The following is a 144179-nucleotide window of genomic DNA, read 5'->3' on the forward strand; positions in this document are numbered from 1 at the left end:
TGCAGAATTCATTTTTGTGCACTACTATTAGTGGAAGCTATTGTGGAAAAAAAGGCAAAATTGGGCTTAATTTTTTAATTAATTTAAATTTAAAAAATCTAACATCGCGAAGAAAGGTACACATTCCTACTCTTTAAGATACATATGTTTCATACTTGGTAGCTGTAGGTCAAACGGTCTTGGCTGAAGAGAGCGAACACACACACATACACGCACGCGCACACTCATACGTACACATTCATCTTTATTATTAGTATAAATATAGTGCAGAATAGCTTATGCCCAGCCGCTGTGAACTTTGAGTAGCTATTGGTGCTAATAATTTCAAGCAACAGTTGTAACAACCGAAACACTTCTTTACTTGATTTTTCTGTTTATTTATTCTCCCTCATATTTACCCCATTACTTATTTGATGATCCCTTTCCCTGTATTTAGGTATCCCTCTCTGAGAGGTAGCTCGTAATAGAGATGAATAGAGAGGTGGGGGAAGCGCCCCCCCCCCGTCGGCAAGAGTAATCGAAGTATCCGAGGAATGATTTAAGTTGGCAGAATGACAATGTTCGGCAAATAGCCGACAAGGCTACTGGTGAATACATTTTCCAACAATTCTCCTTAAGTCGATTAAGAAATCAATGCCAAGTAGGTGGACTGACTGTCGAACATAAGATGGGACTGTCACATATTCAACCCATAGTTTGCTCAACATTTCGTATAATAACCAACGAGGTGAAAAGCGTAGCATTTTGCCGACTATTTTTTGTCGATCGACAAAGAAATCGAAGCGGCAAATGTTAAAATGAGAGATAATCTGACATCTAATTTAATTGTCCGATATTCAGCCTATAATTGTATCACATTTGGCAGAAAAGCCGACGAAACGAAAAAGATAATAAGATATCGCATTTGCAAACGGCTTTTTTCTTTCTTTTTTCCTTTTCGGCGTTTTTGACCTAAGATGACGGCTAATGCGACGGCCTCCAGCGGCGTTTGCGCTACATTTGGCAATATAAGCGATAAGATGACAGGTGAATTAGATGTTATATTTTGCCGACCCGTTTTGATTGGCCAAGTAAGATATATATGCGATAGATGTCGATGGAGTTCTGTCGATAGAAAATGAAACTATCATATATTCAACTCATAGTTTGCTCAACATTTGACATAAAAGACGAGGTGAAAAGGTCCCATTTTTCCGAATATTTTTTGTCGGTCAACTAAGAAATCGAAGCGGCGGATGTTAAAATGAGATCTAATCAGACATCTAATTTAATTGTCGGATATGGAGCCTATAATTTGCATCATATTTGGCAGAAAAGCCAAATAGTGAATAAAAGAAAATAGCAGAAAAGGCAGTGAATAAAATATCGTTTTGCGGTTTTCTGGGGTGCTTTGATGTTTGTCTAGTTTACCGACAAAACGTTGCTTTACCAAGGGTTCAAGATAATGTTCTTCAAAACAGTTACTTTCAATCGAAGCAGTTACAAGACTGAGCTAAAAATACTATAACTTGTATAAAAGAACTAAACCTGCTTTGTATGAGGTGAGAAATACAATACTTATTATTTTACTTTAATCTTGCATTAATTATTAATTTATAGAAACATTATATCTTTTAAATATATCTGTTACGACCAAAGCCCGAAGTACGGCCAGTTCTCGAACTGGCCAAGAGGTTTGGCCAAAGTCCGAAATACTTGCAATTAATATTGTTTTTTCTACTTTGGCTGGCCATTTCGTGAAGTGGCCGGGAATCCTTGGCCAAAGCCCGATGTGATAATCTATACTTATAAATAAAGTTCAATGTGTGTTTGTGTGTGTTGGCGCTCTACAGTCCAAACCGTTTGACATACAGTTATCAAATTTGGCACCTTGGAGGTTGAAAATGTGCACCGTGGAGCGATTTTTTAAATTTTTTAATTAGAATTTTAATTAAAAACTAAGCGTAATTTCGGCGTTTTGTCGCTGTAACCAGAAAATAATACAGCACAAAATCGATTTTTGCATCAAATTAAAGCTCAAAAAATTATCTTTTTAATGATACCAATGTTTTAATTTATAAATTATGCTTAGATTTTTAACGAATTTTTAAAGAAATATTTTAACTATATTTTTCAATAATCTATTTCGCTTAAAATAAAAATAAAATTTAATCTGCACGAGCACGTCAAGTTAAAAAAAAAATCTTTTATCAACGTGTTGCCACACATTGATAGTAGTTCAAATTAAAAAAATAAATCAACTATTATTGCAAATTTAATAAATAAAATTGTAATTTTCGGCAGGTGTCTGTATAAAATGAAAAAAAAAATGAAATAAGATATTTTCTGAAAAGTAAAAGGAGGAAAAGTTTTCTATGAGCTTTGACAATACCTATATTATTAATTCAATAAAACAATTTAATTTAAATCAAACATAGCTTAATATACTTATAATCATTCTAATCAGCGACCATCAAATTTCTAACAAAATGTTCTAAAGGAACTAAATAATTATATTTAATAAAACTTTAGTCAGTAAATGCTCCGATGAATCAAGAATTTTAAATTTTTACATAGGTTCTCTGCCCTTTGAATCATATTTAACAAAATATTCTTGAGACACCAATATTTTAAATAAAAATTGTTGAACTCCAACCAATTAAATCAATCACTAAAACTGACTGATTTATGAAATTTCAATATCACTCTTCTATAAAAACTGACGATTTTAGACTACTTCACCGACTGTCTCAATGAAGGTACACCAACGATGTGCTTCGCGCACGGTGTTGGGGTGGTAACTCCGTACCTCAATGTCTCAATGAAGATGCGCTTATCTTCTGCCAGGATTTCTCGACAGTGATTGGCCTGTGATTATGAAAATGTTGATTGTTCTAAAATTGATACATAAAAACTTCATAAATCGGTCAGATTCATAGCAGAAGATAGGGATGTTTATTTATTTATTTAAAAGTTGAAGTGTCAAGAGTATTTCGCAGAATATTGATTTCTTGGGACCAAAGGACTGTGTAAAATTTAAAATTCGTAATTTTTTCATAAGTTCATTTATTGACAGAAATAAAATAAAATATTTTTATTTGCATCATTTAAATCTTTTGAAAGTAAAAAATTAATTTTACGATAAATCAGAGAAATTTTTGTTGAATAATTCTTTAAGATATTATATAAATTATTCTGCAGTGCTCATATAATTTCACTGCCAAACGACTCTGATTTCAATTTTCATATTTAAAAAAAGACATGGTTAGATTCAATATAAAGAGCTTTTATATTGGTTGCAGTTTAACATTTCCACTTTAATTTAAAGTAGAAATTTTATGGATACTGACAGAACATTAGAGAAAGTAGTACAATGAACAGAACTGTTTAAGGCCTACATAAAAGTATGACTGAATCATTTAACTACCAAAATATGAAGCTCAAAAATATTTTGCAGAAAACGCTACTAAGTGAACAAGTTACATTAATTGAAAATTTTAGCGATCATTAATTCTGGCGAACCGGCTGGTCGCCAAAGGCGGCTCGTGGTAAATAAATATAATGACATTTATGTATAAAATATAAATAAGGTCATGTTATAGGCGAAATTCGACAGATGGCGCCAACAAAGAAATGTCTTTAAATGATATTAATAACAAAACTATATTTCCTTCATATTTGTTTTAATTAGCCCTTATATTTGCTATTTGTCTTTGCAAAAAATTTCATATTTTTGAAGCGATATTTCGGAAGACAATGTGATCTGGGATCTTTAACATTAGGTCCATGGAGCAGAAAAAGGCTAAGGATCACCCTTCAAGGTAATTGAAAACTGAGTACTCAATTTGCCTTTGTAATTCATACACGATACGCAACGCCTTTGCTCAAGATATAATTCGTTCATTTTGACTGGCGCAAGTCTAATCTTCACGCTATCACGTTGTTACAGCATAATAAGTTCACTGAATAATTTCTATTATGGCTTTAATATGAGAACAGAATAACACGGGATCATATTTTTATGTATTACAAGCTTATTTTTAACTCACAGGTGTCACTTATATTTGAACTCGTTTCTGAAACAATGGTACTTAAAAAAAAAAAAACAATACACAGAAGTACTCATTTTTAAATACTTTATTTTTAACAGTGTGTAAAACAATTTGCTCTTGATTCCTTTCTTCCTACTTTGGCCGATCGTCCCAAGCCATTTAGCGAATTGACCGGTCAAAGCCCGAAATCAAGAAAAGATCGGACATTGGCCGGTAAGTTTACAGCAACGTTGGCCAGTTCGCGAACTGGCCGATTTCGGACTTTGGCCGTAACATATCTAAAAGTGTTCTGCAAATATAAATCCTACTAAAATAGAAAAGAACATTTGTTGTGTTTGAAAGCCTTAAAAATAATTGGGTTGAATATATATATATATATATATGTAATGATATTTTAAATTTTAATTTCAACCTTATTAATTTCCAAGATTTTATCTTAATTTAGCCCATAGTAACTTCATTCTAAAATATTCTCTTATTTCGTGATCCAATTCCACTTTCTATACTTAATTAATTCAAGAGAAGCTTTATAAAATTGCTGAATCGGCTAAAAGCTGACACTTTCGTACGCTCGGCGTGAATAGATAAAAAATATCCAGTAAGCACACTCTTTTTTAAAAGATCCCTGTGTTTCCCTTACATGTGATTGACATGCGTCAGAAATCCCTATCAGAATCTTAATAATATATTAGCACTGTAAAGAAATATTTTCCCTATCAATTTCGCAGGTTATATAAGATCAGGGATAAAATGTCCAAGAGCTTTTTCCTCATTCTTTTTCTGTGTCGTTCTGTGTGCTCATCGCTCGTAGATATGCCTGCTTCTTCAAAAATGAAATAAAACGACGTCACGAAATTAAAAGTCTCTTCACTGTCTTCAAACTGCATCCTGCTTCACATAAAATGACTGTTACATATTAAAGAGCCGACAGGATTCGATATCTGTTAGATTTTAAACAGTCGACAAGGATAGTTTCCTGTGAAAAATTATGAAATGAACTGAAAGAATTAAAATTAAATCCGCGGAAAAGGAAAATGAATCGTGCAATAACTCTTCGCCGACGCTCTTGGTTGCATTGCGGTCGCCGTGCACCAAAGATGACTGCTTCGGTCCAGGTTCGCCCAGCTGCTATGTTTCCGTGGCGAAGCTCTTTCATCGCCGTCTCCTTCGGCTGCCTCCGGCCACATCGTTTCACGCAAACCGTAGTCCGGGATCCGGTCCAGTTCCCGTAGAATTCTATGCCTTCCATAACCTGTGACTTCATCCGACAGTGCTTGTGTTTGTGCTCCCTATAGTCATGTGCATGCTCCTTATATCCTCAAGGAGTTGGGGCACCTTGTCATCATAAAAATTTTCTGGCTCCTTACCTGTGCTGAATAATCCCGATCTCGACGTCATTTCCTTATTATATCAGCACCACAATAATAATCGCCTGCTTTACTCGCCAGTGGTCTCAAGTGCTAAATTGAATCAACCAGATTTTCAAAATATCACTTGTGTTTTACGTCATCACCAAAATAATAGTCACCCGCCGTTGTCTTACGTCTCCAGTTCCAGTGCTCAAAATTGCATTTTGTGATTAATTAAAAAAGTCATTATTCTTCAAAAAGTGATTAGTATTTTAAAAAAAAATCATCCATCAGCTGACTCAACGAGTGAAATTCAAAATTTATTTTCTGTACTTTTGATTTGATTTTAAATTGCATTTTTCTATTATAATATAATTGCAAATAATCTTTTTATATTATTATTCAAAATATCATGAGTTTTAGTTTAAAAGATTGAGTTTTTAAATTTTTCCTAACCTATTATTTAAAAATTATGCATGCAGACCCTGTGAACGAAAAAAGTAACATACCAAGATTCTTATATACTTAATAATTAATGGCACATGATAATTAGACTAAGGTAGTGAATACCTCAGGGGAAATTTTTACACCCCTGACAGTTATTGAGCTGCCCTCTATTATCACTGTGTTCAAATACTTGTTTTTTACAAAATACAAATAATTTTTATATTACATTTTTTTTTCAAATATTATAAGGGTATTTTGAGTCTTGTGTTTGTTACATTCATTCACAAATATTTTGTTTGAACTCTTTGAATTTTGCATTTATTATTTTTAGTTCCAAGTTTTACATTTTATATTTTTGAATTTTGCAATTATTATTATCATTTCCAAATGGTTTATTTGAAATACATGAATCTTACATTTATTTACATTTCCAAAAGTTTTATATGAAACCATTCAATTTTACAAGCATTATTTTCATATCAAAGTTTTTTTACCTGAAGTTTTGAATCTTATGTTTTATTTACAGCTAAATTACTTTACTTAAAATCATAACATTACTGATATTTCATTTGGATGAAATCCTAATATTGATATCATATTTAATAATACTTTATTTCTAATTTAATAATTTTGTTGAGTCAGATTTCCTAACATTTAAGAATAATATATGATTGACAATCCTCTCCAAATTAAATTCAACAGCTGAGTTCCTGCAGAAAAATAGAATACATGTGTGTACCATATCATTTAATTTTTAATATTTTTTATTACTGTTGATTATTAAGGTTTTTATATAATATTTTTCATAAATATAATTCTTTTTATATTTCTAATGTAAAATGATGAATGGGATTTCTGTATTAATGTTTACATAATGTGAAGGTAAGGGAAACTTTGGTATCACTTTTAATATGCTTTTAAATTTTAATTTTTCTTACTTGACCACCACTGTAAGGTAAGGCTGTGTGTCGGGGGCCCCGACATACTTTCACGTCTTGCAGGGGGGGGGGGAATGTAATGATATTTTAAACTTTAATTTCGACTTAATTAATTTCCAAGATTTTATCTTAATGTAGCCCATAGTAACTTTTTGCAGATGAGAGCCTTATTATCTTACTCTAAATTCCTTGTCTTGAGATATCTGACTTTTGCTTTATTTATAAATATATCTTATAAATTTTTCAGTATTAAACTTATAATCAAAAATATATCGACGCTTTTTATTAGTTTTTGTTTGGTAATTTGGGTATTTCATTTTAATTATTCTACTTTATTTTTAATCTTTTCAGAATTAATTACTGTAGAGCTTTGCATCAAGAAATCAAGATCGTCTGAACTGTCAGGCTATTATGGCCAGTAAACATCAAATATTTAAAAAAAATATATACAAAAATTTTTTATAGAATATGCACCAAAGAATTAAAGAAAGTTAGATAAGGAAATCGCATGTAATAATTCACTAGTTATTATAATTATTACTTATTATAATTAGTTTTTTTATTAATTATACAAGCTAATTACTTTGAAATGTACGCGTCTGGTTCGAGAGCATTATACAACTGAAGTTCAGATGAAAATTTTCTCTCAGTCTGCATTTTTTCATTGCTACTAACATAAATCTATACTTATAATAAAGCTCAGTGTGTGTGTTGGCGCTCTACAGGCCAGACCGTTCAACCTACAGCTGCCAAATTTGGCAGATGTATAACTTTGAGGTCGGAAATGTGCACCTCTGAGCGATTTTTTCAAATTTTTAATTAGAATTTTAATTAATTAAAAATTAAGCGAAATTTTGACGTTATGTAACTTCCGAAAATATTACAGCACAAAATTTATTTTTACATCATATTGAAGATAAAAGAAATTATCTTTTTAATGATACTGTGGTGGTAACATCATAAGGCAGATAACAACTTCCGGAGAAGAGTGTACACTTTTGTCTAGTGGCTTTGTTACTCGGCTATGAACCCTAACGTTGCAAAGTTCGAACCTCAACTTGCACAATACCAATGTTTTTAATTACGAATTAAATTTCTATTTTTAATGAATTTTTTAAAAAATATTTTAACCATGTTTTTTAACAATTTTTTTCCCCATAAAATAAAAATAAAATTTAATCTGCAGGAGCACGTTTCGCGTACATGGAAAAAAAATTAGCTTTTGGAAATGTGTTGCCATCACATTGATAAAAGCTCAAATTTAAATATAAGGTAACTGTTACTGTGAATTATATCGTGGAAAAGTGTAATTTTTAGCACGTATGTGTATGAAATGAAATAAATATGAATTTTCATGTTTTTTGAAAAGTCAATAAAAGGAAACGTTTTCTATGATCTTTTCCAATACCAATATTACTGATTCAATGAAAAAATTTTATTTAAGGCAAATATGGTTCAATATCTACAAGATATCTACTCCAGTTGGAGCACAACAGGTAATTTGTAAACCTTTAGTAATAGACATACATCTGCTAAAAATAGTCTAAATGAAATAAATAATGATATTTTACGTAAAGTGAGTCAATTAACGTAGAGTTTTAATTAGTGGTCATTACCATTCCACTGTTATACTGAACGCATCCAGTTTAATTTAGTTTTATTGTATTGTAATAGATGGCACCATGGGTTCTACTAATCCACAGTGCTAAGTCACATGACCATGAATTTTAATAAAAAAGCGAGCTGTTGGCATTCGCTCGAGAGAAGATTCTTCGTGTCCGATATCGATGTGTGGTTAATAATCTTGCGCTACGGCGGCACATAGTTTTGCTATGGGCAGACATCGTATTAGGCTTCGCCCTTGGAGCCATCTAAATATTTTACTTCTAACTTTAATGTAAATAATATTTCCCGTCCTAATTGTTAATGTCCTTTTAATTTTGTTCACTGTAAATAAATTATTCGTTTTTCTTTAAAAGTTTTCTTAATCAGTACCCTAGACACTGATCCAAATGGGAGTGAATGGGCATTTTGTCCCACCCAGTCCTATAATAATGCTGATGAATTTTAAATTTTTACATATATCATCTGACAAACATATATTTAACAAAATATTCTTAAGACACTAATATCTTAAATAAAAAAAAAAAAAAAAAGTTGCAATCCAATCAACTAAATCAATCATTCAAGCCAACCGATTTATGAAAATTTCAATATTATTATTCTATAAAAACGGGCGGTTTTAGATCACCTTATCTCAAAGAAGACCAAAATCTCCCAGGGTTTTTCCAAGAGTGATTGGCCAAGATTATGAAAATGTTGGTTTTTATAATATTGCAATATTCAAAACTTAATAAATCGATCAGATTTGACCGCAGAAGACAGAAATGTTTACTTATTTATTTAGAAATTGGAGTGTCAAGAATATTTTGCAGAATATGAATCTATAAGACCAAAGGGCTGTTTGAAATTTAAACTTCATAAGCTTTTGAAGTATATTTATAAACCGAAAAAAAATATTATTGTTGACATCATTTATATACTTTTAAAAATGGAGCTAAAAACTGAATTTTACGAAGTATCCATGAAAATTTTGTTGAATAATTCTTTGAGATATTAAAAATTTTGAAAATTATTCTATAATGCACGTAAGACTTCAATGTCGGACGACTCTGCTTTCAGTTCTCATATTATTTTTTTTAAGACATGCTTGGATTTACTGAAATACGTCCTTATAATAATTGCAGTTACCACTCTAATTTAAAATTGAATTTTACGGGCGCTGATAGAAAATTAGAGATGCGTTGTATAATGATCAGAACGGCTTTAGGCCGACATAATAGTATAAGTAAATTATATGACTATCAAAATTTAAAGCTTAAAAATATTTTTCTGAAAAACCTATTATAAGACCAAGTTATATGAAATATTAATAGAATCTTTTAGCCGGCTCTAATAAGCAAAAACTCTTCTCTGTCATTGCCGCCATTTTTGGATTTCAATCCCAGAGATCGATGAATGTGCTGCCATCTTTTGATCAATGGCGGAAAAAAACTTGGTATATTTCTCTTTAAACTCGTGTAATTGTTATATGTGTAGTAGTTTCGATAATATGATTTTTTTTTTTTTTAAATCGAGTCCATCATTTCTACTTATCTTGTATATTTATAAATTTTTTACTATATACAAATTCTTTTCTAATAAAAGAGAAGCATAAATATACTTTGGAGGGCGAGAACTGTACAATTTGGTAGTGCAATTTTTTAACTTTTATTATTTAAAAATAAAAAATAAAAAAAACCATTTTTCTGCAATAACTTTCGAAAATGTTTGCCCACTAAAATAGATTTTACTTCATCCTTAAAATAAAAATATATTTATATATACATCTTTTTAATGATAAAATCTTATAAAATTCAACAAATTTTTAAATATTGCTTTTCAACAATATCTCTATCGTTGTAATGAAAGACAAACCATTTTCATGGTTCAATCAAAGTCGAACGATTTTCCTTTGTTAGAAAATATGACATAAAATTATTTATAATTCTAGTATACTAATTTTTATAGGCTGATATACTATCAGTAAATTGTGTCCTTCGAGACAGACTGTTGGATTGTTTACAAATTTGGGTGGCAGTTAGTTACTTCTTGGATAGGAGATATTAAAAAATGGTGCTTCAAACTTGAAATTACAGTTTTAATAAAAAAAATAACCAAAATTTAAAAATATTATTTAATAATTTCGAAATATTTTTAAGCGCCTATTTCAAAAATATTTTTAATTGGTTTTCTAAACTATACTCCCATGTACGCGTGTCGCAGTTATATTACATACATTTTTATGTGCGTATTTTTGTTATTTTAATTGAATGTAAAGATAATATAAAATTAAACAATCGAATCTAAAACCTTGGTTTCCTATGATGTTGTCGATGGAGCTCAAATCTACTTTATTATTTTCATTTCCCTTATTTATTTATTTCTTTTTGTTTATTTTCATTACTTTTTTACTATCCATTTTTTTTTTTTTGTATATTTGTTTTTGAAGTTTTGAATAGCGATTTGTATGCAGATTATTATCTTTTTAGTAATGCTAATTTTATTCCTTGTCTCCAATATTGTCTCCAATTTTCTAAGAATTAGTTATTAGATATAACTGGAACAATGTCTTTTTTTTTTCCTTATAAAATACAGTTAATTTTTCATTATTTTACCACTTTCTTAGGGGTTTTTCTTCAGCATTGAATGAAAAGCTATTTTAAAAATTTGCTCTTCTGTTAGTTCTAATATATTCACTTCTTAGCTTAATCTTTAAATCATTTTTTCATAAACTGCAAGATCATTCTTTTCGGAGGTTATGTAAATTATTTGTATAATTATGGTTCGCTTAAATATATACTTTATAGGAAGCTGAAAATAAGCAATCCTCTTTATAATTTACAATTATATAGGACCAAAATGAAAAAGAATAACCACCATTGAATCTTACATATTTTAGAAAATCAATCTAAATAATTGGACGAAAGATTTGACTTGTTAACTCTGTTAGATGTACAACATTCATATAAATGCGTAAAAATTTAGTACTGTGTTCATGTATTTTCTGTGCAATATTTTCTTTTGCGTTTCCTCATATAATTCTTGTTCTTTTATTGCAATTCATGTATTAATTTAACAAAAATTGAATTTATTGCAAATAATTTATGATTAATTGATGTAATTAAAATAATATTAAATGTATGATGGACAAATCGGCTGGTCGCTGAAGTCGTCTAGTTTATCCCTAATTATTTCGATTTTGTTTTCATCACATACGTCTAACGATAATCATCCTTGTAATATAAGTGTGTTTTCAATGTGAAATAAAACAGTGCATATCAATGGGGAACGCAATATTAATATATATAATAGTTTCAATTCACAATAGGCCTCATGTTCCTTCTCGGGCCCTAGTCATGACATACATGGAGTACCTGCTTAGTTACACTTCGACACTACTTACAATCCAACATTAATATTTATTGATTGCTCTTCTATTTAGAATTTATGTTCAGCTGCCGGTTATGGACCTGTATTATTACTGATTAGTGTGGAATGTGTAGCATGGATCTTAAATGTTCCATGAATTTCTATATAGTTTTTCTATTCAACTAATGTTTTTTAAATAATCTACATTTGTTCTCTGAAAATGTAATGAACTTGCTTTTAGACATTTGATGAAAATAAAATGGAATGTATATTGTTAGAGTTTTGACTCCCTCCGGTGGAGAAAAGGGGAAATTCTGTTCCCCTAACCAGATGTATTCGAGACGCCGACGCGGCGACATGTACATACTCTCTCTCCCGTCTTTTGTGTTGTGATGTGTTTGTGTGGTAGCTTAGAAATGTCCGTGTCCATATATGTGTGAAAATAAACCTATGAAAGTTCAACTCCTGCTTCGTCATTTATGGAATTGCCATGCACTGACTGAACATCGTGTTGTACCCTGGACGTGATACGTTGAAATTTGGAAATTGAAATTTTTTTGGAAAGCGTGACAATTTGGAGGAAGCACAGTGAGGAGCTGAAACCAGAGGTGGGCACATTTATTATTTGTTCTAAGCTTTTTTGAATTATTTAGTTTAAAATGGATATTAATAGATTAAAGGAAAAAAGGAAAGGATTACGTAATATTTTCACGAAACATTTAACTAAAATAAAAAATTCCTTAAGCAAAGAAATTTGTAATGAATATACGAAAGAAGCAAAAATTAATGAGCTTATGAGTTTAAAAGCTCAGCTCACGGAAAAATTGAAGGATTTAATTAGCTTGGATGAGAGTATTCAATTAATTATAGATTTAAGCGAAATGGAAGGAGAAATTGAGTTATGCGAAGATTACAAAGACAAAGCAATCGAACTAACATCTAAACTAGAAAGACAAATTGAAAATTTGAGGGATATTCCACAAGTAAGGACAAACAGTCCAGTTACAAATAATGCGGAAAATGTTATCCCCTTAAGAAATCAAAGCGTTAATTTACCGAAATTAAATATACAAACTTTTGAGGGCGATTGCAGTCAATTTATAGATTTTTGGAATTCCTTTGAAGTCGCAATTCATAAAAATGATTCATTAACAAAAATTGAGAAATTTACTTATCTAAAAACGTATCTTCGTGGAATTGCCTTAAATGCTGTATCGGGATTTTCATTAACTGAGCAAAATTATGATGCGTCGATACAGTTATTAAAAGAAAGATTTGGCCGAACAGATATAATCATATCTTCTCACATGCATAAACTTTTATTGATTGATCCAGTAAAAACTTGCTCAAATGTAACAGGCTTAAGAAAAATGTATGATGCAACAGAAACCCAAATTAGATCGTTGCAATCATTAAATGTAGCTACAGGTACCTATAGTAACCTATTGTGCCCTGTAATATTACAAAAGCTACCCGAAGAATTAAATTTAAACTATAATCGTCACCGTAGGGCAGGTGAATTATTTGATATCACTAATTTAGTAGAATTCTTAAGAATAGAAGTAGAGTGCAGGGAAGCTTCTTTATTATTAGCAAACCCTAAAATTTCTAATGTAAAGGAGTATTCATTTAGAAGCAAACCTGATCAAGGTTACAAAAATAGATATTCTTCGCATACGAATGCCTTAACGACACACGCTAATTCATTTCACCATAAATCTGAATCGAATCGTAAATTTAATCCAAAAAGAAACTATTATCCTTCTTCCGATGACAGAATGAGTAATCAAAAATGTATCTTTTGCACTGAAAAACACATGAGCCATGATTGCTCAGTAAATATTAATGAAAAGAAAAAATCGTTAATGGCTAAGGGAAAATGCTTTGTATGCTTTCAGAATCACATAAGAAAATACTGCAATAGTAACTATCAATGTAAGCTCTGTGGTTCTTTTTCACATAATTCCTTAATTTGCGAAGGACAGCAACCCGATACCGTAACTAAGAATATTTCCCCTCCAGTCGAAGAAGGGACTTCTATCCCCAAAGAAAATAATACCGCTTCTAAGATGGTATCTTTCAGCACCGAACAAAATAAAAGAAAAAATAGGGTCCCTGGATCGGTTTTATTACAAACATTTTCAGCTGTGGTGACCGGACGAAGGGGGAGTAGGACGCACCTGCGTTGCATGTTGGATTGCGGGGCCAATAAATCCTTCATCTTGAGAGGGGTGGTAGAGGAATTGGGATTGAAAACAGTGGGCAGGGAAGTTCTAGCTATTCACACTTTCGGAAGTAAAACCGCTGAGCGTCGTGCTTACGATATAGTGGAGATTACGTTAAGGAATGTACAACACCCGACTCGGTGTGTTAAAATACAAGCGGTTGTTAATGACTCGATTACGTCGGCGAAAATTCATACTCCATCGCAGTGTGTTAGAAACATAGCGTTAGAAAAGGGAATTGAGTTAGCAGATGTTAGTACTTCTGAGAGGATTGATGTTTTGATTGGTTCGGATTATATTTCAGAGATTTTAGGCGAAAGGAATATAAGGATTAGTAAAAGATTGATTGCATCTGATAGTATTTTCGGATATTTGCTACTGGGAAAGGAGATGGGAATTGATTGTAAGGAGATATCTGCTAACCATTTGATCGTCGAGGGTGAGGAATCGAGCTTTGATAGGGTAAAAGATTTGTGGTTATTAGAAACGATTGGGATAAATGCGGATAATGAAGTGTCTCTTTCAGATAAAGAAACTTTAAAATCGTTTCAACAAAATACGACGTATAAAGACAAAATATACGAAACTCGTTTGTTATGGAAGGAGAATAATAAGGCATTACGCAGTAATTATGAAATTGCGAAACGTCGTTTATTCGGTTTAAGCAAAACATTAAATAAAAACAAAGAATTATTTGTTAAATACTATGGCATTATTAAAGAACACTTAAGAGAAGATATTATAGAACGAGTAGATTTGAATTTAGACCAAAATATAAACACAGGTTATTTTCTTCCACATCATGCTGTAGTGCGAGAACGGAAGGATAGTACAAAGGTTAGGATTGTCTTTGACGCATCATCAAAGGGAAAAGGCGCGTTATCATTAAACGATTGTTTAGAGAGCGGACCGAACTTAAATCCTGATTTACTTGAAATCTTGTTACGGTTTAGGTTAAACAAAACTGCATTTAGTGCAGATATTCAGCGCGCTTTTTTAGAAGTAGGGATAGCCGAGGAAGATAGGCAGTTTTTAAAATTCTTATGGATAAAAGAGGATTGTCCTAATCCCGGTTTCAGCCCTCACAATATTGAAACATTCCAATATAAAAGAGTCCTCTTTGGAGTGAAATGCAGCCCATTCTTACTTGCCGCAGTTATTAAACTACATTTAGAAAAATTCGAAAGTGAATATGAAGAAGCATGTAAAATGTTGAGCTATTTGTACGTGGATGACCTAGCAGCTGGCACGTCAAGCGTTTCCGAAGCTATAAAATTGAGCAAAGAAATGATTTACATTCTAAGTCAGGCCAACATGAATCTTCGAAGATGGGCTACGAACTCCTCAATTCTAAATGAAGCTTGGAAACAAGCTAATGTTGACCGTCGTGAAACATCCGAAGAAATAGGTGTGCCATTAAAAATTCTTGGACTCATTTGGGACAATATCAACGATAAATTTACCATAGACATTCAACAAATATCTAAGATGAAGGACAGTAATCTTTCGAAGCGTTTGATCCTGAGCATCTGTGGGATGCTGTTTGATCCATTGGGGATGATAACCCCTTTTACTGTCAGAATGAAATTTTTACTGCAGAACACCTGGGAACGGGAGCTGAAATGGGATGAACCACTACCGCCGGACATTCAAGAGACATTTCTGTCATGGCTGGATGAGGTAAAAACTATCCCTCAGATTTCTTTGCCTCGTCCTCACTTCCTTGATGCAGAGACTCCAATGGCTGAAATTCACATTTTCTCAGATGCAAGCCCAAAGGCTTATGGTTGTGTGGCCTACTTCAGGAAAGTGATCAACGGGAAGGTGAACTCCAGTTTCATAGTGGCGAAATGCCACCTAGCTCCACTGAAAAAATTGAGTCTGCCCAGACTCGAACTCATGGGAGCCCTTGTTTCTGCCAGATTAGCAGAATACTTAAAACGAGCATTTACCTGGATTACATCTGACCACATCTTCTTCTGGTCGGATTCGCAAATCAGCCTTCATTGGATAAAAGGAGACCCTTTACGATGGAAGGAGTTTGTGAGAAATCGCGTACGGGAGATCCAGGAGAAAACCAATCGAGACCAGTGGAATTACTGCAGAGGAAAGATGACCGCCGCAGACAAGTTAACCCGAGGACTGTCTATCCGAGTGTTAGCGCAAGATGATGTTTGGTGGCATGGTTCAGACTGGTTGTTTAACCCAGATCTATGCCTTGACAACACAGTGAACAGCGAATTCAATGAAGTTGAAGTAGCAAACGAACTAAAGAAAGACTATGTTTCAGCGAGCAACCTAGTAATGACTGTAACTGGAACAAATTGTGATGATTTTCTCGACAAACTTCTCAAAATCACAAATGACTATGTAAAACTTATTTGTATTATTTCATATATTTTTAGATTTTCAGCTAATTGCAGGTACCCTCAGTCAAGGACTGCAGAGCCCATTACGGCTGGTGAAAGGATTCAGGCAGAAAACCAATTAATCCGAACGGTTCAACGTGGTAAGTTTAAGGAAGAAATTGAGGATTTGAAAAGAGGTAAGAATGTTTCAAAGAAAAGTAAACTGTCAACCTTAAATGCATTTTTGGACGAAAATGATATTCTAAGAGTGGGAGGCAGGTTAAAAAATTCCAAATTAAATGTTTATTCAAAATATCCTATTGTGTTACCATCGAATCATATTTTAACTTACAATATTTTAGTGCATTATCATAAGAAATATTTACATTTGGGAGCACAGGCTTTGTTGTATCAAGTACGTCAGAAATTTTGGGCAATCAATGGTAAACATAATTGTAAAAGGGTGATATTTAATTGCATTACTTGTGTGAAAAACAAACCTGTTTTAACATCCCAATTAATGGGTGATTTACCAGCTGATCGCGTAACTCCTAATCATGTATTCAACATTACTGGTATTGACTTTGCTGGCCCATTCTTCTTAAAATTCAGAAATCAGAAAAAAGGTATATTGAACAAAGTTTATGTTGTAATTTATGTGTGCTTATGTACTAAAGCTTTGCATCTTGATTTCGTTACTGATCAAACATCTGACTGTTTTATTGCAAGTTTAAAGCGTTTCTTTGGAAGGAAAGGTAAATGTGCAAAAATTCTTACAGACAATTCCAAAACATTTGTCGGTGCAAACAAAGAACTTAAAAAGCTGTATAATCTTGTCAACTCTCCTGATCAATGTTTAGGTGAATTTTTAATTTCAGAATCTATTGAATGGAAGTTCATTCCACCTAAATCACCGAATTTTGGTGGTATTTGGGAAGCCGGAGTAAAATCCTTTAAATTCCATTTAAAACGCGTACTAGGAAATCAGAAACTAACTCTGGAAGAATTTCTAACAATTTTGGCTGAAATTGAAGGCGTCCTAAATTCTAGACCCCTTACTCCGCTATCTCCAGAATTCGACGATTTTGAAACTTTGTCACCTGGTCATTTTTTGATCGGCAGACCAATTAATGGAATTGCCGAACTATTGTTAATTAACTCAAATGAAAATCGATTATCAAAATGGCAAAAAATTACAAAATTTTCTCAAAGTATATGGAAAATATGGAAACGTGATTATCTTTGCAGTTTACAACAACGTTACAAATGGAAATTCAATAAAAATGATGTAAAACTCGGAACCCTTGTTCTGATAAAAAATGAAAATTTACCTAGAACAAAGTGGTTGTTAGGAAGAATTACTGAAGTTTTCCCAGGTAATGACAACCAAATTAGAGTAGTCAATATTAAATTACCAAATGGCAATATAATAAAACGAAATGTTCGTGATGTAGCTATTTTATCCTCTGGAAATGAAGTGTATTAATGTTATTGTTATTTGTTTTAGTTTATAATGTATATATAATGGAATTTAATTATCAGAATTGTATTTGTATTTATACTGATTGTATAATTTGTATTTTTGTGAATTTATTGTTTTATTGTAACTATTGTATGCAGTTTTATGAAGGTCTTCATCCGGGGGGTGGATGTTAGAGTTTTGACTCCCTCCGGTGGAGAAAAGGGGAAATTCTGTTCCCCTAACCAGATGTATTCGAGACGCCGACGCGGCGACATGTACATACTCTCTCTCCCGTCTTTTGTGTTGTGATGTGTTTGTGTGGTAGCTTAGAAATGTCCGTGTCCATATATGTGTGAAAATAAACCTATGAAAGTTCAACTCCTGCTTCGTCATTTATGGAATTGTCATGCACTGACTGAACATATATCCTTTCAAACCCATAAGGAGATTAATGACACATAATTTTATCAAAACTTGGTAAATTCTTGAAATTCAATTCTTAAAAAATAAATTTAAAAAAAAAAAAACTATTGAAGAACCGTAAGAGTAGTAGCTTTTTTGTGTTTGGAAAGAAGACACCCTACAACGTGAATTTTCAAGTATTATGGTTTAGTTTTGTTTAATCAAATCCTATTACTCCTTTCAATGTTTAATCCGTTAATCTTTTCTGTGACACCATATGATTGATATTGACCATTTGTTATCTACTTGGAGAAAACACATGAAGGAAGAAATGTCTTAGATGGTAGATTAAAGAGATCCTTATATCTTCTATAGACTACTTATGTTCTCTTGTCGAATTTTCCAAAGAAAGTATACAAAAAATAAACACTTAGGTGATTCAAACCTTTAATCCAAAACATTGTAGCATAATAATATTTCAGGCTTTATTTTCATCTGTTTTTATATAATTCTTTTCTCTTAATTATAAAAACAATAAATAAACAAAAAAGACAGTATCAAATACATTTTTAAGTATAAGCACAATAATCAAGCAGGGTCGGTCTTTAGTCGATTACTTCCAATAGGGACCACTCGTGAGATTTTTTTTCATAGGGAACGTCGTTTCCTGCATACTGGGTATTCCGAATTTTCGCCGCTAGAGGGCACATCTATAATATGTTTATAAGGAGAGCGATGTAGTTGGTGTTCTGTGGATTTTGATTCGATTACATTATTAAGTCGAGTCTCCAGCCATGGAAGGAGACGGACGCTCCGATGACTCTAGCTGCTGCAAGAATATTTTTAGTGATAGTATTATGGCACAGGTAAAACATGCTTCTGTGGAACAGATTATTGCACTTAGATCACAGACGCTCAAGGCATTAAATCATACCATAATGGACGATGATGATATCGAGCGTTTTAGACGCAAATTCTCACCTCCTGAAATCTACATGGACACCCAAGACAGCAATAAAAACTGGGCAGACAGATCCACCACCTCCAATATCCAAATCCTCTACACCTACCTCAACTCGCCATATCCCGACTGAAAATCCCATTTCTCCGCAAACACCAAATTCAGATGTCGCAATGGTTTCTCCATCATCACAGAAACAAAAAATCCCCCAAGACGACTTCCAAACTGTTCCGACCAAAAAAGCTGCTAAAAAGCCCCGTACCGAGGAAAATTTCAAAATCAGTACGGAAAACTCCTATTCCCACTTACAAGAAGAAAGTGATAAGACACCAAAAACAATAGCACCGATCAGTTTAGTTATCCAAGAAAACTTCAACCTAATCCTACAAGAAATAATGAGAAAACATCCTGAAATGGAAAACCATTTTCAAAGAGGTTATATGCAAATAAAACCAAAAACAGAAGAAACTAGACGAGAAATAATTAGCCTAATCCAAAGCAAAAAACAAGATTTTATTATTAATGAAGCTCCTGAAGAAAGACCGATCAAAATAGTTATTAGAGGACTCCCGAACTACACTACAATAGAAGACATCAAAAACGAACTTGAAGCTAATAATTATCAAATTCAAAGAATCAACCAAATGAAGAACTTCAGATCTAAAACCCTCCTCCCATTATTTCTCGTAGAAGTCAGAAAAACCGGTAACTACAAGAATATCTACAAACTAAAACACCTTTGTTTCCTGTCCGTGAAAATAGAGCCATACAGGACAAAAAATACTGCTACAACTGCTCCGGATTCCACCACTCTGCCAGAAACTGCCGCATCAAACCCAGATGTATCAAATGTAATGGAAACCATCCCACCCGAGACTGCCATATAAAAGAAAAAATAGAGAACCCTGTTTGCATTAACTGCAATATGATGACCGGCCACCTCGCAGCCTGGAAAGGATGTCCTGCAATACCTAGAGCCCAATCCCAAACTACCCCAGAAGATCATATGCTGAAGTTATCAATAAAAGTAATCACCAGAACATTAATCCTACCCTCCCAAAAAGCCAAGAAGTCACCTCCCAAAGTTCAAATCCCAGAAGACCACAGCCTCCCCAAGCTACTTTAACAGGCGAAATAGACGACTTAAAAGATCTGAAAAACCACCTCAACGACCTAAAAGAGATTAGAGAACTCCTGATTGAATTCCCCAACATCCTAAAGGCCATCAGACTTAGCAAAAAAGCTAAAAACAAGCAAGAAAAACTTCTAATATTCATAGACGCTCTCATCGCCGAAGATTAAACTCCTAGCAGACTACGCCCACCGCCGAGATCAAGACCCCCGATTCGCCCGCCCCTACATCTCATCAATAGTACTTAAGCCGATGTTCCTTGCCACCAGCCTCATTTTCCTCTCAAGCCTCCGTAACATTGTTGCCTTGTCCAATTCTCCCCCTGCTTTTTTTACACCAAATCACTTTATTTTATTTTTTTCTTCACTATTCACCTTTTTTGCACCCCATCATCGCTCTCATCTCACCTGGTCTCATGACCGCACTTAAAATGCTGTTTTAGCCAAAACTTCTCAGGGTTTCAAATTCAGGTACCACAGTCATATTCATACTGAGTAGAAGTGTTTTTCACTAGCACTCAATGAAGAATCCAAAGTCAGTCAGTCAGACCAGCCTCATTCAAGACCTTTCCCCACTCCTGTGCAAACCATCTTTCGTCCTGCTGAAAGTATTAGTCGATCGGAGATGGCGCCCTAATATTTTCCTTGTGTGGTGTTCTGTGATGTGTGTGAAAAATAAATGTATGTGAATGTGTAAAATTCGTATCGTCTTTTATTCGAATCTCTCGTATTCGAAACATGAACATTCGTAGGAACATAATGGTGCATCGGCCGGGAATGTGGATTCATTTGGTTAAGTAAAATACGTCTGTACTGACTCGAAACGAAAGTACATTCGTTTTGCCACTTCACGGTAAATTGTGTTTTGATGCTCCAAAATATAATTGAAATGGTTTATCCGAACATTTCATTTGGAATATGAGTCAAGAAATTTATTGGATATCCTGATTATTTTGAAGCAACTTCGTTTGCGAAGCAACAGATGTCAGCTGGTGGGGTATATAGTTGAAATGTTGCTATTTCTTTTCTGCTGAAAGTTATTGAAGTAAATTTAGTTCTGCTTTAGAAATTAGTTGTTTCAGGATAATATTGATGTTTAGAATTAGGGTTTATTCGGAGGAAATAGTTGAAATGGTAAAGTTGTATATGCTTTCGTTTTGAGAGTGTTGAGTTTCGTTTTCGTTGTTTGTTACTAGTTGTGTTGTGTTAGCATTTCTGAACCACCTATGTTTTAAAATTGTTTGATTTGTAAAGGGAGTCAATTTGAGTGTGTTTGAATTAAGTTTCATTTTCAGTTGTTTGTCAGTAGTTGTCTTGTATTGCATTTCTGAACCACATATGTTTTAAAATTATTTGAGTTTGGAAAGGAAGTCATCTGATTGTGTTAGTTAATGTCTGTAAAAGAAAAAGAATTAGTTATGGCTGAAAAGAGCGAAAAAGATATGTTAGATAAGTTGAAAAAACAACGTTCCTCACACAGAGGTCAAGTTACAAAATTAATTTGAAAAATAAAAACTCGTTTAGACGAACCGGGAGTTGAAATGGATGAGCTCGAAGGTCTTTTGGCGCAACTACAAATCAAAGACGAACAAATGAAATCTATCGATAGTAAAATCGAAAATCTTTTAGATATTAATGATATTGAGTCGGAAATTCAGAAAATTGATGAATATAATGAAGAAATAGTTTTTACTTCTGTAAAATTAAAGAATAAAATAAAATCGTTGCATTCGCATTGTGTAAATGAATATGAAACTAGTAATTTGCGTGTGACCCCAGTAAATCGATGCGGATCAAATATAAATGCAAAATTACCTAAATTGAAAATTCAAACCTATTATGGCGATCCATCAGAGTATTTAAATTTTTGGAACCAATTCGAAAATTCAATTGAAAAAAAATTCCTCTCTCTCTCAGATGTTGAAAAACTTTCTTATTTATTTAGTTGTCTTCGTGGTGATGCACTTGCTAGCATTAAATGTTTTGCGATAACGGGAAATAACTATAAATCAGCACTTAAGTTAATTCAAGATACATTTGGTCAGCGAGATGTGTTAATTAATGCCCATATGTCTAAACTGTTAAATATGACACCTTTAAAAATTTCTTCTAATTTACAGGAATTAAGGAATCTTTATTTTAAATGTCAAACTCAAATTCGTTCTCTTGAAAGCTTAGGTGTGAAATCGGAAACATATAGCATAATGCTTTGCGCAATTATTTTGAAACTCTTTCCCAGTGATCTTATTTTAGAATTTAGTAAATAGCACATTTCTACTGCTAATCATGACCTAGATGAATTAATGAGTTTTTTGCATAAAGCTATCATCGTTAGAGAGAGAGCCATTCATATGCAACAATCCACTGTTTCCCTCACATCGCATCGTCAGACGTCTGATTCCCAGCACAGACAATTTTCTTGTAAACATTACGGAGGCACTTCGAATCGGAATAAATTTATATCCTCCGGGAATGAATTGATGACTAATGCTGCTTCAAGCAGCTGTATATTTTGCCATCAAAATCATTTGAGTCATTTATGTGAGAACTTGAAAGCTCAAAATAAGAGAGAAAAATTGCTACGCGAAAAAAGATGCCTGTTATGTTGGAATGAAAATTGTTTTGTTAAAACCTGCAATGGCGCCGTCTGTTCTTTTTGTAATGGTAGACATGCCCGCGCAATATGTTATAAATTAGAAAACTCTAAGAGGCAAAAGAGTGTGGGCGAATCACTGGGAAACCACGATCTTCACAGCCATAAAAGAATCTTAGTAGTCTATTTTGCAGAAGAGGTTGCATGTTTGTAGCATAAAATTTATAGTTGCTTTGTCTATTTAATGAGGGTGGGAAAAAGGCAAGGAAGTATTAACAATTCTACACTGAAGTAAGTTCTTCCTTTTCTTTCTCTCACATACTCATCCTGGGAGGCCCGTACTATCTTAAAGTGTAACCGGCCCCCACTTGCTGTGGGGTGAAAAAAGGTGTCGAAGTATGCACACATAAATATATATTTATGGTCGGGGATTGGATTCAGAAATCCTTACCATAAATTCTTATTGAAATTGAAATGATATTTCGAAATGTTGCCATTGTTCATCAGACTGGAAAAAAAGCATTCCTGCTTCTATACCGAAAAAGAGGCTGAAAAAGACTTTTTGCAACATATATAAAAATGAAAAATAATAAACTTCTAAATAAACCTTACTTTGAAAAAATGCTTTAAATCATTATCATTACAGTGTACCTTGGCTAATTCAAACATTTTTAATTTTAATTCATCAGCATTTCACATTTTTTTTTCTCTGGGCCGTTGAATTTCTCGTCAATATAATGTTGAAATGTCGGAGGAATCGACCTCTGCATGTCAATCTTTTTTGAGTTCAATCATAGGCTTTCTTTCTCCCATTCCGGAGTTTGTTGCTTACTGGATTGTGATTGGTTACAGGATTACATGTCTATTTACATTATGGATAGAAAACACAGAGGGGAATTTGTAGTTATTAAATTCTAGATAAGTTTAAGATGAGATATGAAAATATTTTCCCCTTCATATTTTCAAACTTTTAATGCCACAACAGGCATTTTTTAAAATTATTTTCATATTGTCTATAACATTTTTAGAAATCTTTTAGTGAATGTAAACAACAGTAAGTTCAAAATAAATTATGAATGCTACTGTATTCCTAGCTTTCAAAAAGGTTTTAAGAAAAGAATTACAATTATTTATTAAATAATAATTAATACTGTGTAGTAATTAAAAAAATTTCAATTAAATTTGTGACTGTTTTAAAGAGTTATTTAATTTATGGATTTTTTTTTATTACAAATAGTTTACTCTGATTAATTCTCTTACCTTCCTTTTGACCAACACTCATAGTTTTATGTGTTTTTTATTTTATCTCAATTAATGTTCATATAATTTTAGTGTTGAATTTAGATATTTATTAATAATTTTTTAACTTACAATAGATAATAATTTAAATTAATGCCAACAAAAAGAAATACTGAATTTTTGTTTTTAATAATTTTAAAATTACTTAAACAGAAAAAGAAATTCAATGAACAAAAAGAGAAAATAATTGTTGTAACTTCTAAAAATTCAGAATTTTCATGAAATATATTAGTCAGTAGAATATAGAAACAGTAATTCCTGTTTCATACCTATCATTAAAAGAATTTACTAAAATTTATATAAACATCCTTTGCTGTTTAACGGATTTATTACTTTTGAATTTTGCTTCATAATGAAATTAAGCTATGCAGTATAGGACAAAATTATTAAAATAAATTTTAAAAAAGGGATCTTTTTTCATGAAATTCAGTTGACAATGCATTATTTTTTGTCTTTAGTTTTTTTTCTCGGTATTTTGAAAATTTTCTTAATAATGATTTTCTGATAGAAGGAATTATTTCTGAATATTATATTTCTTTTTAGTATTTTTATATAATAATATTTTATTATTATGAAAGTTACTGAAATATGCCAGTTGTATTAAAAATAATGCTTTTATAAATTATTTTGCTAAATAATCATTTGAACAATTATTAAAAAAAGAAATTACATACTATCCATAACAGAAAATTGCTGCATGTATATATATTTGAAAATAACATCACAATAATTATGATTTGTGTAGAATTCTACCTGTAGTATTAAATCAGAATAGAAATAAACTTTCTTTTTGTTTCTTTTATTATTTCCTATATGTGTATTAATAAAATTAATGCCTAAAATTTATTTTTTATCAGCTCAAATGAAGGGTTTGTACTATAATAATTCATAGTATTCTAGATAGATATCCTGTTGTTTCTTCTAGGGACTAATTTTCTGTTTAATTTTAAAATCTATAGAATTCATTTCAAGTCATTTCTTGTCTGTGGTTAAATTGGCCAATGATCTATGTTGCCTTGAAACAAACATTCTATATTGATATAAACTGTCTATACTTATGTTCATTTTATAAATAATCAGTATGTGTATGTGCAAAAAGATTTGTATTATAAATTACACTAATGAACTAACATGGCCCTTTCAAATATCTAGATAAAGTTCTGGGCAAATCTTAGAAAAATAATATTTTCAAGTGAATTTCTTGTAGAAATTCTTAACCATTCTATATTGGCATAGTTTTAAACAGAATCACTGGTCCTTTTAATTAAAATGAAGCTCTTCCTTAAGTTTACAACTTATGTATTAAAATCATTTTTAATAAAAATATAAGTATATAATAACTTTTTCTTATATAAAAGATGTCATTATAATTTCAATAAACCACATCAGCCATTTCTCAAAAGAAGCAGTGGTATTCCTAAAATCGAATATTATACTATTTTTAAACTGGTATTAAGAAATAATCATAATATGACAAAGAAATAAAGATCTTCTTTCATAATATAACATTTGGAATTCAAAAAATTTTGTAGCTTTTGTTAAAATGATGATTGTCAATACTTTTTAAAAATTGTTGATACAAAAATATTTTATACAAATGGGATTTTTTCAATACTTTTTTTTCTCAGGGAGTATATAAGAAGTTATATATGAGTCTATACTAAATTTAAACTTATCTATATTATTGTCATTCAAAAAGATGAGAAATTACATAGCTAGGAAACACATAACCGAAGGAAAACCTCTTACTGATATTTCCAGCTTTCTAACTTTAAAAAGCTGTTGATATTTCAGTTTATCATTTGCATTATTCTTTTAAAGAGAATTGTAAAGAGCAAAACTGTATATAAATGTAATTGTATGAGCAAAACTGTATAAAGATGTATAATTGTTTTATAACTTCTATTATTTATTAATAATATAGATTTATAAATTAAATTAAAAGTTGCTAAGTGTTTTTTTTAGGTGTTTCAATAAACTAACAGAAATGAATAAAAATCGTTACATTACAAAAGAATTTAAATAACTTTCATTCCACAGTTATTTTCAAACATGACACAGTTGCGAGCAGTTTGATAAAAAGAAATGATCGCACATCTTAAACTACAGAGCACCTATAAAAATAGTTTATTTTGAAGTAGATTCAAGATTTCATTTTACAAGAAATTTCCCACACTTATAAGATGTAAATATGTGCTGTTTTTATTATTGCACAATTGCAATGTAATCATCTTTTCTTTTAATTCTTTAATATATGTTTATTTTTCCATTAACAGAATTTTGTATTTAATATGCAAAGTTAAATATCGAGATCATCTAAACAACACATATGCTAAAATAATTTTTTTTCATCATATATTCTAATAATAATTAAAGAAGAATTCTTGTCCTGTTTATTGAATAACAACATTTGCAGACTGTCGAAAATGAAGATGAGAAAGGAATGGCATTTGAAACCATGGAATCAACCTAATTAACATTAATTTGATTTTATATATTATTTTATTTGATTTAATTCAAACTGATGAATTTTAAAATGCATAAAGCATTGTCTTATGATGAATTTTGAAATATAAAGGAATTTTATGTAGACATTTATTGGGAAAAATACAGAAATTAGCGTAAACTTGTTATTCCAAGAAGAATACGAAGAATGAAAAAAGTATAACTTAATAATTTAGAGAATTAACACACTTTTACTTTCTTCAGAAATACATCCATACAATTGAATATAGAAAAACAAAAATAGCTAAATAAAAAACAAGTTTCAATGAAATACTAAGACTAAATAAATTTTATTTCCAGAAGTTCTCTTAATGAATGAGTTATTTCTTACTAGCCGCATTTGGTGACCAGCTGGAAGTATCCTGCGATAATATGGTTGCTAAAAATTAAATATTTTGTGAAACTATACCTTAATGATTTCCTCAACAAAATATTTTTAAATTACTAAGCATTTATGACATGAAATTTGCATGTGCTGTTCTAGCGTCCATGTCTAGGGAATTGTGTATTTCTGCTACTTATTATTCTTAATTATTTTTAAAATATTTAATTAAATAATCAAAATATAAGTAACCTTCAGTATTTTGCTCGACTTTAAGTTTATTTCATCTTGTAATTTCAGAAATAATTTTTGGGAAAAAAGTATCTTATATGTCAGTTTAAAGTGTAAATATTTATCTTGTCAGACTCTGGTTTAAATATTATAAGGTGCACAGTTGATTTTTAAATCGTCCTAGTTAGTTTAAGATCATCTAATAATACTAAATCCTTCTCAGAGACCTTCTTTTACAAGAAATATTAATACCATTCCCTGCACCTACAAAAGGGTGCGACATTGACCTCGCCCTTGACCCTAGCAGAGGGGATGACATTGTTTTATAGAAATTTTTGTTTCTTTTCTGTCGTCTATATTTCCATTAAAGCATTTTATTCCCCTGAGATTTCCTTTTCGCTGGATTTTTGAAGATGCCAGCTTCTGTACACATTTTTAAAGTGTAGAGACAAATGCAATTTTTAAAAATTAAAAATACAATTTTTCTCAGCTGTCATAAATATTTATTCACTGTCATTTTTGAACGATTCAAAGGGATTTCTTTCTATAGTTTTCGGTATGTGTTACTTAAAAAAAATAAATGTAATCTATAATAAAAAATAAAATTATAATTTTAATTTTGTGGCTTGCCAATTTTTTTATTAATTTAATATTTTCAAATAAAAGAAAACATTTATGAATTCTCATTAAAAAATTTCCATAGTAAATAAGGGATATAAAACTATTTGAACTCTCCAAGTGAAAATCGTCAAAAATCACACTTAAAAAAATATTGAGACATTAATCTTAGGATTTATTTCCAACACAGGAAAAAAAAGAAAAGAAATTAAAATATACACTTTGTGCAACAGTTTTCATCAAAAAATATATTATGAAAAAGGTTGCGAAAATTTTATTATTTTGCAACAAAAATTAAGTGAATGGTATTTATTATTCAATAAAGGAAGAATTACTGTCAGTAAAATGGTAAAGTGAATTTAGTTATGGGAATATTAACATTTATTAAAACCAAAAAGTTGGCAATTAAAGCCACCGATTTAACCTTTTCTCTGCTGCATTATTTTTTTAAATTTGTTTTTTCCCCCTCATACTAGAATATGAATTTTTACTTCCTCCTTCTTTTTCAGCCAATAGTATTTAGATTCAGGATGGAAATAAAAAAAACTAAGTGTTTAAATTCTAGCGAATTACATATAAACGATGACACATTTTAATTCTAGAAATTTTAAAGTAGTATTCTCTTTAAATGTAGATGTGCATTATAATCAATGCATGTCATGCGTAACAAGTTTGTGTTATGTATGACAAATCGGATATTTTTTGGGAAATTTCAGAACTATCAGTCTTATGATTTAAAGCTAACAATTCATTCCTCGAGGGAAAAAAAAAAAAAAAATAGCTTGGGAATTTATGTTTTTTTGCCATTGAAAATATGTTTTTTATTTTTGTTAGCATCAAATATTTCTGAAGCTTACTGAATGTTTCAGGAAAATTGCATCTTTAAAAATGGACACTAAGTATTTTTAAGGGGACACAATGTCTTTACACTTTTTAAAATTTTAAAAATTATACAAAAAATTTTAATAGTAGTACATGCAAACATTGAAATAAAAACACCCTGAAAATAAAAATGTAAATCTGCCTACTTACATAACATTTCAATTTTTTAAAATTTGCAACTACTATTTCAAATATGAGTATTTTTACTTTAACCTTTTTTTTTATATAGATTCTCTGAAATATATTACACAAAATTGTGCATGGCTTACAAGATATATTTAGTACTTATTTTAATATAAAATTTTTACTATTATATGTGGTGAAAAATAGGGAAATTTAGCAGCATTCATTTTAACTCTAGCATATATATATATAAAACTAAAGAAGTGAATGCTTATTGCATGCACAGTTCTATCATATACATAATGAAGAACTCATACACAAAATGTGAAAGCTCTATCTTATTTAGGAAAAAAACCTTAGCATTTAAAAAACATGAAGATGAAGAAAAACAGAACATGCAGAAAAATGTATTTAAAGCTTTGATTTGTGAATAAAATATTTACTCTTTTTCCAGCAAATATTTTGCATAGTCATAAAAACTATATAATTTAAAATATATATACAAAACTTTAAACACTTATCTTCAATACAAAATATTTTATAAAGATTTATATATTCAATACTGGAATGAAAAGAAACTTGATCAAGAAAAACAGCTGTATGAAATCAACAGAAAATCTAGATTTTTAAAATAAATTGCCATATGTGATAATTAAAATTTATTGAACACATGATTTAAAAGCACCCAGGTTTTTGTATATTAGTCCTTTCTTTAAATTATAACACTCTTCATTTATAAGCAAGTTTAATTTTTTTCTGAACTCATACACAGCAGATTTCTAGTGTCTTCTCTGATGTACATGCCTGAAATCTCTCCACATGGCTAAATGTTTAGATTGTTTATTCGAAAGAACATTATTTTCAGCTTGTACACTTTCTAATGATTTATAATTTCCCTACATTGAATTCAGAAACTGCATCTGCAATCTGGACTTGACACAGTGAAGCAGAAGTTTCTTTAGAGCACTTACTCCATATTACACTATGAAGACTTTCATTTGAATTTTGTGTTAAACAGCTTGTGCAATTTGAAGAAGCTCATCCGATGTCAGTCGTTGATAAATTAGGGACAAATTTTTCATTTACTGATGTTTTTATTTTATGTTTAATGTCTACTTGATAAAAGGACCAGGAATCTTTTCCAGAAGGACATTTATCATGTTGTAGTATTTTGTCCGGAAAAATATTATGCAATAATGTGGCATATATGGTTGTTTTCATAGACTTGACATTTTTATTATTAAATTTGGAAAACTTGAATTTTTCTTATATATAAGTCAAAAATCTCTTCACAAACTGAAATTGCATAATAAAAATATATAATTTATTTTCTGCTCCTAATTAAGGAATTTATATAGTTTATTTAAGAAGTTTTTTTACATAATGCCAGAATTGGATGAATGTCAAATTTTAATCCGAAATATTAACCCTATGATATATTAATTTATTTAGCTTACTAATAAAATTGCACATTGATGATATATATGTATTTTGCAGGAAAAATATTTACATATAAAATGACGAATCAGTTCAGAAACAAGCTATCTGTAAAAAAGTTTAAAAAGAGGGAGAGACTTTCACCAAAAAAAAAATAATAAATAAATAACTGTGTGTCAAATGTTAAATTTCCTGAATTTCAGCTTTATTGAAAGCTGCACTTTTGGTGTCATATCAAAAATAATGCAATTTATTATATTAGGTAAATTAAACATTAATAATAATACAATAACATAATTTAAGATTTTAAAATTAATTGAACAGGAGGAAAAAAATTCCTCACAAACAAAATGTAACTATCATACATTATACAAAAATTGAACTCAATAAGAATTTTACGATGTTGCTGCTTAAGCTGTATCATAATTTTTTTTTTTTTTTTAAAACTAGAAATCACCATGTGTAATAATTTTAATCTTAAACATTGATTGTTATTTCTAGATCAGTACATATGATAAAAAATTTCTATTTATGCATCTAGCAAAATTGCATTATTTCTCAGAATTTATAATTATATTAAAAAGATCAACAAACAGATCATGCATTATTCTTGGAATTAAGACTTAATCTAAGTTAAAAGAGGCACTTGTGCATTAACCGCATGCCATTGGTAAATATAACGAATTATAGTTGTGGACTAACCTAATACCCTGCAATTTTTTCTAATTAATCACTGTTATATAGTTAATACACAAACACCATAAAAGAACATTTCAAAAAACATACCGAATGTTGTCCTAAATTTATAAAGAATATTTTTTTTTTTAATGATCTAGAATACTATTAAATACTAACTGCCATCATTTTAAAAATCTATATCCAATATTCGGTAAAGAAGAATTTATTTAAATATTAAAAAAGAAAGGTGTCAAATATCAAGGCCTTATTGTTGAAGATAAGGTTAGTATAATTCTATTGAAATTAAAGATCTGAAATATCAAACACAATTCAGATTTTATTAAAAAATTAGTTACAAAGTTTTTTGAAAATAGTCTCGCAGACTAACACAAGAACTTTTAATCACTCAACAAACATTTCTTTCATGTTCAAAAGAAAACATTTCTGTTATTATAGAATATATATTAATTATATTAATCTTGATTAACAAAAGAAAAATATCACAATAAATGAAACATTATCAAATGGATAATTCATATGAAAGCAAAATTAATAATACAATAGGTATTTGTGGATGATTACTGTCTCCACTTAGAGATTTTCAGATAATATACATAATAAAGCATCTTGACAAGCACTGTAAATACCAAGTGCTAGAAGTTATTACTATGAAAATGTCATCATTGAAAAGGAATGAAAACAAATATGGAATTGAATTTTATCTAAAATAATAAATAGATGATAATTTCAAAATTATTGACAATCTTTCCTATTATATAATTAATATAATAAAAACACACAAAGAATTCCTTTGATGAAAAATCAAAAATAAGAAAAAGGATACATGAAAGTTCTGAAAAGTATCTTTACACTTTTAAGAAATCATTAAAAATAAACAAATATTTTCTTCCAGGTTTTAAATTCAATAAACAAAACAGAGCTTTTTTAGAAATGAAATTAATATTAAATGATATCAAGTCATTGATGTTGTCACTAAGGATACTTGTAATATAACATTGAAGAAATAATGCAATCAGTAAAAACTTTTATTATGCTTTAAAACTTGCCCAATTATCTATGAAAATTTTTATAACATTTTATTTTCTGCTTATACTTATATAAATTATGAATCAGAAAATCTTACAAACACATATTTTATAAAATGAATATTAAAATTTAAAGACTAAGTTACAAAGTTTAAAATAATCTGCAATATATGTAATAAAATTTCTGAGCAGAATGAGTTTATAGAAAATAAGAAGGTCAATTAAGATTCAGGAATTCTCCTGGATCAAAATCCAATCCAAAATCATATACAAAATTAAAATCATCATTAATTTGATCCATATTAAATAATGTACACTCAAATGAATCTCTAAAGTGCTCATACGGATCAGAAGGTTTTAGCTTTGCTTCGCATTGATAACAAAAATAGGTTCCACATTTAAAGCATGTCATTTTATTACAACCATCAATTTTTTCTATAGATGCCTTACAATGAGGACAAGTTTTACTATTAGAACTCTTCCAATTCTCACTTAAAGTATCTTCAACCATTGCCTTTATAAAACGTTTTCCATAACGTCTTTCTATCTCTTCCTTGACAGCAGAATTGCCACTTGTGTATTCTTTATAAACAGACAGCTTTTCTTTTTCTTTAAACACGCATGGAGCAACACCATGGTATGCCATATTGCAGAGGGAGCAGAAAACAAAATTGCAAGAAGGGCAAGTTCCCATTCGACCACAACTGTCAAGAAGCACAGGACACTGACAAGTTTGACGAGGACAAAATGTAATATCAGACATATCCTCCAGTGTGCGAGAAAGTAAAAGTCTATCATATCTTTCATAGAGTTCTTTACTCACAACCTGTTGGACTACTGTCCCATCTGCTTGATAATCACATTCGCCATCAGGGCAATGTAAAGAGTTAACATTTCCTTCAGTGATTTGTCCTTCAAAATATTGTTTTATACATTCTATACAAAATGAATGCTTACAAGGTTTAAATATTATGAACTCGTATCCTTCTTTCGTAACGAAACAAATATTACAAATATGTGTAGAATTTTTAAAAATTTCCTCTTTTTTATTCTCATCATGATCTTTTAATAACTCTATTAAATGTTTCCCATTTAACATATCATTAAATGCACGCGCATCTGTAGTATTAGAACCACCTGATACAGAAGGTTTAATACTCACCAATTCAGATATAGCTTTCATAAAATGGAAAGCGTAACCCTTATTGGCAGCAGCACCAGAAACATCAAAGTTTTCATCATTTGATGGTAATTTAGTCCGAAAATTATCCTGTATTTTGAATTTCAACAGTTCAGTAATATCAAGGCTGTCATTTATATTTAAAAAATCTAATGCCTCATCTTGAAGGAACTGAAACCAGGTAAACAAAATTGCATCTCGGTTCAACTCCCAAACAGATTCTAGATGTCGACACAAATCTGACAGCTGATTAAGAGTTAACCAACTGCATGACAAGAGAAAAGCTGGACATGTTTCTAGTGGGTAAGTTTTTGGGAAATAGAAACTGAAATTAATGGGAGGTAAATGTTCGATAAGAAAACTTTCTTCAACAAGCACTTCACTATCTTGGGACTCCAAATTGTCTTGAGGAGACATATAACGTATAAAAAAAGGCTGAGGGAGTCGAACTTGAGCCGCAAATTTACCACTGGGAGGATTCATTTCATCTATTTTAAAATCCTTTTCTTCGTAAATGTTTTTTAAGGCTAATAATTCCATTTCTTGTGACTCCAGGTTATCCATTTTTTTATATAAAATTAACTTCAGTGAAATTTAAAGAAATTTTTTTAAAAAAAGTCGGCCTTGTTTATATTTTAAAACGATTTGTCAGAAAATGGGAAAGGAAAACTAACCTGCTTTAATACTGCAGTCTCTAAAAAAACTACATGTTTTTTTCTTTAAAAATCAAACATTTATTTTCACCCAAAAAATGTTGAAAAGTATCTCACGGGCATTCTTCGCTCGATTCCTTTCCACTAATTCCAATTCCGATATGGCCGCTTTGGTTTCTGGTACAGACGCTTGTTCTAGAACATTTTGCTGCTTTCAAAAGGAGTTACAGTTAAGGAAAAAAAAATTCATTTTATAATCTGAACTTTCTTCGGAGATGCTCCAGGAAATATGTTTTTTACATTCCATAGCAAACAGTCAAAATTTAGTTTCAATAAAAAATAATTTTAATGAATTAAGTGGGGAATATTTTCTATGAAATTCATATTCAGAGGGAAGAAAAAACAACTCTCATTTGGGTTTATTTGAATTGATCCATATATCTGTAAGCTAATTCAAATCATAGTTGGTGAAAATTAATTTTAAATATTTAAACATATTTTCAGGCACTAAAATTTGACTTATTTCCATATTTGAATAATTAAAAGGGCAATATAATTGTCTTGTTGACAATACAAAGGAAAGTTCTAGCTGTGCCGCATGCGTATTTGGTCCTGCACATACTGTTTCTATACTCTGCTCTGCTAAAAGTCTACTAAACAAAAGCACATGGGTTTGCGAATGTTGGTTTAATTTTACATTTCTCTGTAGCAGAGCAATTTGGATATGTATTTATTTTTGATGGTAGATAATTTAAATTTTCTAAAGCGGTTATAGTGTATAGGGCAGTTAATGCCCATTTCAGATTGCTCAAAAATATTTTTCCAATAAATATTTATTTGTTTAATTTGATGAACACGGTAATTTTTTAAGTCACCATGGACGATTTTGGTGCACAAAATGCTGTTACGACGAATGATTTTCAATCGAATCATTTAAAAAATTCTAGTAGTCGGCGATTTTATTGTTTTCCAGACGATTATAATCATGTAGAAAATTTCAGCGACGTGTCTACTGTAGAAACTGCTATTCTCTTCAATGAAATTTATTCGAATATTTCAAGTCAAAAAGCTATCTTCGATGGACCGTATGGTTGGAGATCTGGTATGAATTTCCTTTGATATTACAAAACCTTAGACTTTTAAAATCCACACTGTATTGATAAGTGAAATATCAAGATAACGTTTCAAAAATGTAAAATTATGGTTATGTGACTTTTTTTTTTTGAATTATTGTATTATTATCGAGATCGAAGTTATTTTACCAGCTTTAATAAAAATTAATGTTTTTTTTAATTTTTATTTTAGGTTAAAACTTGAGGAAAAGTTTAGTATTCAAAATTTTTATTTTTTGATAAGCTTTTTTTATTTTGTGTATTTCAAATAAAGTAAATGGATTTTAAGCAACTATTTCATCCTTAAAAGAAACTATTTTATTCATATTTCAGAGAAGCATAATTTATTTTAAATGCACTTCATTCTTGGTTGAGCAAGCTAGGTTATATGCAATTTCATGCACAGAAGGGCTTTAGAAAAAATTTGCTTTGATCTGATTGATAAAATACTCTAATCTAGTCAGATTTGTTATGACTGGCATCTGATTACTTAATTTAAAGTTAATAGAAAAAATTAGATTGAATCTGTTTACTAGACAATTTTTACTATAAAAATTATTCAAAAATGAATTTAATCTCCTTATATATTTTCCCCCCTTTAAGCTCATGTAATTAATGAAGAATATTTTATTTAATCATTGCAAGTGTTGTAACCTATCATAGTTAATGCTATGTTTCATATATTATTTTTTAGAATTTTATTGAAAGTCAGTTCTAAGTTTCTAATGTAGTTGTAAGAGTTGACTAAATGCAAACAGTGTTTTTTAAAAATTGAATTGCAGCTATCTCTAGTTATGATGCAGTATTAAATATGAATAATGTTATCAATACTTTGTAGGAAGTTCTGTACCATCACATTTCTGATGATTTATTTTAAATTGGAGCATCTTAAACCACAACTACAATCCTAACTAATTTTGCTCAGAAAATTTTGAGGGGATTGGAAGTTCTTTCAAGACTTTTTTCTGTTTCATTGACATTTGTATGTGAAATTTATAGAAAAAAAATCATTTAGATTTAAAGTGTATATATGTAATAAATTCAAATTAGTTGCATTCTAAAATTAGTATTCAAATTGCTTGAATTCTGCCTGCACTATTACTTTAACTTTGAAGTTGCAAAAACTATTCTTTTTTTTCACAGAATCAAAATACTGAGTCAACTAATTCCTTTCTAAAACTGAATAAGCTCAGAATATTTTTTCAGTCTTTTGCCACTTTCTGCCTTTTGTTCTGTGCTTGCTACTGCTTGGACAAAGAAATCCTGATAAAAGATCAAAATTGGGCTATATTTTTAAAATTGCATTCATTAAAAAACTTCAACATAGGTTCCTTCAAAGCGTGTTCTACATATATAAGGCGAGTTTGATTTAATTTGCCTAATGAAAGAGATTGATGGAAGAGTGTGTGGATCATTAAACTTTATGCCAACCCTGTTCTTTTACCATCTGCAAGTTATGATGGATAAAGTGGTTACATTATCCATTAGGAAAAACTATGAATTTATAAAGTTCCCAACAGACCTATATGTAAAATAAGCTGGAAAAACTATAAGATGACAGCAGTTTCATCAACATACCTGCATTTAAAGCAAGTTACAAGCACTGGAACCTTGGTAAAATACAAAATAAAATTATCACCAAAATCTTTAATGTTGAAGGTTGCAAATACCGTTTCAGCTGCAATATATCATATTTAACAAAATCTTGAACATTTTGTCAGATTTCAGATGAAAACTGGAATGAGGTATATCAGTATCAGAAGAAATTTAGTTTTTCATTTGCAATACATCACTGAAATCAGCATTTATCAAAACGAAAACTTACAAGCAGCCATTGTTGCCCCTAATTTTAATTGCCTATCCACCTTAAGGCTGGTTTAAGAAGTCAAATTTTAAAGCTAAATAAGAAAAAGAGTTTTTTTTTTTTTTTTTTTTTTTAATTAAATTATGAACACACGCACAAATCCTGTGTACATTTTCATATCCGAAAGAATTCATGTTACCATATTTGCATTAATTCCATTTATCCACTGTCCTTTCATTTATGGATTTTCTGACAAGTATCTGCTATGAAAATAACCAATTTCAGTTATGTATTGCAAACAATAAATTTTTTCTGAACTAGGACACTGACCTGGATCTTGTAGGCTCCTTTAAAAGCTGATAAAATGGAAAGTTTCTGGTAATTTTCATGTATTACAGCTGGAATGGTATTTGCAGTATTCAATATTAGAGATTTTGGCAATAATTTGATTTTGTATTTCACTAAGGTTCCGGTGTTTGTAGCGTGGCTATAAGTCCAGGTATCATGATGAAACTGGTGTCATCTTATAGATTTGTCCCGCTCTTTCAAAATATGTGCTTATTTTGCATGCAATTATGCCAGACACTTTTTAACTTAAGAATATTTTCACCTGATTAATAGTAATAAAAATAATTAATATTTTTTCCCTGATTAGCATAATCACTTTAATCTGCGATAATTTACAAACAGTAGGACAGGGTTGTCACAGTATTTTATGATCCACATGGTTTTTTTTTATCACCTTGTTTTGTTTGGCAGGTTAGATTAAACTTACCCTTTATATATATATATATATATATATATATAATATTACTTTAACAAATGGAATTAGAATTTTTCATGATTCCACAATAAACACTTTATTTTCTTATTTGAAAATTTTATGCTCATGTAAAAGTTTTCTGGCTGAAAAGTATCACAAGTGTCAAAAATTTCAAAACCTTGTTCTAACAAAACTGGAACTGTTCAGAAGGATGTGGAATTTTTTCTCCATCATTATATTGAAGAAAAGTTGAGAGTTGATGAGAAATAAAATGAGGAAAAAGGTTATAAAATTGATTGATACCTTCCAGTCCTGCAAGGTAAAATAATAAGTAATGGAGTTTCAATTTTAAATTATTTTAATAATTTACACATTATTATCCCAAATATATATTTTTACCTGGTGATTTACAACAATTTTAACTATTTATGGAATTAATTTGAAAATTTTTAAAAAATGTACTCTTTGAAAAAAATGTTAATTAAATTTCTCTCTTAGATTTTTACATTTTTTTACATATAAAATAATGTATTGCATATCACAACATGGAACATAAAAACTACTGTAAAATAACACCCCTCTCAGTTCTCCAGCCTTATAAGAAGAATTCTAAGAGTAATTAAAAAAAAAATTGTTTACAGCTTTTGGACATACTTTTGAAAACTTTATATTATTGTAATTCAAAGCTTAGTTGACATATCTCAATAGAATTCAGTATTTTTCTAAGCCTATATGAATAACACACTTATGTTAAATTTCATGAAAATCTGAGATGATGAAATTATTGAGTGTGTTGATTTGACTTGCAGTGACCTTCTATATTATAAAATCTGACGATAGTAGTCATATGTAATGCATTTTCAAATAAATTCTCTTACCATTTTTTATTACAAACCTGCGATGGTAGTTTTTCAACATTTTATCCAACTGATTAATACTGATTAAGTTGAAGTTTCAAACTCGCAATGTTGGGGTTTGTAGCCAAGTAACAAGACCACCAGACAAAAGTGATCACTTGAGTTCCAAGGTTGTTATCTGACTTATAAGCTTAACCACAATACTACCTGTTCTAGAATTATATTTATAAATAAAGATTGGTTGTTCTATTTACACTTTTTTTTCTTCTTTTGAGCATTATAATATGTTTTAATCAACTGTATTGAAAGAAATAAAAGTAATTGAAAAAAAGAAGCAAATACTATAAAATTACCATTCTTAATGGTACCAAGAGCATATAAATGCTCATTTGTAACATTTGAATAAAAAATTTCAGATCAGATAAAAATTAAATTTGTTTCCAACCAAATATTTAAAAGATTTCTCTATCTACAAAAAAAAAAAAAAGTTTTCCTTTTATTTTCCGTAGGAATTAACTACAAGAGAATTTTCTTCTGTCACGGAATAGTGAAAATTGGCTAATGTTCTCATTTCAGAACATGGAAATTTAATGAATTGCAGCAAATGCACTTTTTTATTTATATTAATATATGTTCTGTATTATTAGCAATGAAAATCTTTTTAATTATGTTTATTAATTTTTAGAAATTTTGTATTGTTTTTCTATTTTATATGAATTTTTATGTTGCAGACACATTTTATCCAAGGAAAGGATGCTTATATGAGTGGCTGTATATTACCTATTTTTGACTAAAACATGGTTTCCATATTTCAAAAAGCTATTTTCCAATTACAATTTACCATTTTTTTTCTATTCAATATACCCAATTATCAATGTTTTTTAATGAACAGTTATGGTGTAAAAGATATCTTTTTATTGCCCTTTCATATTCACACATTCTTTGAGCTAATAATGGCAAAAAATCATCTTTGAATTTTACTCTTCACCATTGTTGCTTAAAGAGTGATTCCATGTTCTTGGTATTTCATTTTAACAATGCTAAGGTACTGAGAAACCTATACTTGTTTTTGTCCTTTTCTTGAATTTACCAATAAACTATCATTGTTGTTTTTCATTCAACTGTCATAACTAATGTATAAAGATCACTTTCAGAAATAACATTGAAAACATTATACATCTAAATGTCAACTGGTATCTATTGTAAATATATTTTCAATCAACTAATGCTCATATTTCGTGCATTTACCTATGCACAGACGTTCATTTTGATATTTCATTTGGTACTAATCTAATAATTTCATCTCTAGACTATAATAAAGGAACATATTTTAAAAAATATTCACTAGTTATAATAAGTTAGGTATTAATTACTTTATAAAAGCTGTGACATTTCTAATTGAATTAGTACTTTTTAAAAGAGGACTAGCACAAAAAATTAAACACATGTATCAGCAAATAGACCAACAGTTTCCAATCTTATTTCCTTCTGTATCACTTGATGAAGCCTTTATTTTTGAGTACACTCTTTTGCCATATTCTCTTTTTCAAACTGTCTCTCACAAAAATATTTCTATTGTTAATATTAGGGTTTAGGAAACTTAAGATTTACTTGAATGAACTTTATATTTGAATAATTTATTTTGATTTTATTCTTTTTCTATAACAGCATTAATTCCACATCTTAATAAATGAAAATAGCATTGAAATAAGTTTACATTGACTGATAATGAAAGTTAATAATTACCTGTTGCGATAATCAAGTATCACAAGATTGTTAAATATTCTAATAGAAGACAATTTTAATGCATTCTTTGAATTTGTTTCATGGAGTTGATTTTTGTAAAATGAGATTAAACTGAAGACATATAATCTCATGTTTGGAGCTATACGAAATTTATAGAATTAATAATATTTGTTATAATGTATAAATAAAATGATTATGATCTTTCTACAGTTTTTGTGTTTGAGGAAAAAGAATTGCATGTTCAATTGCTTTATTGCTGAGTTTTTTTCCTGATTTTAATCCCTCATTTACATTTTAAAATCCTCAAATGTATTCATTTATCCTGGCTCACTATAAAATTAATTTCATTCTGAATCCAGTTTTTAATTTAAATTTGAAAATGAATGAAATTATTATTTTAAATAGAACAGAAAATGTTGATAATTGCATATGTTATAAATATGTGTTTTTTTAAAAAATTTAACCTTAATTTTCCTGTTATTTATGTATTTGATATTTTTATATATGTGATAAAATAGCATTTTTTTTATATATATCTGGTTCTTAAAATAAATCACATCATAGTAAATTTAAATCTTCCTTTCAGTGGGATAATTTCTATAAGGAATACATCATATCTTATGGCTTATTACAGTCAGTCATGAATGTATTCTTGATCAATATATATATATAATATAATATAATATAATCAATAAATCCAGAATGATTTCACATTTAAGTTTTTAAATATATAATAATTTTTATGGTTGTCACATTATTTTGAATTATTTTCCCTTTTTTATTTCTTAGTACCTTCTAATCAGTTCGTTTCAAATAAAGAACTTTGAAATCTTTTTTATGTTTCAAAAAGAAAATTATGTCTTGTAAATAAATAGAAAAGTAATTAAATTGGCTGTTTGTGATGTCCTCTTTTAATTTTCATATTTGAGGTAAATTATATTTAGAAAGCGTATATAGTAAGTTATTGAACATATATTTATTATTTTAAAGAAAATTGAAAAGTATAATCAGAGTAAAAAGATTCACCTATAATATAAGATTTTGAATGTCTATGAATTAAAAGTTTAATTTTTTGAAAAATGTTTTTTAAAGTTACCTTAAATACTCATCTGTTTGACCAGTTTGTTTTCTGTTTCCTCATGTGCAAAATTCTTATATAATAGTAAAAGAGCAAGATAAAATGAATAGAAATATGGAGCTCACATAAATCTAATCAATTCTTTTTATTAACTGATTTTCCTTACTTTAGAAAATTGCTTTGGAAGTTGCTTTTTGATATGTTACAAAAACATGAAAATATGCTATCTTTTTTCCAGTTATTTACTGTGATTATGCTGCATCAGGACAACCCTTGAATTTTATCGAGGATTATATCAGAGAACAAGTGCTTCCTTTTTATGGTAATACTCACACTACTATTACAGCCACATCTCTTCAAAGTACTTATTTCCGGCATGAAGCAAAGTTAGTATGCTTATAAAATAATGAATAATTTTTTGAAATTTTTGTTTATTTGTTATTACACTCTTGCTTAAAAAACAAGCAACAATGGCAGAACTTCGGAATAAAACAAAAACTGTTTAATGGATATGCGTGAAAGTTGTACCCGAGGTAGGTGTGGCATTACTAGACCACATATCAAACAATAAAGCAAAGTAAAACCAGAGGTGGCGGTAGAGATTTGCCGACGGGGGGGGCAAGACAAATCCGACAGGAGGGCAAGCCCAATATCTTTAATTTGACTTCAAAATAACTCATAATAATTAAGTTTACATTTAATTAAAGAAAATCAAGTATTATTTAATTCTTTTTTATTCAAATGCTGATCCTTTTTTTTCGTTGTTAAAACTTTATAAAAGTATTTGTAAAAAAACAGGTTCTCAGTTTCTTCTCAAACTCTTGAGATTTAATTTCTCTGCCATCTAATTTTAGAAAAAATATAGTCATATTCCATTCTAGATTGTAGTATATATATAGAAACACGGATTGTACTAGAATGACGTGTCATGCTAAATGGACAAATGCATACTCTTACTATTTTATATCAGAAGCTATATAAAATGAATGTTGAAACAAAAAGTTTTATAAAAGTAACTGTTTTAGAAATACAGAATAATAAATAAAAAATATTCGATGTTTTCTTCAAAAACCGATTTTTCTGCTTAGTCCCCTACCAAAAATATTTGTTAAGTGAGGATTGCAACAACCAGCAAGAATTAAGATGTGTTTCGAATCCGAGGAAAATAAGTGCACGTATTCAACAAAAATTTACTATAGTTCGGACACGAACAATATAGAATGCAGAAAAGATACAATATGTTGATTTTTAAGAAGGCAGGAGAAAATATTTTGTAAATATATGTACAAAATTACTATTTTATGTAAGATATGAAAAATATTCTTATGAATAATGGACTGCTTAAACACTAGATCCCCCTTGTATTTATTTTTCTATATACATTTAAGCTTAAAAAAACCAATACATTTTATTTGAAAAAAAAAAAAAGATATTGAACATGAATTCACCTATCTGCATTTTTATTTATGCACTTTCTGACTATTCTATGTACTATTAAGTACTTTCTTAATTTGAAGTTATTACAAGCTAATATTCCTACCAAAACGTAAGTTTTATCCCCTCAGTTGCATGCATGGGCTTTTTTTAAACCCTTCATATACAATGGCGAGTCTAACGCGCGTATGGAATTATTTAATTTTAAATCTGCAATTAAGTGAAAGTATTAAGAAATTTAAAACGCTAAAATCACTTGAAAACGCATCATTACCACAAATGCCCTTATATTTTTCTGGGCATTAATATAACGATAATTGTCCCAAATAAGATCTGTCATCTAATTAGGAAATTAAGTAAATTCGTATATCAAGAGGTTAATGTGTTATTTATGAATATTCTAAGAATAACTATTTTAATCCTCTCTTTATCAAGACATCTTTATTCAAAGTCTATTAAAAATTTAGAAGCATCTGAAATTATATACTTTTTGCCGATAATAGTAATTGAAAGAAAAGTATATATAAATGATACATTCTCCGATTACATAGTCATAATATTGAATGCAGAGTCTTAAGCATTTAGGTAGTAATTTATTTAAAAAAAATTAGTACATACTTGGATACCTTTTTTAGTGTAGCTAAAAAGCTACCATACCAAAAATATTTTTTTTTGTCGTCAACTGCAGTCGGTAATATTTCTTTAGTGTAATAATTGTAGCATGATAAATTAGATTGCAAAAGAAAACAGATATTTTATTGTTAAATGGATTTAATTTACAATTATACAATTTACTTACTCCAGTGATTTATAATGAATTCACATAATTGGGTTACAGCAAAATAACTCTTCTTAGCATGCATACTCACAAAAGTGTCAAAAGAAAACAGTGTGTGTGTGTTTTTTTTTTTAAATTTAGTTTAATTATTAACTAGATTTTAGTCAGGCAATTCTCATAGTGAAATAAATAAAATAAATATATGAATTCGTTACCGAGGAAGTAACAATTATATGAATAAGATGATGATTAATTTTAGAACTTGGATTTGAATTATGAATTATGGAAAACAACTTTATCGTCCTATTCATGAATAATATAAAAGCTTCAATTTCTCTAATAATTCCACTGAAGGTAATCGAAGTGCCCGATAAAAACAATTTTTTTTTTTTCATAATCTATGATAAAATCTTAGCCGAAGGATAATGATAAGTCGGAAAAAATGTGACGTCGTATTCATTTGCCAGATTATTGACTATTCAGCTAAACATAGTAAAAATTATATGCTGAATGAAACTTTATGACATTTAAATAAAATGACTGAGAATTTGAACTCGTCGACATCCCTTCGTATTGAATTCTTAGTCAACCTATCAATTTTTTTGACAAAATGCGACATGTCTTTGTTTTATACACCTGTCATCTTGTCGGTTATATTGCCAAAAATAGTGCAAATTAAAATCTGAAAATCTGTGGATATATTCTTCGACATTCATCATATTTAGTTCATAGTGGGCCGCCCAAAAGTTATCGGCAGAATGCGGTATCTTATTCGCTTGTCGGATATATTGCCAAATCTAATGCAAATTATAAGCTAAATGAAAGATATTTCAATCAAATGTCTGAAAATCTGTGGATTTAACATCTTCGGCATTCACAGCATTGAATTTAATCGACCGATCAAAAATTGCTAGCAAAATGAGAATATCATCTTGCCAATATCTTATTCAGTTGTTACCTTGTCGGTTATATTGCCAAAAGTAGTACAAATTATAAGCTTAATGAAAGACATTTGAATCAGATGTCTGAAAATCTGCGAACTTAATGTTTTCGACATCCATTGCATTCAGTTCTTAGTTTGGTCTATCAAAAATTGTCCGCAAAATACGGCATATTATTGACCTACCGCCCTATCGATTATTGACCTCCCCCTCCCCCCTTGATTTTGCCGAATATAGCCGAAACACTTTAACCATTACTTGGATATTTCGATCGTTAACTTTAAGGTGGGTTTTAAATAATCATTCGATAATGCTCAACTCTCTACAACCATTATGAAATGGTGAACACTTTTGCCGACGAAACTCTGAATTTCTCGCCGACGGGCGGGCAAGAGGCTGCCGACAGGGGGCAATTGCCCCCCTGCTACCGCCGCCTCTGAGTAAAACAAAAATACATTTATTAAGATCATTGTGGCGTGACAGCCCAAATTGGTAGACAGAATGTGCAAGAGGAACCCTTCATTAATAACGGTATGATTCCCCTCTAGCTGAAATACATGCTTGACAACGGCGAGACGTTCTGGCAATAATGCCGTTTATCGCTTGTTGTGGCAGTAATACCCATTCCTGTAATAAGGCTTATTGAAGCTAGTGGAGGGTGCCTGGCAGCATACTGAGACCTGCAGTCGGGCTTCCCAATATGTCCCACACATGCTCTGTGGAATTCAGGTCCGGTGAGCCTACAAGCCCCGCCATATGTCGACTGGTTTCACTCTTCACATAACTCCGCACCAATCTTGCTCTATGTGGCGGGCGTTATCGTCCATAAATATCGCGTCAATAGTCATTGAAACGATAAAACAGCGCACAAAAGGATGTAGGATTTCGTAGCTATATCGGACAACTGTGACGGAACTCCAAAGCGAACACTTGGCGTTCGGTTCGGGCATTCATTGTATGCCTGCTCAGACAAGTAAATCGTCACTTCTGTAATGGTCCCTTTCGATAGTATTTGTAGAACGATAGCGTGCTCCTGGCTCTCACCATATCCTTGCCCTTCGGAAATCGTTGTGGATGTGAAATGGAAAATCATCCGTAGAATATGTGATCCCACTGCTCTAGTGTCCAACTACGGTGTTCACGGGCCCAATGGAACCGCGCTCTGACTTGCGCTGAGGCCAAGGGCACACAAACGACAGGTCATCGTGCGAATAGTCCTCCTTCATGCAGTCTACACCACTCAGTTTGCCGGGATATGAGCCTTTCCGCAACAGCTGAGAGCTGCGAGGCCAGCTGTCGCTCTGTTAGTGTTATCAGGCGTCTGGCATACTGTAGCAGGTAGCGATCGTCTGACAATGTGGTGACCCATGTCTTCAACTAGCGTTTTGATCCATATGAGTTTAATAATGGTTACACAGTCTATGGATGGCACTACGAGGCACATTCAGTTCTCTGGCAACCAATAGCCCTCCAAAGCATCTCATTGTGCAAATGGTGTTTTCTGTTCATGCTTTTCGCTCTGGCTATGTCGGATTTCGTGGAATTATCGCTGCTTGCGAACCGAAGCATACGTCCTGTAAGCCCCTTTCTAAGCTGTTACTGTGTGACTGCTGGATAGCATTTTATGCTAATTTTATTTACCCATTTGGGTTAGGCGATGCCACCTGTGTCTTGTATGTAAATTGTGTGTTTTAATTCACCATTTTGCTTGTGTACCTCATTTTTCCTGTTTGCTGCTTATTTTTTTAGAAGGAGTGTATTATAAGAATAAAAACATTAAAACAGATAATAATGTATTCTTAAAGTACTGATAATTTAAATAGATGCGCATGCGTTATTTGATATCTTATGGAATTTTTCTGAATTTTCCATGGTTTTATAAATTGTAAATTTTGTTGAATATTTCTTTTAAAGCATTTCATTACTCGATTCATAAATTGACAATCAATCATATCCACGAAAAGCCCTTTTGTAAAGATGTATGTCCTGTGTAAACAGTTGCCTATGGTCGTTAGCTGAGAGGAGGAGAGAAGTGTACGAACAGGTCGTAATACTTTTAAATGTTGGGATCTATCCCAGGTTTGTGTGCAGATAGTCGTTTCTACATTACATTATTTATACCAAAGTTTATATTTGGTTATATATTTTTAAAATGTCGTTCGGGATCCAAGCATTTCAAACTCTCGATTTCCTTCTTTAATTTTCTTAAGATCATTTAGCCTTACATTAAAAGTGCCTACACACTTACGAGCTGAGCGATTCGAAAACCATTTGTTGGTTTGCAGATGTGAATGGAGGGTTTTTGGTTTGCAACAAACCAAGTTTTGTCGGTTTTCCTTTACACACAAAGGAATTTCCGGTTCAAATTTCGATATGTCCCTATGCAGTTCTTGTTAGCCTGACCTACGAAACAAAGCGTATTTTGTTTTGTATCCATTGCTTGTACCCCCTTTTTTTAAAATTTATATTATTATATAAATACTATTTTATTAATGCATAATTTTTGTACGTTTTATTGTTATTATTGTTATTACCTCACAACCATCCTGACGAAAATTTCGTTTTTTTTTTTTTTTCCCACTAAATATTATCTAAAAAGGAGATAGATTATAATTTACACTATCGGTCTATAGTCAACCACCGTTTCCTTTCAAGGAGAAATCCAATAAGCTTTAAACAGTTTCCACGCTTTTGTACACGAGCTCTGATATCCATATAAGGGAGAGTGTTTGAAAATGATGTTACGAAAACACTGCTTCGCGTCGGTGACAACCGCATTAGTAAAAAGCTTTGTAAAATTGCTAAAATCTAAAAAAACGACTCAATTGGATCATATTACAAATCCCATATGAAAATCTCCACCTAGAAGAATAATTTTAGATTTAAATTATTTGATGAATACCAAACAAATGTTATTTTCTCTATATTTGAAAAGCGGCCATGGTTATTCCAATTGTGAAACCAAACTCGTATTTGAATTTATAGTAAATTTATCACTTATTTTCAGCAATTTGTGGATACTATATGAATCTTTTTGTTCAATCGTATGCTTTTATAAATACAACATATTAATACCTGGTAATCTGATTTCGTTCAGAAAAAAATTTAACAATGAATTGGCTGCTGAATATTTTGAAATTAATTCATCAAAGTAGAGGCTGATATTCAAATAGGAAAATACCTCGATATGTGTTTGGGATATTGTCAGGGTAATATAATTTTTGTGTTTTTGATCTACGAGGTTGTATGTATTCAAGTTTATTCAAATTAAAATCTAGTGTCACTTAAATTTAAAAAAATTATTACGTTTTTTAAAAAAATGTTTTCAAATTCGCTTGCAGTTCTTTTTGATCCATTTTTCTAAAAAAATTATTATAAATTATATTTTTAAAAAAAATTATATTTCCCATTATTGACTGATTAAATCGCAAGTCAGCAGCTCTGAAAATAGTATTTAAATTGCGTTGGAAAATTTTTTGTAATTTTTTTTATTATTTTGTTTTCAATTACTTTACACGTTTTTTTTAATCGCGTGATATTGAAATTAAATCTCTTCACGGTTAGCTGTAATAAAATGTTTTGTTATTTTAATTTAACAAAACTTTTGTAAACTAAAAGCTATTTATACTCAGTGGCACGACAGGCCATGTGGGCCAAGGCCTACAGTGCCCGTATCTGCTTTCTTGACCGAGGGCTCTGGGATGCAAGGCAAAAGCTGCTATATAGAACCTAAATTAAAATTAATTTAAAAAAAATATGTGGCTTGGGAAGTTAAAAAGTGGAAAGGGGATTTCCGAAACTTGTATGCGTAGGATTTAATCCGGCTCTCTATGAAACTTTATGGTGGGGCATTCAATGAAACTTTAAAAATCTGCATTGATAAATCACTGCAAGGCAATCTGATAATATCCTACTAAGATTAAGATTATTTAATAATCAATTTAATTTGCTCAAAAAGTATCCGACTATAAAGTTCTGGGCGTAAATAAATGAAGCCTGGAAGGCCTGGCCTGGCGCAGGTATAAAGGTGACCCTGGTGGGCATGTTTGAATTTTTTTCATGTCTGCAGCAGCTGTCAGTCGTTGGCAAACAACTGACAATTTAGGGAATATAACAGAGCGCCATTGGATTTTCCTGTCAGAAAAATGACTGGAAAATCTGAACGATACTATTGCATTAAATTTGGTAAATCTTGGCGATTCCCAATATGAAATCATCGATTTGAAGTTAATACGAGAAAGTATTTCTCTGAACGAAACTTATCAAGTGAATTAAAAATCACTTCATTCATTAGGTGTTAGTTGAGAAACGTATATTTAAAAATGTATTATAACAAATTACGTTGAGTGAAAATCTAATTTGCAATGAACCGGTGTATATGTGGCATAATCGTAACTTTAGCAATGCAGGAACGCTAATTTGATGGTTTTATTGGGTTTTGAATGAAGGATGAAATGGAGCAGGTGACGGAGAAAATAATCAGGAATAATTTCACAGTAAGGTATTTTTATATTTAAAATATATATGTATTTTATTTGGTATTGAGATTTTCAAGTAATAAAATGCCCACAATGAAGCAATGCATATTTTGCGTAATATTTTTAATGTAATGTATAGTGCATTTATGCATATAAGGAACAAAGTGCATAATGGCATTAAAAGTTTTTAAAAAGTGCTTTTTTTTTTTTTTTTGTCCAAGGGTTTATTTTTCTTTCTGAAAGGGGGGGGGAGGCTTAACCCCATTATAGAACCCTGCTAGATATGCCTGAATATATGACTGCATTTTCTTTGCAGTGTCTGATCTTTCACCTCGCAATGGGTTTGGATTTATCGGGAAAATTTTTGGAAATGGTTTTTATCTCAGTTTAAGGAACTGCTGATAATATAGGGAAAAATTCATTTATTTACTTCACTCTTCTTTCATTTTTTTTTTACTTGTTTAAATTGTGGGAAAGTTGTCTCTTTTTTGGGATAATTTTAATTATTCTTATAAAACCACGTGCGTTAATTTTTATAAGTGACTTTAGCTCATCATTGTGTGTGTTTCTACACTTGTTATTATTATTATCTTTCGTAAAGCGTTAAAGCGTTTGTTAGTTGTATGGAACATTTCATCATCATTTAGTAAATCACTAATAGTAATTTATATAAAGAATTTTCCTTGCAAGAAATTTTTGTATCAAAAAAGTTTTTAGAATTAAAAAAAAATATGCATGGAAAATGTATATTTAATTTACTGTGGATTTTCAAAAATGTATGCACTGAATGGTTCAAGGTTTTTAAAAATGGAAAGTAAAGTAAAGTGTTCATGTTGTTTCAGATTTACTTGTAGGTCATGTGTTATTCTTGCCTAAGATATCAAAAATAAATTAATGCCATTTTTAAAAATCTCTTGTATACGAAATAATCAAAGAGAAATAATTGTACTCATATAAAAAGTTGAGCCCGAAATTTCCCTATTTCCTCTTTGGAAAAGAATGTTTCAGACTTCGGGTAAAGAAAGTTTTTGAATTATGTGTAATTGTCTAGGAAGACGGTTACTCAAAAATTCTGCTGCGAATTTGGAATGGTTTCTTAATATCAAATTAGCAATTTCTTAATAAAATTCATTTACAGATTTTTTTTTGTCTGTCTGCCCGATTGCAAATGGAAACGAGCTGTATCGGTAAAATTTAGTGCGCAGTTTTAACATCTAAAGTAGTCAGTATAAACTTTTGAAGTCAATCCTTTATATCTGTAAATGCTTATGCATGTAAACGTGCAACTTAATAAAAATTCAACAACGTAGAAAGATGGCATTTGATAAGTAATTTTTTACTAAAATTGTAGGTATGTGTCAACTTTTGGTTCCAACTGCTCAACCCAAAAGTTTCAAATTACAAACTTGGTTTTCTTTATTTTACTGCAAAACACAAAACAATCATGTGCGGGACTCTGAAAACAAAATTCTGAATGCTTGTGGTTTTCACGACCTTGTCTAAGGTTCCTAATTTTTGTGTTGGTGGAAAAGGGTGATAATACTTATTTTGGGAAGTATGCAAAAAATCTTGGGGGAGACATTTGCCGCAGGTTTCATATGTATTACAAAGCATATTAATCCATTTCTTACAGTGTATCAGATTCATGACTCCTTTTTTTTCCTTTTATGCATCGGTTCTGTTTAAGCTAGTAAAATAATGATTCAATTTTTAAAAAGTTTTGTAAGAAAATTTCTCAGGTGAAATTATTTCTTTTCTAAATAGCTAATGTCAGTTTAATTTGTCTGATAATGCATTATGTTCTGCAATTGATAAAGTGAGTGCAGGTATAAGAAAGGACAGATTATTGAAATCTTTATATTCCACTAAAGAAATTTCCAATAAACTGTGCACCAGTAAAAAATATTGTTTTGGTAGAAAAAACTAATAAACATGAAAAAAAAAAAAAAAAAAAGAGAGCTTCATTTGTGTGGTTTTCTTGCATTAGAAAGATAAAATGATAAAGATCAGTATGATGCTGTTAGCATGGAGTACATAGATTTATTTCATGGAGCATATAAATGACAGTCAAATCATCTTTACTCAGTGTCAAGAATTTTAAATCATTTATTTGAAAACAAATTTTCAAAATTACAGAAATTTTTGAGAAAATTTTTCATTATTTTTCATGCATTTGTTGAAAAAGGATTCAACAATGATAAAATATTGGAAGTATGAAATTTGAATGAAATATCAGATTTCACCACAAGTAATTTATAACCATGTAAAGTAATCTGGCGGAATCCATTCAATAAACATTATCTAAGAATTGAGAATATCATCAGCACCAGCCTATTCAAAATATCGCATGTTTCTGGAGCAAAAACAAAGGGCTAAAGAAATACTTGCAGTGACATAAAAGAAAGTTAGAATCCGATTTCTTGGATGTCTTTAAGGAAAATGAAATTCCTTTATAAAAGAAAATTTCTAAAATTAAATATAAGGCTAATATATTTTTCAATACGACAGAGACTTTTCATTTCTAACACAATCTAATGAATTGAGACAAGCTTTTAACAATAAAATTGAAAGATTTTGGAAAAAATTTCTGAGAAAAGAATTTTAAAAATATATATATTTAATAAAATTAGCATGGTTTTTATTCTCAGACTTTGTTTACTTATGTTCATGCCCTTTTCTTTCAAGGAATTGGAATTGATGAAAAAGTGGTATAATGTTTGTTCTTAATATTATCAAATGTAGTGCCATAAAAGAATTTTAGATATGTGCAATAAAAATGCTTCAATAAGATTTTTTTTTCAAAAAAAAAAAAAAAAATCACGCAAAAAAAACCCATTTTAAATCATTTACTTTCCAGCTTATTGAAAAATATTTAGTAAGTATCGGTGATATTTTGTGTTTATATTTTATAAAATTGATTATTTATTCGTTACTGCCCAACTTAGTACATTTCATCGTAACGTGTAATTCTATAATCAAGAAATGCTAAGTTACTGTTGATTCTTATTTTCTCTAAAGGGGCTAATAAAGTGTACACTTTAAAATTAAAATTTGACTACGCAACCTGAGGAAAATATTAAAGAATAATTTTTAAAATTTATGTTGATTTTAAATTACATTAAAATCATATAATTTCAACATAAAATTGCGACTAGATAAATATAGCGTCGCTCTGATGAGTTGGCGGTTGACATAATACAACAGACAAGCCAGTGCATTTGTTGAGAGGAATATAAGTATGAAATGGAGAACGGACTTCATAAAAATACTTAGATTGTACTAAATACGTTTGTATTGAATTTGGTGCATTTGATTTGTACTTGTCTACAAAGTTACAAATCTTGTGTTATGGAAGAGCGAAACGCAGCCACATCCGGTGAACTTTGATGAATTTTTGTCTGCTAACTTATCAAAATAGACTCGTTAATATCACGCAGTTTTTACGTCACGTTTGCCAACTTGCTGGACCTGACTATGATAAAGAAAATATCATGAGATTTCAAAATCAAAAGATAAAATACATTTATATGTTTGTGATTTAAAAACTTTTAATCCCTTTCCGACATCAGCTTTCTGTGGTTTATTACTTGTCTTGATTAGAAGTACCAGCCATGTTTCCGAAGGTTAAGATAAGGCAAATTTCACACTGTTTTAAGAAGTAATATATAGGGTGTTCATTAATTATTGTCGGGGTTTCCGTACCTCATAACTTTCAAATAAAAAATATTACACAAAAACCGATTACGTATTCGTAAATTACAACTCAAAGAATTTTACGTGGCAACAATGCGATCTTAGCGCATTTGCAGTCTGGGTAATTATGACGTCATAAATAAAAATGGTGACCGTGCAAGAAAAAGCAATGTGTGTATTGTGGTTTTTCGAAACTAAATCAGTCATAACTACTCAACGTCGCTTCTTTACCACGTACAAGAAAGATCCTCCTTCGGATAATTCTATCAGACGCTGGTTAACACAATTTCAGGAAACTGGTAGCGTTCTACACCGAAAGGGAGCGGGAAGACCGAGCACATTCGACGATATGGAACGTTCTCCATAACCGCCTTCAACTGAATGCCTACAAAGTGCAAATTGTGCAAGCTTTACATTTTAATATCATTAATAAAATTCTTTGAGTTGTAATTTACGAATATGTAATCGGTTTTTGCGTAATATTTTTTATTCGAAAGTTATGAGGTACGGAAACCCCGACAATAATTAATGAACACCCTATATATATAAGAAGGAAAAGAGAAGCAGTGACGAAGCGGCATTCTGGCTCCAATACACTCTTGTAATTAATATAGTTAAAATATCAAAGAAAGCAGTAGTTGTTAACTATAATTTTAGCCCTGGGGAAAAATAATGGTATTAAATTATTAGATGAAACAATGAAATTAATTTGATTTTCATTGCAAGGATAAAAAATTCCGTTACAAATCTTTACATTTTTTAAAATTTGTTAAAACTAGGGGAAAATTGTACGGCAATTAAATCGATATTATTTTAAAAAAAATCAAACTTTTGTTTTAAAATTGTGTAAAAATTAGAGTGTCAAATATATTTTTGGAAGATATCACGGAGCAGAAAACATTTTTCTCGCCGAAGACATAATTGCAAGTACTTGCACCTCGATTGATGATTCGAAATGGGATCGCCCTTTTGCAATAGTTCATGGTTGTTTCACTGTGAAATTAATTTCAACCAGCGGCTCGCAAGTGTGTACTTGCATTAATGTACCTGACTATTTATGTAATATATTAATGAAAACAAATCAAATGTAATTAGAATTGTTTTGTGTTTATTATTGTTAACGTATGTCAAGTAAGTTCCATTTTACTATCATATCTGTTTTTTCAATTTCTTCCTACATTTAAAAAATTATTTGTTCTAAGGCAGTATTTATTTATTTACTAATTATTTAAAGAAAAGCATCCTAGAGAAATAAATTATAGTTTCCCTGTTACGGACAATGATGTGAAATTAGAGTCTCGGCTTCAATGAGTGTATGTTGGAGCTAGTGTATGTAGAATCATTCACTTATGCAGGTTCGGTTTATAAAATAAGGATCCCAGAATTTTTGAGGATCCCAAGGCCTATGATTATTTTTGCGATTTTTACAGAATAATCTGATTTAATGCTTTTATATGATTTGCAAGGTCAACGTACTCGCATACATTCACATTAAAATCAAATGTCTTATTGATTTCATTACATTATTTTTCCATGTTTTCAAATTCACATAGAGATCAGTATGGCTGTTTTTCAACTGACTGATTGACTCCCAAATCAAAGCACTGGCAAGCTTTTTATTTGTGTATTTACAATGTGTTAAAGTGTTTTGTAAATTTTGTTTAAGATTGTTTTTATATTTAAATTTCTAGTTTTTTAAAAATATTTTTTATACTCGAAGCATATTGTATTGCATGTGATCCTCAATTAGATGTTTTGCTATATCATTTTATCATTATATTTATTCATTCAAAACTGTATATATATACAGTTTCAATAATTTTATATCATATATAATATAATATAAAATAAAATTATTGAAAGGGGCCCCCACACTTACGTTCCCTAAAGTCCTTCAGAAAACTTGATCCGTTCTCGCAGTTGTGGGTTAAAATTTTTCATTTTGGTGCGTAATGAAAGTTTGTAGAGTGGAGTTGCTACCTTGAGTATTGTCTTTATTATCTAACTGTAGTTTGCATTGACATGTTCAATATAGCCCATAAGTAGCTTCAAAATGTGGCACTAATCATTGCACTGGCTTATGTGAAATTTATATCGCATTTTTTTAGCATTTTTTTTCTCATTTGTTTTAATTCAAATATTTTGTTTCGAAAAGTTGTCTTAAAAAAAATCAAATTTCAATAGTTGATGCATCTCAATAGACACAAAATTAGAATTTTAGAACAGTTCGCAAAATGCGTTTTGAAAAAAGAAAAATCAGTTTTCATCTGAAGTAAGTTGTAAGTGAAATACGATAAGATCTGAAGTCAGTGTAAAAAAATTTGCAACATAAATCTTTTAACTTTGTTCATTTACTTTCATGTCTTGCTCTTTTTCACTAAGAGGATTAAATATTAATTTTAGAGACATAATTCGGAAAGCTGTAAATGCCAGTGAACATGATGCAGTTATTTTTACTGGAAATGGATGTACTAGTGCTGTTAGTAAATTGATTCATGCCATGAATATAAAACAACCTGTTGTAAGTATTGAGAATTTATATTATATTAAGATTTGTTTCTAAAGTCGCATGCCATTCATTGGTGGACATATGTTATGCTTTGCATAGTGAATATAAGTATGTTTGTGTGAGATTTTCATCTGATTACTATTTATAAAAATTGAAATATATATCTAGCTATGTTTTTCGTTTAATAGTATGCTAACAAGATTTCACTTGATTATTCCCTTTGGATAGTTATGAGGCATGCATGTATAGCATTGTAAGATTTTTTTTCATGTTACCAGTTTTTCATTTACTCATTATTTTTTGTATTATAATTTATTTATTATTAAGTTTGCAATCTTTTATTATATTTGTTACATTACATTTCATTGTCCTTTAATATTCTTGGCCATTTTTTTGTTAAAAAATTGTCCATTTTAATATTTTTGTAATTTTTTTGCATTAAAATTTTTTTTCTCTTGAATATGAATTCTAATACCTTTTATGCGAGTTTAAAATATATTGAATACCAAAGTTTCTAGAATTCTTTGGCGTTTTAATATTAGAAATTTACTGTTTATGTATCAAGAATTATATAAGTATATAGTAGTTGTTTGTCAGACTGTGATTAAAATGTAAAAATTTAAGCAATTTGATTAATTATGAAAATTATAATGAATCAATATGTACTAATACAATTTTGTACTTTGAGTTTTGGTTCATTTCATATTTAGTAAAAATAATTAAAACCCATATAGGAATGAAAGTCAGGTTAGGTTACCTAATAATGTTAATTCCCCCTTCCAGTTATTTATGTATGTCTTAAAACATCTGCAATATTTGATTTTTCTTAACTTATTATCTTCATAATTTTATCTCTTTCAGTTGAAAGACATATCATTTAAAAAAATTATTTTTGTTATCATTAGCGTATCTTTTCAGATTGTTTTTATTGGTCCTTTTGAACACCATTCTAATTTGTTGCCATGGCGAGAAATAAATTCCAAGGTATTGATGTTTCATTTCTATTTTATTTTAATAAATATAATTTTACATTTTGATGTAACAAAAAATATATGTTGATATAGTTTATGTAAAAAATGAAGATTTTATTAAATTGTAATAATTAAATGTGTCATGTTTGTAATAATTATACATTTTAATTTTTAAATCTAAGTTTTGTTATTAAATTTTAAATGTTGTCTGAAGCTCACATTTTTTGTAAGTTGTATGTATTTTAATACCAGTGTTGTATTAAGAAAGTATGCTAGTTAGCTTTTGCAAAAGTCAAGCCGTATATTCAGTCTCTGAATTTCATTTTGTGTTAGTCTGTGTATTATGTGCATAACTTTTTTTAATTTACAATAGTCTACATTTTTTCACTGTATCTCCATAAGATATAGCATGAAAAGTTTAAGAATTAGAATACAGATACTGTATATTCTTCTAATAAAGATGAATGTAAAAATACAAAACTGAATAGGTAATGTGAGATTATCTGAATTTTATTTCCTTCAATCGTTAATTGTTCTACGTCATAAAATGCTTTTATGACATAGTGTCATAAAGTTAAAATAGCGAACAGATTAATCTGATTCCATTCATTTTCATTCTTAATATCTACAATTCTATTTACAAAGCTGTTGCTATTCTGAAGAAAATTAATTTCGTTTCTCACGAACCAGAGAGATTAATTTTGGCTCAGTGCTGGAGGTGCTCATGACATCCTGCCCACCTTTTGATTTTTAAACCAAGAGAGTACAAAATCAAAACTCAAGTTAAAAAAAAATACTATTATACTTGAAATATGAGGATAATAAAGCATAAAAAGGCACACACATACACAAAAGGAAGAAGAATGAAGCTCGGAAGTCGATTATAACGTGAACTTTTATTATATCTTCTACCACTTCTAGTTTTCTTTTTACAGTCATTATTTTCAAAATCCTGACTTTTAATATGTTTGTCAGAAAAAAACCTAACTGATATTTTTGACAATAATGGATTATCGTTGTCTAATTCCAAGAAATATAAACACTGCATGTTTCAATCATCTTTCTGAGGGAACATGTTGATACTCTTTCCAAAGGTCAATAAAATTTTTTTTAATTGTCACTTCCAATTATAGCAATATCTCTCAATTTTAATTATTTGGGTTCACATCTCTTTGGTCACTGGATCAACATGTTTAGAGGATATTTACTTTGTTCCAATGAATCTAAGTTAGAGACTGCCACCGTATGCATCTCTTGGATAAACGTTGAAGGTATCAGAGGACCTAAATCATTCGAATCTTCTGACAAATACTGTAGAGGTCGGGAATTGATGATGACTTCATTGTCAAAAAATATGCTAAACATCTCATCATAAAAAAATTAGACCTCTTAAAATTCTCTTTAAATGCTTTTTCATTCTCTGAATTAAGCTTTCTCTAAAACTGTCCCACCAAGTAGCAGTTTGGTTGTTAAAATTTGTAAGACAGAAATTCCATTTACAATCTTATCATAGTCAAGGGTGTTAGTTATTATTGGAGAAACATTATGTTTTGAATCAGTTGATAAGAAACATTGCAGGTTATTAGTTAGTTGACACAGACATGTAAAAAACACAATCATAAGAGCTTAAAAATACTAGTTCTTACTCGGACACATTCAGAGAACGTCTGCGTTATGAGGTGAGCTCTGCCATGAAAGTTAGCGCCACTCATAAGAATATTCCACTGCAAGTACGAAGAGTAAATGAGATGATAGGGAAATTATCCCCGCAGACACTGTATCAATCCATGTACCGAAATGTTCATTTATATTGCTACCAAGCATTTATAATACTTTGGGGAAGGTAATGCTTTCGTCAAGACTTCTACTGCCATATCTTCTGTTAGAATAAAATTCATTTAATTTCATTTGTTACTCAAAGCTTTGCGAACAAAGTAATGTCTCATATTTATATGCTTGGTTCGCCTTGGTTCTCTGTTAATTTGATTGCTCCTTTGTTGTCAGAGAGCAAACCTACACATTTTAAATGAGAATAGCACAATTCATTAATCAATTTACTTAAATAAATAGCTTCTTTTTTAGTACTGCCGAAATGTGCCATGTATTCTCTTTCCATAGAAGACAGAGCAACAGTACTTTGTTTACGACTTTCCCAACTAACAGAACTGCCAATTAGAATATAGCAAAAACAAGTATATGATTTTCGATCGTCAAGAGAATTAGCCCAATCCGAATCAGGGTATCCATATAAGGAATCATTAGTACGTTTAAAAATTTATCCGAAATCAGTCGTTTCTTTAAATTCCATAATACGCTCTTAGCTGCTTTCCAATGTGTGTCATTAAAACAGATTAGATATTGACTCAATTCACTGATTGTATTCGCGATATCGGGTCTTGTGGAAATTGCGAGATTTATTAACCCACCAACTAAATCAAGATAATGTAAACTAATAGTATTGCTTTTATCAAATTTTGTCCATCGAATACTTAAATCCTTCGAACAAGATACAGTTTTAGCTTCAGTAATGTTAAAAAGTTTCAAAAGTTCTCTAATATAATTGGATTTTGAATTTTTCTAACATGTTAGGATCCTGAGAAATAAACAATATATTATCAACATAAATCGCAATCACAGTTAATCCTTTTACATTTTTAATATAATAAACTCATGAATAATCTGCAGCAGCTTGTTTCGCTCCAAAGTTATTCAGAATTTGGTATTCCAATATCTGCGGTATTCCAGTATAATTCCAGTATCTGCCAGCCTAATTTAAACAATAAAGGGATTTCTTTAAAAGAATTACGTTATCACCGTCATTTAAAGATTTTAACATTTTTGAAGTTTTTAAGAAAACATTTTTATTAATTTTCTCGTTTTTTAGTATTTGTTCTAATATTTCCTTGAAATTAGCTGGAAAAAAAATTCACCATTTAATGCTCCAATTAAATGAGCTATTGTTACATCGAATTCAGTACCTAATTGCTCTGAAAGAGCTGCCATAATTCTTGTTGATCCTTGGCGTGCAATTGATGCAAATGTTTTTTAACTAAATCCTATAACCACAAATCGAACTTTCTTCTTTAGAAGCCTATTTGTTATAAGGCTAAAAGCATATTCGTTAAAACAAATCTACTTCTAATGAAAATTTTCGGAACTGGTTTTTCCGCGATTTCAAAAGCCTCATTTTTAAAAATATTTTTTCATTTCGCCAAATAAAGTTTTATACTGTTGCTGAAATTTTGCACTATAAAGTGCTACCTTAATTTTCATTTCGGCATTGCAGCCATAAACAAAATCAACTGACTCAGAATATTTCAGTTCTGATAATTATAATTCACTTGGCACTTCGCGATTATGTAACGAGAATGTATTTTTCTGTAATATTGGGAGAGATGAAATACTGCCCTCTTTCGTTTCAACTGAAAGTTTGTTATCCTTCTCAATCATATCATTTTCAGTTTCGGTTCTTAGCTATTTCCCATTCTATAGGATTTGGCTCATTCAGATTGTTCGGAATTAAGAATTTGCCTATATAACTACATGATATATTATCAATTTCTTCGAAGAATTTAACGCTTCTCGAAATAACAAATTGCTTTTCAACTGGAATATAAATGCGGAAAGCTTTCGAGTCATTTGAATAACTTACTCATATGCTTTCTTTTTCTTTTTTGATCTAGCAGAAAAATTATGACAAAGCTTGTTATCTAAATAATACCATACAACCAAAAGTCTTAAAATAACTATTTGGAACAATGTTATTAAATAACTCATATGGGGATTTTCCAAAATGAGGCATCTATTGTGTATGTAATTAGCATTATTTACAATCTCTGCCTCATATTTAAGAGTAAATTTGCTTTCGATAAGAGGCATCGGGCTATTAAAACCAGAGATCTGTTTTTACGCTCATCTGTTCCAAGATTCTGGATAATATGGAACTGTTAATCTACGTTCCATATCATTTATTTAAAAAAAAAAGATATCGAATTCACTGTAAATAAATTCTTTTGCATTGTTACTCTTAAAGATTTTAATTTTAAGAGATTTTTGATTTTCCCAGAGAAATTTTATTTCTTTAAATGCAGATAACGCTTCACTTTTAGATTTCAAAAGCTTAACTGCACGATATCTCCAGTATTCATCTATGAAAGTTATGAAATAAAGAAACTTTACTTTTGAGAGTATTTTTATTGGGCCTCATAGATGAGAGTGGACTACTTCCAGTAAATTAATAAAGCAATTAGATCTTTTAGATAAAGGTACTCCTGTTAATTTATTAAGGGCTCTTATTTCATAATCAAATTTAGTGGGGGATTTTTATATTTTTGAACCTCTAATTTTACACCTTTTAATAGATTCCATTAAATCTTTTATATTTAGATGACCCACTCTACAATGCCATTTTTCAAGATCGTCACATTTATTCTTCGAAGTATTCAGTGATTCACTTGCACTTCTAGGACCTTGATTTAAATCGCTACTATTAGCACAAAAATGGTAAAGATTATATATTCTTTGTACTATTAATTGCAATTAATTTTTTTCATTAATTAGCAAATCACCTTTAAACAACCGATAGCAACTTCGTTCTCACTTCGGGCATGTATAAAGTATTATTCACTATAACATTCTATATTTTGTTCACTCCGCTTTGATGACCACTTTACTACAGTCTTTCTTATCTGTTGTCCTACTGTTGGCAAATTCACTTCGGTAATGTCTGTGCCATCAAAGGTGACGAATATAGATTCACTACTGCTGAGATATTGAGTACATTCGCTATCGAGACATCATTGCTTCTAATTATCAAACTCAAGGAGTGCATCGGCTGAATTGTTATTCCATTTAGCGCTTGTCAGTAGACCAACGTTTTCTTGCTTACGATAATGAGTAGAATACTTTTGACTGTTGCACTGTACTGCTTAGTAATTGCCCCTCTTCTTACATATGAAGTATTCAATTTTGAAGGTATTTTTTTCCTGAGGTTTTGTTTTGCTAATACCTCTTAAGAAATATTCCTTTTTTCTGTTTCACACCTTGTTCCTGCGTTTATGATGACTCGTTGTAAAAGTGCGAGGCATCACAAACAATGTCGCAGTGTCAGCAGACGAACCGGCGTCATGTCGGCTCTCTTCTCTTATTTTTATTTGGAGAACATCTGCCGCTGGAAGCTCAACAATTGATCAATTACTCATTGGAAATTTTCGAAATTCATTGGCAAATTGTACTGCAATATTATTGACAGTAAATCTTCTTCGATTTTGATTCCCATTTCAGACAGTTTATCCACTGTAACAAAGAATTTCTTTAAATGTTCTCGAACATCTCCAACAGCTTCATTGTCCGGCATTTTGTGCTGGATAAGTGTTGCTTTCCTGGCAAGGCTTTTAGATTAAGAAATGTCTTCTAATTTAATCCATACTTCCTTAGATATTGCACCATTTTTAATTTGTTTTAGTTCCGTTGGCGATATGTACAATATAATTTTTGCCCATTTCTAGCCACTTATTGCATGCTTCTAATGACTCTGCATCTACATCGGGCTCCGGTTTTATTTTAATCCCTCCCATATAAGTCCACAAATCACTTTAATTAGTAGAGCTTTCATTTAAAATTTTCATATTTCGTAATTGTCTCTACTTAGCATTTCCATTATCATGGTCCCAAACGACGCCATCTTTAATACTGTTACAAACCTGTAATTTTGCATCCCAGTGCGAATAGGACCATCATAAGAAAGACCGTTTTACAGTCATCCGTATTGCATGCTGCCAGATGTGATCCCAGAGCTTGGAGACAAATTTGGCGACCGTTTGGCGACAAAATGGATAATGCTGGAAAGTTCGAGAATTTTCAAGATCCATCCACTAGGAACCGATATACATCCAGATACGCCCTGATTGGTCTAGAAGCTTCTAGCTCCGCCTCCAGAGAACTATAGAAGACCAGCACTCTCAAGCTGTGTCGTGTGTTGTGAGTAGTCGGAATCGCCGACAAGTAACGAGTCTTCGAGAGGATAGCGAAGCAACGGTGAATTACCAGCGTCGTGTGGAGCGAGTACTGAACTGCTGTGTGCCGAATCCTGTTGTTTACTGTGGAGGCGGCATTAAGTTCTGTGTGTAGAGTAGCCAGATATGAAAAGTAGTGAGTCGGCAGCTAAAGCGAGAAGTTCAGCCGTTGGATAGACGGTAGAGCGAAGCTCCCAGGATCACCTCTCTTGCTGGTTTCTGTCTAGCCGCTTCGTGTGCTGTGGACGATAACTACTTGTGTGCTGTCCTGTGTTCATCTCTGCTGTAAATATTTCTCGTCTGTGTATTCTTTTTCTTTTAGTTCGTTTCTTCGTGTAAATAAACGTCTTTGTTTTTCTACTATCGCCTGCTGATTGTGTTCTCCACACCATATCACTACCACTATCAAAAAGAACTGCAGGTGAGGAGAAATCCGTAACAATTTCGACTCCGACTTCTCGACACACACTACACAGCTTGAGAGTGCCGGTCTTTTATAGTTCTCGGGAGGCGGAGCTAGAAGCTTCTAGACCAATCGGGACGTATCTGGGTGTATCTCGGTTCCTAGTGCATGGATCTTGAAATTTCTCGAACTTTCCAGCATTAACCATTTTGTCGCTAAGCTCTGGGATCACCGGCTCGACATCCGGCAGCATCCAATACGGATGACTCTAAAACGATCTTTCTTATGATGACACTATTCGCGCTGGGAAGCAAAATTACAGGTTTGTAACAATACTTTTACACTTAACAACACAGTTAAAATTTTTAGGCCCATAACTTGCTAATTATTATTGGAGAAAATTATGTGCAGAGTCAGTTGATAAGAAACACTGCAAGTAAGTTTAAGACTTTTTTTTATTAGTGGGCATGGATATAGAGGAAACACAATCGCAAGAACATAAAAATACAAGCCCTTCTTTGGACACATTCAAAGAGCGTCTGCATTATGAGGTGTATATTGCTATGCAAAGTGTCACCACTCATAAGAATAGTCCACAGCAGATACGAAGGATTAATGAAATGATAGTGAAATTATTTCAACAATGGGAACCCATTAAATTATATCAATCAATAACATTGGTTCCACTGTCAGTGTATATGGTCTTAGGGCATTCTCTTCTCATGATGAATCTTCTAAATCCAGGGCATTCTCTTCTCATGATGAATCTTCTAAATCCTATCAGAAATCTATTAGTGGAAATACTTTGTGTCAATTCTATATGGAATTGCCTTGTACACTGATGTAAATAGTAGAATACAGTGTTTTTTTTACTTCTTATCACAAGTGAAGTGGACTAGTCAAATCCATGACCATAATTTTAAATACTAATGCTTTTCGAACAAGGTAGTCTGGCAGATGAGCAGAAATCGTTTCGATTTTCTTTCGGTGAACAGTCTTTCTCCCCCGTAAGGACCAAAAATTTTTCCTGAATATCTGCTATTGATATCTACTACATCCAAATGGTAAGAACTTAAATTATGTTCGAAATCTAATTAACAAAATTAATATTTCATCTAATGGTCTACGATAACGAATTATCTCAAATTTTCTCGGTTCGTCGTCTTCCCACCATTCACTGTTTTAATAGGATAAAACAGCTTAGTCGCCCTTTGCGTTAGAAATTTGGAGAAATGCCTTTTTAATATCGGAAACTCCTCTAATAGCATTCTGTTAAAACCCTATTAAAATAGGTGGAATATGCTTATTTAAATTTGGTCTCTTTTGTTGACAGCCATTTAAGGCTGGGATTTTCTTTACACGACAAGAAACGTCAAACACCGAACGTACTTTGGCTGTAGAGTTTTTCTTAAAATCATCTCTATGGTAATAGCTTGAATTTGTTATCTTACATTCGGAAATCTTTTTAATTATATCTTCATCAAATTACTATTCGAAAACGTCCTATAATCTGTAAATACCCCTTTATCCTTAAGCTGCTGGGAAGTTCGGATACACTCAGGTATGTATCTATTGTCTATATAGATTGTACAGCTGTATTGTACAGCTATACAGCTATACACAGCTATTGTACAGCTATAAGATTTTTTCTTGCTTTTGTCTAAGATAACTTGACTGCACATCTCCCATTATCTTCACTTTCCATTTCAATACTGTCTACATAAAGTGATCCATCGCTTTTTGTTCCAGTTTTTCTCTGGATTAGGCCCAAATTGAACTCGAATGCTTTAAGTTTGTATTTTCCAAAGATCAACAAGAGAGCTATTTTTATTAACATTAATGTCACTAGAAGAATAAAATTCTCGTTTTTCCTCATGATTAGCCTACCTAATTTTGTTTCGTATGTGACTAATCAGTGTATATATGTTTCCTGAGAACAACTGTCCACAAAAATTCACTTCAATCAATAATTCAATGTTTGGGCAACCTTTACTACATTCATTAAGGAGTATGCTCTGTATTTTAACTCTGATTCCCAAATTCCTGTCTTAATCCGTAGTATTTTTCCTCATAAAACTTATCTATTAAGGATTTGGATGTCACAGAAGAATTTAGTATTCGAATTTTTAAAAATTATTTTGTGTAATCGGTGATCTTGTTTTTATAATGTTGATCTACCAAATATAAAGTGCATAACGCTTTTAATTTCGGCGAGTTTCAAGTTCAATTACTTAACTGTCTTCTTCAACAAATAAGACTGCTGTGAAATTCTGTAAATATGAGCAATGATTCTATATGTTTTGCCTCGATATTAACTTGTTATATTTAAAAGAGAAAATTCTTTGAAGAACAATGGTGAGATAAACTGACATTCTTATTCTCTTCTAAATCAGGCTTCTTAACTTCTGTTTTATTTGTGGACAAGTCCGGACATATAAAAGTCTCTTATTACAAAGAAGCACTGCACATTTCATTTACAAATTCTAGATTGAGGGCCGTACTTTAAGCAGGTGAAATAACACTTCTATATAATAAACAAAGCCAAGTTTCTTTTATATTAATAGCATTTATTGCTTTTATAAAGTTTCCCACCAAAAAATGCAATTAATAACATTCTTTTCTCTACTCCTCTGGAGAACGTATCTCTATCTGAGGGCAAAGGACCAAGTTGAAATATTTTTTTCTTTCTTTCATTGTATCCTTGGGTGCAAAACTTGTTTTTGCTTTCTATTTCCGTTTCCGAAAAGAGTAAAAAAAATTTCAGTTTTTCAGCATAAACATTTTTTGAGTCACCATTTGAAATTACAATACGAATACACAACCATATTCTGAAAATATCTGTTGGTATGCAGGATTCAATAAGAAGGAAATGCATTGTGAATATTTATCAGTTGGTAGACCAATTGATTCTAAAGCTGTTAAATATGTTTCTAACTTATCATACATTTTAGAGGTATTTAATTTTCTTTTAGCTTCAGTAGCTTTGATTATAACTAAATTTATATCTTAGAAGTCAATAAGCAACTCATCTTTATGAAAATGCAATTTTAAATTTTCTATTGCGTTTGAATAATTCTCATTTGTCGGTGGATAATTTTATTATTTCACGTGCTCTTGTCCTTTCACTTACCACCTGGATCAAATACAGAAACTTATCTTCTTTGTCTAAATTTATTATAAATATGAATATGTTTAAATTGGCTCCAGAAAGCCAGCCAATTCTTAATTTCACCTCTTAAATTTTACGGCATTTTTGGTAATTTCAGTTTTTGTTGAATTTGCGGAAAACCAATACTTCCTCTTTTTGAATGAGAAAATTAATACAAATATTATCAGCATCAGTCATTTTTGTGCCGTACTCCAAGATTGCAACTGCATGATGATTCTGTTTCATATTTTCCGATATCCGAATTTTCTAGTAGAATACTACAAATTTCATTATGTAATTTGCCAAATTGGAATAAATTCTTTCTAAATTGGTGAAATGTGATTTATTACTTTCTTCGGAGGCTCATTAGCATTTAATTTTTCAATTCCCCATTATATTATTTTGTGAAATTAGCTTTAACCGGGTCTCGATGTCTTAACGGAAACATCACATCACAGAAACGGAACATAAAAATATATGTTCCGTTTCTGAAAGAATCCAATAAAAAAGGCACGTACCTAATATTTAATGATCAAAAATCATGTCCAGCATCATAAGGTGAAAGATTCTATGTGAATTTCTTTTCATTCACTCATTTTTCCACTTAAAATTTTTTTTATGATATAGTTACATAAGATAAAAATAGCAAGCAAGTTTTGTCTGAATCATTTTTCCTTCCTGAAATTTATTTACCTTTCTATTTGGAAAGATATTGCAATTCTTATTAAAAGTAATTTCATTTCATGCGCAACAGAGAAATTAATTTTGGCTTGGCGACAGCGGCGCAGGTGCCAAATTGCTTAGGGCATGGAATCAAATAGAGGTTAAAAATCTTTACTGAAAGAATAACAAAGGTATAAATAACTGCCTAAAAAGGCGAACAACAAATAGATACCTTGTAATAAGAGATATAACTTCCCGTAATTGCTATGATTGTTTGGTACAGTGTTTCCATAATCAACCCTAGTTGATAAAGCAGTATTGAAACAAGCATTCCTTACTAAGCATCTGTTCTCTAATAAATATGACCATGTAGGAAAGTGCCTGCCTGAAGCATCTTATGCACATTCTCTGAGATTTAATTTCTGGAGCGTACTAACAAAATCATTTGAGTAGTAGCCACCCTGTTCAGTAGTTCTTCTGCTGCATAAGTCCAATGTGATATGTCTTTATTATTAGTAGCCTGTAAAACACACATGCATGTAGAAAAATGACTAATTAGTAGAGAAAAACAATTTCTGTTAAGGCCTATTAAAAATGTGAAGCTCATAATAATATTTTTTCCTGAAGCCCTTCTGGTTCTAAAATGATTTACGTGGAGTGCATAGATTAAAGAAGACACGGCCTCATACATGTGACATCCAAGGTTTATGTTCTTTACATATTTCTGTTGAAAAGTGCCTGATCCGAATTACAAGACAAGGCATGTTGGCGACTTTAATGTAGGTATCTGACTACAGTAAAGTGTAAAACTTGACATCATGCTGTTTTAATATAGTGTTGCTTGCTGACACTTATTGGTCTTTCTTTTGCATGTTGAATATCATATCTATGATTAATTGGCCTTTTTTGTCTTGTCGAATCACAGTTAAACTTTGTTAAATTATATTTTGAAATTCTTCCCATGTGTATGTAGCAACATGGTTATATCTTATTCTTGGGTTCATCACATTTTATGCTTTTCTTGAAATTTATCCTTCATTATCCTCATGTGTAATATATCCTATTTATTTTTGTGCTAGCATGTGTTTCTTGATCCATTTAAATATAAAATACTATTTTGGTAATTTTTGTATCTCTCATGTAATATCCTCCCACCAAAAAATGATTTGTGCTTAATGTTTTCTTTTAATTTTTTTTTTTTAAATTAAAGAACGCTATGATGAACTATCTTTCCTTTAATTGATGTTTCAATGTTATTTTTCTCATTTAAATAGCTTCTTTTTAAATTGTCATCCAAATGCATTGTTTCTGTTGTGCAATACTTAATAGTTGCTTTTTAGTTGTATAATGTGCACAGATATTTCACAAAAATTCCTCTACCATTATGTACAGTCTGCTTTTTCTGCTATTGTAGAGTGTTGAAAGTTAAATGGAGAATGAACCTGAAGTTAAAATTTTTAAGATTCTAAGTTATTATAATTGGAGAAGAAATCTCTCCATGTATTTCTAACCTACCAAACCCAAATCAACAATGAGTTACTTACGAGTGTATATTAGGAATTCAAAGTTGTTGGATGTAGTAATTAAGCTCTAACTGCAATAATCTTTTTATCTGGTAATAAAAATAATTTGATCTGTTTCTAACTGCGATTCTGCTACAATAAGATGCTGAATTCAATAAAAATGTCAGTGTTATTGAAGCCATCATCCATTTTTAGATAGTAGTAGCTTTCATTACAACAATGTCAAAATTGAATTACAAAAATCCTTCCAACTCATTAATGGTTATGTGAATTGAATGAATATTGCATTGAAATTTTTTGTATTTATAAAACAATTTGAATTCTAAAAACCGCCTTATTTGCCTCTTGCTTACTTATTGATATACATATTCTTTTAAAATATATAGATTCTAATAAGCTGTCTGTTAATGATTTAAATTCACTCCCAAATTCAAAACATTTCCTTTTGTGAAGACATTCCTTTTTAATAATAATCAAATGAGGTTAGCAAATATCACATTTCTGATTTTGTTAGAAGGTTTTTCATTGAAAGAACTTGGGGGGGGGGGGAATTAGAATTATCCTTGTGTGAAGTTATAGCAAAATTGAAAGCTAATTTTATGAAATCTCTGTTAATCCTTTTAAATTTTTCTAATTTAATAATGGATTTGTAAAAACATATGTATATATTTTTCCTCCTGTTGATGTAAATAATTTTCATTGATCCTTCAGAAAAAATCTGTCAACTTCTCCAATTAATATTAAACTAATGTGTATGTTCCCCATACTTTATTTAATAAATTATCTCTTATACAATAATTTGTTTTCATCCATTATTCCATCTAATACGTATGAAGTAAATTTATATCTTTCATTGAACCCTTCAATGCATCGTGTAGCCATTTTGTTACATGTTTTTGTTTCCATTTATAAATTTCACACGACTGTTCCAAAGGGCAACAATGAGTGTTAGGAAATCCTTTTTTAAATTCTGTTTGATAAACATTTGTAGAAAAGACTACATATGGCAATAGCGGTACTAGATTTAGATTTAATCTGAAAATTTGGAAAAATACCAAGATTGCTCAAATACTATCAGAATCATTTTATTTTGTGTTGTAAAAAAATATATTGGGTATAAAGGTATTTTCATTTTTATTGAGAATTGTCATATTGTGATTTGTGTCATTGGGATATTGTTGATTTCATAATATAGCTATTTGGTGTATTAATTTTTTTTTTAATTTCATGAAAACAAATCATTTAAAAATTCTTTTAATAATTTTCCTAAATTATATGCACCTATATTTCAAAGCACATATATTTCTTTTGTAACAATATAAAAGTCATGCATTCTAGAGTTAAATACTATGAAAATAAAATTTAGAGTTGTGATTCCTTTGCTTTGGAGTTGGGAGTTTTAATTTTCATTTTTAAAGATCTTTATTTAAATATATAGTTTTTATATAAAGAAATTTTCTTCAGAAGTGTAGTTATTAAATTGCATTTTGCTCTCATGTGAAATTGCTTATATATTCGTTTCTTTATTAACTGTATTTTACTCTTCTTTGTTCCTTTCAAATTATTTAAAATCTGAAAGATATTCAAAAATATATTATGTTTCAGAGTTTTCTATATATTATAAAATGCATGTTTTTTTAGAGCATACTAATTTAACTGTAATTGAAATTCCCAAATACTTTTAAATAAATTGAAATTTAGTTTCTTCTACATATAACACAGATTTGTATGTATTTTCTTGTAACAGTGGAAAAAAAAAGTTTTTTCTAATGATCTATCTATGTATTTTATTTATTTATTTCTTAGATTGTGAGGATCAGAGAGACCTTTGATGGTATTGTAGACATAAATCACCTTGAAAGTGAATTGAAGGTTTGTTTTACTTATTAATCTTTGTGATTAATGCTTGTTGTTAGAAATATAGTTTAGATATTCTTCTTGTTTCATTTATTTATTCAGGTTTATAGCATAAAAAAAAATTACTATAAGTCGAAAATTTTTGAATGAGTTCTGAATTAGTTTGAAGTTGTATAAAATTGATTTATTTTTATTTTAAAGACAAATAGAATTTTCATTTTGTCATACTATTTTAATATTTATAAAATGAAACTCTTAAAAAGCAGTTGTAAAAAAAAAAAAAAAATGTGCTGTGATTCATTAGTTTATGAAAATAAAATGTATTGTGATAGAAATTGAAATTCTTTTGTTTTGTTTTCAGAAATATTGTGATAAAAACTATCAGCTCATTGGCAGTTTCAGTGCAGCATCTAATATAACTGGAATACTCATTGATGATATATCTATATCCATTTTACTTCATAAATATGGAGCTTTGTCTATTTGGGATTACGCTGCTGCAGCACCTTATGTTCGCATTGATATGAATCCAATTGTGATGGGGTAAGTTTATTTGATGAATCTATTTAAAAATTATTTGCTGTTATCATATTTTCACATATCAATTTAATAAAATCTAAAAAGATTTCTGATTTCATTTTTGACATATAATCTTTACTATGCATGTTGCTTGTCTACACAATAAGGGCAGAAATTTTGGAAAATGTTTATTCATTTTTAAATAATTGAAGTAAATAAAATTAACAACATTAATTTGCAGAAATTTGTATTGTTAATTTTAATATTATTTAAAAAACAGCATCTTGTCTTATAAATGTGATAGTGTTTTTCTTGTGAGCAGATTCATATCATTTTTATGTATATTACCTCATTTTGTTTAGTTTAAAAGTAAATGGTGTGATACCTTATGGTGTGTTGACAGTGTTAGATAGTTTTGCTCTGATATTCGGTTTTACTCTATCAGATTCAAGTTGACCCTGTTACTGTATTCTACTGATTATTTTTACCTTATTAAACATTATTTGTTAATAGATCTTAGCCTTAAAGAATGTTTTTTTTATACAAAATTGTTTCTTGAGTGTAGATTTGAATTTAAAGTTTAAAAAGTAAATTTTATAAGGGAACTTTTATAAAATTTACAAGAGTGGTTATTTTATTTTTAAGTATTTCATCATATGTTAATATTGAAAATGTAAATATAGTCTTTTCAGTAATTTTTTAAAGTGCTATATTCTGAAAATTCTATTCATTATCAGCATTTAATTTTTAATCATTATCATTAATAATTCTGTTACTTGAGTTATCTATTAAATTACTGCCTAAAAAATTGTTTAAAGCAAAATGTATTTATTTATGCACTGGGAATCCCACCAATCTTTTAAACTTAATAAACACTACAAAGAAAAGTGTAAAAAAATGCGTTTAAAATACTTTTTCGAAATAATAAAAAATAATTTTTGCAGATAGTTCAAAAACCTAACATTGCTAATACAATCGCCGAAGTACGACGACGTTGTAGGGTTGAATAATACTGTATTGATCTGATAGGCACCTGTCAGTTTCACCCTACCGAAAACGAGTGAAGTCGAAGAGATTGTCTATCAATATCAGTTGAATCCGAGAATTGTTACCTACTGTTGTTACTTTTAGTTTGTATCAGTTTTGTGGACCCGATACAAAGAATGATGTGATACATTATCCAATCCTACATCTCGAGAAATCCCATTAACATAGCATTAAATCAACAGATAAATTCTGTCCATCATTGGTTAAACTTCTTTCTAAAAGAAAATCCCACTTACTCTTTCAATATATTGTAAATGATGCTAGATCTGAAATGAATTATTTGTTTATATTGGGATTGATCTTTCTGTTTGGGCTCTGGAAATTTGTATCTTAAAACCTTGAAACACATTTATTACTTTGAATGAAATTGGCTCTTCATTATATTGTTATCATGCTTTGAATATATTAAATATATCATTAGATTTATCATTATAATTCCCTTAAAGTTCATGTTAAATAATAAACAGCGTTGAAAAGGAAATATTAATTCAAAGTTTGTGTCAAATATTATTGAATTAAGAAATCAATTAGAAAATATTTGGAGAAAGGAATGTACCTGAAGTTTTTTGGTCTGATAAATGTTTGAGAGAATGAATGTGTAGACCCTGATTTTATATAAATTAACTCTAATTTGATTTTAAAGAACAAAATAAGGTTTATTGAATGTTGTCTTGATGTTCTCTTGTGATACTTCATCTCATTTTAAAAATATTCTATTTTGGTTTAAGAAGCATTTGTAACGACTGCTAAAATGAAAAAATAATTAAGATTATGAAGCATTACAGTGGTCTCTATATTCTACCAAACCGGTACCCCTCAGGAATTCACCTTCTTTAGGTAAGTACGGGCTTCCCAACCCCGATATACCCAGTGATCTCTACTCCCTTTATGTTTATTCTCATCTACGCCTCCTGCTGTCTGCTTATTTCTGCCATCCCTCAACGACAAGCGAGGGAGCTCTCCATGAGAAGTTGTCTCCGCTCTGTTTGCTTCCTGCTTCTCACGGACAGCCCCAAACCCCACGTGTTGGCCGTGTGTGGCGACCCATTAGGCGGGTGGTGCACTGTGGTATCAATCGGTCGGTAGCTAGTAGCCACCTGAGTGGTTAGTCTGCTTGGGATCAAGCGAAAGTGTCACCTTCTAGGGCTCTGCGTTAAGGGTGGTAGACGTTCCTGGAAGTGACTCTTAGCGTATAGATTTCGATTAGCATCAAGGTAAACGCCGAGGCTGGGGATGCCTAGAGCCGGTGGCTGCCTTCCCTTGTTGGGCTTCGTGGTGGGCGGTGCCGTCGAAACCCGACTTTGTACCCGAAACTGTACTTTTCATGGGTCTTTTCGAAACGTCTTTGTCCGGATATTCGATTACTGAAAATACACCTTTTATCATCTTACACACTGACAAAACCTTCCATAAAGTCTTGCCCTTTCTGATTCAGAAACTTATTGTCTCAACCATTGGAGAAGTCAAAGATACTAAGAAACTTAAATCTGGAGATTTATTGATTGAAGTTGTCACAAAATCACAAATATCTGTACTTAAAAATTTGAAGCATTTAGAAGAATTTCCTGTGGAAACATATGCTCATAAATCATTAAACTATTACCGTAGTGTTATTTCCGAACTTGACCTCGAATCTGTTTCAGAGTCTGAACTTGTAAGTGAGCTAAAAAGCCAAAAAGTTTGTGAAGCCCGCCGAATAAAAATAAAACGTAACAGTCAATTAATTCCAATGAAGAACATAATCTTAACTTTTTGTACTCCTCAGCTTCCGAAAACTATTCTTGCTAGTTATGCACGGTATAAGGTTCGCCCTTATATTCCTACTCATTTACGATGTTTTAATTGTCAAAGCTTTATCCATTCGAAAAACGCTTGTCGTGGTAAACAGACTTGTTCCCGCTGTGCATCAATCGGACATTCGAGTACGGAATGCAATGCAGATTCCAAATGTGTTAATTGTGATAAACCACACACCTCAGATTCCAAGGAGTGCAATAAGTGGAAAATGGAAGAGTTCAAAGTAACAAAAAATTTATCATATTCTGAGGCAAGGAAACTTGTGTATCCCCAACCTTCTAATACATCAACTTCACAAGTAGTCAAAAATACTATATCTGGTTGTACCCAGACAGATGAAAAATTAACTCGAGTTGTTTGTCCTTCACTACAAAGTTACAACCTTTAACAACTAATAAATTACATCCAGATACTAATCCCTGTACTCCCGTTATTACTCAAAACCTTCCTTCACGAACTACAAAGGATCTTAAGAAAAAAGGAAAATCAAAATATAAAGAGAGAACTGAAAAAACGGAAAGTAAAATGTCTCCAGTTTGTAAAGAAACGAACCTTTTGAAACTTACATTTGATCCAGCATTTGGTGGAACTGATGTTTCTCAGCTAACTGGTCATGAACGTGAAATTACTAATGTCCCATCCAGTGAAATACCACAGGACATGCATAAATTTAAAACTGTTACATATCAGAAAATATATAAAAAATATCAAAATTCTTAAAATATATCGAATTCTAAATTCTGGAATACTTTACCTCGACAAGTCTCCCAATCTATGACAGTCTCTAATTTTAACTCTTCGAAGACCATTAATTCCAAATCAGCTGAAAAAATGGATGAAACCAACTCTGAGCTTGAAACCATGTCCACAGATAAGCCCAACTAAAACACTGACACCGAAATAGAATCGGATAATGCTATAGAATACAACCTTCACGAAACAATTGATGAAACCCCACCTGCTCCGGAACCTTCTACCGATTTCACCGCAGTTGATAAAACTGTTTTTAGACGAAGTCCCCAAAAATGTACGGTTCAATGGGTTGATCTTAAAAAGTTTTACAGTGAATCTTTAAGTGCCCCTATTCATAACAAATACATGAAAAAACATCGAATAAAAAGATTACAATGAATTTTTTTCAATTGATTTTGTAATATATTGTATCTGTTTTAATGTTATGGGAGTTGCATTTTCACGTTTTAAATTTCATTAATATTTTAATCTTTTAACATTTTTTGAAAAATTTTCCTTTCTGGGATATAATTCCCTTTTTTAAGAATACCGATACTATTCATTATTTGTCTTTCATTTCATCACGAGAATTTGTAATTTTAAATTGAAGACTGAATTGTACTTGACATATTTTTTAATACCTGGCGCAGTGTAGCCATATTTGGCTCTTGCGCCATTAAATCTCAAAATGCCTACCTACCTACCTACCTATCAAACCGGTACTAGCATTTTCAGGATGAGTAGGAGCATCTGAGTTTAATCAGTTTTTCTGCATGTTGATATCAGTATTTTGGGACGATGTAAATAATGTTCTATTTGTTGCCCATATCATGAAATATGTTTTGAAATTTTAATAATATATAATGGAATTTTTGAATAATTTTGTAATATTTTATGCAATGAACATACGTTTTGTTGTTAAAATTACATTTTTGTAAATAATCGTCTCTTAATACTGCAATTTCATTCATCTGAGAATTCTTTGGTCTGATTACTGAGAGACTGCAATATTTGGCTATTACTATAGCGAAATTGAAGTCAAAGTAATTCCACCGCAAATATTTTTATGAAAAGTTTTCAGTCGATATTTTAGTCGATCAGTCTTAGCGTTTTTGTTTTTTCGCTTTCGATTTCTAAGCAATTTAAAGGAAGAAAGTGCAGTGAAAATTTTCATTATGCTAAGATTTTTCAAAATGATTCTGTCCGAGGCTGCTACCCATAATTTAAAAAGCATTATGATAAAAAACAATCTCACTTTTCATCTCATATTTTAAATTGTCACTTGTTTCACTACATAGATAATTTATTATTACTGAATTATTTTATATATATTGTCGGAAACTTGCATATTGTTTTTCTTTATAATACCTTTTAAAATTTCAAAACTGTTTATTTTGTTTTTTAAAAGTCACGAATGACATTAATTTTTATTTCATTTGTTAAATTTTAGACAGAATGAAGGATTGGCTTACAAGGATGCTATTTTCATCTCCCCTCATAAATTTGTTGGTGGACCTGATACTCCAGGTTGCTAATTTTTTTAAAAAACTTTCTAAGATGTGAATGATTTTTAAAATTTTTTTAGAATTATTTTTTATTTATATATTATTTTTTTATGAAGAATTTTTAAAAGCAAATTTTTCCCTTCTGTTTGGATGAGCATCTTTTGTTACGAATACCAAATTTTTTATCTTTATTGTAGCTTTGTTTAATTTAACAGAAGGAAAAAAAAAAGTGATAGATCAAATTTAAATATTTCATCTTTAACTTATTTTCTATTCTTCTTATAATAGCATGATTAGTAAATAATGCTAATGACTTTTTTGAATTAAATTATATAGAATTTGAAATATCTATCCAGAAAACAATCTCTACATTTAAAGTCATTTTGTATAAAGTGAATTAAAGCATAACTCTCTTTGTGTAGGTATTTTAGTTGCAAAAAAAGCTCGGCTACAAAATCCTATCCCAAGTGAACCAGGTGGTGGGACAATATTTTTTGTAAGTATATTTTTTGATATATTTACTTTCCTTTACTGACTTTTTTACTTTCTCGTATACAAAATTTAGAGTAAGTTTTGCAGTCATCAAAAAATTCGAACTCGAGATTTTGACGAATCTCCACTTTTCAAACCTCCTTGAATTCGAAAATCACATTTTCGGTAAACGCCTGTCTGTGACAAAGATAACACTTAAACATTTTGAGTCAGACAGATGAAATTTAGTATACAGTCTTCACACCAAATTTGTAAATTTCTGTCAAATTTTGAGCAACATCCATTTAGAGGAAGTCTGTCTCTCCGGCTGTTCGAATATAAAGTAGCATGATAAATACAAAACGAAGACAGCTAGAAAGATAAATTTCCGATCGCAGAATTAACATCTATAGGATAGACACAAAATTTTTAGTGAAATCCAACAAGAGGTTCACTGTATGTCGGTCTGTACTTTTAGAAGCATGTAAAGGCGATAACTGAAAAAATGCAATGCCTTAAATATTTCAAATTTGGTATGTAATTTTGTGACTACAATTGTAATTATCAGTCAAATTTTTGTTGTAATCAATTAGGAAGAATATGTCTAAAACGCAAATTTGCTTTTCGGATACTTTCAGTTTCATGCCAGGTATTAATCGCCAAAATACTTGCTAAGAATCTCGCGATAGAATCAGTAAAAATGTTTAATTCACGTTTAAGGTTAATATTTCGTAACTATAGTACGCCAATGCAACGCAAAGCATTTTCTGGAAGCATGCGAGAAATTTTTGGAAAGGCCCTTCTGCTGATTTATTTTTATTTTGCTTCTATATACAGATCTGATTTTTTTTTTGACTACATGAATTTTTTTCCGTTGTTTTTGCTAAAGCATTTTCATTTCTTCGTAAAATATATATAACATTTCTTCTGTAATTTTTTTAAGTAAGAATTTTTGCCTATAGGTTATAAAGCAGTTTTTCATTAAATTTCAGGAACGTTAAATGTTCAAAAATGACCTTTACTAAACTTTAGAAGTAAGAAGCGATAAGACAATTTTTTTTTAGTCTGATCATTTGTGAACACTGCTTTTATTTTCAATTAAAAATTATCTAAAAAACTAATTTAAAACATGGGATTATTCTATCATCAATTTCATGGTAGTTTTGCCAGTTGTATGATAATAGCTTATGAATGCTTTAGTTCTTAACTTTATAAGATTGCAAATAAAATTACTTAATAGAATGAATTAGTGCAAGAAGAAATTTACTCTTTCCATCCAATCATGTTGAGTCTTATTTGCTGTTGCTTATATAAAAATCAAATCTAAAAGTTTTGGTTATTCTGTGCTTTTACATCACTATTGACAATTTCAAAAATGTTGTATTTAAATGAATTGGTAACTTAATTTCAACAAATGTTGAAAAAGATCACAGATCTTCATTGTTAGTTTTATAGAAGTTGACCTAATTTTTGGCGTTGAAAGGGCCCCCCCCATTCTTATGATTATTTCTATATTTTTTGCCAAATCCAAAAAAAGTATAATTTTATAATAGAAGACGTGCAAATACAAAAATATATTTAAATTTAAAGAATTAGCATTTAAAATTAATTTTTTTCAATAAAAACTTTTCATTACTATAAAACAGAAAATAAAAAAAAAAATCCTATGCTTTGAAAATACACAATTTATGTATGCATATTTATAGAAAGGTACCACTCTATATAGAATTCAGTATTTTATGAAAGTTTGCTGAAAGATTCGAAACTTAATCAACATTTTATAGAGTGCTCTTTTTAATGATGTCTACTCCAAATGCAGAATTTGTATATTTTCTTTTCTTGAAGCTTATATATATTATTATATATATTATATGAAGCTTATTATAATATTTGAAATGTATTCCATTTGGAGAAATAGAAAAGAATTATCTGTGGGTACATTTTATACCAAAATCGTTTAGTAATAGAAAAAGTTAAAAATTATATCAATTGTTTCCTTCTTTTACTTCTGGCAGACATGCAAATGTATTATTTTCTAGTAATTGTTAGTTTTGTGAAAATAATTTCTTCTTTTATGTTGTATCATGGGTTTTAGCATATATTATATATACCCTTTTCCGGTTTTCCTTTTAAATGTTGAACCTCTTATATAGAGATAAACCGTAATTGATAAATTAAGGAATTGAGTTCTGAATCTCTTTGTTAAGTTTTTAGTTTTTACAATATTATTGAAGAAAAAATTGTCTTTCCCAGATTTGATTATTTTTATATTTTTCAGCGAATAAAAAAGTTTTAATTTATTATTCAGAATTTAGAATTTTTAAATTTATTTATCCTTTTAAGATATTGAAGCTCTTTTCTAAATTTTGTGTACTTTGTTTGCTTCATTTAATATAAAGGTAAGTCGTGGCACTCATCGTTACCTTAAGGATGTAGAAATGCGTGAAGAAGGAGGTACTCCATCCATTGTTGGAGCTATTAGAGCTGGTATGGTATTTCAATTGAAGGAAGCTGTTGGCCATACCATTATCGCAGAAAGAGAACAACAAATTTGTCGGTATGAAAAAAGATTCCTGTTTTTATTCTTGCTGGGCTTTCTTATATTTTATTCTTATGTACAGCTGATAATCTAATATAAATGTTTTCTTTTCAAAGCCAAAGAAAAATAATATAAATTTTATGATAAATATATACATTATTTCTGGAATGCAATGATATTATTAATATAAAATTATTAAAATATATCTTGGTATGCTAATTTAATTGCCGAGGGCATCACTAGTATATTGTTCGTGTACAGGGAAAAAGTACAGCTTTGTTGGATACATGGATAGCATAAGTTTTGAACTGGTTCCTACTGAAAATTTTTATTTCTTCATGAGTTAATAGCAAAGCTATTAGATTGTCATACTGTAGATAATGAAGTCATTGATTTACTTTATTAAATTGAAAAGAACGACACAGTGATATTAAAATATTAAGAGCAATATATCAATTGAATTACATGAAGGGTGGAGTGTAATGATCCCTCATTATCACTTATGACATGTGTAAAAAGAAGTGAGAGGTGAAGTAAAACGTGTTTCCTACAGTGTTTAATTTCGGTATATGGGTATAAAGTTGAATATGATCCCATCATCATGAGTTTAAGATGTAAGTTCTTTGCACCTTTGTAGGGTTGAGTTACGAAATAGGTTGCAAATGAAGAATTAGACTACTCTAAATTGAGGAAAAAGACATGCAATAAGAGTACTCCCAAAAATGGGAATAAAAATTTACCCGTATACGTGATCACGCGATTCTCCCTTTACGGTCCACGGTATCGTATACGAGACGAGCCTTTCCGTCACTATGGGCATACGATAACGCCTGTGTAATTTCTATTTAGAACGTTTTATTTAAATTTCTAAACAACACTAAATGGCCATTGAAGTCCGTTATAACTTGGAAGCGTATTTCACTGTGTGTTGACCTAAAGTGTGATTATTTATTTTACTCTGAGTTTTTGTTTATATTTTGATTGAGTGGAGAAAGGATGGAATGCTTATTAGTTTATGTAGCAGGAATAGATTTGTCTTTTGCAGTTTCGGGATTGCTACATAGTATTTTGTATGTTTTTGATCAGTTCTTTTTTGCTTTCCCATTACGAAAAGAGTGAAATATTTAACAGTCTAATTGTATGTTATTTGACCTTCATAGGCGAGTAGGCATTGTTTTCCGTTCTGCGTTTCTAGATTTGATAGATTTATTGGTGCTAAAAATGGCTCTCTAAAAGTACATGCGTGATTTAAATGGAAGCTGGTGTTCTTGTTGATTGATTTGATTTTTTTCGTTTGGAGAATATGGGAAAATGATTGATGGGAAATGATCAGATAATTGCTGCGGGAGAGTGAAATAGACTGTGAGCGTGAAATATTATACAATTTTTATATTTGTAACTTTGTTTTCATATGTGTAATATTTGTTTTCGTGGGTATAGTTAAAAGTTGAGTGTTTTGCTTATTTCATTCATTTCTATAAATGCTATAATCTTTATATTGATACATATTAAATATTAGTATATTATGTTACTTGTAAAATTGAAGTTATTGCATTAAAATGATGATTTTATATGAATTTTTTTTATAAAATTAGGCTTGGCTGTGAAAATTGCATGGTGACGCTCCACTTCGGAGCGTTCGGTCTTGTAAGAGCGTTTCGTTCTCCACTCGCTGGTTCTAAAGGGGTTAAGAACATCTTATTAATTAAATAACACGACTTCAATATTCATAACTAGAAGTTTCCGATTACGTATTTTATAATAAAAGTAAAAAATTACTTATATTCGTTATGACATTACTCCTTGTAATGCTTGTAGCCCCATCTATTGGTATTTTGTAGCTGTCATGCTTCAATATTACTGTGAAGGTGAATCTTAGTGATCAATGTACGTTTTTTGAGGCTCCTTCGAGCCGCAAATGTATGCAGGTTACAAAGTATTTTGTTAAGTAGTAATATTTTAAATGTCCAGTTCACGTTTTTGAATTTTAATCATATCACCTTTAACAATCCCAATTAATAATAAAATTTTTCACATAAGAGTTATCACTTATGAATAAAAATGCAAGTATTGAAACGGCCTTTCTTTATAAATAATATTTAATCCTTTCTTTATAAATAATATTTAATCCTTTCTTTATAAATAATATTTAATCCTTTCTTTATAAATAATATTTAATTCTGATATGGTAAATTTTGCATTCTTCTTGAAAGTTTAAATGATTTCCCCTCTTTCTCCGTTTAATTGTGAGCTATCTAATTTCCCAGTTCAAATTTTTACTTGAGATCTAAGACCGATCATCATACATTCTGAAATAATTTGTATGATTTTTGATATAACAACTGCCGTATTTTTATTTTGAATCATTTTAAGAAATTCTTCAAATGCAGCAATTAATGCTGATATTAAGGCCACTATTTCTTTACTGTAATGATTAAAGATTTCTTGTTTGTATGAAAGTTATATATATGAATTGCAAATTTAAAAAATCTTTTAAATCAAATGTAATAATTCTTGAATACAACTTGAAGTTATCAAATAATTGAAAACTGTCATAAAAGCAATTTTTTTTTTCCAAACCTTAGATCAATCTTCAGTATGTGGAAGAATATTCCAGGATTACATTTGCTTGGAAGCCAATCAGTGCCTCGTCTTCCTATATTTTCTTTTGTTATACAACATCCTGAGTCTGGATTATATTTGCATCACAATTTTGTCTGCGCATTGCTTAATGATTTATTTGGAATTCAAACTCGAAGTGGATGTGCATGTGCTGGACCATATGCATTAGATCTACTAGGAATTAATGAATCATTAGCTCTTAGGTTTGATGAGCTTCTTGCTGAAAACACGTAAGTATGCTGTGTGGTGACGGTTTGAAAGTAAAATTATAATTTGTATATAGAAATTTATAGGAAATATTTCTGTGAGCATTTGTTTCCATTATGCTTTGTTGTAAAAAAAAAAAAATTACATTTATTTCAAAAATAGATATAGTGAAGACATTTCTGGAATATTTGTGATCGGTATATAATTTTAACTGGATAGGATTTGATAAAAATATATGATTTTGCGTTTTTATGTGTGAGAAGGGAACACTTAGTGTGTTATAATAGTTTTTAATATCTGCTTTGATTGAACTGCAAAAAGTATTAGAGAATCATTTATCCTAATATCTGTTAAATATGTTATTTGTTCGCTTATTAAAATTTGAATAATATAATATATGAGAATTATATACAAAATTTGAAAAGAATTCCGTATTTGTTGTCTATACACTTTATAATATATGATATGGAGGAAAAAAGTAATTTGAAATTCATGCTGAATTTATATCGTGTAATTTGCTGGTGTGTAAAAAACTTATCAGGTCAAATGTATGACTTCTAAGAAGCAGTTGGAATTGATTTAAAAAACGAAGATATGTGCTTGAGTGATATGTAATTTTTTCCAAGATGGGGAAAAAAAAAAAAAAGTAAAGCATACATACTTTTAATAATTTTTCTTAAGAGACTTATGTTAGACACAAACATTGAGAATCCTGAGAAAGTTTTATTTTACAACTTTTACATTTACACCTTTACATGGCAGCTATGTTGGTATTAGAGTATAAATGATATTTTTCATTGTTCTTTATGTGTTGAATTTGTCATGTGAGTAGGTTATTACAGTTTATGAAAACATTTGTAAAATTCTGTTCTATGGAATGGGAACTTTTATTAGATGATTATTATTTTTAGAATATATTTTTATTCTCATTTTATAAATAATATAGACTTAAAGACGATCGCCAAATAACTTTGCTTTGTCTTGGCAGGTGACAACGAATGGATGAATAAAAGTGAAAGTCGAGATATTTGTTTTTCAAATTATGAGCTAAAGAGAGAAAAACAAAAACCTTTATTTTCCGATTACGAATACAACAACGACAAAAAAAAAAAAAAAAAAAAAAAAAAAAAAGAGAAATTTAAATATTAGCTCCCAGTTTTTTGCATTTTAATTAGTCGATACAATGAAAAACCGTGAAAGGTACTGGAATATTATTTGAACAGGAAGTTCATGAACTTAAAACTATGGGAAAAAATCGGAAACAATGAATCATGACAGAAAATTGCAAAAGAAAGACATTTTAAATAGTATCAAAGATGCTCTTTATGCCTACCTTCAAACAGGATAATGTATTTCATGTAAAAAATCGTGCGTAATAAGGAACCATGTATTGGTGATGGATATTAATCAACAAACTGTACCTGAAAATAAGAAACTTCATCATAAACAAGGTGCAACAGATTTCTCTTAATTTGATTTATGATTCATTACTATCTGTCATTTCTTTCATCCAGTATGTTGTAAAATTAAAATGGCTATCATTTCTGTGTTTTCCTTGTTTCTGTCAGCTGTGTTTCTATATCCTTTGTGACTGTTTTTTTTACACCAGAATTTTTGATGCTACAGATACATTTCCAATTTCATGTTTTTACTTAGCTGAGTAATTGATGAAAAAGTAGATTTTGCCATTTCAGCTGTAACCATGAGGGCTCAAATTCTTTTTTTCTTTCTATTGTGCTAATTTCTATATAAATGAAACGCGTATATTTTCATTGATTATTCCAATTTCTGAGAATCTGTTTATCAATAAGGTTATTTTATAACTACCCTGTTATGTTTTACTGCTCAAAATGTTCTATGATTAATGCTTGTCATACTGTAGCATTTGATATATGATCATATTGTATTTGTTATTTAAATTATTCTTAGCATAAACAGTGACAGCACACTGTTTTAAGATGGGGAAACGCTCATTTGGCTGTTATAGGATGTGAAACTGTTAGAAATCGATATTGATTTTTGTACTGACAAGTATAATTTTATTTTTAATTATTTAAGGGGAAAATAGGAAAGTCCCAATGGTAAAATATTCATCTTTATTTCATATTATCGATTTTTATTTTGTTTTGTATAAGCTCATATAAATCATTCGAAATCTTTAATTTGTCAATACTCTCTTTAACTGATTACTTTAAAAATCTTTTATAGACCTAAAGAAATTGCATTTTTTTCTCCTACACATCTGATCACGTGCTTATTCATGCAGGGTGCTTTTTCTTAAGAATAATACGAATTTATACATTATTTCAGAAGGCACTGAAAATGGATGAACTAGTTGCATTATTTATTTTATATGTGATAACAATCGGTATCATTAATGTGGTTTGTTATTAATTTTTTTTCTTTTTAAATTGTCCTGTAGAAAATTTACTGAGGCTTAGAGGGCAACAACGTATCTTTTTTTTAAAACAAATAATTTGAATTTTAAAGGGTCGAAGAAATCAGTAATTTTGACATATTTCTCAAAAAGAAGGATAAAATATTATGCTTGAATATAATTATACTTGGATAGAAGATAACATTCTATTTAAACAAATATTTCAACTTACTGGATATTTCAAGCTGTAAAATATGAAGTAAATACATGTATTGAGAAGTTGAATGAAACTGGGAATTTTGAACTTTAGATTTGACTCGTTAAAAAATTTGGTTAGATGGTATTCCTTTTTTAATGTCATCGATATAAAGCTACTGGATTTATTTTACTTTATGAAAATACCTAAGCTTTTCTGAAATTAAAGCGTGATAATTAATAAAATATTTATCTTCATAGATCATTAGATAGGACTCACCTACGTCGTAAGGGTGAATATTCGGAAAGAGAAGTATTACGGCCTGGATTTATACGCCTTACCTTCCCATTTTTTATGCCTGATAATGATATAAATTTTGTCTCAGAAGCAGTGGCCCTTGTTGCTAAACATGGATGGAAACTCTTGCCTCAGTACATTTTTAATCCTGAAACTGGCGAATGGAAGCATAGAAAACGTCAAGTATGTATTCTGTTTGACTGGAATTTGTGAAGTTGAGTTTTTGTTTCATGATTTAAATGTAAAAAGTTATAATAATTTCTTAATGCATATGACATAGTTTATTTTTGAAATAATAAAAAAGCATATATATGTAACATATTTTGATTGAAGTAGAATGCAGGTTCGAAACAGTGAAGATACTTGGTATTTTTATTCTATTCCGAGTGGCAGGCATGATTATATACAAGAAAACGCAGCGCCGCACACACAGAAGTAAGAAAAGGGGAAAAAAAAGGGCCAAACAGATGATCACTAGCCTTATATAACTTTGGATTTCTGGCCAGGCGCCAATTCAATACACGTGTGACCTTTGACATCTTTTGAAGGGTAAAAGTATCACTTTCATTTAATACGTAGTACTGATGGCGCATTATTTTTACAAAGGGATTAATTAAACCGAAAGTGGAATTGGATCACGAAATAAGAGAATATTTTAGAATGAAGTTAGGAAGGGCTAAATTAAGGTAAAGTTTTGGAAATTAATTTGGATTAATTTAAGAGTTTAAAATATCATTTCATTCCCCCCTCCCACTACAAGCCATGTAAGTGCATCGGGGCCCTCGACACACCGCCATACCTTACAGTGGCTTTCAAGTAAGAAAAATTAAAAGTATATTGCTGAGTAAGTTTAATTTTAAAGGTATACTGAAAGTGACACCTCAGTTTCCCTTACCTTTACATTATACACATATTAATACAGACATCAAAATTATCATTTTATATTAGAAACATGAATAGAATAATTTTTGTGGAAATAGTATATAAAAACCTTACTAATCAACTGTAATAACAAAATATTAAAATTAAACAGTATTTTGCACAAAGTTATTTTGACCATTTTTCTGTAGAAACTCAGCTATTGAATTTAATTTAATGAAAACAGTCTATGGTATATTTGTCTATATTATTCTTAAATGTTAGGAAATCTGACTCAACAAGATTATTAAATTAGAAATAAAGTATTAAATTATTATAATCAGTATAGTTAAATATTAGTATAGTTATGATTTTAAATAAAGTATTTTAGCTATAAATAAAACAAGATTTAAAACTTCAGGTTAAAAACTTAGATATGAAAATAATACTTGCAGAATTGAAATATTTCATATTAAACACTTGGAACTGAAACTATAACATTCAAAAATATCTAATGAAAATCTTAGAAATGAAAATAATACTTGTAAAATTGAATGGTTTCATATAATGTAAGATTCATATATTTCAAATAAATCTTTTGGGAATGATAATAATAATTACAAAATTCAAAAATATCGAATGAAAAATTTGGAACCAAAAGTAATAAATGCAAAATTCAAAGATTTCAAACAAAACACTTGTAAATGAATGCAACAAACTCGGGGACTTAAAATACTCTTATAGTATTTGGAAAAAAAAAAAAAAAAAATGTAATATAATAAATATTTGGTAATTGAAGGGAAAAAAAGACATTTGTATTTTGTAAAAACAAGTATTTGGACACAGTGATAATAGAGGGTAGCTGAATAACTGTCGGGGGTGTAACAATTTCTCCTGAAGTATTCACTACCCTAGTCTAATTATCATGTGCCATTAATTATTAAGTATATAAGAATCTTGGTATGTTACTTTTTCCGTTCACAAGGTTTGTATGCATAATTTTTAAATAATAAATTTGAAAAAAAATTTAAAAACTCAATATTTTAAAATTAAAATCATGATATAAAATAATAATATAAAAAGATTATTTCCAATTATATTGTAATAGAAAAATGCAATTCAAAATAAAATCAAAAGTACAGAATCTTGAATTTAATCCATTGAGTCAGTTGATGGAGGCTTTTTTTTTTTAACACTAATGATGATGAATCATGGCACAGGTTGGAACTTCTTGAAAATAAGTAGCACAAAAACAAGAGGAAATTTTGAGCACTGATTAACTGGAACTTCTCTATGATGACAAGGAGCACAAAAACACAAGAGGAAATGGAGCGTAAACACGTCGGACGGCAAGAGTAGCGATGAGCAGCCGGGTAATTCAGGACTTCGGACGGTAGAAAATATTGCATCGGTAGGGTGGAACGACGTGGCCGTAGAAAACCATCGCTGTCGAAGAATTTCAGTGTAGCGAGAGACAGCACGGAATCATCTTCAGAGCACGGCAACTTGCGGAGGCATCACAGGAAACTATCCTTGTCAACTAAATAATATATAGTAGATTTTTAATCCTGTCGACTAAATAATATGTAACATATTTTGATTGAAGTAGAATGCAGGTTCGAAACATTTCTATTCAGAGTGGCAGGCATGATTATATACAAGAAAACGCAGCGCGGCACACACAGAAGTAAGAAAAGGGAAAAAAGGGCCAAACAGATGATCACTAGTCTTATATAACTTTGGATTTCTAGCCAGGCGCCAATTCAATACACATGTGACCTTTGACACCTTTTGAAGGGTAAAAGTATCACTTTCATTTAATACGTAGTACTGATGGTGCATTATTTTTACAAAGGGATTAATTAAACCGAAAGTGGAATTGGATCACGAAATAAGAGAATATTTTAGAATGAAGTTAGGAAGGGCTAAATTAAGGTAAAGTTTTGGAAATTAATTTGGATTAAATTAAGAGTTTAAAATATCATTACACACACACACACACACACACACACACACACACACACACACACACACACACACATGTAATGATATTTTAAGACTATAATTTCAATTTAATTAATTTCCAAGATTTTATCTTAAGTTAGCCCATAGTAACTTCATTCTAAAATATTCTCTTATTTCGTGATACAATTCCACTTTCTCTACTTAATTCATTCAAGAGAAGCTTTATAAAATTGCTTAGTCAGCTAAACGCGGATACTTTCACACGCTCGCCGTGAAGGGGTAAAAATATCCAGTAAGCACATTCTTTCTTAAAAGATCCCTGTGTTTCCCTTACACGTGATTGACATGCGTCAGAAATCCCTATCAGAATCTTATTAATATATTAGCACTGTGGAGAAATATTTTCCCTATCAAAATCTAAGGTTATATAAGGCGAGGGATAATTCATTTCGCCCTTTTCCCCCACTTCTGCTTTTGCAACGCGCTGTGGGAGACGCGCAATGTCCGCGTCTTTGCTTGTAAATAATTATGCTTTCCCAATGGATTAAAAAGAATTTTAAAATGATAAAAAGTCTCTTCACTGCTGGTCACAACTACATCATGTTTCACAAACAAAATAATATTACACACACACACACACACACACACACACACACACACACACACACACACACACACACACACACACACACACACACACACACACACACACACACACACACATAATTCTTGGAAAAGTAATTAAAGTTTTAGATTAATACTTTCAGTATCAATTATTTCTATATTATTATTTGCGTCTTTATGTAATATTATATTCATTTTTTCAGTGTCATTCTGTCAATGATATTTATTCTCGTCTGTATGTGAAGTTTGCTAAGTTTTGAAAAGTCCGCTTTTTTTCATATTTAGGTATTTTTAAGCAGAAAATGGCTTGGTTCAATATCTTACAAAACAGGGCGTTTTGTTGCCAAAGAAAATGATGTGCAAAATGGAATACTAAAAAATCCAAAGGTAATATGGCGGTTATTGTTTCATAAAATTTATTTTTAATGCATTCCATATGAGAAAGAAGATGCTTGGAATTGATAATCTAATGCACTGTTCAGGCTAGTTTTTTAGAATTTATATATATATTATCTATATAAGGATATATTAAAAATTAAGCAATAAAAGTATTTAAATCTGCATTATTTTTGCAAGTCTTTTGTTTATAATAAAAAACAAAACAAAACAGTTTTTGTAGTGCCATGTTCACATAAATTAACCCTTTAAAGGGCCATTTTTTTTTTTACTCATGGTATATTAAAGTATTTTTAGGACTGAAATTAACTTGAGAAAAGTGATTCATTTAGATTATAAGAAAAATTTAATTTGATTAATTAATTAATTCGGTTAATTAATGATTAAGTAACAAATTAAGAGCCATTATTTTGTGTGAGATAAGGAACTGAAGTCTTATTGAAAAATTTGTCAGAACTTATGCTAACCTACATAACTTCATACAAAGACTGATGAATTTTGTGGGAAACATACTTTTCGTGGCCCTTGAAAGGGTTAATAAGCATTTTAATCAAAAAAGCTCCTCTCTTCTGCAATTAAAATGGACCAATTTATGAAGCTTTTATTTTCATTATTTTAGATCAAGACTTCGTCGGGAAAACAGAACCTCTTAGTTGAATGACTTTTCTTGAAGCAACTGTTAAAATGTTAGAAAACTATCTAAAGCAGACATTTTCGAAGCTTTATTACTCGGTCATTTTCGGTCTGAGAAATATAGAACAATTTAGACCCTGTTAGTACATAAAGAATATTTTACAAAATACGACAAAAATTTAAATTTCGTAATTTTTCAGCTATGCATTTCACTGAAACAACACAAAATATCTTTCTTTCTTTCATGTGGAGCATTTTTCCAATTTTAATTGGATTTAATTTTCCAATTTTAATTGTATTTAATTTTCCAATTTTAATTGTTTATCTATCTCTAACAATTTGCGAATTAGTTATTAGATCTTGATTAGAATAGATATCTTGAATAATTCATGTTCATCAAAATTCAGTTAACCATGCTTTACCTTTTTTATAATATGACCTTTAATTCTTTTCTTATATTTTGACCTATTTATAATATGAACATCAGTAATCCTACGGATGATTTTTCCGGGAGAAATACTGATACACTACTATTCAATGTATTTGTACGGTTTAAGCTTTTTCTTTTGATAGAGTGAATTTTGTTTTTATAGAAAAATTAAAATTTGAAAGCTTTCAAAATAATGAATTAAATTATCTACTTTTGCATCTTTCAGAGATAACATTTATTAGGTAGATTGATGAAATGTGTTTCAAGTTTGAAGATCCGTCTATGTTAATTCACAGTTCAAGCTTATACTAGTGAAAGTTAATTTTTTCTTGTAATGCTGTAATTTTTTACGTTTTCATTTAATTCATTATTCTTCCTCCTTCCTGGTAAAATATATGCTTTTTCATTGAATTTACTGAATTTTCAGTCTACAAAGGTATGAATTGAACTTGTTGAACAATATGAATTGAACTGAATGAACAATGTTTCAATTTAAATTATAAATTTTGTTTTATTTCTCTTTTTCTTCATTTATAATTTGTAACACTTGCATATTTTCAAGTCTGTATATTTAAAAGTAAAATTTGGAAAAATTGTTTTCAGGATTTGTTAGATGAAGCTATGGAGATATTCCAGAATTCTATTTCGGTATGGTTTTTTATTTTTATTTATACTTTGTAAGAATAGTTGAAGGGCATTAGACTTTTATTTGAAAAAAAAATCACTGTTTTATTTTTATTCAAATTCTTTTTATGATGAGCATTAAACAATTTATTTAAAAAAAAGTAATGAAATTGAGAATTTAAAATTAAAAAAAAATATCACAGAATTAGTTTCCATTGTTTTAAACTTTGGAGAAACTGTAGGACAGTGACAGCAAATAAAATAAATATCTGGATGGAATTTTCTTCTTATTATCATTATCATTTCAAAAACCTTATATGATGATGAACCATCCAGAGATTGTATTTAATTTAAGATGATATTGTCTTATATACTATTCAGTAATTCCAGAAGTTTAGCAATGTATTAAATTATTTCCCTTCATATTTAATTGATGAACCATCATTGCCAAAGTTTTCTTGGTTACCTATTATTAGCTGGCCTCATTAACCAAATACTATTATTTGCAAATAACAAATTTTGAACTTCTTTTGCTGTGTGAATAGGTACTCCCTTCTGTTGGAACATTAGTTTTTCTTTACTTAATTATGAGAAATAAGGAAAAAGTACAAATTCCAACATTTTGATGTATTTTGCCTATTTCTCTAAATTCACCTGCTAATTAGAACAAAAAACTTTATCCCACATTTTTTTGAATTAAAATTCTTCTGTAGTCAGTGCTAATAGTATTGGTAACCATGTAGACCATTTAATTTCCCCCATCTATAAAGATATAACAGAAGTCCGTTTAATAACTCGCATGTGTTTTTTCACTCAAGACAAATGATATTTACCATTTTGAGAACTGTTTCTTAATTAGAAAATGAATGAGCTTGTTTTTTCTATGTAGTTATAAACTCTTTGCTTCTTGAATAAATAATTTTTGGATTCAAATCTTTGAACTTATTGTTTAGACACAAAGAACAATTTTTTTTTCTCAATAAGATTAAAAAAAAAAATTATTATCTTTTCGTCCTTTTTTTTCCCCCCCTTCTTTCGGTGACTTTCTGGGTTTTGAGAAAATTAAGAAATTGCCTTTGGGACATGAGAAATTTCTTTATCATTATTTTTATATGCGAAAGTTAAGTCTTTGAAAATAACTAAAAGGCATTCCGAATAGAAAAAGCAATTGAATTCCATATAAAATGAATTTATTAGACAAAAGTATCTAAAAGCATTGTGCATATACCCTTTGCCTTTAGCATAATTCAGAACTTCAAAATTTTTAGCAAGTGCATTTTTTACTCTGATAATCGCCAATATTCGTTTTCTAAATAATATTAGTGGTATATATTTAATTTTTATTTCAAATAAAGAAAATACTTAACAAAATATAACATGAGAATCCAGTGCCTAGAAGATAAAAATCATTGCACAATTAAAAAAAAAAATCCTGCTTTTTTTAGAGTCTCCGGGGATACTCCGGGGAGTTATTTTTAAAAAAAGTTTTTTCTACTGCATTTTTTTCTTTTAATTAAACTAGTGTAATCGAAAATGAAATTAGTTGAATTTGATTAATTTAGTATAAAATTTTTAGTAGTAATTAGTTCAGAACTTATTTATGATAAGCTATATGAAACCGCGAAAGTTTTGCTTAATTTTGAATTAATTAGAAGCGTAAAATTCTCGGACTGCAGTATACTTATTGAGCATTCAAAATACTTCTAAGAAAAATTATTATAATTTTTTCTGTTAGGATCCTCGAATGTTTATTATTTTTCAGATTGTTCAATCTTTCATTATCTTTATAATGATCTTAATTTGACTATCACTTAAATACATTTCCTATTAATAAAAATAAGGTATCTGAAGGTAATGTGGTCGCATTTACTTCAAACAATAATTGTGATGATTGTGTTTATGTTGAAAATATGACACTCTGAATTGGAGCTCTCTGCTCTCTTTCAATTTTTCAAATTTTTACTTTTGATTTTTTTTTTTTTCAAATTTAAAATTTGACAGAACATCTATTTTTAAGAAAATAGGGTCAGTGGTAGCAACTTTCTTATTATTTGAAAATAAATCCATTTTTTCTTTAATTTTAACTTGATTAAAGAGTTGCAATAAAAAGACACATATTTTTTTTTTGAAAAGAATTTATTAGTTGCTATTTGATATGATTTGAATGTTAATGAAAATTTTTTTTTAAGAAACGTTTAAAACTTTCGTAACTGCTGTAAAAATTAAGAATCTTCAGCAAAGCATATTCAGGTACAGCAAAATAAGGATTAAAACAAAATGGTTTTTGAATTTTGAAGAAATTACAGCATGCATGTATTACAACTGCTATTGGTCTTATATTCTTACAGCTAAGTTTAAGAAGCTTCTTGTGTTTCATGAAAGAAGCCTAAAAGTTTTGAGAAAATTCATCTCATATTATTGAAGAAAATAAAAAATCCTGTCAGATTCTATAATACATTGTATTTCTAAAATTCAATAACTTCATAAAAAATGGGTAAATATCTAAGGATAGATCAAAATAATAACTGACTTGAAAGGAAGCAAACACATATATCGAACGAAGGATTTTTGAACCATTGCACATTAGTGTAGAATATTAGTTTTCTTTTCAAATTAGTAGAACCGTGTTTTCTTTTGTAAAATTTTTAACTAACGCTGGAACCGCCTAATGGCCATATTAGCAGCACATGCTCAGATACCTGTTTGGTATATTGTAGGGAATCTTTTTCATTTATCTATTCACTACATTATGTTAATTCTAATTTTAACGCATTTCATTATTTTTCATTCTGTTCTAATTGCATGGAATAATGTGTTTCAATTTTAATTTTTAGGAAGCAACGAAAAAATTTACGCCAGATCAGGAGCTAATTTTCGATGATGAATCATCAGAACTTAGGTGGTTTCTTTTACCAAGTGAAGCAAAACGCTACATTCTTGGAGAGAGCGTTAAAATAAAAAAGACTGTTTTCACTGTGAGAAATTCACCAAGAAATTCTAATATATGTACACTTAATGAAAATGACTTTTCCGATCCGTCCATATGGAGATCTTCAGGTGATGTAAACTGTAACTTTACTGAATGCAGTACTGCAGGTTCAGTGTTTGCGATTTCTTTGAATAAAAATGCTAATGGTTTGGAGCTTCCTGATCAAACATGTTCAATTATGAAACGAACTGCTGTTTTTCATAAAGAATTGTCTTCTGGTGTGTTTTGCAAATGGCATTCTCCACCAACCATTATTTTTAGACCATTTCTGAAGGTACGTAGATTTGTTTAGAATTCCGTAGAATTTTATTAAAAATAATCTATAAATACAGTAGACTCCCGATTATCCGCGCCTGCCGCACTAAGTTTTTTTTTGTTGCTTCCAAGCAAAGAGAAAATGCTTCCAAAGCAAGAAGCAAACACAAATGACTGATTTCTTCAAAAAGGTGTAGTTTTACAGTTATTGCTTTTGTAATTACATAATACATTATAGTATTAAAACAGTACATATGTATTAATTTTTCTGTGTATCCTTGACGCCTCTCGTAAGTACAAAGCACTTTTCTGTTTTCATTAACAAAATGCATTTTAGGTTAGTTTTGAGTGATATACTAAAATATTAAACGTTAGTTGAACATTTCCTGCTGTTTATTTTACGTTTTATTGTACATAAAACGATTTTTCAAAGTTGGAATGACTGTTTTCTCTTTTTTGCTTTACCCATTTTTAGCTTTTTTCGGATTATCCGCGATTTTTGTTATCCGCGGTGGCCGCGCCACCCAATTCCGCGGATAATTGTTGTGTATGATTAAGGGGAAATTAAGAAAAAAAAAAAATGGCATTTGAAGAACAAATTCCGATTGTCATAAATTCAGGGTTGTCACGCCTCCGGGAAAACCTGGAAAATCGGAAAAATACAGGAAATTTGAAAATCGTCTTAAAAAAACAGGGAAAATGCAGGGAAAATTTTCATAAAAACCGGGAAAATATTTGGAATTTTAAGGTTCGAATTTATTTTCTTCCAATATAAAATTTTTTTTGTCTAGATAAGTCCAGTTTCGGTTTGCGATACAGTTGTTCTTTTTCATTAGATTCCCGATTTGCAGCTCAGTAGGATTACAGGAAAAGATAACACATCAAATACGAAAACATCAAATTTAATGTCCGAAAATAAACCGATTTCGAACTGTTTAGTTCAAGTACAATCATTAAAACTTGTTGCGTCGTATTCGTCCTTTAATACATTCAATAGTATATCAGAAATATTTTCAATGTGTTCACTGAAAGTGAAATATGTAAAAAATATACGGTGGTCCATAGAAAAATGCCGTACTTTATTTGTTACTGATTAGCTCCATGAAACTGATGGTTGAAAAATTTGCAGAAGTTGATGCCCAAATACATGAATTGTCAAAAATGGGGAAAAAAAAAAATCTTGCTTTGTAACGTTTTTTGTTAAGTAATCATTAAATGATTTTTATCGTAACAATAAAAATTAGTTTTTTATTTCTCCCGAGTCCTTAATTTTCTGTGATTTACAATTAAAGAGTACGAGATGAATTCTTTTCCACTGTATGTAAATATAAAAGCTTTCTTTTAATATGCCATCATTTCGAATATTGTTAAATTGTTGTTTCCATGTTTCTTCTACTCCATCAAACCATATTCCATTATAAGTAGCACATGAGTGCTGTTCGCGCATTTCCTCGTATACTGAATATACGTTTCGGAAAAAACACAGGGAATTTTTTTCCAGTTTGGGTTGCAACCCTGTAAGATTCTTTCTTTCTTTTTTTTTTTTTTAATTATGTAATTTAGACAATATGTTGGTATCGAATATGATTTCTTTCTCCATATTATGCCTAAAGTTTGTTTTTCTTTCTGTATCTTCAGAATGTTGGTAAGTAGTAATTTTAAAATTGGTCAATCTCTTATTTAAATTGCCTAAACTGCAATTCCCAAGCTTTACTTCCATTTCTTAATATAAATAATATAAGGGACATTTGGAATAATACTTTTATCTTAGATATTTTTTTGTAGTTCCTTTGAGTGAATAAACAATGGAATAAAATTTTAAGTTATTGGGTCGAGGATTTTAATTTACAACCTCAAATATGAAACATTGCTTTTAATGACATAAAATATTATATTTTATAGCCGTCAAACCTTTTTAGGATGTCGTTTTGGTTTAAGTTTCAAGAAAATATTGTGTTTTGCCCATCAGATTAACAAAAGAAAAGTATTTTTAATCCACATTAAATAAAGTTATTTTCATTTATTTAGAGTTTTAATTATCTGATATCTGTTATGTTTGTAAGAATAACCAGCTCACACTCAACATGATTTTCGTGTGTCTCAGAATACAGAATTCTTGTTAAATAATACCATTTGGAGGGAAGGCTGTATAGTGACTTGGAAAGTAACTATATCCATTATAATTGTGTTACTTCAGTCAATAAATGTACTTCTGAAGAGTTTATGAAATTAAAATTTTTATTCACTTTACGGTTTTATGATCATATTAAGTGAAATATCCTTTTCACAGGAACATTCCTTTTAAAAAAAGTTTCATTTTGCTGCGACCAAAGTGGCCCCAGTTATGAATTTTGGAGAATTTTTAACCTTTTCAACGGCTTCCTTAAGAAAATCATCCAATTAATTGATTCAATTTTTTCAAAATGGTTATTGGTTCGTCTAAATTAATAAAATTCCTAGCTTTATAATTTTACAGTTTTTATCACAGAAGAGTAGGTTTTTAAAAATTTAAATTGTTAGTATGTCAAGAATATTTTACAAAACAGAATAGATCCAGTGAATGTTGCATTTATTGACCTAAACAGCATAAAAGATAATTTTTTAGATCATATAATTCATTTTTCTAATTGAAACTATATACTTATTACTAATACTTTAAAAGTTAGCTATCAGGCTACAATGAGAATGGGATCTAGTTTGATAGTTTTACAAATCATAGTAAAGTATCTTTTAAAAATATTTAGGCTGAGAATGTTTAATCCAAGATTTTGATTTTAGTCTAGCTAGATTCTGTATGAGGCCATGTCATATTTAGGAGTGAATGTTGAGGGGAAAAAAAATGGTTATTAGTTACCATAAATGTTGTAATTGATGCATTTCTTTTTTATGTTTTCAAAATTAAACAATACATTACTGTGATTTCTATTAACTTTTGGGATAATCTGGAGATAATCAAGTATTTATTTCAAATTTCTTTTTTATAAGTATTATAATATAATCAGTATGAGTATATAATATGCTCATACTGGATTTTATGCCCATTTATTGACAAGATAAAGTTTTTCCAATAATATTATTATTCAGTGCATTTCTGTTGCATAGTAAAATTTATAATCAAGCATTTATGAATAAAAAGTTTTTATATGATCAAACAATATTACATGTATTAAAAATGTACACATTGTATTGTTTTCAAATATAGAATTACAAATGTGAACTGCAATGATTATGTATTTTGTTTCCATATGTTTTTAATTGCTTAGAAGTCATTCTTTTTCAGTTTTTATCTGAAACTTTATATTGAAAGAAAGAAAAAGCAAGTAATAAAATTTACTCCTGCATTCACTCTCTTTTACTTGCTGTAGATATATGTTGCATGCATTATATGCATATTTTGTATGAGTATGCAAATAAAATAATGATACCATATTGAATACTTTTTTGTTTAGTGAGGTTCTAAAATCCAGTGATGCCAAATATATTTCAGCTATGGTGCATGTTAAAGCACCCTGTTTTCTATCATTTTGAACACTGGATTCTACTAAATATTTAATATAAGTTCAGAATCTCATATGTCACATATGTGGATTCAGATAGCAACCTTATGTTTTGATAACTGCTCAAAATTAGTAATTTTAACAAATGGCAAATGCAGGGTTATAAAGTTAGTCCAATTACAGAAACTTATGAATAAAATCTGTACCAAAATTTTCCATAAAAAGTGCAGTATATAATATAATTTTTTTCTTAATTTGCCTGTGTTTTTATCTAACTATGAATCTATATCTTAATCTGTGATTTTTTTTATTTATTTATATGTTAAAATAACTGATTTGTTTTTTTAGGCTGTGAATCAATTCGATATGATCAAAAGTGGGGATAAAGTATTAGTTTGCTTATCAGGTGGGAAAGATTCGTTATCGCTGCTACATACTTTGCATCAATATCAATTTTATGCTAAAAAACAGGTATGTGTTTACTCAATGCATGCAAAAATTGTTTGCTATTATGTATCATAAATTACTGTAAGCTCGCAATTTCAAGCATAATAGTGTGGAAAGAAATTACAAAATATTTTTCATAATACATTTATTCGAATTTCAAAATAGTTTAATAGTTAAATAAAAGTGTCTTAATTTTTTCAAACTTTACGCAATAAGCAATTTTATAAAATTTTCATCTAATTTTAACGTTATGCTTACAAGCACGGAAGCAAAATGGTATTATTTAAAAGTTTTTTTAATTATTATTTTACTTTAAAGAATAATATTTTACAATGAAACTTTATCTTCATCCATTTTGCTAAAGATCACAATTCACTGCTCTTTATTATCTTACGATATTTCCCTATATTACATTCACTTCCGATAGCACTCATGCCTTTTCTAACAGGATGTTAATGTAACCGATCAAATCGACTTTCTTGTCAAGTGGTTGATTTTTTCAGTCAGAAAAGCGCTGGATAGATGAGGAATTTCAATTAAAGTTTTCGAATCCCTTCCCTCCTTCAATCGGAAAAATTATATATATATATATAACTCTCTGGTATGTGGCATAAAAAAAAAGTTGTCTTGTCAAATGAAAAACTTGATTTGTTTATAAATTAAAACCGGTAATTTCCTCCTGTTAAGTGTAATTTCACAATATGTCTCTATATTCATTCTGGTGTTAAACAAATTTTTTAAAGCAAAAGCATGTGAAATAAGGACATATCTTACATTATATGGAGCTTGCAAAGGAATCTTTGGATGAAATTATTCAAAGGAAATCAATTATAAAGAAAGCAGATAGGCCTATAAAAGCCAGGAAATGGGCAGATTAATGTAAAAATTGATTGATTCTGTTACTTTTGCGTCTGAAGCTTCTTTTATAATTTTATGATACATAATGGTCAATATTTTTCAAATCTGTACATATTTTTGAAAATTCAAAGAGCATTCAATAGAAGCTATAAATATGCTTGATACTGAAATGCTTACTTATGTTTTACTTTTGTAATCATTGTATGTTGTCTTAAAGTATATACATTTCGTAATTCCGAAGAATAGACACTAAACCACAGATCTTTAGTGCTAGATCAACCAGTTTCCAAGGTTTTATTTTTTTGCTGATTAGAATTAAAATGTATATATAATGTATAATAATAATAATCATATATATAATATAATAATGAAAAATAATGTTATATTTTCTTTCAGACGGCAGTAGTCATCTTGCATCCTATAAGAAAATTAATCTATTAATCCTTATATATTTTTTTAACAAGAAGATAAAGCAATATTTTTTTTTCTTTTTATGCAGCAGAAGTTTTAGTTTTAAAGGGTTCCCATAATCTTGGAAATCCCTAAAAATTCCTTTAATTTTATTTTCTAAACACGGAGCCTCGTAAAATTTACTTGGAAGTTTCGTTAATTCCTTAACGAGTATTTCGAAAATTGACGAAATGTGTATTTATTCTTTTTTGGGAGTGAAGAGAAAAACCAGTTTGTAATTTGGTTTTGCTATGAGAATTCCACATATGAAAACCAGTAAAAGTGATCTTCCTGAAACTTGCTTGTACATTTTCTAATAAATTTGTAATCCTTCTTCTCCCTCACATAAAATATGGGGAACTTATGAAAGGCCGTGAATGCCACGAGTGCTCAGATTTTCATTTTCAGTCTGCAGTACCGTGAAGAAAGCCGAGTATGTATTTTGGACATTTTTTTCTACCAATTAAAACCTACGTTTACATTTACGCGAGTGTATAAACCGACAGACGGCTATCCCAGGGACGGATTTGGCTCAGAATTTTAAATGGCTCTGCACTTTAGGTGATAAACCTGTGTGCCAAATTTTATCTACCTAGCACTTTACGTTTCGTAGTTATCGTGTTTACTTGTTCTTGGAGAGTTAGATATATTTCCTGTATCTGGAATATGTTCAAAAATTTGTTAGAGATGTATAAATATGCTGTAAAGATCATATTCCGAATTCCATTTGTCTTATTCATAGCAATTTGAAATTGTATTATTCTCAGGCAAACAGAAAAGTATTTCACAGAAATAGTTATAAAATGTGGAAATTCGTTAAAATATCCAAGGTCGGATTTTTTGACGATTACAATTCATTTTATACATTTTCTATGCAAGAAATTAAAAAGGTGTTTTTATGGGCTAACTGCCTATCATCGATTTTTTCTGCTTGGTGTGGAGGAGAATGAAACAAGGAGGATTACCATCACATAGAAATCTTCAAAAGAACCAGATGTTGGATTATAATATTTTTATGCTATTCATTGTGTCTCCACAATGCTTCGATGCAAAATTAAAAAATTGTCTTTGAAGTGTGTTGGGAGTTAATCATATAATTTGAAAGGGGCTTACAAACGTTAGTTTATACGCTCGTTATTTTACGCAACGTTATCAAGAAATGTTTCTAGACAAGATTGCTAAAAACTACTTCAATGGATCAACAAAATGCTCTTAATTAATTTAACTTAGTGTTGCTGCGTACTTTAAGGATGTTTTATTTAAATGTTTATTTGTTCTTAATGTTTAACGAAGCATTCCATCAACTTTTGCAAATGAAACAAATGAATTTGCACATTCAATTTTAGAATGAGAAAACAAAGAGACTGAAATCAGATATGCAGATATTCAACTTACATGGACTATTACACAGCCAAAATTACTTTGCGGCAATTTGTAAATTGGATTTGAGAAAGGTTTTATGAATCTTTACAAAGAAATAAATAAATTGAAAATTGTCTGGCTTATTAATTGTAAAAAAAAAAAAAAAAAAAAAAAAAAAGTTAAGAAACCTGGGTAGTTCTAGGCTGTAGAATATTGAACCTCGAGATGTCATCGAGACGCTAGGACTACAGAAATATCGATACGTGAACTAGTTGGTATTTTATGTTGAGAGCACTGAAAAAGGCTCTAAAATATAAATCATATAAAGTTGTTGCAATGTGTAGCGAAGATCCTGTCCTATCTATGAAACTTAGGATAATTTTGATCACCGACAAGAAAAATCTAACATTTTTGACTTTCTACCAGAGAGAATGTTAACTTTTGAAATTTTTAGCAGAGGATATGAAAAAAGATAGTCACTGGTTGTTTGAAAACTTTCAGTGCCATGAAAAATGATGTACTTGACTACCTAATTGCAGCTGTTTACAATTAGACCTTTAAGAATAAGGACGCTACCAATTATATACTAGAGGTGCTTATATCCAAGGAGAATGGCCAAATAAGTCCATTTCTGCTGTTACAAATGAAAACCATTCTTTTCGGTCTTATGTATCCAATTACAAGAGAAAGAACGCGATTCTATTTTAATAGAATTCAACAGCTTTTTAAGTGATGCGGCTTTTAGTTCAGTGGAATTTGAGGAGTCTGAAATATCCAAGTTGAAAAGTTTTAATCGAAAAATTTAGAAAATCGAAAATCTTGTTAGAAGTTTTGGGAGATATGCAAGATTCTGGTGGTAATATCTCATGGCCAGGTCATAGTTGAGAGGACATTTACTTTAATAAAAATATTGAAGCCGAAAACCATTAGCAAACTAGTTTGTGTTGTAAAGCGATTAGTTTGAAATAAAAAATTGCGATGGAATAGAGAATTTCTATATCACAAAAGAACTTAGATTATATGAAAAAAAAAAAAAAAAGCCTTTCTAGGTATGTTGGAAATAAAATAAACAATTATTTAAGAAAAAAAAAAGTGTAAGATATATCAGATAAGTAAGCCACTCCTGCAAGAAAAAATAATATATTGCCAAATGAAAAAGCAAATCAAAGAGGATATATACTTGTTTAAAGAAACAAATATTCTACACTGGTGATCACTTCTATCCACAAAACTCCTTAAAGCCAACGGGTTTGCTGATGTAGGTATATGGTGACACAATCAACAGGCCTCAAGAACAAATGATGGCATTTATTGACACGAATACACAAATTACGAAATACAGCTGAGACTCACACAAGCAATACACAGCAGCACTTAGAAAGAAGGGTAGCCCACAAGTAGAAAAATATTGTAGTAAACAACACAACAGCACACAAAGCAGTCAGTCAGAACTCAACAAGAAGAGAAAATTCACGTAGCTATTTACTATGATCCCTCCAAATGCCTGCTATTCTCCACTGTCTCCTCGCTTTAGCTGTACTCAACTCCGCCTCGCTACTATATACAACTGACTACCCAATGCTCGATGTATCTCCAGTATTCGACTCCAAGACTCAGCGCATGGCTCAGTTTTCAATTCACTAATCGAGATCCACCCAACGCTTGCGCTTCGCTGGACAGATCCAACTAATTCATCGCTTACCAACTATATGACTCAACAGACTTCGGCTTGATCTGCCGGCCTTTTATAGCTTCCGAGACGGGGTACAGAAGGATTTCTCGAAAGATTGCTATAATTCGCCTTCTATTTTTGCTATCACTAAAATTCCTAAAGATCTTAATATAACTCATTTTGTCGCCAGATGGTTGTCAAGTTGGTCGCCAAGCGCGGGGGTTATTGATCCTACATCCATTCAACTTCCTATAGAGTTGTACGTAAAACTCTTACGATGAAACTAACTGGGCGATGAAGCAACGTTACAAATTCGTAATAATATGTAAAGTTTTACCTGGAAATATGTAGTTATATTTATAAGCATTTAGACAGTATTTGATATTAGTAGGTATCTCTGTTCCTCTTTATAGAGAAGAGAACTTCATGTTGCAAAACATTTGTGATGAAAGTTGGAATTCGTGAAATTTTAGTAGCACTTTTCAGTTGTATCAAATGATGTTAGGATGTTAAACATGCAAAGACGATCTCCGACAGCAGTGATAGCATGATGCTTAGTGATGATTCAGAATTCTCCTTAATTTGGACTACTAGGTGAATTTACTTAGAAGCTTTTATTCTTGACTTTCTCACGGCAAGCGTGAATCAAGGAAATGGTTCTCTGGTGGTAATTGGTTGCTACATCTTGCAGGGGCGACGACTCTTGAGAAGGAATTACTCCCCGGTCGGTAACCGCTTGCCTCTCCGTCAGCGAGAAATTCAGGGTTTCGGTGGCAAAATTTTTCACTGTTTTGGAAGGGAGATGTGGAGAGCTAAATATTAAAGATATTGATAATTAGAAACCTATCTTATAGTTATTATATGGTCAGCAGTTGATATAGGCGAATTTTTTCAGAATGTGGCGACTAGTTGAACAACAGATAAGTCTGCAAAATGTTGGACATCTTATTCTTTTGTCGTCCGCTCAACTTGTAGTTTGCATTACATTTAACAGAATAACCGATATAGCGATAGAATAAATGAGATGTATTCATTTGTCGATTGTTTTTAGTTACTGGCCTGATATTAATACAAAGATTGAAAATTTCTACGGATTGTTAGATTCATCATTTGTTTTGACGACTTATCGGCGAAATTGTTAGGAAAGATGAGTGTGTCAGTTTTGATTATGTCAGATCGCGGTGTTCGGAAATGCAGCAAATGCATGGGCGCGTTTCAGTTGGCCTTTCCTGACTCCAATTTTAGTCGAATTGAACAAATTTAACCAATTGAACTTTTAAGAAAATAAGCGAAATTTTATTTGTCTAATCGTTCTTTTTGCAGAACTTAATTTTCAAACTTATATATTTTATGATATTTTACTTCTATATGATATTTCCTTCTCTGTTGAACGTTTCAAGTCAATTTAGAGAAAAGAGAGGCAGCTATTGCATGTCGGTTATTAAGTCAAATGTCGCCACTTTCTAGCAATATAAGTCTGCTAAAAAGAAATGCTTTACTGTTACTATACTGTTCGAATTAATTGGGACAAACATGTTTTTTTTTTTTTTTTTTTTTGTCTGAGTTGGTATTTGATTACCAGTGATGTCCCGAATCGCCTCAGACCGGTTATATCGGCCTATAGATAGTGTGACGGATCGACATTGTTACTTATTTACTCGTTTGACTGGTTTTTATGTATTTGTAGTTCAGTTGTGGACCTTTCAGCTTGGCAGCTGGTGGTTATAATTTTCCTTTTCGTTTGACACGTGTTAATTTTGCTTATTAAAAGATTATATTATTTCGAGGAAGCATTCTAAAATAATCGCACTTGATGAATACACTTCTATAACTGTGAGAGATATAGCTACGGCAATTGATGTGGGAAAATCAAGCATTTCAAGAATTTTAAGAACATTTCAAGATTCCGGATCATTGTTTCCAAAAAGAAAAGGAAATGTGGGCGTAAACCAAAAACTATTTCAAGAACTGATAAAATTCTAGTAAGAAATAGCAAAATAAATCCAAGAAAGAAAAAGGATTTATTGGATTATGGTGTTGAAGTGAGTACTGAACTGAAGTGATCCTTAACTGAATGGAAAAGGATTCTGGAAGTTGGCCGTAAGGCACCAAGACCGAGGAAGAAACAATTTTTCTCAGAAAATGATGTAAAACGGTTTAGCATGGGCCAAAAAATACAGGACATGGACAGTTAACGACTAGAAGGTGTTTTTCAATGATGGCACATTTATTTGTGCAGAGATATAAATCAAGTGTAGGTAGACAAAGTGAAGGTAAAACTCTGCGACCAAATCATATCCAAGAAACTAAAATACCCTACTAAACAGATATTGTGGTTTTTTTCTCTCAACAAATGTCACTGGAAGTTTAGTTCTTCTTAAAGGCATGATGAATTCTTTCAAATACATAGAAATATTACGCAGGATTTTTCCATTCATTAAAATATTTGACAGAACATTTCAACAGGACTTGACCCCTTGTCACACTTCGAAATTGGTCCAGATTTTTATGCGGGAAAATAAAAGTACTTGATTGGCCTGGTAATTCACCAGACCTAAATCCCATTGAGAACTTATGGCATATTCTCAAGAATCGTTTAGCTAAGATGAATTGTACGACAACAGAACAAATGATAAAAAGTGCTATACAAGTGTGGTTCCATGATGATGAAATCAAGAACATGTGCGCTACACTAATGGAGTCAATGCCAAGACGTGCTGAAGAGGTAATTTCCGTTAAAGGAGGACATACTCGTACTAATATAGAGATTTATTAGTGTACTTAAGGTGTATAATGATTAAAAGCTAAGAATTTAGAAGAAAATCTTTTATTTCCCCTATTTGTCCCAATTAATTCGAAAACTATATTATTGAATGATATGAATTCAACATAAATCAACGGTGTAAATAAAACGTGCAGATAGAAATCAGATTTACTGAATTATAAAATATCACCTATTTATGATTTAATACATTATACTACAATTATTTCTCTAATCAAGTATTACCGATTAAAGTTGGAGGACAAAGAGTAAATATATATGATGTGGTAAGTCATTATCCACATTTAAAAATTTCATACAAGAATGTTCTAAATTTGAATGTGTTCATTCAATACTTTTTAAAAAGTATTTTAGCCTGCAGAATTTCTAAAAAAATTGATTTTTTTTCTGCCTGTAAAAAATTTATTAAAGATCCGTTTAGAAAATTAGAGTGTCATGTGGGCGAGAAGTCAATAATTCCTATTGCTGCTTGGAGAGCTGCAACTTTCCGAAATCTTGGGTAGAAAAAAAACTCTGAAAAAGTTGTTCTTGGGAATAGTTTAATAGTTTGCTACGCTTAACGCAAGTTCGAATGCTTCAGGCCCACTTGGCCCATTTTTTTCGGTGTGAAGGGATACAATATAAAGTGGATGTTTGCCATTTGAAAATAAATTACGACCTCTAATATTCTATAAATTCCCTGTTTCAGAGATTATTACATTAAGGATAAAAGACATGTGGAAAAGTGACAACGTTTCCGTTGTCATTTTCCGAACATCTGATTTTGTATAAAAAGAAATTTTTAAAACAGTCGACTTTTGCTTTTTTAAAAAAAAAAATCTTTACAAGGAAAAGAAATTTTGCAAATTGGAGGTAAAATTGAAAGCATTTCCTCTTAATATCTGACTTTTCGATGGATATAGGATTAGAGTGAAGCCATTTTCGAGAAACGGTGGGATATTTTCGCTTTCTTGTTAAATGCGGGGAAGCTGCTTTTTTTCAGTATTTATAAATTGGTTAAAAAGTAGTCAGTCACATCTGACCCTTAATGTTTAATCAGTAAAATTTTATCCGAGACATTGGATTTGTGAAACATTACAAAGCACCGTAGGAGTATTTCGAAAAACTTACTTTCCAGTAAAGAGTTCTTTCATACAAGGAGGATTAGCTTTATTGCAAAATAAAAAAAAAATTATGTATTTGTACTTAGAGACAAATTTCATATATGTAATTTATTTGTCTTCTTAATTAAATTTATTCATCAAACAACATTTCCTTTGATATTTCCAGAAAAGATATTCAAATATTATAATTAGGTTACCAATTTAATATATATATCAGAAACGGTGTATTTCTTTTTTTAGTATAGTATCCTAATATTTTTGTTATTCGTAATTTTTCCTTATGTATGTATTTGATGTCCTTATGTATTTGAAATAAAAGAAATTTTTTTAAATAAAGACGATTTTTGCTTTCTATTCTTTCATACAATAGGCGTTTCCTTATAAACGGACGTTTATTTAGAATGTTTTTTTTATTTTTTTGGGGGGGGAGGGGGGTAACATTAACACTTTGATTTTTATTGAAAAAAATCTAGCAAAAAGATATTTTATTCTAAATAGGTATTTATTTATTTGACCAAAAATAACAGCAATAACTGTAATTGATTATGAATTATTCAAATTTAATTTGAAGAAGTTCTTTAACATTTGATTTCATTGATTTCGTATCATATAGTGTCCAACAACATCAATTTAATGAACACAAGTTTAATTCTTAGCACATATTTTAATATATATAATTCAATAATTAAGCATAAAAATAAGTAAATAATTATCTTCGTTTATTTCGGCTATTATCTTATTTTGTTATAAAACTTTAATATGAAAATTTGTTTCCCATATTTGTGCAATACTTTTGATTTGAGATGATGTTACTGATTTCTCATTTTTACTATTATTCTTAGTAATTCTGTCGTACAACTCGTATTCTCGCATAAATTTTGGCAAATAATTATTTATTATAATTAAAACAAATATTAAATATTTAATTACTTTGACATAAATATGAAATTTAAGAATTTTTTTTTTGTCCTCCCGTCAGTGATGTCTTGCTTCCTCCCCCGACGTTGGAAATTATCTGCTACCTCTATCTTGTGGTTTTTACACACTTGTTTTTTGTAATTAAACAATCAATAGATCAATTTAGAAGCAATCTGAGTGATCCACGTCTTTTCAGAATTTATCCTTTGAAGAGTGATCACTTTTTTTAGACACCAACATTATTAGATTTGTTCATGTATACTTTAAAGAGTATGATGGCTAAGTTGGAATTTCCTATGGCCCTTTCAGTACTGTGAATTGAATATTATTTAAAATTTATCGAAATATAACTAAAAATTTCGCTTCCGAATTTCGCATCTAAATAAATTTTGGAATCTGGGAATGTTCTTCTAGAAGAATGGCTTCATATTCCCATAAATGTTAAGTATAATTTGCATGCATCTATGTTATATCACGTTCATTGTGTACTTCTGCCAGCATGTGGTCTATTCCCTGTAAAATTCTTTCCTCTTATTTCTGAATTATTTGTTTCATTTTCTTAGCAATTGTATAGTGAGGTCTTTCAAATGCAAATTAACACTTTTTGACTGCTTTTTGAAATTTGAGCATGTTTAGAATTTTTATTGTGTTTACTTACTATACTTGTTGTTAAAAATTCGATAGGAAGCTATATTTAGAATCTTATTTAAATTAAATATTAAATCTCCACATTTTACTAACTATTTTATATTTGTAACCATAAATTTTTTAATTTTTTTTTTTAATTTTTATTTTGAAAGGAAATATGTTTTGAAATTGGAGCTGTGACCGTTGATCCTAAGAGTCCACTTTATGACCCAAGTCCATTGAAGGAATATTTAAAAGCTTTGAATATTCCATATTTTTATGAAGAACAAGGTATTTATTTATAATTTATCCTTGCTAGAATGCTTTATTCTTTAAAAGTAAAAACGTTTGATGGTCTAAGTATTATGATATTTTTTAAGATTATGCTTTTGGTTATTCAGATCAATTAATTTACTCTATCTATTTTACAGATATTGTAGGCCAAGCTGCTAAAATGGAAAAGTGCACATCAATATGTAGCTTTTGTAGCCGCCTGAAACGAGGCAGAATTTATGCATGCGCTCATAGACAAAATTATAATGTTGTTGCCCTAGGGCAACATTTAGATGATTTAGCCGAAAGGTTTGCATTTCTTTAATTTTATTGCTACATTGTGAAAAATTAACTTTTAATTAGTTTAAAAATTAATATGTGGTTGAATTTAGTTATCATTTGTCATTCCTAATAATTTCTTGTGACTTAATAATCGGATGCAATTACAATTTATTTTCTTTTTTCCTGATGAGTAGTACCTGGTGGAAGCTTTTCATATCAAAGTGCATGATTTCGTGTTTGAATGTTTGTTGAAGTCGTTAAAATATTGTTTTATTTTTATTTAATAACTAGCATTTAATATTTTTCTAAGTCTTTTATCTTTTGTTTAATCACAGCAGAATAATTTATAAAATGCTAGAGCGAAGTCATTGTTTTTTGGAAATTGATATTATATATATATATATATTATTTGCTAAAGTTACTCGTCGGAAAAGATTACTACAAACTGCTTTTTAGGAAGTTTAATTAGAATATAGAAATGATTTTATCAATTTGATTATATTCACATAACATACTTTAAGAAAATATTCATCTCCTCACAGAATTTCAAGGAATTTTTTAAAATTTGATTCTTTTCTTGTAAATGATAAGTATGCGATTTTTAATATAAAGATTAACGGACAAAATGTCAATTAACACTTCCATTTTTCTCCATACATATTCAAATTCATATAACTTATGTTGTCAAAAGTAAACAAAAAATTCAGAAGAAAATTTATTTACTTGATTTTAGTAAAATGTATTCAAGGTTTCTCAAATTAGAGGTAATAATCCATAAATTTATGCATTATAACACATAAAATGTTAATCTTTTTTTTAAAAAACTGGCATGGAAAAAAACACTTAACTATTTCAAACTATTAATGGGAAGGATCTCAATATTTTGCTGTGATTATAAAATTTCAGCACTAGAAAAGCATTGCTTGAGGAATTTAAAAATGCTATTACTTTTCTTTCTAATGATACTGCTTTTCTCGACCTGAAGCAGAGATTAAGCTTTCAGTGTTATTTCTGCATTAATAGGCTATACTGAGATGAAAGCAAAATGGACTACAGTACATGTCAAGCTTGTAGTTGACAGTATGAAGCGATAAAATTCTATTGATTGTACAAGCATTCGTTAATAGATACTGAATTGCTTAAAGAAAACTTGGCCTAAATTATGATAAAACTTACTCAGTGAGTCTCAACAAGGTGGGATTGTTGAGTTATTAAAGCAAACAAATTTTTTCCTTTCGTTAACGAGCAAAATGAATAGATCGAAATAATGCAACGGTTTACAGTTGTTCATTAGAGTGGCTGTTTGAATGCAATAATACCAAGGTTTGGTCAGTCTAGGACGACTAATGACGGAGAAAATAGTTGGGGAATGGTCTTAGCCAATTGGAATGCTCATGCAGAGTAAAGATTTATCACAACTTCTTGAGCCATATTGTGGACAGTCTACAATCTTTTCTTTAGCTTATAGCCTGGTATCGTCCTCGTCATATGACTTATTCCTAGGTTCGATCAAAGCCACCTTAAAAGAACTGACTGGAAGCCGAATAGAATAAATGTGTTTATAGACAAGACTTATTTGTGTGTCATTCCTTGTGGTTGTCTGGTGTTAATAAGAAGTCAATTCCATGAAAATTTTGTCAAGTATTTTCTGATGTTGACATAGCAAACCAGCTCCATTTATTCAGAGGTGGATTAAAGAATAGGTCAGGAATGGCCAGGGTTAAAAAAAGCCCTCAAAATAAAGATTTCTTTAAAAAAAATTCGCGACTTTTTTTTTTCTTTTTCTAGGATTGTTCATGCATTCGATTTTATCCCGCTAGCCAGTCTCCTCAATAATAACAATGCTGATTCTTGCGATGAAGAAAAAAATATCAAGCTACAAACACCGAAAATTGATGACTAATACAAATGATTTTATTCAATGGCAATTCTTTTTAGTCTTTTGGCTGAAAATATACTGTTAATTTAATAATAATATTTTTAAAAATATTTTTCATTGGTTTTTATATCTAATAAACTTCCTGAAATTCATTGGTTTTGAAATTATTTATTGATTTGATTATTCCTCTTTGTGTTTTCGTTTGTTGGAGTTTATTTCTCCTAGTTTTCATTTGACTCTTTCCATTCATTCATTTCATTCAATGAAATGATTTTTTTGTGGACAAGGTTCCAATGCAGAAGTTTGCCATCGGCATACCATTGCGATGAAGGTTGAATAGATTTGCAGGTCCTCTAGATCTCCCTCATTCGATGTCAAAATTCACAAGTGTTATGTATTTTACATAATCGTTTGAAACCAATTTTTCCCCTCCGCTGCGGAATAGAAGCAACACGGAAAGTTTTATTTAATATTTCATTGTCAATTTGGATAATATTTGATTGAAAATATTTCATGGAATTACTTTTCACTATTTACTCAATGCTCACCGAGCTCCAGAAAAGAAAATCGAACAAATTACCTAAAAATTCTAAATATATTTATATACATAAATTTAGTAACACACCCACTGTTTTATTAAATAGATTGAAAATAATAATTTCTCCAGTTGGATTTAAATTCAAGTTAAGATTTCTTTTTTTTTTAATTTTTTATTTAAGATAAAGAGAAATCTAGAATATTTCGTTTTCATTTTTTTTATTCATTCATTTCATTTCCCATGAAAGTATATCATTGAAATCCATCTAAATCTATGAAGTATATATATTTTTATTTGTATTCAAGAGCATAAGTGATCACACATTTGGATGATAAAATATTTCATCTTTAAAAAAAAGTAGATTTAGGTATTAAATTTTGTAGAGAAGAAATTTACCATAATGCACCAAACAGGGCAAATCAACAATCGGAAGTTCATGTACCAGTTTGAAAATACAGCCTTTATGTGATTCCCCCCCCCCCCCCCCCCCACCTTTCCTGCTCATGCTTTAAATTTAGTTGGTAACTTTGCTGCAGAGAGCTGTAATGAAACATTTCAATGATTTATATTTGCCCAAAAATTATTTATCCTCTTCTCTGCACCCACCCACCGATGATAAATATTAAATAAAAATCTGAAGAATTGTGAAAAATTCACTTACAATTAAGACACTGTCTGACACAAGATAATGGTCTGCGAGGGCTAATACAGTGCATGCTTTAAAGGTTTGTTTTAACAAAATAATAAAACTTAGAATATAAATAAAATATTTCCAGAAATAGAAGAATTTCTGAAATTGCTGTAAAAGGCGATAGAGAAACATTTTGCCTCGAAAGTGTTATCAGCAACATTTTCTAGTGTTGAAATTAATTTGAAAATTTTCTTGATCCTTCCCATAACGAATTCATCTACGAAATGATAATTTTCTGTCTTGAAAAGAGTAAAATATTATCGCAAAAGTTCAGTGTTAGAAGGCACATTAAATGGCATGGCTTTACTATACTTGGAAATAGAAAAATTAATTTAGTCTTGACATATTTAAACAAAATTAAAGTATTTTCTAGAAATATCTAGGACAAATTATTTTAATTTCTTATTTTATTTATAATTAGTATATAAATGCTTATAAGGTTTTTTTTTTTTTTTTTTGAAGCACTGCAAATTAGTTTTGTATAATTTTAAACATTATTATTTAGCACTACCTGCAACAGAATGTTTCAAAAACTGAAAAGCAAGTTTTATTTTGCATTTAACTGATAAATTATTTTAATTATTTTAAATATGTTAAAGTATAATGTTATTTATTAATTGAAATGGTTAAGGATTAAATATTTATATCTTCATATAACAGAACTAAGTTTCATTTATGATGTTCTATTTAAGTTGTTTTTTGCGGCAAATTTTAAAGACAGTATTTCAGGTATCTGAAAATGCATTAATTTATAATAATTATTTGAACAAAGTAATTTAGTTTCACTTTCTTTTTGTAATAATCTGATTAAATTTCAGAAGGATTCAAATTTGCTTCAATCTTCGGTTTACTTTTTCTAAACGCGTTTGGGTTCTCAAAACTTCTCAATGATAAAAAAAAAAATGAAATAAAATGGTTTAATAGAATATCGCACATTAAGAACAACAGAAAACATCACTCAACAAATGTTCTGCAAAGCAGTACTGCCACATTATAAAAGTTGCTACTTATGTTTCACATAAGCTGTTGTAATCATTGTACTTCATTACATTAAATATTCTATTATTTTCACGAATTTGATGTAATTCAATAGCTTAATGAGTTTTTTTTATTGAAAACTACGATCTTGTTAATAATAAATTTCTATGGGAGGTGTTTTTCACTGAAACTTGTGCTATTTCAGTTACAACATTGATAAATTTACTCTTCTCTTGTTTCTTTTATAGTTGATATGAGGTTCATTGATTTTTAAGTGTGCACATTAATTTTTATAACTCTATATTGTAAGATGTCGAATCAATATAAGAAGCATTTTTAAGCGTAAAATATGAACTTTCTTCTTTATAACTATATATATGTGCCCACATTGCTACTAAAATTGACTTTTGTTTTAGATCATAAAAAACTCAACGAAGCAGATAAATTTTCTTCAATGTTCTAGTTAATCGTATCGTTTTCTTTAAATGCAGATTGTCCTCTTATATCATGGCCAGTAACTAATTTTTTTTAACTATTAAAGATAGGCATGTAATTCCATTTGGATAGATTCTCTGAATAATGCGAACTATTATATTTTGTATTATTTGAGTCAATAAATGTGAAAAAATTACTTAGTCTGTGGCTAAGACTGTATATAAATTAAAATTTAGTCTTTCGATCTTATTAATCGTATTTAGTAAAATATTCAATATACGTTAGAATTTTAAATGAGAAAAAAAAAAAAAAAAGTCCTTTCACTGTTCTGCAGTTAAAAACTAGCCGACTTTTGAAACTGTGAATATCCCTATTTCACAGGAAAATCCGTCAATCAGTGCACGGTGTTTCCTCAAACTGACCATTGATTTGCCTAAAATACTGAAATTTATAGCTTCTTAATTCCATCAGTTTCGGTTGCTGAAGAGAATAAGTTTTGTTTCAAATTTTATTGCACCCAGAATATTTTTCTAGATAGGACTCATTTGATTCGGGAACTGTATAAAAATACAGCTTTTTCAGAACAGACTTTTAAATTTTTATTAACTAACAGCATAAAATTTCATTCTGTACGTCATCAAAAGCATTTTTCCAATTGGAAATTTTTGTTGTTGGGCCACGATTAGAATTGACACTCTGTATTATATACGTATATAATATATGCTTTCATAGGACAAAGAAAAAAACAATAACTACTTCCTCCGTTATTGGTCACATTAAAAAAAAATTATTTCTGTTTATATTTCAGAGTGAATTTATCATGTATGTGTATGACATATTTCTTTTAAGTGTATATTTTATCGAATGTTAATATGCTCTATCGATCGAGAACAAAGTACTTATTTTATATAAGCTTGAGGAATTTGGAAATTTTAAAGTCATATCAGTATGCATTATTTTTACTTTAATTTACTTTCTTAAATGAACTTTTTTCTTTATCCTTAGTATTTTTCGAATGTTTGCATTAGAATGTATTATATATATTTATATATATATATATATATTTCCCCTCATTATTTAGTTTCTTGATGTCGATTTTCCATAATGGACGTCTGAGAACTATGAAAGCGAACTATACTGATAAGTAAGTTTCAAGAAATCCATCATTTCATTTAGCAGATTAATTGACAGAGTATCAACATACTTATTATTGTAGCATGTGTTTAATCGCCATGTTTAGGAATGAATAATGTTGTTCTTAACTTTTTCCATAACGACTATATAGATACTTTATATTTTAAAATTTTATTTTCATGTTAGTGTGCTGTTCTACTTCTTCCCTCCCTTAGGGATTCTGTTTTCTGTTGGGTCTGTAATCACCCTGTAACTATTATTGCTCTCATGTCCTATTGTTTTTAGATATCCTTGACCGAATAAGGGATTCAAAAACAGTAACTTTACAAACTACAACATTTTCTATTTTCATGGAAAAATATAAGGAAAATACTTTTTTAAACCGAAGTTTGAATTCAAGTATATAGAAAATGACTATTTTTAAGAAAGCGGTTGAAATATTGTTTGCATATATTGATATGCATTTGTAATATTGCTTTCTTGCATTGTTAGATTACACATATTTTTAATGATTATTTAAAAGATTTACAGATATTCTTAATGAATGGTGAATGGATGCCCAAATGCTCACCAGAATCCCGATCTTGTTGAGCATTTCGTGACAAAAATGAAAATTCTAGATAATCCAAAAATTTTGACTATTTCTATTAGGATCCGAGAGCTGGATATTATTCTGAAAATTTCTATACTCTCGGAAAATCTATAGGGTGTCCAGAAATAAACTGACGATTTAAAAAAATGCACAACAGAAAAACGGTTGATGTTTAAAAAAAAAAAAAACAATTTTTGCAGCAAATTCATGTGACAGCATACCTTTTTACTGCTGCAGTTTTTGATTTTAGTTCAAAAAGATGTCGATAGATGGCAGTATAGAAGTACACATGTAAACAAAGAAACAACTGAAAATCATATAATTTTTCAGAATATTTTAATAAATGAAAATAATTGTGCAATATTTTCGAAATGTCCACCATCAGCTTTAATCACGTGCCGCAAACGGAAGACGAAATTAGCAGACATTTTCTAGAAAGTGACCAATCGCGGATGGTTCAACTAAAGCATTTTCAATGGCCACAAAATCAGGCAAAATTTTGATATATCGTTTTGAAGTCATTGTATCATGTAGAAAAAAATTAGAAACTGCACCTCTACTAGAAACAGCTACTTCTACAGTCACTTTTTGAGAATATAGTAATTTATATTCTCAAGGTGAGGTTTGATCATGAGGTTTCTCATTTCTCCAAATTCGCCAATTGTGCTAATTGACGAATCCATCGAAAAGAAATGAGTTTCATCTGAAAACCATATAGAATTCATATCAATATTGCCTGCGTCGATCATATCCAGCAATTCATTTGAAAACATGTTCCATTTCTTTGCGGATACAGTATAAAGGGTTGCTGTTTGAATTTTGTATGGCTACAAGGCTAAGTAATTGCGCATTTTCCTATGCGTTCGCCGTCTTGCTCATTTGATATGTGGCTGCAGTTTCTAAGGACTGATCTTTTAGGGGAGCGTACAATTGTTTCCTTAACGACCAGTACATTAGCTTCTATATTAGCCGAATGATGTCATCCAACAGTTCCGACTTTCTTATCCGCCTCACTACCTATTCGTTTGAATTTCTCGTGCAATTGCTTTACTGTATTCAGCTACGGACTCTTAGCGACTTAGAATTTGCATTGAAAGCTTCTTTTTCCTACGTAATAATCTCCCCTTATTCGTGGAATTCCAATACAAGAAAAATCCTTTCCTCCAAAGAATTCGTCATTTTTAAAACTTTTCTTCAGAATTTGCCGTTCATTTCTCTGCTGCCCGTCGAGTCACAGAATACTCCATTTAAAGTTGAAATGGAGTATTCGAAATGGAGTAAAGTCGAAAGTTGAGGCTGTGTATTTTGATGATTTGTATGTAGGAAAGAACGATTAAAAAAACCCCACACTTGCAGTGCCATCTATCGACAACTTTTTGAACTAAAATAAACTGTGGGAGGGAAAAATTTATGCCCTGCCACATGAATTTGCTGCAATAATTTTTTTTTTAAGCTTTAACCGTTTTCCTGTTATGCATTTTTGAAAGTCGTCAGCCTATTTCAGGACGCCCTATATATAAACGCAAGGGGCTGAAACGATACTGTCGATTCTCGCTTTGAAGCGTTGATCGCGTGACCATAAATTTTTCGTTAAGTTTTTTTTTTAACAAAAACATTTATATTATGTTTGCACATAAACATATTTTAAAATTAATATTAATGTAACTAATCTTATCAAGAACAGCTTTAATTGATTTAATCATACTAGAAGATATATTTAGTGTTTTTTTTTTTTTTTTTTAGGTCTTCGTCGCTACGAATTATCAGACCATTTGTTTTTGTGCGTGAAAAAGATCTTCGAACATTTGCAGAACAGGTAATTTTTACTCATTTTTATATATAAAAAATGCTTAAAAGAAATACCTGCAACTTCTAAAACCAAAGATTTTCATAATATCAACTTTTACTGATAAGGCGGATTTGCTATGAGAAACTTTAAATTCTTTTCAATTTAATCCTATTTATGATTTCCTTTGAATCATAAAAGTAAAATAAATGAATTGAAATTTTGAGACAATTTCCTTGTTTACGAATCGGTAATGTCACAACTCTTGCGATTTCGATATTTGCTATAAAAAAGTTGCAATAAATGCTTTCTATGATGGTTCGTCAGAAACGAGCAGTACTGAAAAAAATAGTTCACAAGAGAGTACAATTTAAATGCAGTTTTTTAAAAAAGCTCTAAACAGCCCACAATTTTAATTATCTTGATTGTATTTTAGAAAGTCTTTTCTCAGTTATTGAATAATATTAATGTAGATTAACGAATGTATATTAATGTAGATAAGTTTCCATTGGGCAGTTTGGAAGGGAAGCCTAAACCAGATTATAGTTATGAAGAGAAACGAAGCAAGAGGGCAACGGCGAGCCTTGTGAGTGAAGGAATGGTTTGATACATTATAGTTACACATGCCTCTTGTATTAATTTTTTTTTAATTTCTAAAAAAAGAGAATTACAGCATTTTTCTTATACGCTTTGATCTATATGAAGCCATTTACCCCCCAAATTTACAAAATTAATTCATACTAGCTTTTTAAAAATTTATACATCCAAAACATTTTTCTCTTTATGCAATAGAGGGGGAAAAAAAATTGATATTGGAAAATTGGCCAATTTTCCTCTTTTTTTCTCTATTTTACGAATTCAGCACTGAACCAGTGTTCAAGTGATTATGTGCAAGAAAATATATGTAAGGTCAGTCTTAAGATGTGAAAGATCCTTATTAGAAATAATTTTCAGTCGGAAAGTTGACTGTTCCCTGTCAACTGTATGCCTTGTGATATTGATAAAAATGAATTGATATTTGATTTTATTTTAATTAAATTCGAGTACATTTTTTGTAGCACTCTTGTGCGTTTTACGCTATTCGAAATAATCGCTCCAATCTGCTAAAGTCCGATTGTACTGAATATATAACAAAAATAATGAAGATGAAAGCAAAATGTTATTAAATAGATTGCATAAAAATTATACCACAAAACGTAATGTTTCGAAGCTAGTCTACTATACTAACTTCACTCATTTTCTTTGTTACTTATTTAAAAAATTTTCGGAATTTTCTTAACACAGAAAAGAATTTTTCATAATTTAACACATGTAATAAACGAGTAATACATTAAATTAATTCATCTGTAAATATGGTAGAAGAAATCAAGTAAACGGTTAGGTTTCATTTTCGCCGTTTTAATACTGACTGCGGAAACAAATATTGAGTACTACAAACTTTTGAATGATGTGGTGTGTTCTTGTGCTGTCACAACTCGCGTGTCCATTTTTCGTCCAGGCAAGTTACTAACAGTCGATTGGAAAAGACAAGCTGCTCGCAGAGATTATTTAGTTTCTTCATATGGACAATATTGTGTTTTTCACTAAAGATGCTTATGTTTTCAGTTTGATGCGTTTTCAAAGTGAAATAATCAGTGGTAACTTCGAAAAATGTCCAATTACCTTATGCACGGTTGAGTACTCTAATACGAATTAAGAAGCTGCTAAGCTTAACGAAACTTTCTGACCAATCTTATTTGATCATTAACTCCCTTGACACTTACATTGCCTGATAGAATCGTTTCCAACTCTGATAAATGGAGTGTAGACATGTTAGGGTTATTAATTTTTCAGATATGACAGATGATATAGCATGTTTTATGTCCATGAAGATGTAGGAAGTCAGTCCAATACAAATAGAGATCAGTAACAATATCATAGGTGTTGGTATGTCCAATTATAGCATGGCAAATATTGTATTAAAGTATGTAATAATAGAGGTAACAAGACATGCTTTTTTTCTCATTCATCCGTTTCCATATCCAGATAGAATACTAGACTTAACAGTAATTTTCTATTCTGAAATGAAATAATCGTTACTTACCGAGTTGTTTAATCTGCTTCATATCTCTCCATTATGCAGTAGAGATGAATTTTCTGCCTTTGATGTATTACTCCCCAGATTCTTAGACATTACTTCAGAAAATTAGATCTTTAAAAGCATTGAAGAGAAAGCATATCTCAACGAAGTATAGCATCATATATTTAAATGAATAGAAAATGCTGATTTAAATTCCATTTTTTATAGGTTAGAAACTATTCATTTGAAAGAATTTTATGCTAAACATTTTTTCTTTCAGAAAAAATTGCCTGTGATACCAGAAAACTGCCCTGCCTGCTTTGAAGCTCCGAAAGTAATATAATTTTATATAAGCACTTCCTAATTTTATATATAAGAATTGTTTTTCTTTAATTATTATTACTTTTGTTAAGAAAATTATTACTTCATTTCTTAAACAAGAACAGAAACTCTTGCTTATACATCTGCTGAAATTTATGAACTTAAGGAATGATAATATTAATTGTTTTGACACTTATTTTTTGCAAGGTTTCTGAATTTCAATTTTATCTTAAGGTGTCAATTTCACTAAAGGAAAAAAAAAAAAAAAAAAAGTGGTTCTTCTGTAAATATATATATATATTAGGTGAACTGCTTAAAATGCTTTTTAAATAATTTGAACAATTTTTTTGTACAGACAATTTTAGTTTCATTGCTTCATTTTATGCTTATATTTTTACACTCCTATTTTCTGAGTTTCAGGCTTTTATTTAAATTCCTGAAAGATAATTCTTTTATGCTTCTTTACTATATATCAATTATAGTTCTCGAGTAACATTTTCTTTCATTGTCGTGTGTAGTATAGGAAATATATATATATATATTCTGTAAATAAAATGTGTCCATTTTAATTTTTAGGAACGTCACCGAGTAAAACAACTGCTGGCTGCTCAAGAAATTCAGTTTCCAAATCTGTATCTGAGCTTAAGAACTGCAATGCATCCTCTTATGGCAATAAATGTTACTGGTGTTGAAGATAAAATTTTAGGGAAGAATGCACTTCAAAACTTTGAAGCTTTTGCGTCTGATGATGACGATTAATATATATATATATATTAAGATGTTTGTGTTGCCAAGAGCTCAATTTTTTGGCGCAATAAAATAATTTATTTTGGAAATATGTTTTGCACATTTACTCTTTAATTTCACTTTTTTTCATGTATTTCCAACTAAAGACCTCCAAAGATCAAATTTTTTGCAGCCTGGTATTTATTTGACATGCATTGGCTTCTCTTTGTTATCCCTGCAATTTGCTCAACTTTAGGAATATATCAAGCCGAATAATGAAATGAAAAGCATTTTCTTCAGATAAAAATACAGAATTTAAAAAAAAGCCACTGAAGTCTTATCAATTAAATCAAGATTATTTTTATAGTCTTAAAACAATTTAGAAACCTTTAAATTGCAAGAAGTGATACTTTCCAAATTTAATTTAGTTTCATTGTGGAAAAATTATTGTAAAATAATAAATGAACCAGCGTTGTCATGTTGTAAACATTTCGAATTAAATTTCAAATATCATTTATTCACAGTTTATAATAGCAACATCCATATTCCTAAAGTTTTAAAAAGAAATTTTTTAAAAAAAAATATAGACATCATGCTGTACTTGATATTCTTGAGCTGTTCAAAATTGCTTATTCTGTTCATTTACATGTAATGGATTCAAGATAGTGTCTGGTATATATTATACTATTGGAGATTTGTTCTTTGAACTGTTTTACTCTATTTCTTTACTGCTGTCGTGAGCTCTCCTTAAATAATACATGATATTAACATATACATATGCTTCATTCCAAGATTATAAACAACTACATAGTTTAATATGACATACATCTATTTTTACTTCAGCATGAAAGTAATTTGTCAAAATTCATTCCATCTATTTAATTAAAATACGTATTTCTCAATTGCTCTTGAGCAGGTGATGAGTTCATAATTTTCTGATTTTGTAAGTGAGATCATTCAGCTCAACTGAGAAATAGTTGAATATGAATTGTAAATAATTGTCAAAACTGATATAGTAGTTTAAATTACAATAAGAGAATGTAAATCATTAATGAAATTTAACTATAGTTACTATAATACACAAAATCAGGGGTTTCATATTTAATGCTGAGTTTAAGTTAATGACAAATAATTCAGACAACAAGCACTTTCATGGAGGATCAGATAATGGAAGTATAATTGCAATGCCTGCTGAGATTATCACTGGAGAAATGAACTGGTGTTCCAGATGGAGCAGCGAAATCGGAACCTGAATTGATAATGGGGTTCGTACTCAAATCTAAAGGGCATACAAAGTAACCAAAACTAATGCACTACCAGGTTCTTTTAAGCTCAACTAATTCAGAAGCAATGGCAAACTGAATTGAAATGTACAGATATATGGCAGCAAAATAAAAACATTGTTTATTTAAAGCAAAGCATATAATACTTTGATTATATATATATAAACATAAATACAATCTAGATTAATATTTTACATTCCATTATAATCATGTTATGCTTCACATCTGAAACTGCACTTAAATTTTCAATATCATTTTAACTAAGGGAAGAGAAATCATGCACAGTGCTTAACCATCATAATAAAGAAAATAATATTCTCCGTTTAATTCTTAACACAAACAAAAAGTATTTTTTCAGATCTAATGTGTATATTTTGCTACAAACATCAATCTATGAATCCTACAACTATTTTTATATATGACATGTATTCTTGCTCTAAATTGCAGCAAAATGCGATTCCTAAACATTGCTTTCAATTAACAATCTTCTCTAATTTATGAGAAACAATTTAATCTACATAGGCCTTGTTGACTACCTAAATCTTCTCCTCCTCTTTTTTTTTTTTTTTTTTTTTTTTCTTTTAGAAGCGCATTTAGCTTATAAATTTATAAAAGGAAAATTTTAATATTCATCTGGATCGATTTAATATGAACCAACGAGCGAGCATGCTAATATTCAATCAATGCAAATTAGAAAGTGGTTCTTTCTAAGAACCCGGGCTGCAGTAGTGTTCTTGATTCGAGTAGACCGAGCATATTGACACTGAACTGGTTAATAATCTCAATAAAATGTACGTTCTTACTCTCATGTATAGCAAAATTGGCGAAATAATTTGGAATCGCGTTTTCTGGAACTCAACGATTCCCAAATGCCCCAGTTCAGCGGTAGGTTTCAGGAACGCCGATTTTAGATTTCGAAATAGTTTGTAAATTGCTCAAAAATTTTGAGTGTATTTTCTTCACGCGAATTTTAATATTCAGAAATTGAGTTTTAAGTTATATTGTGGGCTTACTATAGCATCGTATCATTTTGAGATTACGGCTCCGCCGAAATTGGTACATGGAGATGATTCAATGAATTTTCATATCCCAATCTAGAGTCCATTGATACCAATACGAGTTGTGCAAGGCATCTTTCTATATTTTACCTACTGGAAAGTTGATCTTTAACATGACTTTGTCTATCCGATTGGGGCAATGGCGGAGCCCCTCCTCATGTCATGTAAAATGGATTGTAGAAAATAACTTCCAGCTTTCGTTAATTGCTAATTAAAATTGCTTTGATAAAAATAGGACTATGCATATATTTTTTCCCTTTGCATTTATTTTGCTTTTCTTTTATTATCTGTGTTTACAAAATCACCTTCCAAATGAAAATGAGGTATCGAAAGCCAGCACTTCCTTAAACATGGGCCATGTTCGTGTGTGTAGTAGGAGACGGGCTAACAATTATGCTACAAATAAAATGTTAGTTAATGATGAAAAATTAAACAATAAGCATTCTGTTGATGCAGGGGGAAGATTTCATACGCTATAGATACGGAATAGATAAGGAATATCCAAGGAGGTAAACTGTTTTGATAGCGATGGCCTAAAATATATTCAAGCATTTTTTATTTGCATTGCAAGCGAGAGTATAAGAGAGATATGGATGGCCAAGGGGAAAAAAAAAAAGAGTTTATCAGTTTTTAAAGCCAAATAGGATAAGAGGGAAAAAAATTATTGGCGTCTTTGATGACAACTGTGAAGAATGGAGTCTTATTATCTCTTTGTCACTGTTCTTTTTGTTCTGAATGTCGTGATAATTTCATTAATTCATTTTGTATAAAATCTATAATAGATAGCCTTTTCCTTAATGCTTTAAAAATTCCTCTGAAATGTATGAATTATATTTCGATAAAAAATTTTCATAATTTTTAATTATTCTCCTTCCAGTTCAGAATTCAGAAATATATGAGGGGAAAGGTAAATATCAATGAGGCAAATGTCCAAGTCATTTCTTACATCGTAAAAATCTTTTCTCCAGTTTTGTACATTACAATATTTAGGATCTTGAGGTATAAAAACTGCTTGAAGATATGAAAAAAAAAAAAAAAAAAAGAAAAGAGGAGCGCATTAAAGAATTCCGAAAGAATTCTTCTGAAGTAGCTTTGATGCGAAACTACTCGATACATTTGTTTCGTTTTTTCCCCAAACTTTATTGCTTAGTCCGAGTGCAGAAAGAAATTTAAGATTAAGAAAAACCTTAAACCAAACAATATTGCAATAAGGAATATAGTGCCGCCATCTACAGTGATAAATAGAACATTAGAAATGAAGTGGATTAAATTTAAGCATAAGATTACAACTGAATAACAGACATTTAATTAAGTCAGAATGTTATCTAAAAATTTGATTACCGGCATATATAGTTGTATATTTGATGTTTGTATAGTGAAAAAAATGAATTCGAATTTTTAAGACGCACATTATCAAATAGCGTATAAAGAAATGCGATGAATCAGTGCAAATAGATTTGATATAACATTTAAGTCATTTTAAGCTTATCTAAAATCCATTTTATTATCAAGGTTACAAAAATAAAATAATACAGTTTAGCAAAATATTTTAAGAAAGGAAGAATTTTTTTTCACTTCTTTATTAAAACTGTGCATTCGTTTCACACATTAGAATGATTTAGAATGGTTACGAATAATTTTTTTAAAGAATATGAACAACATTCTTTTTGGATTTATAAGAGCGATAACTGTTGGCAATATCTCGAAAATTTTTATATATTTCCCAAAAATGGTTAGTCAACTGAAGGAATATTATCTTACTATAAGAAATGATGAAATAAATTCGTAAATGAAAAAGAAAAAAAAATTATTTTTAGAATGATAAAACTAGATTATAACACAGTAAAATTTTTTACATGAGAACAAAGTTGAAAAGTTAAAGGGTCGGGATAAAAAATATTTTGCACATATCTGCATATCTTTCTAAATATTTATAAAAACCGCCGACCGTCGATGCCTCTATTCGAAGGACAGTATTTTTTTTTTAATTTGTAGTGCCTACTGTTCGTGAATAATGAGATCTAAAGGGCATTATAAAATTAAAGTATGATAAATATCTTTAATTTCAAATCAAAGGGTCTTAATATAAAAAAAAATGGATATTGACTAATTTTCAAAAAATTAGATTCAGTTTAAATGCTTCTTTTAAAATTTTTTTACTCAGATAACATAACATTTAACCCTCCAGCTACATATCCCGCAATTTCCGCGGGTTGGCAATCAGTTTGACAATCAATCATTTTTTGTTGCATTCCGTGTTTTTCTCAGTTTCGAGTGCTTATTTTTACGATTACAGATTTTTATTATATTATATTATTATCGGGCAACATATAGTATCAGTTCACTTTCTTTGAAAAATATTTGAATTTATTTGCAAACATCGCATCTAAATAGTGATTTTAAAGAATTACGCAGCCAGAGAGTTAAGCAGAATTTCTGATTTGAAGACAAAAAATATTGTTGTGTTAAGGTTTTTTAACAACTCGTTTATAGATTTTGATGTAGTTTTTTTGCTAATATTATATTATTAAAGGTTAGATGAGGGCTAATAGATCAATTGAAAAACGAGTAATATTTATTAATTTTTTTAATAAAATTGTAACCTCAATCGCATAATTTAAATACCGGGTGTCCCATAAATTTGTAAATACTTTAAAAATTCATAAAAATTGAAGGACTGGGTATATTTGAATGCGGTTTGCGAAACTATTATTCTCATGATTTTTTTGATACAGAGAAAAAAAAAAAAAAAAAGACAATTCAAAAATTTGTCAATAAAGGGCGCTGCACACAACCAAATCAGTGGAAATATGCAAATTAAAGTCTTATGAAAGGCAGAGTGAGCGATTGACACATCATTTCTAAAGGTTTGCATAAGGTTTGTATTAAGATGTTGACACTGGTGGATAAAGCACTGTTGGTAAAGTTGTTTTATGTCAGCAACCAATCGGCGGCTGAAGCCTTACGAAAGTTTAGGACCCAGAAAAGATTGAAGAAAGGTTCAGGTCCGATCACTCCTGCTGGACTTGTTTCCCTAGTACGCCGTTTCGAAGAAAATGGAAGTTTGTGTCATCGGCCACGCAGTGGTGCACCTCGTTTAACAACAGTCCGTACCCCCGATGTCTCTTCGCAAATGGACACGCTAAGGAAACAGTCTACAAGTGCAGTCAGTAGCGCACGAGAAGTGGCACGAATAACTGGTATACCAGACTTCGGTGTACCGTATCCTTCATGGTGTATTGCAATTGTACCCATACAAATTGCAATCGCTACATCAGCTCTTACCAAACGATACAGCTAAGAGATTGGAATTCTCAAATTGGGCTTTGGCGAAAATTGAAGATGATCCGCGATGGCTGCTGAAAATATTGTGGACAGATGAGGCTCATTTTGCTTTGCATGGAGCAGTTAATACCCATAACTGTAGAATATAGGCACATGAGAATCCACATGCTTACACTGAGAAGCCCCTGCATTCACAACGGTTTACTGTTTGGTGTGGTTTCACTGCATCTATTATTGTAGGCCCTTTTTTCTTTGAAAAGCCCTGTAAAAAAAGCAGGATGGAAGATATATTCAGTTAATGGAACAAGTTACTTAAAAATGTTACAGAAGGAAGTGATACCGTCCTTATTGGAACACGATGTCCTTGACACAGTGACATTCATGCAAGACGGGGCACCTCCTCACATCGACACCGAAGTGAAGGCATTTTTGAGAAGAACTTTTACTGAAGAACGGATAATCAGCCGTCACTTTACACATGAATGGGCCCCACGCTCACCAGATTTAATACCCCTTGATTTTTAGCTATGGGGTTACCTTAAGTCTCGGGTGTACCGTCGTTAGTGCAGCTAAAGGAAGCCATTCGCCACGAAATCTCATGCATTCATCCGGATATGCTGTAAGATGCAGTTACCAGTGTTGTCTCCCGCTTCCAAACTGTTATTTGTGGTGATGGCGGACACATAGAACAAGTACTGTAGTACTGGTGTGATACGCATGTAAACAATTGCTTGCATGCAAATAAAAGTATTTTTCCCGTAGAATTGTATGTTTTGCTTGTGTTTAGCGCCCTCTATCGACAAATTTTTGAACTATTTCTTTTTTTTTTGTATGAAAAAAAATCCCGCTTCATGAGAATAACAGTTTCGCAAACCGCATTAAAATATACTCATTCTTTCAATTTTTATGAATTTTTAAAGTATTTACAAATTTATGGGACACCCGGTATTTGAGATCTCGTTTGACAGCTTAAATAACGGTCTTTAACATTGCCTTGTAAATTAATGAATGTAAATATATTACACAGACTTTTGACTTGTATTTTGTTACTTATTGTAATAAAGAATTAAAAGAATTCTTATTACTTGCGATATCCAAATTTGGAAATAATATATTAATTATTTTAATATAAACCCATCTTTTTTGAAATGTATATGTTAAGATGGTATAATCCATGAAATTTCTAATAATGGAATCTTAGTTATATAAAGATCAATAAGTTACAATACGAATGAATAAGTTTATCTCTGATATTTCTGTCATAATAACGAAATTCGATATGGACATATTTTTAAATTGTTTGATTTTAAGTAACTGGAATACAGATATTCTTTAGAGCTACTGTGTGTCAACCGATTTTGAGTCAATTTTAGTAATTTTCTTTTCATGAAATGCTATTGTGAACTCCTTTCCTATCCCCCAAACGTTTTTCCATTTATAGCCCTCCAGAATTCCTCTCGGTATTTCCCAATTACCGTAAAGACTAAAGGTTAATCAAGAACACGTATTTCGGCTTTTGATCACAGTAACGATTGAATTGAAGCAATTGATATGAATTGATTTGTAGCAATGGATTCGAAATGATGAGAAACTACTAGTTATTGCCGCAATATATTTTACAGTCTGTTCCAACTACCCCATATTATTGTTTTTGATTGTTTTTCAGAAAAATACATTTTTTTTATTTCATGAAATATAGCATGTAAAATATAACCACTTAACACATTCAATCTGGAGAAATTTGTAAAAATTCTATCTCCAATTTTGGAGAAAAAGTTGTGAAATGAACCTTTAAAAACAGAGACACAGAATATTAGAAGATCGGAGAAATGTTTAAGATTTAGAAACATATATTAAAATTATAAAAACCAGAAGTTCACTTTAATAGTAGGAAATAAAACGTTCAATCTGCTTCTCAACCCATTTTTTCCCCTGATAATTACTCTACCATAGAAAACACCTCAAATGCTTTGAAGAGATCTAGTACTTCAGCGATATGATCTGCGGGTACAGCTTTTATCTGATTCTCGGAAATTTCGAATTATTCAGTAACGACCAAAACAATTTTTTTTTAACGTGTTTTTCAATTCTGTTCATCAGCTACGCTAATCCTGCAGGAGTTCGAAAAATGAGTTTGCAATCTAGAATCTTCATGCTATTTGCCTAAAGAATTCTCAGAATTCCTCATTATCTGATTCCCATTCTTATGAAACCGTACATCTAATTTCAGTGGCCCCATTCTCAAAATTTGACACATGTTCAAACTATTCTTGCCTCAAATCAGTTGACAGAACTTTGAGATATGGTTCACAAGCTGCCAATATTAATGAGAAAACATACCGAAGTATTATTTCTCCATTGCATTTCTCACAAATAACGTTTTCAGGAATTAACGGAAGCAGAGTGCAAAATATTTGTTTTTTTAAAAAGAAAACTAGATTCCTTTAGAATTTACAATAACATTTTTCCTGCTAAAATTTACAGATTTAATGATGACACAATTCTTTTTGATGCAATCAATGAGATCGCCCTTTCGCAGCTAATTCAGTTTACATTGGGAAAAATGGGATTCACGAGTACAATAATGATGTCGACATTTCAGTTTCAGTGAACATTGCGAATGTTCCTGAGAATCAACCTTATCCATTCGATCTTTTACGCATTCGAAGTTTTGAAATTCATGATATCCAAAACCTTGTAACTTCTTAGAAGCTCAATAAAATTAAATGTACTAAATTTCAGATGTTAAATTATAACATCCCAGCTAGTCAACGTTCAAGTTGACCTTTTTCTGCTGAACAAAAATGAAATCGAGAATGGTTGGGAAATGAACTTTTAACCCCATTGGTTTTCATTGTGCTCCCTGAAAGTTTTTTGTAAAAAAGAAAAACGAAGATTGCAGACTTTGTGTTGATTATCACAAAATTAACTGAAAAATGATAAAGAATTAATTCCCTTTACCACTGATAGAAGAGTTTTGACTTAACTAAAAAAAAAAAAAAAAGATTTTTACTTCATTCGAGCCTGAAAATAAATTCGTTCTTATACCTCTATATATGCAAACAGTACAAAATTGCGATTGTGATCCACGAAGAACAATATGAATTTTTCCGTGTTTTATTTGGATTTTTAAACAAGCCAAGAGTTTAGCAACGATTTATGAACGCATAGATCATAACATTTTCATATGCAGACATTTTTATCATAACATTTTTAATATTCACATGTATTATCTCATAACATTGCGAGATTTTTATGAAAAGTCCTTAATATTTCGAACAGCTGCAGACTATAAATAGGAATTAAAGAAATGTTAGTACTTTTAAAGAAAAATAGAAAATGGAACACTCAAAACCCTCACTTCCTAAAGCATAAGCTGTTCAAAAATTTTCACGACTTGAAATAATGAAACAAAGCTTTCTTGTTTTAATATGTTATTTCCGAAAATTTATTCCGAATAATGTATTCATAGCTAGAACGCTACACCTTTAATCAGCGTTAATGTGCTTTCCTGGAACTTATTCAAGAACGCGCGTCATGCCTCGCAGACCCGTAGACTTTTTTTTTTCACAAGAAAACACAAAGGAAATTGCATTTATACAACAGAAGATGTTTGTAGTGCAAAAGCAATAGTAAATGAAATAAAATATTTTCAAATAAATATCACTTAGCATTTCGCAATTAAAATTATTTTACATTAAAAAAATAGCAGCGATTTTCTTTTAACTAATTTATTTCTGAAATCAGACTCATCGAGCTTCAGAGGCTCAGATATTTCTTTTCTGATGTAAGTAAATGAGGTAAATTATAGAAATACCTTTGATCAGCTTCTAAATAAATTTGAATGCAGGTACAATTAAACTGGAGTTTTCAGTTGAAAAACCAATTTTCTGTTTTATACATTTAAAGCTATTAGGTCTAAAAGACAAGTATGTGCAACTTCTCGGGTTAAGTGATTTCCTTCGTGATATCGGATTCAAATGTATCCTGAATAAACTGCATCTTTCAAGAATTCAAAGATATTCTTTCACAAAACGCATTTCTTCATGTGTTTCAACAAGGTTTCTCGTTAGAACTCCATACTGATTAGATTAGTTAGATAGCATACTACCTAGATTTTGTGGCAACAAGAGAATATTCACCAAGAGACATCTACTAGCTGCGAATGAGAAGTTCTTGCCATTATTGAGATATTACAGAAATTCAGGAACTACTTATTAGGCAAAAAATTTTAAATTATTACTGACCAGGATGTTTTCAAAAAAAAAAATTCACTGCAAACTTACCAGCTAAAATTGGTCGATGAACATTGAAAGTACGTGAATTTCATTATGAAGTTTTTCACAGGCCAGGAATATAAATTAATCATGTTACTTTTTTAAGTGGTCACACCTCATTCTTGTTATGGAGAAAGTGAAGAATAGCCTAGTGTTTGGCGTGATTTTCAAAATCGCCTTACGAAATAAGTACAGAGAACATGTCGTCTCCTGGAACTGCAACGTCTCCATCCAACGACGATCCCCCCCCCCAAAAAAAACCCTCCTTTTCATACAACATTTTAACACAGCTTTCTTTTCTAAAGCGGGTAACATGTCAAAGAATCTTTCAGAATACTCAGTATACTTTCACATATACTCAATGATATTTTCAACAATAAATCATGGGAGGCGATAGTAAGTATCTGTTAAAATTCTTGTAAATAAATAGAAATTTACCGGAAGAATCGTTATCAGCTCAGCCGAAGAATGAAATATAACAGAGGATTTGATATTCCCTTCCATTAGACCAGTCAGAACTTAACACGCGCTGAGATCTAAAACGATATCTGCAGAATGTAAGCTGAAATGCGCTTTCCACAAAAGTTCCGAAATCTCCCTGCTCATGAATCTTGTAAATAAAAAAACCCGCCAAATAAGTGGGCGATTCTTTGCATTATCCTTTGTTATTTCCTTAAATGTTGTTTTATTATTTCCGTAATTGATTTTACATCAAAGGTCAAAGATGCAGAAATTCAGGATGAATTTATAAGTCACATTAAGATCATGATTAAACCTTCACCTAAGTTTGAATACCTTCTTAAAAATAATATTTTGTAGAAATTACTTAATTATAACGAAATGTTGGTAATCCTTTTAATTAGACAGAAGGAAATAGTGCATATTCAGAAAGTCATTTCACTTCAAAAAACTGAATCAATTACAATTCGTCACTTTTACATCCTATAACTGAAAAAAATGGCACCAAAACTTATTTCATATAGTATCACTTGCATCTTATCCCCTCGAAAAACTGGCAAAAAAAAATTCTTTCTTCAGTTCTTAAAGGTGATGAATTCCAGGACGGTTTACCATTGTGACCTTTTAGGACATTTAACATCGATAAAAAAAGCATTACGAATATCTCTTTACGATCCTTAATACATTTTTTCAAATATATCCAAATTTACCTCATAAAATCTACTTCTTTTAGACATGGATTGAAGAAATTAACATTACAATAAACCACATTTAGCAACCCTTCAAAAGTAACAACAAACAAAGGTAGTGTTGTTACATCTGTAGAATTTATTTACTTTTTTGTAGAACAATCTGTTGAACACATTCAAATTACCACCTGTTGTATTGGATGAAAATAGTTAAATCGAACGTATTGATGGAAGAATTATTCTCATTTTGACTAAATTAACTATTAATGGACCCAATAAATGGTTCGAGTAAGTCTCAACGATTGCAAAGTATGATGAATACTACATAAAACCCCTCGTAGCACTAATTTTACCTTTCTAGCACCTTCCGAAATTTTAATTGACATCAGAATAAAACAAAGTTTAGTTTAGTTTAGTCATATTAACGTCCCGTTTTTAAGCAACACTAGGTCTATTTTGGGACGGATCTCTTAATTTTGAACAGCGGTCTGATGACGAGGACGACACCTGAGTTGACACCCCCTCTCCAAGCTTCCACACCACACCACTGAGAGGACGTATTACCTCGACGGATTTAACGTGCACCAGAATCGCTTACACGACGGAACGCAACACAAATTTTTTTTAACGCTAGAGATGCTAGATGATGTAACTAAATATTCTACATTTATAGAAGAAAACAAAAGATCATAAAATGTCTAAAACTACATGTAGATACAAACTAGATGTTAAAATTACAATACAAAGAACTTAATTTAGAACAGGATTGAAGCTTCAATCAAAGTTTTTCGAACCATATGAAGTAACCAAGAAAAAGTTAACCCTTTGCGTCCGAAAAGTTATAAGATGCATATTTATACATACGTGAGTGTAAGGATTTCTGTAGTGTTTAGGAAGCTTAAAATTATTGTTGTAGGTTTATTATAATTCCTAAAAATTTAACTAGGACTTTTTGCTATTATAGGGTTTTTATAATAATCATTATTTAACAAAAACGTGAAAACGATGCATTCTTTGAAATTCGCAAAAGATTTAGATTTCACGACGATCCTACCACTGCGGATGAAATGAAGAAAGGGTGAACAGATTAAGCATTCATCACTGAAAAGGTGTTCACACATTTTTTTTCCCCTTATTGTGCTTGTTTTTTTTAAATCGTTTCAGACTTGTTGTCCACTTTATCACCGACATCAAACCAGCCGTGTCTGATATTGAGAGGGATATATGGATAGATAGCATAGTTCCAGAAGGCGACCCACGAAACACCAACTGATGTCACAAAAGCATTTTATTTTTGTCAAATGGCGATTATGGCATAATGTTGAAGATCGTTCTCGAGGTTCTTACAACTTTTGATGATTTAATTTGTTCAATGTAAAAGATAGCCAGCCTTCTTAACCCATTTATGCCATTTATCTTAAGAGTGTACTATTTCAGAATCGTCCAATATTTGTTTTAAAATAGTTAAAAAGTTTAATACTGCTCTCTTCATCATTCTGAAGCATCTTACTCAAACTCACTGACATTCTGTGCATTTCAATGAAAGAGATAAAAATAAGGCTCCGAAATCCAATTATTTTACTATTAATAAAACAATTGTGTCTTTTACATACCATGCGAGTGGTAAATATTGACAAAAATATCTAGAATTATGTAAATGTAATGAATTATATTTATGCAATCTTAATGCATAAATATGCTTGTAGGTGCCAACTTTCTTATGTTGGTATTGTTTTTGTGTTTGATTGCCGTGCACGAAACCATCTCAAAAGACAGCCAAATGCTTCTCTAGGTCTCGGCCAAAATTTCTCTTTGAATATAAAAATGCTATGTACTACACATTAATTAATGTGTCAACACTTTTGAGGTAGAAAATGTATAAATTCGTACTTTTTTTTTTCAGTCGGTGAGGCATCAACGCCATACGACGCCGTGTTTAACGTGTTCAGCAATTCGCCAGTCGAATATCAGGTGAATTTCAACTTCAAACATTCTCAAAAGGCTTTCTTCTGAAACACATGGAGCTGAGAAGTGACCAAAGGACCTGATGTTTTATTCATGATACACTTTTAATGACACTTAGGTTAGATAACAAGATTACATGAATTCTCCTTAAATACCTCGTCATTTCTCTTTCAAAGAAAACAGTCTCCTAGGTAGTATACTGTGGTGCACCTGTGAGAACAATTAGCCAAAATTCAAATTAACCAAAATTCAACATTTTGGTTAATTTCTATTTAATTGAATATTTAATTAATTTGTGTTTTGAAAAGTTGATTGTATTAATTCTCTTAATAATAAATGTGTCTTAATAATAGATGTGAAAAATTTGGTTGAATCTGGCCCATTGTTTAGGGAGAGATATAAAACATACCTTTATTTGTGCATACGTATATACCCAAGATGACTTTTATTTACATTAAGTTGATACACATATGTCACACTTGCGATAATTTTCCCCGATATTTCTTTACACCGTTTTCATTCACTGGCTTATATTTTTTAAAAAAGAAAATTTACCGTGAAAACTGGATATCCCTAGAACAAGGCTGCGATGCCGTAAACTCGCCATCGATGTAACATTGTGATGTATATCAAATAAATTTTGAAGTCCCTCGTGGTTTATAGGAGCGAGACGACAGTCTTTAGTGCTTGTGCGAAATCCCCGCTAGTCATGATGTTAATTTTAAAATACATCATATCTTCATTCCTATAGGGTCTGTTCTGGAATGGAGACCTCCATTCATGAGTTTCTGATTTCAAAACTGAGAACCATAAGGCCATTGGCACTCAATTTTTCCATAAAAAATATCTGGATTATAACTCTAACCCGCCGAAAGGCACACAGAAAAATCTAAATGATTGGATACCACCAACATAGACGGGAATTATGATTGAGTCCTAAAGGCCATCACCGGCCCCAATACAACTCCTTCCATAGGTGGCCCGTCCCGTCATCGGTAGGAGGAGGCAACCCTACACCGTTTTTGTACCCACTGGCGGAGAGAACCAACTACAACAACGGAAGCTTCTCATCCCCAAATCTAATATGCCCCTAGGGGGAATAAGTATTCTAGATAAGAATAATTAATTATGAAATAAAGTTAATAAAAAATTTCAAATGTAATAATGTGCAAGAACGTTAGTTAATATTTAGGTTTTCATTTACTGTGATGTATTGTATTGTTGCCTTATTATACTAATTCTAGGTACGAAAGCAGAATAAAATATTTGAAATGATTAACAATATGACATCTGTTTTCTTCCTTTACATTCTTAACAATAAACTTCAAAATCTTTTCGAAGTTTAACTTCAAGAAAATTAATTAATAATAGAAGCAAAATAAAAAGTTAAGTAAACAAAGTTTAAAAAAACTTTTTTTGAGAAGACTTTAATAAAATGATAGCTGAATTTATAACTCATTTTGGAAAATATTCTAAATGCATGGTTTGCTTCTTTTCCGTATTCAAGGGAAAAAAAAATGCAGAAGTTGAAATTTTTTTTGATAGTTTTATAATTCAAGAATCATTTAATGAAAAGAAATAGGTTTGTTTGCAATAAACGTACAGCTAACATAAATACAAATAATTTTTTTTAAATAACGATTAATATTAACTAATAATTTGATTTGTCTATTAGTTATTTTACTTTGTGTTAGTGGTAGATATTGACAAAAGTATTAGGGTTTTTCCTACAGCCTACTATCTTCAAAATAAGTTGCTAGTGGACAATGCTGTTACTTGCATTACTACATGAAATATTGTCCATTCCTCTTCTGTTCCAGTTTAGTATCCCGATTTTGAATCGAGATGCATACATCATTTTAAATCTAATTTGATTAACTTGACAAAACTATTTTGTAAGAATTTTCACACACAGCTTTTCAGATTTCTTAAATATACAGCATATTATTTACAAATATAGAGCTACATTTGAAGTTACAAAAAGAAATTGAGCTTAAAATGTTCTTTTTTTAAAAAAAATTATTTCTATTTATTTATTTAGTTTCCAAATCATCAGGAAAAGAACATTATTTAGAGAACTTGCTGTGTTGACGGAGTAATTATTGTTAAATTGGAGATTTGTAAAATATATATCAGAGCTCAATATTTATGTCATATAAAACAATACTTTTACACTTCCTATTTAGGATTGTTTAATTTTGAGAAGCAGATTGGTTTGGAAGACCTTTTTAACAATATATCAAACCCACAATTAATGGAAGAGTCATATCGGAAAAATGTCCGATTTGTCGACATGTTAGCGTTACTTGAAGTCACAGGAATATGCATTTTTATGAGGGTCGTTATTATTGAAATTCGATAACCTTCACCGAATTTTTAGCCATTGTGTCTATCGGAATTTTTCCCACCGAGTGTAACAGAAAATAAGCACATGTATATATGATAACTGTCACTTTCTGCTCCTGAGACGCAAGTAGCATGCATAGCTTGAATACGGAATTTAGTTTAGCATTGAAAATCGAGAATCATTTATAGGTAAGATAATAAGTTTCTGCTTAACAAAGTGATCTATTCTGTGAACAAACGATATGCCTAGTAAGGAAAATGATAGTAATAAGGGAATATACTCAATACTCACAAACTAAGGAAAATGGATGCCCAGAATAAATCTTTGTATATTTAAATTTCTACGAATATACAGTAGCGACTCGTCAAAGTTCAATAATGTTACTTTTTAAGTGTCTTAATTTTAAAAAAGTAATGCGAGCCCTCCGTTAAGCAGGAACGATTTTTCAGACTGCTTGGGAATATTTTGCTTTCCATCTTGATAATGTATTCGCGTCTTTTGGACTATTTTCATGGATCTTCAAGAAGGTGGAATAAACGGTTTCAACCATCCGATTCCAAAGGCAGTAAACCACGATTTCGATCTCAATGATCACAAAGCCTAAAGCAGCAAGGATCTATCCTCTTTATTTTTTTTATTTACATATTTCCTATTACAAACTCCTGTGATTATTTAAAACAAAATGAAAGCAGATTTCCTTTTGAAATTGGGGACGATTGCCTATAATCAGCGAGAGTTACATCAATATTCACTATAAACTGCTTAATAAATTGCTATTCCTTATCAAAAATGAATTGCATATAAATTCTTTATAAGGTAAATATATATTAATTTATATTCCTTAATAATTTCCTCATAAAGTATGATACACCTGAAACTTTTTGGGATTATCATCCCCTTTGACGAGTGTTTTCTAAAACTGTTAACGGCTATGACCAACTGCAAGGTATTATTAACCAACCAGACCTTTGAATGAAGGGGCAAAAATAAAATAATTTGTACAAAAATAAATATCTTTTAGCTGACTTCTAAAAGATATTTAGTGACTTCTAAAAGAGAAACATGAATATTCAATGAACTAAATGAGTTTCTGTTTAGGCAACAGGAATTGAAACCAAAACTCAAAAATAGCCAATGAGTGAGAAACAATAACAACAACATGAAACTAAGTGAACGAATGCGAAAAAAGAAGGAATCAGTCGCACTCCGAACTGGGGCTGCTCTGCCTGCAGTTCTAGTGCTTCTAAATTCAATGGGAGAAAGGGGGCGGGGGTTGCTAATAGTCTCCAAATCAATCATTTAGTTATTTGGCAGTTTCATAGCTGCCAATAGCCTCAGCCCGATTTTTTATGCTTGTTTTTTCTTTTTTCTTTCTTTTCCCATTCTTATTGCTATTTCCCCCAATTTTATCTGTTCACGGAGTGCAAAAGTAAGCAAATTAAATAATGAACGAAAATACAACTCGGAAAAATAATTTCAGGCTTTGTTGCAACTCTGCATCCTTAATAGACGAGCTACCACTAGTTATAACTATTTTCCACCATTATCTTAATGAACAGTAAAAGGTAAAAATTCTCCAAAGAATATTTCTTATTTTAAAAACGAATTTATCTTTATCTCAATAATTTATTGATAACAGAAGATGCAGAAGAAATTTAAATTACTTGTAATAAATCGGAAATGTTGCTTTCTCACACATGTTCAAATAATATAATAGAAAAATAAAACCAAGAAAAACAATTTGAGATTAGAGAGGATGAGTTGAAAAAAGAATCAGGAAGGGGGCGAGTTTGGTATTTTCTCTGTGATTAAAGATGGACTGTTGGTTCAATAAATGCAAATGAACGCCATTTCCCCTTCATGTTAGTAACTTTTGTAATGCGCATTAAACGACCTTGAGCACAGATTTAAACTATTAAATTTTGTGATTCTTTCGGTCCATGCTTTAAATTTTTTTAGCGAGTCTTTCGCCAGATAAATAAACATAAGCACAAATAAATATACCAGCTATGACGATTTGTGGAACTACGATAGGTTTTTACATTGTAATAGTAGTTGCAGAATTTGATAAAAAGTGGTTATATATATATTTAGAAAGGATTTGTTTTATTATAGTACAAACGCCATGTTTGGCCATGCTGCATTATATATGTACTATTTACTCAAGAAATGAAAGCTCTTACAAAGATGACAAGGTTACAAAACAAACGCATCGGTGAGGTTTTGAGAAACCTGCAACCAGTGCTTCAACAATGTAACCCTAATGGGCGAGTCGCCATTGTAATTAAGTTTAATGCTTTTTCTTTTTTCAAATATTTTAAATTCTTAGTTGCTTCTTTTTCCTTCAAAGGGATTTCATGTAAAATTGCATTTACATCTAAGATTACGTTAAATAGTTTTCGAAAAAAAAATCAAAGTGATAAATAAAGCTAAGAAGAAGCTAAATAAAGATAATAAAATCTCGTTTCCCTTGTGTTCACATCTAATGAAGCAGATATCAAAATGGTGACATGGCGGAGATTAGATATAAGTAGAAATTTCAGTAATAAGCTATTAAGCCGTTTCTCTTTATTAATTCATTCTAACATTCCTTTTTTTTGTGCAATAAAATTTTTCATTAGATAGTTGGTATTCAAGAGAAAGGCTGTTTAAATTTGATGTTGAAATTCGAGATTTTTTTTAATATAGAACGTTTTCGACGTGGACTTCATGTAATAGAAGAAATTTAATCAACACTTTTGATTAAAAAAGTAAAAGGAAAAATTACCTAATGGGAAACCTGTCAGTTGAGAAGATAAATAAAATGTAATACAGTTTAGAGATTCATTTATGTATGAATACATCCTTCACGTCCATGACAAGATGACTATTGTTTATCGTCTTAGCAATAAAATCTTGGCGGCAGTTAATGTTCTAGTTACTAAGTGGGCGAAATAACTTCTATCTAGCTGTCAGCAAATATTCCTGGTATGCGAGATATCTCATAGAAATGAATGCATTGGAATTTGGAGCAATAAAAATTATTGGGAAGTTTTGCTTCTCAAAACTTCTGTCCCCAAGTCAAATATTTTTTTTTTTAAATTCTGTAATTCATCCTTTTGCTGCTTTCTAAAACGTTTTTTTCCAATGTGAAAAATAAATTATTTGTTTGATAGCAATAAGCATTACAAAAGGGAAAAATTTACATAGCGGTTCTGTAATTAAATTTTTCTATACGTAATTAATTAGTTTACGGGGTATTTACATGATGTTTCACGTTGAGGAGTTGTTTAAAAGTAAGTAGTAGGGGGGGGGGCATTTCATTTGAGCCTGCTTTTATCAAGGCTATTCAATTTTTTTTCTAAACTTATTGAAGAAATGATTAATAAAGTTAAAAACCTTAAGGAATTTATAAAATAAATACTTTCCAATTCTTTTAGGTTTTAAGATTACTCAAGGTTTATGGAGGTATGCATTTTAAGTTATTTCTGCTGTAACATATGACAAACAAATCCAAGATTATTGACATTTAATTAGGTAAATTTCTTATTTTCCTGTTTTCATTTACTTTATTGTCCCAAATTATGTGATAAATTAAGAATAAATACCATTCAGGAAAATTTTTGTACTTTAGAAAAAGAGCAATGTGCCATTAAGAAAAACAGACAAAAAATTATAGTTTATTGAGCCTGAGATTTTAATTTAGTTAATTCATTCAGGACACTTTTGAAGCAACACGAGAGTTATTTTGGGATTATTCTTATAACCATGTTCTATAGTTCCTTAGCTTTAGTCTATAGTTCTTTAGCCATGGTCAGATGAGGAGGATGGCACTTGAGCAGTCTTACCTCTTTTCAAATTCCTGCTTCACATGAACGTTTGAGCCTGGACGTCAAATTTAATATACACCAGACCAACGTACACTTTTGATCGTTGCTGGAACTGGCTTCCGAATGCATTTTATATAGAAATTGATGTAAAAATATGCATAAGAAATATTATGAGATAAAACTGTATAGAAAATATGCTGTCTAAAAATATAATGAAAACTCACTCTACTTCATTTAATCTTCAAGATGCTATTTTTGTTTATTTCTTAGCAGACAAAGCATATAAGGAAAAAGCATCACATTCTCTTAAAAAAATCGACTTTGGGAATAGATGAATCTCCTATATTTCTGCGAGTCAGAAAAAAACTTTTCGGAATTATGCCTGTTGAATGATATCCTTTAATAGGAAATCTGTCCATCCATGCGCATGCGGTTACGGAGATACAAAAATAGAAAGGCTTACCACTAAAATTGCTTGAGGGATGAAATTAAACGTACATTTTAATCAAAACTTGGGATTTATATCAAATTATGGAAAAAATTCGTCAAAATGTTGAACTTTTACTGGTCAGTATATACGCAGAAATTATCAAAGTATAAGAGAAAAGTCAAGGGCGTTTCTTCTCCACGTTGTAGTAACATCGACAATTTTAGAAAAAAAAAAAATATCCGATAAGTAAAAATGATTGACTTGGAAAGTTAAATTATGTCTATAATCAGAGAAAGGAGGAAAGCAATACATTGTATCAACTAATTAGCTCTGATAATTCGTAAAGGGATGTGAATTCTTGTGCCGATTAATAGTTAATTAAAAGCAACTGATATATTTGATATCTTCTGTGTAATAAACCTCCATATTTAAAATTAAAGATATTAAATTTCGTAGAATTCTTTCTATAGATCCATGTGTTACATTTTTCAATTTGAATTAGTAGTCCGTAACTTGTGTAATGCGAACACGAGTCATTTTAGGAATATAATGGTTTTTCTTTTTTTAGTATTCCGAAAAAAATCCCTTAAGACTTGTAATTAATATTCATGGCAAATAAAATACATATTAATTGAATTAACACAGATATATTTAAGAAAGTCCTTTTTGAGATGGGAGATTCGTTTTGCTATGTTTCGGTCTATTTTGCATTAATTAATTAATTTTTAAAATGGAAGTAAAATAGACAACCCTTAAATATCGTGTGTCGTTTTTAAGAAACATCCATTTTTGTCTCTTAAGTGTTATGAGAATAAAAATTGAAGTATTAATACTTATTGTTGTCAATGGGATACATACTAAAGATATAAAATATTAAGACAAATTACAACATTTACATGGAAACACGTCTGAAGAAAATAAATAAATAAATAATCTAATTTCTTCACTAGTAACCGTACATCTTTTTTTTTTTTTTTTTTGTACGCTTGATAATATGTTTTATTCCACAAGGTTGAATCTAAAGTTACTGCTTGAAAAATAATGTCGAATTTTTTTGCTCAACTAAAGCTTAATGTTGTCGATAGGTAACAAGGTGTTTCTTAGCTGTAAACTATACTTAAGATCAAAATATGATTTTCCAAAGCAGTTTCCCCATGATTTAATTAAGAAGTCAATATTAAAAATAATTTAAAATCAATTTTTAAAAAAACCATTGATTAGAAGGTTAAAAATACGTTTCCATTTGAGTACTAAAAGTAACCGTAGTCAATATTTTTTCAATAGAAATATGGATTTAAAATTTTTTTAAAAATGCAAGGTGCTGTTAGAAATACTCTGAGTAAATTGAAATTTTAATAGCATTTATCACATAATTTAATTTTAAATAAATATTTTTTCTCTTATTCTAAAATATAAATATAAATATTTTTTTCTCTTTTTCTAATATTTTTTTTTTAAATATATATGTTTTTTCTTATCATTTCATTCTGACTTTAAAATATTGTTTTAAATGCATCATGGCTTTCCAATTTCTTTTCCTTTTTTTTTTTGGCATCCATAATTTTGTTAAAAATATTTTCTGCTTTCCAGTAGTCAAAAAATGGTGTGTTTTTAAAAACTATTCTACTTGTACTATTTTCATCATTTTAATCTTTAAAACAGTTTATGATTCAAATTCAGTACCAGAACCCGCCGTTTGTGTGGTATTAAAAATTAATTCAAATTACTCGATTAACTGATAAATGAATCCTGGAAATATTAAAATATTTTACTGTTGAGTATTCAAGAAGGTAGAAATTACGAGATTCTATCTTTTTTTTTTTTAAATCCTAGAAATAAGGTTAAATAAAGGCGAGTAAAAACATGGCATCACCTCTTAAGTGCCCCGTCATCTGCTCGCAAGTGAAATATTCTCCCGAATACCCAATGCCTAACATTGAACCAAAACGAAAGTCTTTTGAGAACGAAGCACCGCCTAGGAAAAGGAAAAGAGGACGAACCCTTTAGGTAATCCTTAGCTTATAGAGAGAAAACTTCTACCAGCTAATTGCTCGAGCCACGAACTGACTGGCCTCTAAAGACGCACTATGTTATGGAGATCGATTATATGTCCTTTTAGCTTGGTTAATGATTATGCGATGCCATTTCTATGTTTTCTTTCTTCCTTGAAGGATTCCCATCGATACTTTTATGTAATTAGTTGTACCTTTTGTTTTCAAATAACAGCCACATAAAGAAATACAAGGAAATAAAGGTAAATTCTTAAAGAAATGAATTTTAATCTTTCCTGTACATTTTAAAAAAGCAATACTTTATACATTTATGCTGTTAATAATTCAATAAATATTAAAATATACACAAAAACATATGATCTACAAGAACTACTCTAATCCTTTTATAATCTATAAATTGTTTCAGAGATAGAAACACACTTTTACTCGTCTAGAAGCAGAACAGTTTTTCCTACACTAGTTTAAAATCTCGTCTTGAAGTTATATAAGAGCTAAGTTTTGGGCGTATCATGTAATTTTGAATGTCTTTAGAAAATTAAGTATAATTTGATATTTATGCATTCATTTTCTCATAGAAGACATTTGTAAAATTATGGAAATAATCCATTGTATTCATTAAATTATTGAGCGATATTATATTTATAATTGTTGAATTTCAAAATCTCAAAACTGATAAAACGCATTTGGAAAGTAACAAAGTTTCGTTGAGAACCATTTCTAATAGATTTAATTGTTACTTGTATTTCAACTTTTGAGGTGTATTTTGTTTCACTGCATCATTTTCATTCATTTTAAATGAAAACATTATTATTATTATTATTGTATCCTGAATAGGGAAAGCTTAAGCCCCCCCCCAAAAAGCTTCCCAAAAATATCGAAAAAGATAAAGATAAAAAGATACTATTTTCGCAAAACGGAAACCAGATTGTTTGTCAAGTAATAGAGTTGCGTTATCGTTAGATTTTAGATTTTCTACCAATAAATGGCTCTACTATTTTTCTAACGATGTTTATATATATAAAACTAATGGATATACCAGGCATTGCTAGGAATTAAAATTTCCAATAAATGATAATAATAAAGACTTCTTTTATTACATTATCCCACTTGATTGATTGATTGCGTTTGGTTACTTGTAATCGATTGAAAATGAAGGGTATAGCGATTTGTGTCTTACATGTCTTTTTACGCCGTCAAGTAACTATTTTAAAGCAATAAAGAAAAATTCCAAAAGACATGAAACATAAATTTAAGACAATAGTGGTAAAGTAGACCAGAGTTCTATTGTTACTGTAATTCTTAATCATCTGCGTTAAATTCTAAACCAGTTAATAAAAATTGAAGAAAAAAAAAATTGAACAAAAAAGAATTCAGCATCACTAACAAGACAAAATTTTTAATTTTAAAATGGTATTAATATATTTCTTGTACAATAATTTGCTCCGACGTTATTGCAGAAAAACTGTAAATTTTCAGTTATTTTCTAATTAAGTGAATATTTAATTAACTTTTGCATTTTGAAAAGTTGACGGTATTCGTTCTCTAGTCCTAAAGGCAAATGTTCCAAGCTTAGTTGAAATCAACCCAAACGTATAAGAGGAGATGTGGAACATACATACCCAGCGGAAGTTGTCTGATCAATTATCGACTTCTAAGTGTTCAACGTCATACAGCAGCAAACTGTCTGATAAAGAATCACTCTTCAGATAATTAACAATATTTCTTTCTGTACGACAGATGCATAAAGTGGAATGGATCAACTCAAATGGTAAGCGTAATAATCTTTCCACGGTTTGAGCAGTTTGCGATTGAGCTCCATCTTGTATAAAGGTAAGAATTTATTGCGTCTATCACCCTTATAGTTCTGAAATAATGCTGTCCTAAAACAGCTCTGTTTGATATTCATAAGTGACAGGAACTACTTTTAGAAAAGTTCCTGTGATTTCCCCTGAAACCATATGAAGAAAACCATATCCAGTTATCACGCTCTTAACCTGTTTTACCGGGTAATTAACTTATATTCAGTTAGTTTTGCATTGAAATATTTCGTCATACCCATTTAACAGGTTAACCAATAATGGCGATTAGAAGTGGGAGGGGGGAAAGAAAAATCATATGCTCTTGGCATCCGGGCTATTTAACTGTACTCAGATGCCATACTGTCCCTCTCCTCCTGCTTATAAGAACGTTTAACTAAAAGGCCTGTGTTGACTAAGGATAGCGTTTTCTATCCATTTTTAATACCGTCGATAATTTACATTATATGATGTCTGGAAACCAACAGCGTCACTTATTAGGAAAAAAAAAAAAAAGATTTTCTTTCCATGATTTTTGAATCATTAAATATCTATTGTGCATGGCGCATGTTAGATTAATTGGGAACAAGTGTCTCCTTGTAGAGCGTTATGGAAGTTTTGAGATCAAATTGTGCCACCTTAGATATTATCATTCGGATCACGATTCAAAGTTATGAGATCCATCCCAAAATGACCACCCTCTTATAGCTTCACAATGAGACGTGAATGCAAGCAACATAAGCCCTCACATGTGGAACATTTAGGAAATAATGCTACACAAAAAGTTTTAGGAAAATTAAATAATAAAATCTTTCAGTATTGCGACTTACAACGCGTACTGAAATTCAAAGTGCATTACAAAATTTAAATATATCAAGACACTGATAAACATTTATTATTTTTCAACTGATTAGGTCTCACAAAATTTTAATACTCAGATTCTAAAAAGGCTTCTAGAACTTGATTTTAAGAAGAAAAACATTTTTCAAAGACATAAGAATTTCTAACATCTCGGATGACGAATATTTTCAACACACAGATATCATATTTAAAATTTGTTGTATATGGGAAAAAACTTTATTTTTGATGATTAGATAAAGGCCTCGGTGTATATACGAATTCTTGATAACGTGAAATGTTAGTTTTTTTCGGATGATGCTTGCAATGCGAATCTAGCAATGTATCTAGTGAAACAAAATAGACGCGATATAAATTCAAGACAACAGTTGTTAAAATGTGGCTATGTAAAATTTTGCTATTGTACGAGGTTTATTATTGTATGCGATGAAATTTTAAGAGAGTATTAAGGATCCAAAGAACCTTGGATCTGATTATTGAAACCATTTACCTAAGATTTTAATAATTGGCATTCTGTTATTTATTATTGTGCTGCACGATGCTTCTAGAAAACAATCATGAAGAATAGTTTTAGCATGTTCGATTCCATGACTCAAATTTGGTGTCATCAGACGACCCCTTTTCTGCTATTTCTTAAGTATAGAATAGAAGGGGTAATCTCATTTAAAAGTAGATGTGAATCACAAGCGATTTATATGACAGCTAACGTGTTTATTCATGAAAAAATAATTAAATCCAGATCAATAGGTATCTGTAGATCCAATGTAGTATCCAATAAAAAAAATTCTGATTAAAAATTCGATAAATGATGTAAATTGTTCGACAATTTCGAAATGACACAAAGGATGTTTTGGGATAGAATGCGTCATTTTAAATAATACTGATAAAAGGCTGTAACTTAAAATGACACAAACTTCAATTTCCAGATTTCAAAACCCCACTAGAAGGAAAAAGTTTCACCTACAACATATTTTCTATGTATTAATACCCATTCAAGGCAAATTTTTAATGGTTGCAAGTCTCAGTCCTCCAATTGAGATTCTACCATCAACTCAATGCGATCAATTAAACACTAAAAGTTGCCGTTGAACAGTTGAGTCAATTTAGAGCTTATGAAATACATCTCTGATTCTTATACCTACTGCTAGAATAAGTTGCATCTGTGTTATCTATTGCAATAAATTTATCACGCTATTCACCATTTTCCACTCAGTAAATTATTTCCATTTGTTACTAACATTTTATATTAAGGTATCACCACTAGATAGACTATTATTTAAAAAATCAAGATAGGTATCTTCTCAAGACTTTTATTCTGTTGTAAAGACTTTTGCTGTTTCAGCTTAGTATCTAATCGTACAGAGTTTATGTTTTTGCCGATTGATGCTATAACATTTTCGCACTTGTGCATTTTATGAGATCTTGAAGAGGTTTCTTCTATTCTAAGAAAACGGTAGGCCATTATCGCCAAGAAGATACGCTACGTACTTACAGAGTATTGATGCTAAGTCCTGGAACATCCTTAATATAATCCAAATTTTCCTTAATGAGACTACCATATTTCCAACCTTTAAAAACATTAAAATGTCAAAGGATCATTTGTGTTATGGAATATTGGATCCATAAAAAACACAGGAATTCCTATACTGAAGCTACCCAATACTTTCTGTGTGCTGGACCAGCCAGCTCATCAATATCATTGGTAATAATTAGTAGGAATCATGTTATGCATGTAATATAATTAAAATACTCTTTATATATAACCATAGAATCTTTGTTTTGGCACATATTAAATTGTGAGACATGAAGTTTTA

General features: G+C 30.2%; 3 protein-coding genes across 4 annotated transcripts; 2 read left to right on the forward strand and 1 right to left on the reverse strand.

Moving 5' to 3' along the window:
- The first annotated feature begins 12617 nt into the window (after window positions 1-12617).
- Window positions 12618-19077, forward strand: LOC129959163 (uncharacterized). Its single transcript, XM_056071986.1, has 3 exons — window positions 12618-12719; window positions 13635-16506; window positions 19064-19077. The coding sequence occupies exons 1-3, from the start codon at window positions 12618-12620 to the stop codon at window positions 19075-19077; spliced, it is 2988 nt and encodes a 995-aa protein (XP_055927961.1).
- Window positions 19078-31362: 12285 nt separating this feature from the next.
- LOC129959479 (E3 ubiquitin-protein ligase RNF14-like) lies at window positions 31363-34035 on the reverse strand. The gene has a single exon (XM_056072328.1). It carries the CDS (start codon window positions 33741-33743, stop codon window positions 32217-32219), a length of 1527 nt encoding a protein of 508 aa, XP_055928303.1. The 5' UTR covers window positions 33744-34035; the 3' UTR covers window positions 31363-32216.
- A 368-nt stretch (window positions 34036-34403) lies between these two features.
- LOC129958245 (uncharacterized) lies at window positions 34404-118207 on the forward strand. 2 transcript variants are annotated; one of them, XM_056070550.1, is made up of 21 exons: window positions 34404-34934; window positions 41431-41578; window positions 54920-55037; window positions 55944-56009; window positions 69554-69619; window positions 69966-70147; window positions 75150-75226; window positions 75627-75700; window positions 78075-78232; window positions 80800-81066; window positions 83877-84096; window positions 87646-87747; window positions 89423-89467; window positions 92278-92706; window positions 96533-96655; window positions 106577-106694; window positions 106835-106985; window positions 112561-112623; window positions 114949-115021; window positions 117331-117384; window positions 117948-118207. In XM_056070550.1, the coding sequence occupies exons 1-21, from the start codon at window positions 34709-34711 to the stop codon at window positions 118128-118130; spliced, it is 2943 nt and encodes a 980-aa protein (XP_055926525.1). In that variant the 5' UTR covers window positions 34404-34708; the 3' UTR covers window positions 118131-118207. The 2 variants fall into 2 exon arrangements, with proteins under 2 accessions (XP_055926525.1, XP_055926526.1); XM_056070551.1 differs by lacking the exons at window positions 34404-34934; window positions 41431-41578; window positions 54920-55037; window positions 55944-56009 and adding an exon at window positions 60415-60499.
- The last annotated feature ends 25972 nt before the right edge of the window (window positions 118208-144179 follow it).

The sequence above is a fragment of the Argiope bruennichi genome, chromosome X1 (genome assembly GCF_947563725.1).
Source record: "Argiope bruennichi chromosome X1, qqArgBrue1.1, whole genome shotgun sequence".
NCBI lineage: Eukaryota > Metazoa > Arthropoda > Arachnida > Araneae > Araneidae > Argiope > Argiope bruennichi.

Coding starts and splice junctions, on each gene's coding strand:
- LOC129959163 (XM_056071986.1), top strand. CDS start 12,618: ATGGAAGGAGAAATTGAGTTATGCGAAGATTACAAAGACAAAGCAATC. Junction 12,720..13,634: donor ATTTGAGGGATATTCCACAA/GTAAGGACAAAC, acceptor GTATGCTTTCAG/AATCACATAAGAAAATACTG.
- LOC129959479 (XM_056072328.1), bottom strand. CDS start 33,743: ATGGATAACCTGGAGTCACAAGAAATGGAATTATTAGCCTTAAAAAAC.
- LOC129958245 (XM_056070550.1), top strand. CDS start 34,709: ATGGACGATTTTGGTGCACAAAATGCTGTTACGACGAATGATTTTCAA. Junction 34,935..41,430: donor ACCGTATGGTTGGAGATCTG/GTATGAATTTCC, acceptor TCTTTTTTCCAG/TTATTTACTGTGATTATGCT. Junction 75,701..78,074: donor GTGGTGGGACAATATTTTTT/GTAAGTATATTT, acceptor TTTAATATAAAG/GTAAGTCGTGGCACTCATCG.